This window comes from Trichosurus vulpecula, chromosome 1 (genome assembly GCF_011100635.1).
Source record: "Trichosurus vulpecula isolate mTriVul1 chromosome 1, mTriVul1.pri, whole genome shotgun sequence".
In the NCBI taxonomy this organism is placed as follows: Eukaryota; Metazoa; Chordata; class Mammalia; order Diprotodontia; family Phalangeridae; genus Trichosurus; species Trichosurus vulpecula.
The window spans coordinates 238,156,268-238,300,446 of NC_050573.1; positions in this window are offsets into that span (position 1 = coordinate 238,156,268).

Sequence of the window (144,179 nt, forward strand, 5' to 3'; positions counted from 1 at the left end):
CATAATAGTAACAGATTCTGACAGATATCTTTCCTTTCATCACTAACTACTTATTTTTGACTACAGAGACCTGCCATAAAAAGGCGGCATCATATCATCTCCCCCAGAGGGTTGGTTCTTTTACATATACTTTACCCAAGATCCACATTGCAAAATCTAATCTTATCCTAAATCAGTTCTGCTGACTTTAAAAAGTCAGGTTTGGAGGTGAGGTGGCTCCTGACCCCTGCTATTCTCTTTCTCTCAGTAAAACGTAAATCCCAGTAACTGCTGCCCCTCCCCCTTTGTTCCCTTCCACCAGGTGGGAATAGATAGCTTATCTAGACAAAAAAGGTGGGGAGTGGGTGAAGAGACTGGCTTTTCAAAGTAGTCCCAACTTTTAAACTTTAACTCCTTTAGAATTTCCTGTCTCTGCTTTATCTTCTATCCCTGGTCCCAACCAGGGACTCATAAAATTCAAGACTGCACACATGGTTAATAAGAGTTTAGGTCCAAAGTCCTTGTTTTAGTTAACAGCCTCAATTTTTGATTAAGTACAGTTCTTAATCTAACAACATCTAGATTATAAGAAAATTGCTTTTCTGTAAGTTCCCAAAGTATTATAAGAACTCAATTCTTTGTTACTACAGAATTTCTAGATATCACAAAGTTTCCAAATTTTCTATTCACAAAACTTCTTGTACATAAAAATTATAAGAGGAGATCTCACAAAATCTTAGTTAACAATCTCACAAATGCTATTAAGTGATAGCAAAACAATTTTAACTGAACAATAAGCTTTTTAACCCATTCATCATTTTTTGATAGTACAATTCTTAACAACATTTAAACCATACAAATGTAATAATGTCTTGAACATTTTTATGTATTTAAAACTTGAAGCTACCCATCAAATTAGGTGAATGCATTTTTAAGTCTCCTTACACAGGAAGTCACTCATTGCATTACCAACACATGGAGATTAAAAGTAATATTACTTGTTCATAACCAAGTATAACAATTTCAAACTATCACATCTTTATCACACCCTTTGTAAAAGGTCAATTCATATATATATAACAAAATTTCGACCTCACAAAGGCCTCTCAAATTTCACAGCCTAAGAGAACTCTAAAAATACAATTTAGAAATAGGATGACTTCAATTACATTTTCAGATTATTGTATATAGAAATTATTGATCCTATTGCTTCTGGTATTTATATATTAATATAACATGTATATTAATATAACATATATTAATACATTAATACCTCAAATATTAGTTTAGCCAAAATAAAATGCCTAAGGAATTTGAGGGAGGTGTGGTCACTTCCCTTCCAAGCAAAAAAAGCTTTGAACTCTTTAAGTCCTCTAGTACTCTAAAGAAAAATGAGGAGGGAGTGGCTCTAATTTAAGAGCTCCCCCACCCCTCTCATCTTCATACGCACCAATTCTTTATACCAAGCTAAAATATTTTTAGTTTTCCCTCCATCCTTCTGCCTCAGATAGTACGGAGGAAAAGATCCATTTCAGTTGCTAAAGACAATTGACAAAGGTGAGTTGAAGAGGGGCACAGGATTATCAATAGTACAGATTTCATCCCTAGGTGAATTACTTTGGTCCTGGAGGCCCTTCTAAGAACAAATGAGCTGGTCATTTTTAGATATGCTACTGTAAAACCTTGGATTACTACCCAAGCAGCCCACAAGCTTCTTTCTACCCCAGCTCCGGATTGACCCACCCACAGTCTTCCAGTGTGGAATGGAGGAGGGGTAGCTAAGAGCACATGGACTCAAAGCCTCCTGGACTTAGCTGTACTCTCCTTCACCCAAATAATTTCAATCTCTCTTTCCCAATCTTTACTAAAACATCTTACCCTCTGTATTCTCACTCCAATTTCAATCTCTTTCCTAATCGTGACCCAAATTACCTCAAACATTTCAAGTAAATAAAAGAAGTATATATTATACTCACCCAGCTTCTTTTCCAGCCGACAACTTAAGTTTAATGACTGATAATTTGCATACTAAAGGAGGCCATTTCAGTCTCCCAATCTGTTTTCTTCCTCCACAGCCTTCCAGGGGCCTTTCTTTTGCTAATTAATACCTTTTTAACCTCTCAGTTCCTAGAGTTAAGAATTTCTACAGGAACATAGAACATAAAACTTTTCTTAAACACACCGACAAGGCATTAGACAAGACATTGCACATGAACAATTTAGAATTTGAATTCAGTCCCATCCCAAGCATTAAATTAAAAACAACACATTTCATGCTTCACATCTCCCCTTGAGGCTACAAATCTCCTTTCCATGAAGCAGTGAAAGGTTTTGAAATGCAAATCAAGATACCTCTCCCTGAGAGAGAATTTTTACCATCCACCTACCAAACTTCCAAATCTCTTTTCCCAGGGTCAACCCACCAGTGCTTTTCTTCAAAGCACTAGGAGAAATCTATTCTCCCCACCTAGGTCAAATATTTTAAGAGCTCCTTTTCCCATTCCAAGCAAATCTTATTTCTCAACTTGGAGCGAATCCAGACATGACAAAGCAGGACTCCTCCACCTTGCTCAGGCACCTGACTTGCACTGCCTATGGCCAATCTCCTTCCCCTTTCCCCCTTTACTCTTGTTCCTGGGTTCCCAAGGATTCCAAAAAAATACTCCTGGGAAATTAGCAGTCTGAAGAAGGAAATTCTTACCTGCGGATATTAGGGCCTACTGCAAAAAAATGGGGCCGCCACCCATTGTCTGCATGAAATACTTCTTTCTTCTGATGCTATATTGATCCCGGATGAACCCTCAACTGTTAGAAACATACTTACATTGTCTAGGAATAAACGATTCTCATTGGGAAGCCAGGAACATTTTAATTATACTTTACATTTATTCAGCCTGAATAAATGGGTATGTACCTGGGATGTTATACAGTGTTTTCTTCCTTTTCATGTGATTCCATTTAGTCTTCATCTATAGGTTTATCCATGTAGACCTGGGCCAATCTGTCAGAGAACATAAAGTGTCTTTAGCCAGTATTGTAGAGGAGCAGCATCATATCAACCTTGTATACTGACTTTTATCCCAGTTTCAGTAAATTAATTCTTACCTTGTTCCTTACTTCTTGAATTTCCTTCTTGCCCAGTAACAGAGTTCCTCCAAGTATGGTATTCAAATTTCTCTCCCTAATCATTTTGAGATAGCAGTCCAGGACCTAGAACCCCAGTCTCTGTTATTACCCCATAATCTACCACTGGACTTCCCTATTGTTGATTCTCTGCTTAGTTAAACTTCCATCCACTGTTGGTCACCTGGTCTTTTCTTGAGTCATTTCCTTTTATTCCTATGGGTCTGGATCCTACCCAATAATATCCTGTTTTTGGCTGAATCTAAGTTATTATATTATACCTAGCACTGAGAGAATCTTGTTGATTTAAATCTAATCTCATAGCTTTTTCAAACTGTCTATTGTTTTTTAATATATTCACTCATTTTCTGTACCTGCAGAGAGAATGGATAATAGGCTAGTGTAAAAACAATCCATTTTTAGTTTCATGGTTCCACATTTCCTATATTTGCCCAATGTTTAAGTACATTAGGTACTTTATTTTTACCTAGCATGTGGTCTCTATATATTCCTACCCAATCTTCCCACAATCATCTTTGGCTTTTACTAGGATACTTGCATATATCTTATTTATGGAACATTTCCTATTTGGACTATGCCTGTTAATTAAAAAAACACTCTAGTGAAACACTCTAGGTTAAGCATTAGCTTTTCTTTTGAATTAAGATTTCCTTCTTAAGAATAATATTGTATTGGTAATTGTGAAGACTATTATCTAAAGAGCAGGCAGTATAAATAGGAACAATACAAGTGCCTTTGGGGCTTCTATATAAATGAGCTTCAGGTGTAGTTCAGGGAACAGACTAGGTTATTATTCCCCAAAGCCCATCATTATTTTATTTCAAGATGGTTTATGCATATCAAAATCTTGAGAGGTTTTGCTGAACACAAACCTAAGACTACCCCCATTTTCCATAGGGAAGTCACTCCTTATTTGATAAAGTCTAAACCACTGCATTTACAGATTCTACTCATGAGGATAGAGGTCAGGGACCTTTACTTCTCTCCAAAACTACAGTGATTATGATGAACACCATTATAAAATTAGATTGTCTCCATTTCTCTTTCTACTGACCTCTACTAGCATTCTCCTGATATGCTTAAATGATCACATGCCTAAATCTGTGCTCCTTGTAGTGTCAGGAATCAGAAAAGTAAACCTCATATTTGAAAACAAGCATAATTTCTGCTCCTCTTAGATTTCCTTTTCTCACATTCTCCCTTGCTTTTTTGTTGTCTTTTGTTTTCGAATACAACCATGGCTTCAGGTAAGTGATGCCATGACCTGCAAGTGAATCGGATTTAGGTGAGGGAGGGCTGTGTAAAGTCACCAGCCTCACTTTCTCCTCAGAAGCCATCTGGGTCTAGTGGTAAGGAACATATCAAGGTGACTGGAGATGGCCCCAGATGCAGTGGGAGATTTTGGCTTTTTTAAAAAGTTAAGGTATTTCCTTGATTTGGCTGTGGCAATATCCCTTCAGGGATTAAGCATAGAAATGACTAAAGGGATGATTTAGAGACACTGTGGGGGGCTTGTATGGACTTATGACTAGTGAAGTTTCAGGAGAAAAATGTATACAATGACCACAACACTATAAAGGGAAGGAACTGTGAAAAAGTTAAGAACACTGATGAATGCAATGAGTATTCAAGATTCCAGAAGATGGATGATGGATTATGCTTCCCAACTCTTGGCAGAAAGGTAAAGAGCCAGAGGTACAGAATGAAACACACATCTTCAGACATGGCCAATATGTGGATTTATTGTGATTGATTATATGTATTTGTTCTAAAGGAAGGCTTTTATTTTTATTTGTGTGTATGAAAAGGGGAACAGTTATAGGAAAGTTCACGGGTGGGAGTAGTTATAGTGATACCAGAAAAAAAAGAAGAAGAAAGAGATAAATCAACTGAAATCATACACAAGGAACAGAAAGAAGTGCAGAAGAGGACACAGACCAGCAGGGCAGCACTGGAAGCACCAAGTTAAATCTAAGATATACTTTATAAGAGTCATACTGTACATAGAGATTCACAATAGCCAGTCTTTTTTTCTAATTATCTTTGTATGAAGAAATTTTGTTTGGCAAGTTCATGATAGTAAAAAATAAAGTTAAAAAACAAAAGCAAAATAGTCTTCCTAAGTTACAAATCTAACTGTGTCATTCCCCTGATCAAAAGACTTCAGGAATTGCTGGCTCATTCCTTTTTAGCTTCCTTTTAGGCATTGCCTTCCTCCATTAGAATATAAGCCTCCTGAAGTCACTGGCTGTCTTTCTGCTTTAATTTGTATTCCCAGTGCTTACTTACTCAAGAAATAACATTTAATGATTTTTTTTTCCAGAAGGCCACTTATTTTGTTCTCCCAACTATTTTCCTTAACCCTGGAGTAGTCTAATTTGGTCATTAAATGGGAACATCACTACCATACTCTATTTACATTCTGAAAGTGATTATTTCTCAATTTGCTCTTAGACATCTTGCTAAACATAAAATAAATCTTATAGGGTGTCCCAACTAAAGTTTTCATGTTCAGATAATACATCAAAATTTATTATCAGATAGGAAATAGTAAGCTAATGAATTAATTTTACTTAAATAGACTTTGACACTTTTATGGGTACAAAATTTTCTTAAGTGTGGGTGCTCCATTCAAAATGTCCGCCACAGTTCCTTCATGCCTTCTCATTCTGTGTATTTCTGTCAGTCTTTCAATAAAAGCTACATAGCAGTTACACATATTAATGTTTGTCCTCTTGTTCTTTGACTCTCTTGGGAATGGTGATATTTTATTCAGAGTATCCTTCTTCTGAAGGTCTTTTTTATTTCATTACTTTTTTTTTAACCCCATAGGTGTCTTTCTTTTCTTGTTTTTTTTTCTTTTCATGAATTCCAGAGATGAGGCAATATATTTTATTACTTGTGTTTTCCTTGGTAGTTCTATTTATTTAACTTTACTGCACACTGGTTTTGTATTATTTGCAAACTAAATAATATACTCATCTCTTTTTTTGTAGGAATGCTTCAAATATTTATCCTTTATTGAATATCTTTTTCATTTGTGATTTGGTTCAGGTTTGTAGGGTATACCATTTTGGTTTGCTTCTTGAGCTTCTTTGCTCTTTGAACTATATTATTCCATGTCCTTTTGTGGCTTCTATAGAATAGTCTCACATTATTTGAATTACTTTCTTTAAATTTAAAGGTCTTTTTCCTGGTCACTTGATGAATTATTTTATTTTGTTATTGCAATTATTAAACTAAGCTACTTTCTATCTATCCTTCTATCTCTCTAAGATAGAGAGATAGAAAGATAGATAGGTAGATAGGTAGATAGATAGATAGATAGAAAGATACATATAATCTCATAGTTTTTGGTATAGGGTCCTGTTCTGCAGGCAATCTGGGCTAACCTTGGTAATTTCAGTCTTTTTTCCTCATAGCCTCTTACTTTCTGAATCCTTATTTAATGATATGTCTCCTGCGGACTAGCCATTAAAGCTGTTTTAGCCTCCTTCCATTTGGAGGAAATTACTAATAACTGACCTCAGTTCCTATCCCAAGAGACTTCTGGTGGTACAATACTGGCTGCAGTTGTATGCCAGTCCCCTTTCCTTCAGGCTTCATGCAGTCACTGCTCCGTACTTGAGTTCCCTTTGTTCCTTATTTCTCTGGATGAGCACTGCTACAGTGTGTTGTCTTTCCATACAAAACATTATCTTCTGTTCTATATCTCTCCTTCCTTTACAAATGGGTGGACAGAGTAGAAATTTACTGCTTATTGCCACAAAATAATAAGCTGAGGGCAGGGGCAGGGTGTGTTGGCAGAGACTATAGCAACAACAAACACAGCAAGGAAATGATCATTTGAGTTGTGCACCCAACTATGGCATGGGGCAAGGGAAGAGGGTGGGGTACAGAGTCAACCTGTTAGGGATTAAGTATTAGCTGTCACTGCTGTTAATTCAGGTTAATTCCCTTGGCCTGTGGGCAAAGTTGAATTAATTTGCTTCTTATATATGATTCTTATTTTTGGTGAATTTCAAGTGTTCATGAAGCCTAAAGAAAATGTCTGCTTCAACATCTTGTTGATCACATGATCCGGAAATGAGAATGTAGTCCATCTCCTTTTTGGTTTATTTTTTTTTTAGCCATGAGTGGAACAGTATAGTGTTAGATTTAGAATCAGAAGAATTGGATTTAAATTCTAGATTACGCATGGTTTCTGTGACTTTGGGCTAGTTACTTAACCTCTTGAGTTTCAGTTTCCTCATCTGTAAAATGAAAGGTTTAGACTAGATGGCATCTGAGATCCCTTTCAGCTATGATCTATACATATATGATCCAATAATTATGTACCCGTAACGATGTTTTTCATGTCACTTCTTATGCAAAGTCATTTTGACAACATGTTGAAGTCTAATTATGTCTGACATGAGTCTTTACATTGAGATTTATCTATTTTCATTTTTGATTATTCCGAGTTCACATTGCATTTAGAAGATTTATTTCATTTTCCTTTTACTCTTCCCTTCCAAACTCTCATAAAATATACATAGTCAAATCAAAGAGATTCCTTTATTAGTCAAGAGTAAAAATTTGTGTCTCATTTTACATTTTGATTTGATCACTTCTGGTAGGATCTAAGCATTGTGCTTTATATTTGCTTTTCTTGAATTGTGACCAGAGTTCTAAAATCTTTCAAAGTTGTTCTTCTTTATAATGCTCCTGTTATATAAATTGTTCTCTTGATTCTGATCATGTCACTGCAACAGTTTTTACAATTCTTCCCAGTTTTCTCTGAATCACTTACTTATGTCTTATGATGCTGTTTCAACCATTTGGCTAGCACCTGCCTTGGGGGTGAAAAACCAACAACAACCAGCTCACAGAACTGCTGCAAGCCCAAGTTCTTTTGATCTGCTTTACTAGTGAAAGCAACATTAAGGGGTTAACAATCTTGCTTTAATCCAGCATACAAATATCATTCACCTAGTTCAGGGGAGAGAGCAAGCACCATGAACTTCAGAGCAAATACAGACAAATTACAAACATCAGCAGACAGACCAAATACAACTCATAGTTACCAACATCTGAGTTCAGCCGGGAGCTTGACAAGGGCTGACGCAGAGTCATGCAATACTCCGGCTGTGGGTCAGAACTCCGAAAAAAGAAAGCCAACCTCTGGTTTTATATCTTTTTCAGGGTCAAGGGTAAGTCACACATGCAACTCACACATGTGACCTAAAATTGTCACAAAAATGTGACTTAAACCCATGTTGTCTAAAAGCCTCTGATATCACAAACATGTCACTCAAACCCATGTAAACTAGGCTTTCCCTCAAGGCAAGGAGGTCATCAAGGACTCCTAATTTAATCAAGGAAATAAAGGCCAAACTCTTCAAGGGCACCTGGTTGAATTAAGTGCTAAGAGCCCGTTTTGATTGCCAATACAGATGTGAATAACATTCCATGATATTTGTATGCCATAATTTGTTCACACATTTCTCAAAGGGGAGTACTCCCCTAACTTTAGTATTTTTTTGCTAATGTGAAAAGAGCTGTTATAAATATTTTTGCAAATATGGGTCATTTTCCTTTCTTTTATCCCTTTAAACATATATGTCTTGTAATCATATTTCTGTATCAAAGGCTATAAACAGTATAGTGATTTTTTTTGGGCACAGTTCCAAATTACTTTCCAGAAGGGTCTGACCAATTTATAGCTCCACCAATAGTGTAACAGTGTGCCTATTTTCCTACATCTCCTCCATTATTTGTCATTTTCCTATTTTTTTTAAAAAAATAAGATCATAGTGAGGTTTCTTTGTCAGTCATACAGAATCATCCTAAAAGATTATCCTTAAAGAGATAGATTTTTATAGCTGTGAGCTATTTTGGATTATTGAAAATATTGTGTACTTGCTCCAAATGTTGTTCAACCTAATATCCCCCTACTTAATTCTGGGCTCGGCTCATTGTTTCTTTAGAGTGCCTATCTAGGATGTATAGATTGACGGACTAACTAGATTGTATACCCATCCAGCAGTATGTCACAATCTAAGCTTCAGTAATAGTTAGCAAGTTATATAACCAAGTTTATCATATCTGTCACAGAATCTTGTATAATATTAACATATGGATCAGAGACATCTTGTTTGAGAAGAATCCTTAAGTTTTTCTTTTATTCTGTGGAAAATGTGTGTGTGTGTGTGTGTGTTTGTTTTAAATCAATCAATAAATAATAAACACAGCAGGATTCTCTGTTTCTCTCACTTGTGTGGCTGTTGAGAAATGTGATATAAACAGTTGTCTGTGAAGACCTTTCTGTTCCCTTGTCATGTTTTCATCAAGGATGCCCTCAGTGCTTTCATATACCCATCTCATCAATATTTAACAGAGATAAAAAAGCAGGAATATGGTTTAGTACCTACTGACTTTTTTCAGCCACCCTGCCTGTATTCCCCTACCTTCATTCCATTCCTAAACTAAACTTCCTTTAGGTTCTGTCCCCTCATTATTGGAAGCTCCCTATAGCAATCCAATTTGACCTCAAGCACACAATCTGGTCTCTCAAAGGTCAGTTTTATTACATCTCAGGATATCTGCACACTCTTCAAAAGAATTGGAAAGGAACTCCAGGATTCCTGTGTGTTTTGTTTACCTACACACACTTTACTCATGAATTTTGCTTTCTTGTTATAAATTTTAAAAATCCCCACAACAATTGGACTATACACCCCTGCTGCTTGTGTTTGGTACAAAGAGATAAAACAACTAGGTATTGAACTAATTTAAAAAAAGAGAGGAGTTTGCTATTGCATCATCAAAGGCCATCTTTCTTAGTGTGTTTTACCAACAAATGTTTGTTTAATTAATGTTGGAATAGCCTCAGGAGTTCTTGGATCAGGTACATTTTGGGACTTAATATGGGGTGACTAGCATTTATGGAGATCCTGAGGCTTTTCCTACAGGTGAGAAGATGCTTGTATCATTTAACAAAAGCGATATCTGAACATAGCACCCTATAGACACTAGTTTTTTAGAGGCACAGGGGAATTTGAATATTATCTAGGCATCCACATGGGTTGTAATTATTTTATTATCAGGACATATACGAATACATATACGTATACATATACATATACAGCATACACATATGCACTCATACACATATACTATATGTATGTGTGTATATATATGTGTATATATATACATATTTATATATGCTTTATAGGAACATAAAGCTTACAGAACATGCTATAAAATTTAAGTTTCCTCTATAGCTAACAAAGCAAGACTTGAGAATATGAAAATAGAAATAACTTCTCCTATAATGAATAAAAAGGCAAAGTTTTCTTTCTTAGTTCTTTTCCAAAGTTAATTTCATGATCACTTTACTTCGGATTTTTTTTTGAAAATAGAAAAATGCAAAAAATATCTTACTACAAAACCCTCAGAAATTCATTATAATATATTTAATTTTAAAAAAGTTATTTGAATTTAAAAGACCTGTAGTGAGCAACACAGTATAATACCCTAAGACTAGGACAACCTAGGCATAAAAGGCCTTGAAGATCCAGAATGATGAACCTTGAAGACCCAGGTTTGTCCAAGTTGATTAGGTAGAAGTCTGTGCAATCACTTATAGGACCCAGGTCTAGCTCAAGCAGAGTCAGACTCCTTCCAAAACATGTAGCAGGGTGAAGAGCATGCCTTAGTACAAAGCCTCAGACTAGGAAATAAAGCCAAGAGAGGTGAGTAACCCAAAGAAAACAGAAACGAGTATTAAAAATTATTGCAAATCTAAAACTGCAAGTAGAGGAAAAATGGATTTTCCATAAGGACTACTGGTAAAAGTAGCCAAAACCAGGAGGTATAGATACTTCAAACCTGGATGAAATGAAACGAGATGAAAAACAAAATAAAACTCTTGAGTAAAGAATTTGAAAGACAAAAGTAGAAGAGAAATAGTAAACCTTACGCAACAAATGGAATCTCTAAAAACTAGAAAAGACTAAACAGAAATCGATGACTGCATGAAAGAACCATACATATTACAATAAATCAAATGATCAAAATTGTAAAGGAATATGATATATGATGATACATGATGTAAAAACAACTTCTTAGAAAATAGGTCAATGACAGAGGAGTTAGGAACCTATAGATTCCAAGAAAAGTTAAGGAAAAAAAGCCTTAATACTATATTTCAATAAATCAAACACAGAGACTATTTCTCACCAGGCCACTTTTTAGACTCTCCATCGTGCCCCAGAAAACAATTTCTCCCAGAAGATCTATTAAGCCCTGGAATTAATGCCTAAGAAGCACAGTCTAGACCTGTGGCTTCTCCCTTTAATTGGATGGCTCCTCCCAGAGACTCAATTTAAGTAGGGAACCCTGGTGAGAGGTTTGATTTATCACCAGGCTATGCCCTGAACCTCTTCATCCTGTCTCTTTACTGAGTACATCTTCCCTGTTCTCATCTTCCTTTTATGTATTGTTTTCCCCCATTAGAATGTAAATTCCTGGAGGATAAGGACTCCTTTTTTTGCTTGTATTTCTATTCCCAGTGCCTGGTACATAGAAATAGTCTAATAAATTCTTATTGATGGACTGACTGAAAAGTGCCTAGATATATTAGAAACAGAGGAAAAAGTAAAGATAGAATGAATCTACCAATATCTTGAAAGGAATCCCACAAAGGAAAAAAAAAACAAGAATTTCATAGCCCGTATTCAGACCTCTCACACAGAAAAACCCCCACAAGAAACACAAAACAACAACAAAGAAATATGCAAGCATCCAGAAAGAAACAATTCAAGTACCAAGGAAGTATAGTCAGGATCAGACACTGCCATCAGAGGAATTTTTAGATCATAATATTCCAAAAGACAAAAGAAACAGACACAGCCAAAAATAGCTTACTCTGAAGAACTGTGTAAAATCCTATGGGGAAAAAAGTGGCTATTTAATGGAACAGAGGAATTTCAAGCATTTCTCATGAAAAGACTAGAGCTGAGTAGGGACGGTAAAATAGTAACACTACAATCTAGAGAAACCTAGAAGGGTAAATGTATTAAACAATTGGAAAGAACTATATGAAGAGGTAATGCTAACATTTTAATAGGAGAGAAAAAAATGTCCCTTCAGAACTTTATCTAAGGTCTTCCAAGGGTATTGAAAGAGTTAAATATAAAAAAGTGGATATGCTGGTACACACCTGTAATCCCTGCTAATGGAGGAAGCTGAGACTGGCAGATCTTGTGAGATCAGGAGTTCTGAGTTACAGTGACCTGTAGCCAATCACTTATTTGCACTCTCAGGCTCCAGTATGGTGAGCCCCAGGACTGTGTGTGTGTGTGTGTGTGTGTGTGTGTGTGTGTGTGTGTGTGTGTGTGTGTGTGTCCTGGTTGCCTAAGGAAGGGAAAAACTCCCAGGTACAAAACAGAGTAGGTCAAAGCTTCCATGCTGATCAATACTTGGATTAGGTCCTTTTTTACTTCCAATCTGGTTGAGAGAAGAACATACAATGTCAAAAAAAGGGAAAGAAAGAAAAGAAAGGAGTAGGAAAGAGAAGGGAAGGGAAACAAAAAGAAAGGAAAAGAAAAAGAATGTTTTTTGGGGGAGTAGACTGGTTTGTAGTGGGGGAAGAAAAAAGAGAGAGAAGAAAATCCACTCCCCCAAACAACATGCCTTGACTTTTGCCTTGCCTTGCCTTTCCTTTCTTTTCCTCTTCTCTTTTCTTTCTTTTTCTTGTATTTATATTACCAGTGCCAAACCAGGTACCGATTAGCACAGAAGCTTTGACCTACTCCATGAATATGAAGAATATACAGAACTTTTATTTCTCATAATTGGGGCATGTGGGAAAAAGAATATACAAACATGGAGGGAGGAGCTGCATATTGGCAAAGATGAGCCTTGTTCTTATTTGAAATGGGCAAAGAAAGATTCAATTCAAAGAAGGATTTAATGAATCATCAACAATTTTAATTGAAGTACGTCACACTCAACAGGCAATAAGTAAATAAGCAGGTGCCATTAGAAGGGAACGTAATATCAGGGAAGGATTAGTTAATACAAGTAAATAAAGTTCTTGATCCTGAAGGGGAACTAAAAAAGATGAAAAAGAGAAGCAATAACTTTGATTTAAGGGGGTGCCTTAGACTGCCTCCTAGACAACTGTAGACAACCAAGAAGTGGCTAGAAAAATTGTGTTTAAGAATGAAATGGAATATCATTTTATCAAAAGAAATTATGAGAAGATTTCAGAGAATTCTGAGCAGTGTGAAACACTGTAAAGTATACAGAAAAGTAAAGTATACAGAACCAGAAGGACAGTTTATATGACAGCAACATTGTGTAAAAAATCAACTTTGAAAGATTAATTAATTCTGACCAAAGCAATGACCAACTGCATCTTCAAGCAGCCGGTGATAAAGTATGTTACCCACCGTATCTGACAGGTGATTGATACAAGGTCCAGAGACATACTTTTTGCCTCTTGTAGATTAATTTTGCTTGACTATGCTTATTTGTTGCCAAAAATAGGATTGCCTTCTGAAGGAAGTTTATGGGTGATCAGAGGGTTCAGTCAGTGATTCAGAGACTGGAGTTTTTTTTAGTAAAATTCTGGTACTTTTAAAGTTGCAATTTACTTTTTCCACTTAATAAATAATATTTTGTTTTTCCAATTACAAGCAAAGATAGATTTCAACATTCACTTTTACAAGATTTTGAAATCCAATTTTTTCCTCCCTTTCTCCCCTCACCCCTCCTTAAGACGGCATGTAATCTGATGTAGGTTAAACACATACAATAATATTAAACACATTTCCACATTTGTCATGTCATGAAAGAGGAATCAAAACAAAAGAGAAAAACCACAAGAAAGAAAAAAACAACAAAAAAAGAGAAAATAGTCTGCCTCAATTTGCATTCAGACTCTATAGGTCTTTCTCTGAATGTGGAGAGCATTTTCCATCATGAGTACCTTGGGATTGTCTTAGATCATTGCATTGCAGAGAAGAGGTATAAGTCTATCAAAGTTGGTCATCGCACAATGTTGCTGTTACTGTATAAATGTTCTCCTGGTTTTGAGGCCACAGTTTTTTGAAGATAGGCTTCATATGTTTTGTATATCTGCTTATGTACTCTGGTGAATCTTTTGAATCCTTTATTTATTTTTCTGTATTTGTTTACAGGATCCTGTAAATGAACACTTTGCTTCTTCTCCATGTTCCTTGGAAGATTGGTCTTGGTGATGAAATAAAGGCTCTCCCATAACCAAGTTCCACATTGTTTTCTTGTATAGGAGATGGGAACCTATATTGGCCACATCTGTAGGAACCTAGGAAAGAAGTGAAAATAATTTATTTCATCGTTTTGAAAATTCCCTGCAAAGATTCAGATAGCAATCTAGCAATGCCTGCCCATCCTAGGCAATACTTATCTGTATTTTTTCCATACATTTATCATAAGGTGTCTAGTAATTGTGCTGAAAGTCTTCCTCCTTTTCTTCTGATAGCACAAAGATATCAGTGGAACATTTTGTCTGTCTTGGCATCTCTTGCCATAAGATTATTCTGCCTTCTTTTCTCATGCAATTCCTTTAAACACTTTTTACTCCTGTTCTTTAGAATTTCTCATTGGTTCCATATTGCAACACATGCCTAGCCACCATGAACGTATCGACTGCTAACAAGTGATATTAGCTTTCGTTCCCTAGGAGGTTGTTATATTCTATGTCATGGTGCCATATAACAATACCAGTAGAATGTTGGTAATTTGAGGATAAATCTTTGCTTAAACCTGCACTGTGCTTTTTGAGACACTCTCTATTGAGCTTGTTTGTCAGTATTATTGCTAGGACAGACAGTACAAATAGACAATGTATTGGTGCAAGACTTTATGTACATTTATATATTTCTCTGCCATGTAAATTCTTTGATCACCTAAAGGTGCATATGACCCATAGTGCAAGATGATGATAGCTGTATTTCCTGTCTCTAGAGGAGTAATTTCTCTCACTATATATTACTAGGTTACATTGTTAAACATGTGCATATATGACCATACTTTTGGTAAAATTTTGCATTTTTCTCTCTATATATATTCTCTATATACATTTTCTCTAAGTATATATACACATATATTTTTCTATGTGTGTATATATATATATACACACATATATACAAAATGAACACACATATGGAGAAAGATAGAGAGAGAGAAAGAGAAAGAGAGTGAGAGAGAGAAAGAGAGAGAGAGAGAGACAGAGAGAGAGAGAGAGAGAGAGAGAGAGAGAGAGAGAGAAAGAGAGAGAGAGAGAGAGAGAGAAAGGAGCACCTTAATGACTCTAATAAGCACAAGTCTGGTGTAACCAAAAGACTGTTGGACATTTCAAATGGAATGTCCATAAATATCTCAAACTCAACTGGTACAAAATTAAGCTCATTATTTTCTTCATAACTTGCACCTCTTGAGAAATTTCCTTTTATTTTCAAGGTCACCAACATCCTTTTAGTCACCCAAGCTCACAACCTTTGTGTCATCCTTGGCTCTTCACTCTTGTTGACTCTACACATTTAGCAGCTGCCAAATCTTGAAATTCCTTTTTCCTAATACATCTCTTCCATGTTTCTTTTTCTCTAGTCTCATACATACTACTCAAACTCAGTATCTCATCAAGTCTTTGTCTGGACTTTTTGTAATAGCCTTCTAATTGGGTTCCCTTCCTCATGTCTCTTTCACTCCCATCTACCCTCCACATAGTTGCTGGGAATTTTCCCAAAGTGTAAATTTGAAAATGTCACACCCACCCCAATTCTAATGGTTTTATATTACCTCTTGGACCAAATATAAACTCCTTTGCCATTTAAATCTCTTCACAATCAGAATCCTCTTATCTTTCCAATATTCTACATCTCTCTACATGTTTTATGGTCCAGACATAGTGACATCCTTGCTGCTCTTAGAATCTCTGGCTCCCTTTAAGCCATTTAAAGTACCACACATTTTACATGCCTTTCTTACTTCCTCCAACGGGAGCTGGAAAGATTTGTCTAACATTTGTCAGGGCCTTGCTAGTTTAACTTATACCAATGGTGGTAAGGATACCCACATATCTGTCAAGTTTCAGTGTTTGGTTGAAATTCACCAATGAGAGGGAGCCTACTACTTCCAGAGATAGCTTTGTCCATTTTCACATAAGTCTAATTGTCATTGAAAGGCAGTTGGGTGGCGTGGTGGATAGAGTGCCAGGTCTGGAGTCAGTAAGAGTTATCTTCCTGAGTTTAAATCTGACCTCAGACACTTACTAGTTGTGTAACCCTGTTTGTCTCAGTTTTTTCATCTATAAAGTGAGCTGGGAGAAGGAAATGGCAAACCACTCCAGTATCTTTGCCAAGAAAATCCCAAATGGGAGCACAAAGAATCAGACATGATGGTAAAATGATTGAACACCAACAAAATTGTCACTAAAATTTTCCTGACATCATGATTGAATTTGTCCCTTTGTAACTGCCACTAACCACTTACTTCTCTATGTGACAGTTCTTAAAATATTTGATGACAGAGATGAAGTCCCTTCCAAATATTTTTTTCTACATGAAATCAGCTTCATCATCCTCATTGAGCAGCTAGGTGGCAGAGTAGATATGATAGAGTATGATTCTTGGACTAAGGAATAAACAATTTTAAATCTTGCTTCTAACACATAAAAGATATGTGACCCTGAGCAAGTCACTGTACTTTCCTCGACCTCAGTTTCCATTTCTATAAAATGGTGAAAATAAAAGCACCCATCTCACAAGATGGTTGTGAAGATCAATATGTTATCTTTGCAATTTTTTTTCAGGGGGGAAGGCAAGGCAACTAGGGTTAAGTGACTTGGCCAAGGTCACACAGCTACTAAGTGTGTCAAGTGTCTGAGGTCAGATTTGAACACAGGTCCTCCTGACTCCAGGGCCGGTGCTGTACTCACTGCACCACCTAGCTGCCCCCAGCTTTGCAATTTTTAAAGTCCTATATAAATGTTAGCTATCTCTCTCATTATTATTATTATTATTTTTGTTACCCTCTTTTCTTCTTTCATTTTCCCAGTGTTTTCCATCTTCTCAGTGCTTTATTTGTTCTCCCCTAAATGGTGCTGCTCAGAACTGAGCACAATACTCCAGGAATATTAGAGGAAAGTACACTCTAGGAAAGAGGGATGGAGTGAGAAAGGCACAGAGATAGGAGAGAGAAGGATGGAAATGTGATTTGATTATGGTAGGGCAATACTGTGAGATCAGGGGTGTCATTAACACCTGAAGGAAAAAAAAACAAATCACCCCCAAAACATTTCTCCCAGTGGGCTCAGGAAAGGAAGTTGTTAATCCTGAAGCCAAAAAGTCAGAACAAGAGTGACTCATCTGGTACATTGTCCATTAGCATATTTCCTGACATCCCCAGCTGCTACGATGGAAAAAGTAGAAAAGAAGCACTTTGTTTTCCCTCACATTGCTTTGTTTTTAATGGGCATTTGAATTTCAACTACCTGGTGGGAGGACATCTTTCACTTCATGCCTTCGTGCCTTTGTACTTCTGAGGCTTAAAATGATTCCCCAGAAGGCCCATAGAACATATTTTTCTCACTTGTTATTGGGTATTTCCATTCCCTTTCTTTGAGTAAACCTTTTGCTATGATGAGAAATGAATTAGTGAATACCATCTTAGGACCCAATTATAAGAAAATATATGTCCATAGGCAATTATCATGAGGAAAGGAACTCATTTTGCAAAAAGAGGGATTTTTCTGCCCTTTCCACTGAATGCAAGTGGTGTATGTGTGGGGAATTGGACCTCAGAGACATAAACTGACTCTGCATTAATCCCTACAACTACCAAATGTCAAATCCCTTATATTCATGGAGGGATATGGAAAAAGCATCTAGGTTTAGGGTGAAAACAAACCAAAAAACAGTGTTTATAACATTACGTCTACCTTGGGAAACCAGTTGGTAAAAGTGTGAAATAGACGAAATATTCTGGATTAAGAAACACAGAGTTTGTCTTCAAATTCAAGTTCTTCTACTTATTGTCTCTGACCTTGGGCAAGTCATTAAACCCTTTGGAGCCTAAATTGTCTCATCTGAAGGGGTTGGATTAGATGTCTTCTAAGGCCGCTTCTAGCTCTAAATCTATAGTCTTAAATCAATGCAACAAGTTCCAGAGGCCCCTGGTCAGCCTACCCTGTGTGGACAGAGATATTTCAGCACAAACTGGGGCTTCTACTAAGTCTGCAAATGGTATGAAGCTATAACCTCAGCTTCAATTATAAACATATTGAGTAACCAAAAGATATAGGGGAATTTTCCTCATAGGAAAATGTATACGCTGTGATTAAAGTTCTGATTAATTCAATTAAAAATATTTATTAGATTCCTGCCCTGTGAATGGCATTTGGGGTGTAAAAACAGATAAAATATGAAACCTATTCTCAAGAAGCATTTGATCTCATTAGAGGTGGAGATAGCACCTGAATTGCTCAGATATCAGGAGTGTGAGCTATATGTTCAGGCAAAGGACTCAGCAAAAACTGATGAGGGAGAATCTGGTTTTTGTTTGTTTTTGCTGTGGTGGCAACTGAGTGGAATACTTGATGAAAGAAATAAGATCTAATTTGGGCTTTGACTGGAGAAAAGGACTTCAATGGACCAAGATGGCTGGGAGAGAGGAGTCTATCATGGAAAAAAAAAAAGGATGAAATGAGCAAAGGCGGGATGACAATCATGAAAGGAGAGTAGAACAGTTTATTTGGAATTCAGGAATTCCATATATTCCAATATATAAAGGAGAGAAGTTTAAGATCAAATTGGATATGATCTGTAGAGGTCCATAAGTATCAGGGCTAGGAGTTAGGAAAGTAGTGGGGAGCCACTAAAGACTTTTAACACAAGAAAAAAATGTGATTCTATAAAAAATCATTAAAAAGATGATTTGAAAACAGTGTGAAAGAGAGTCAGAGAGGAAAATACCTAGAGTGCAGGGGATAAGTTATAAGATTATTACAATAAATGACTGACAATAGCGATCAGTAAATAAATGTCTATTAAGCACTTACTATGATCCAGCTACTTAGTGCACTGGGGATACAAAGAAAGGCAAAATATAGTTCCTATTATTTTTTAAATAGTACTTTATTTTTCCCCAGTTACATGCCAAGAAAATTTTGAGTATTCTTTTTTTTTTGGAAGACTGCTCATTGTAGCAACTTCTACTTTCTTTTTTTTTATTTTTATTTTATTTAATTTATTTAATATATTTAGTTTTCAGCATTGATTTTCACAAGAGTTTGAATTACAAATTTTCTCCCCATTTCTACCCTCCCGCTCACTCCAAGATGGCATATATTCTGGTTGCACCATTACCCAGTCAGCCCTCCCATCTGTCACCCCACTCCCCTCCTATCCCCCTTTTCCCTTCTTCTCTTGTAGGGCAAGATAAATTTCTATGCCCCATTTCCTGTCTATCTTGTTTCCTAGTTGCATGCAAAAACTTTTTTCTTTGTTGTTGTTTTTGAACATCTGTTTTTAAAACTTTGATTTCCAAATTCTCTCCCCTCTTCGCTCCCCACCTACCCTCCCTAAGAAGGCAAGCAATTCAACATAGGCCACATGCGTATCATTATGTAAAACCCTCCCACTATACTCATGTTGTGAAAGATTAACTATGTTTTGCTCCTTCCTAACCTATCCCCCTTTATTGAATTTTCTCCCTTGACCCTGTCCCTTTTCAAAAGTGTTTGTTTTTGATTACCTCCTCCCCCATCTGCCCTCCCTTCTATTGTCCCCCCTTTTTTATCTTCTTCCTCCTTCTTTCCTGTGGGGTACGATACACAATTGAGTGTATATGGTATTCCCTCCTCAGGTCAAATCTGATGAGAGCAAGATTTACTCATTCCTTCTCACCTGCCCCCTCTTCCCTTCCTAGAGAACCGCTTTTTCTTGCCACTTTTATGTGAGATAATTTACCCCATTCTATCTCTGCCTTTCTCCCTCTCTCAATATATTCCTCTCTTATCCCTTAATTTGATTTTATTTTTTTAGATATCATCCCTTCATATTCAACTCACCATGTGCCCTCTGTGTGTGTGTATATATATGTGTGTGTATGTATGTATACACACACACCTACATATATACATACATAGACACACACATATGTATATATATATGTATACACACATATATATTTACATATATATATGTATATGTATATACATATTCCTTTCAGCTACTATGATATTGAGGTCTCATGAATCATACAGATCATCTTTCCATGTAGGAATGTAAACAAAACAGTTCAACTTTAGTAAGTCCTTTATGATTTCTCTTTCTTGTTTACTTTTCATGCTTCTCTTGATTCTTGTATTTGAAAGTCAGATTTTCTTTTCAGCTCTGGTCTTTTCACTGAGAAAACTTGAAAGTCCTCTATTTTATTGAAAATCCATATTTTGCCTTGGAGCATGATACTCAGCTTTGCTGGGTAGGTGATTCTTGGTTTTAATCCTAGCTCCATTGACCTCCGGAATATTGTATTCCAAGCCCTTCAGTCCCTTAATGTGGAAGCTGCCAGATCCTGTGTTATCCTGATTGTTTTTCCACAATATTCAAATTGTTTCTTTCTGGCTGCTTGCAGTATTTTCTCCTTGACCTGGGAGCTCTGGAATTTGGCGACAATGTTCCTAGGAGTTTTCTTTTTGGGATCTATTTGAGGAGGCGATCGGTGGATTCTTTCAATTTCTATTTTACCCTCTGGCTCTAGAATATCAGGGCAGTTCTCCTTGATAATGTCTTGAAAGATGATATCTAGGCTTTTTTTTTTTTTGATCATGGCTTTCAGGTAGTCCAATAATTTTTAAATTCTCTCTCCTGGATCTATTTTCCAGGTCAGTGGTTTTTCCAATGAGATATTTGACATTGTCTTCCACTTTTTCATTCCTTTGGTTCTGTTTTATAATATCTTGATTTCTCATAAAGTCACTACCTTCCACTTGTTCCAATCTCATTTTTAAGATAGTATTTTATTCAGTGGTCTTTTGGACCTCCTTTTCCATTTGGCTAATTCTGCCTTTCAAGGCATTCTTCTCCTCATTGGCTTTTTGGAGCTCTTTTGCCATTTGAGTTAGTCTATTTTTTAAAGTGTTGTTTTCTTCAATATTTTTTTTCAGTATTTTTTGGGTCTCCTTTAGCAAGTCATTGACTTGTTTTTCATGGTTTTCTCACATCCTTCTCATTTCTCTTCCCAATTTTTCCTCTACTTCTCTAACTTGCTTTTCCAAATCCTTTTTGAGCTCTTCCATGGCCTGAGACCAGTTCATGTTTTTCTTGGAGGCTTTTGGTGTAGGCTCTTTGACTTTGTTGACTTCTTTAGGCTGTATGTTTTGGTCTTCTTTGTCACCAAAGAAATATTCCAAAGTCTGAGACTGAATCTGAGTGCGTTTTTGCTGCCTGGCCATGCTCCCAGCCAACTTACTTGACCCTTGAGTTTTTCGTCGGGGTATGACTGCTTGTAGAGCAAAGAGTACTTTGTTCCAAGCTTGAGGGGATGTGCCGTTGATTTCAGAGCTATTTCTATACAGCCAGCTCTGCCACACCAGCACTCCTCCTTCCTCAAAAACCATCAACCCAGACCTGATGCAAATCTTCAGCAGGTTCTTCACTCCTGCTCTGATCCGCCACTTAATTCCTCCCACCACGTGGGCCTGGGGCCAGAAGTAACTGCAGCTGTAGTTCTGTAGCTGCACCTTCCCTGCTGCCCCTGGGGCAGTGGCCAAACCTCAAACTCTGTCCCCTGCAGCTTTCCCCACTAACCTTCTCTGTTGTCTTTGGTGTTTGTGGGTTAAGAAGTCTGGTAACTGCCACAGCTCACTGATTCAGGGCGCTAGGGCCTGTTCCAGCCTGCTGCTTGTCTGGTTGGTCCTGCTGCCATCCACGCTGAGCTCCACTCCCCTCTGCTCCGTGTATGATAGACCTCATCCAGCGACAATCCAGGTTGTCCTGGGCTAGATCCCTGCTTCCCTCTGCTATTTTGTGGGTTCTGCAGTTCTAGAATTTTTTCAGAGCCATTTTTTTATAGTTTTTTGGAGGGACCTGGCAGGGAGCTCACGCAAGTCCCTGCTTTTCAGCCGTCATCTTGGCTCTGACTCCGGATGTCCTCGCAACTTCCAAGTATTCATTTTTACAAGATTTTGAGTTCCAAATTTTTCTCCCTCATTCTGTATTCTTAAAGAGCTAAGTATAATGGAGGAGACAATATGAAAACAACTATATAATAGCAAGTTATATATAAGATACATTGGAAAATATAATAGAGTTAAGGCATGAGGATTAGTAGAGGGATCAGGAAAGACTTCCTATAGAAGAAGTTGGTATTTTAACTGGGACTTGAAGGGAGTCAGGAGGCAGAGATGAGGAGAGAAGGTTCAAGGCATGTAGGACAATCAGTGAAAATGAACACAGTCAGAAGAAGGAGTGTCTTTTCTAAGGAAAATCAAGGGGGGAAGTGCCACTGGATCACAGAGTATGTGGGAGGAAGTGTGGTAGAGATGTAAGAAGGTTGGAAAGGTTAGGGAGATAGGTTATAAAGGGTTTGTAAAGGGTTTGACTCTAGGGATGATAGGGAGTCACTGAAGTTTATTAAGTGGGGAGTGATGTGGTCAGATCTGAATTTTAAAAAGATCATTTTGACAGCTGAATGGAGGATAGATTGGAGTGATCACTTTGAGTGAGGCGACACCAATTTAGTGAATAGGCCTCTTCAAGAAGCGAATCAAGAGGGGACAGTGAAGTGGTGCAGTGAGTAGAGCAACCACCCTGGTGTCAGGAGGACCTGAGTTCAAATCTGACCTTGGACACTTGACACACTCACTAGCTGTGTGACCTTGGGCAAGTCACCAATTCCCCTGCCTTCCCCCCTCAAAAAAATAAGAAGTAAATCAAAGGATGGCCCCTTAAAAATTAACCATTAAGTGGTGCTTTGGCTGGGACCTATTGTTGTCCAGAGCCTGAGATCCATAGTTAATTGGGTTTAAGGCTTCATCTTAGCATCCTGGGCAATCTCCAGTTGTTCTGATCAATATCTGGCCACTGGATCCAGATGGCTCTGGAAGAGAAAGTGAGTCTAGTGACCTTGCACAACCCTCCCTCACTCCAATCAAAGTCAATTACAAATCATGTCATCACCTCACTGATGTCATGATCCTCTTTGAGAATAAACCACCCAGGACTAGAGTAGGAAATGACTTGTGAGATGGAGACCAACCAGCAGGCTATGGCAATAGTCCACGTTTGAGGTGATGAGGGCTTGCACCAGTGTGGTGGCAGTGTCAGAGGACAGAAAGGGGTGTTTGTGACAGATGTTTTGAAGGTAAAATTGGCAATGTTTGGCAACAGACTGGATAGGGGGGGTGGTGGACGAGAATGAGAAGTAGAAGATGTTACCTAGGTTGGAAACCTGGGTGTTAGTGAAGATGGTGTAACCTACACAATAATAGGAAAATTAAAAGCAGGGGATAGCTTTGGAGGAAAAATGATATGTTCAGTTTCAGAAAAGTTGAGTTTCATATATTCACAGAACATCCAGTTCGATATATCCAATAGGCAATTGGTAATGTGAGACTGGAGTTCAGTAGAGAGGTTAGAGCTGGATAAGTAGATATAAGAATCATCAAAATGAAGATGATAATTGAATCCATGACAGCTGATGATATAACTAAGTAAAATCATATAAAGGGAGAAGCTAAGGGAACTCAAAACAGAGACCTGGGGGATGTTTATAGTTAGCAGGCATGAAATGGATAAAGATCCAAAAAAAATAAACTGAGGAGGAGTAGTCAGGTACCAATAACAGCTACCACAATAACAATCATAATAGCTACCATTTATATATTGCCCACTATGTGTTAGGCATTATACTAAGTGTTTTACAAACACTGTCTCATTTGCTTCTCACAGCAATCCTGGAAGGTTAGGGCTAACCAGAGAGAGCAGTGCTTCAAAAACCAAGAGAGAAGAGAATATCCAGAAGAGGGTTATTGATAACATCAGAGGCTGCAAAGATGTGAAGAACTGCGGATCTGAGTTATGGTGATGGCTGTGAGAGTGGAAAGGCAGGCCAGATAGGAGCTATTTCAGAGTCAGAATCAGTTACACTTGTCAACTAGTTGAACGTGTTAGGTGAGGAAGAGCAGGAAAAAACTAAAATGATTCTATGTTTATCATCCTTAGACTGGAAGGATGGTAGTGCCTTTAACATAAATAGAGAAGTTGGAGAAAGGTGAGATTCGGGTGGGAAAGGTGATGACTTCAGTTTTAGACAATAAATTTGAGCTGCCCACAGGACAACTAGGTGGAGATATTCAGAAGTCAGTTGGAATTATTGTAGTAGCCCCATGAGGAGAAGGTAGTGGTGGAGATACTCTAAAGTCAGAGAATCTAAGTTCAAATTCTGTCTCTGACATCTTAGTATCTCTGTGACCTTGGGCAAAACCTGTGTTTCCATGATGCCATAATCCTGTGAATTGTAAAGGTGGTAACTAAAACCATGGATATGGGTTAGATCATTATAGGAAAGAGTATAGAAAGAAGAGAAGATTTGGGATAGAGCTCATGTTAAAGAGGTAGCGGTAAGAACATCCAGAAGAGAAAAAATAGTAATGGTCATTAGAGTGGTAGAAGATCCATGAGAGTACAGTATCATAAAAGTTCAGTGAGGAGAGGGCACCAAGCAGGAGAGAAATAGTTTGCAATATTTTTTTTTTTAAATTTATTTTTTATTTATTTTTAGTTTACCACACACGGTTCTACATAGTTTTGAGTTCCAGTTTTTCTCCCCTCCCTCCCCCCTCCCTCCCCAAGACGGCATGAAGTCTCATATAACTGTCATGTATAACTTCGCATTGAATTAATTTATGCTCTAGTCAAGTCGTGGAGAAGAATTTTGACCAATGGAATGAATCATGAGAAAGAAGAAACAGAACCAAAAAAAAAAAAAAAACAAAAAAAAACCCCAAAACCAAAAACAAAAGAGAAGCAGAAAAGGCGAGCATGTAGTAGTGTGCCTCAGTCTGTATTCAAACTTCGCAGTTCTTTCTCTGAATGAAGATAGCATTCTCCATCGTGAATCCCCTGGAGTTGTCCTTGCCCCTTTAGGTTGCTGAGAGAAGCGCAGTATGTCAGGGTTGGTCCTCACGGAATCCACATATCTGTGGCTGTGCACAACGTTCTCCTGGCTCTGCTCCGCTCACTCAGCATTATGTCGTGTAGGTTTTTCCAGGTTGTTATGAAGTCTGCATCATCCCCATTTCTTATGGCACAATAGTATTCCATCACCTTCATATACCACAGCTTGTTCAGCCATTCCCCAATTGATGGGCATCCCTTTGCTTTCCAATTCTTGGCTACCACAAAGAGAGCTGCTATAAATATTCTTGTACATATGGGTCCTTTTCCCGCTTGCGTGATTTCTTTGGGATACAACCCTAGAAGTGGTATTACTGGGTCAAAGGGTATGAACATTTCTATAGCCCTTTGGGCATAGTTCCACACCGCCCTCCAAAATGGCTGGATCAGCTCACAACTCCACCAGCAATGCAACAATGTTCCAATTTCCCCACATCCTTTCCAGCATTTATCATTCTCCTGATTTGTTATTTTAGCCAATCTGACAGGAGAGATGTGGTATCTAAGAGTTGTTTTGATTTGCATTTCTCTAATCAGCAGCGATCCAGAGCATTTTTCCATATGCCTGTAGATAGCTTTAATTTCTTCCTCTGAAAACTGCCTGTTCATATCCTTTGACCATTCCTCAATTGGGGAATGGCTTGTATTCCTATATATTTGGCTTAGCTCCCTGTATATTTTAGAAATGAGGCCTTTATCAGAGATACTAGTTGCAAAGATTTTCTCCCAATTTTCTGCTTCCCTCCTAATTCTTGTTGCATTGGCTTTTTTTGTACAAAAACATTTCAATTTGACATAATCAAAATTATCCACTTTGCATTTTGTAATGCTCTCTATCTCTTGTTGGGTCATGAATTCTTTACTTTTCCACAAATCTGATAAGTAAACTATTCCTTGCTTTCCCAAATTACTTAGAGTATCAACTTTTACTCCTAAATCATGAACCCATTTTGACTTTATTTTGGTATATGGTGTAAGATATTGGTCTATGCCCAGTTTTTGCCCTACCATTTTCCAATTTTCCCAACAGTTTTTGTGAAATAGTGAATTATTAGCCCAGAAACTGGCTTCTTTGGGTTTATCAAAGAGTAGATTGCTAAACTTGTTGATTTCACCTACTTGTGTACCTATCCTATACCACTGATCCACACCCCTGTTTCTTAACCAGTACCAGGCAGTTTTGATGACTGCTGCTGTGTAGTACAGTTTAATATCTGGTGTGGCTAAACCACCATCCCTAGCATGTCTTTTCATTAATATCCTAGATACTCTAGACCTCTTGTTTTCCAAATGAATTTTGTTATTATTTTGTCCAGCTCAGTAAAAAAAAATTTTGGTAGTTCGATTGGTATGGCACTGAATAGATAGATTAATTTAGGTAGAATTGTCATTTTTATTATATTAGCTCGGCCTAACCATGAGCAACTGATATTTCTCCATTTATTTAGATCTGATTTTATTCGCGTGAAAAGTGTTTCATAGTTATGTTCATATAGGCCCTGGGTTTGTCTTGGCAAATAGACTCCCAAATATTTTATAGTGCCTTCAGTAACTTTGAATGGAATTTCTCTTTCTATCTCTTGCTGTTGGGCTTTGTCAGTAATGTATAGGAATGCTGAGGATTTATGTGGGTTTATTTTATATCCTGCAACTTTGCTAAAGTTGTTTATTATTTCAAGTAGTTTTTTACTTGATTCTCTAGGATTCTCTAGATAAATCATCATATCATCTGCAAAAAGTGATAATTTAGTTTCTTCTTTTCCTATTCTAATTCCTTCAATTTCTTTTTCTTCTCTTATTGCTACAGCTAATGTTTCTAGAACCAAATTGAATAATAGGGGTGATAATGGACATCCTTGTTTCACCCCTGATCTTATTGGGAATGCATCTAGTTTATCCCCATTACAAATAATGCTTGTTGATGGTTTTAGGTAGATGCTATTTATAATTTTGAGGAAGGTTCCCCTTATTCCTATGCTTTCTAGTGTTTTTAATAGGAATGGGTGTTGTACTTTGTCAAAGGCTTTTTCTGCATCTATTGAGACGATCATATGGTTTTTGCTAGTTTTGTTGTTGATATGATCAATTATGCTAATAGTTTTCCTAATATTGAACCAGCCTTGCATTCCTGGAATAAATCCTACCTGGTCATGGTGTATTATTCTCGTAATGAGTTGCTGCAATCTTTTTGCTAATATTTTATTTAAAATTTTTGCATCAATATTCATTAGAGAAATTGGTCTATAATTTTCTTTCTCTGTTTTAACTCTACCTGGTTTAGGTATTAGTACCATATTTGTGTCATAAAAAGAATTTGGTAGGACTCCTTCTTCCCCTATTTTCCCAAATAGTCTGCAAAGTATTGGAATTAGTTGTTCTTTAAATGTTTGATAGAATTCACATGTAAAACCATCTGGCCCTGGAGATTTTTTCCTAGGGAGTTCGTTGATGGCCTGCTCAATTTCTTTTTCTGATATGGGGTCATTAAGAAATTTCACTTCCTTCTCTGTTAGTCTGGGCAGTTTATGTTTTTGTAGATATTCATCCATATCTCTAAGGTTGTCAAATTTATGGGCATACAGTTGGGCAAAATAATTCCTAATTATTGTTTTGATTTCCTCTTCATTAGAGGTGACTTCACCCTTTTCATTTTTTATACTGGTAATTTGATTTTCTTCTTTCTTTTTTTTAATCAAATTGGCCAAAGGTTTGTCAATTTTATTGGTTTTTTCATAAAACCAGCTCTTTGTTTTATTTATTAATTCAATAGTTTTCTTGGTTTCAATTTTATTAATCTCTCCTTTGATTTTCAGTATTTCTAATTTGGTATTTAATTGGGGGTTTTCAATTTGCTCTTTTTCTAGCTTTTTCAGCTGTATGCCCAGATCATTGATCTCCTCTTTCCCTATTTTATTCATGTAGGCATTTAGAGATATAAAACTTCCCCTAAGAACAGCTTTTGCTGCATCCCATAAGTTTTGGTATGTTGTTTCATTATTGTCATTCTCTTGAATGAAATTATTGATTGTTTCTCTGATTTGATCTTTGGCCCACTCGCTCTTTAGAATTAAATTATTTAGTTTCCAATTAGTTTTTAGCTTATTTTTCCATGGTGCTTTATTAAAAATGATTCTTATTGCATCATGATCTGAAAAGGATGCATTGACTACTTCTGCTTTTCTGCACTGGATTGTGAGGTTTTTATGCCCAAGTACATGGTCAATTTTTGAGTATGTGCCATGTACTTTTGAGAAGAAAGTATATTCCTTTTTATCCCCATTCAGTTTTCTCCAGAGGTCTATCATATGTGCCTTTTCTAAAATTCTGTTTACCTCCTTAACTTTTTTCTTATTTATTTTGAGGTTAGATTTATCAAGTTCAGAAAGGGGGAGGTTGAGGTCTCCCAATATTATAGTTTTGCTGTCTATTTCTTCCTGTAACTCCCTTAACCTCTCCTCTAAGAATTTGTATGCCTTACCACTTGGTGCATATATGTTAAGCAATGATATTGCTTCATTGTTGATGGTGCCTTTTAGCAGGATATAATGTCCTTCCTTATCTCTTCTAATTAGATCTATCTTTACTTTTGCTTTGTCTGAGATTAGGATTGCTACACCTGCTTTTTTTACTTTAGCTGAGGCACAATATATTTTACTCCAGCCTTTTACCTTAACCCTATGTGTATCCCCCTGTTTCAGATGTGTTTCTTGTAAACAGCATATTGTAGGATTATGGTTTTTAATCCATTCTGCTATCTGCTTCTGTTTTGTGAGAATGTTCATCCCCTGCACGTTCAGGGTTATGATTTCTATCTGTGTCTTTTTCTCCATCCTAATTCCCCCTGTTTATGCTTTTATTTCTCCCTTTCCCCTTCTCCTCCCCAACAAAGTTTTGCTTTTGACCGCCGCTTTCCTCAGTTAACCCTCCCTCTTTATTCCCCTCCCTTATCTAACCGTTACCCACTTGCTACTTCTCCTCTTCCTTCTGCCCTCCCCCCTCCCTTTTTCCCCCCTTTCCCTCCCACTTCCCGTAGAACAAGTTAGATTTCTAAACTTATCAGAGTATGTTATTCCCTTCTTGAACTAGATCAGATGACAGTAAAGCTCAAATACTGCTCTTCTCCTTCCCTTCTTTCCCTCTACTATAATATGTTTTTTTGCCACTTCCTTTGGTGTAATTTACCCTTTTCTACAACCTTCTTACCACTTCCCTCATAGCCCTCCCTTTATATCTCTTATTTATATTTTATATCTTTACATCAGTTAATTTATACAGGCATTCACAACCTATGTATATCCCTTTCATTTGTCACAATAGTTGTACCATTCACAAGAATGACTTATATATGTATATGTATATATATATATATAAAAAACATACATAAGATGATATAATCCCACATAAAGATGTAAACAACCTAAGCTTATTGGTTAATGAAGTTTGTGGGGTTTTTCCCCCGGTTACCTTTTTATGTCTCTCTTGAGGTTTGTATTTGGAGATCAAATTTTCCATTGAGTTCTGGCCTTTTCATCAGGAAGGTCTGGAATTCCCTTATTTCATTGAATGTCCATCGCCGTGCCTGGAAAATTATGCTTAGTTTTGCTGGGTAGTTGATCCGTGGTTGTAGTCCCAACTCCTTTGCCCTTCGGAATATCATATTCCAATTTCTCCTGTCTTTTAATGTGGAAGCTGAGAGATCCTGCGTGATCCTGACTGTAGTTCCACGATATTTGAATTGCTTCTTTTTGGCTGCTTGCAGTATTTTCTCCTTAAGTTTATAGCTCTGAAATTTGGCTATAATATTTCTTGGTGTTTTCAGTTTGGGATCTCTTTCAGGGGGTGATCGGTGAATTCTTTCAATGACTATTTTGCCCTCTGGTTCTAGGACCTCTGGGCAGTTGTCTTTGATAATTTCTTCGAAGATACTGTCAAGGCTCCTTTTCTCATCGTGGATTTCCGGTAGACCAATAACTCTCAAATTGTCTCTCCTGGATCTATTTTCCAGGTCAGTTGTTTTGCCAATCAGATATTTCACATTTTTTTCTATTTTTTCATTCTTTACATTTTGTTTTATTACTTCTTGATGCCTCATAGATTCATTAGCTTCCACTTGCTCAAGTCTAATTTTAAATGAGTTAGTGTTTACATTTTGCTTTTGAGCCTCCATTTTCAATTGGTTGATTTCACCTCTCAGGGTGTCCTTTTCTCTCTCTAGATTCTGAATCTCCATAGCCATTTCGCTAATCTTATTCTTTAGGGACTTGATTTTGTCAGTGGATTTTTTCTCCCTTTTTTCCATATTTTCTTTTAGCTCCCTAATTTGGTTTTTAAAATCCTCTTTTAGCTCTTCCAGCAGTGCTTTTTGGGCTGGAGACCAGATCATATTAGCTTTTGAGGTATCTGATGTATCTACCGTGTCATTGCTATCTTCTTCTAAGTCGATATTTTGATCCTGCCTGTCTCCATAAAAAGAATCTATTGTCCTCGGTTTTTTTGTGTTCTTCTTCATGTTGGATTGCCTTTTGCTGGCGTTAGAACGAATTTCTATCTGTGAGTCTCAGGGCTTTCTGTCCCGGCTTTCTTATTCTGGGGGTTGTGAGTCTAAAATTATAACCTTCAGTTTCCTGAGGTGTGGGGGAGGGGTCTGGCTCCCTGGCGTCTCACTCCCTATGGGTGCTCTCCAGCACTTGCTTTTCAGCAATGGTCTCAGCTGTTTGTTGTTTGAGCTGATGACTGGCGCTTCCCCTGGGGGAGCAAGGTTACGTCTGGGCTCCTTGCTTGGCCCCCTGCCGACTCTTCCCCTCTGGGACTAATGAGCTTCTAGTATTTGTCCTGTGAAGCCCCGCTACTCTCTCCTCTGTTTCAGTTTTTTTTTTTTTTTCCCCGAGGAATTCTCTGGGTGAGGGGGGGAGGGGTTAGAGCCGCTTACCTGGTCATTGAGTCTTCCGGAAGTTCAAGAGGCCGAGATCCTGGGTTTTGCAAGCGTCAGAACTGGGTGTTTTCGCGGCTGTTGGCGTTGCGCTGCCTCTCGTCGCTCCCAGAGACTGCCGTCCTGTGTTGGGAGGCCTGGGGATCTCCGCCGGTTTCGGGCGCCCAGCTTTCTCCCAGCCCGTCTCCCACGTGGATTTCCCGGCCGGCCGCTTCCGCCTTGGTCTGGAGCAGCTCCGCACCGAGCACTCTCCGCGCCTGCAGGTTCGTTCCTCTGGCCTTTCAGACTCTCCCGGCTCGGAAATTTGCCCCACGCAGACTGCTCGCGGTTTCTGACTCTCTCAAATCTGCTCAAATTCACTTTTTTATGGGAATCTGACAGACCTTGTGAGAGAGCTCCGGTAAGAGGCTGCCTTCATGCGGCCATCTTGGCTCCGCCTCAATAGTTTGCAATATTAACTAATCCAAAGAGATTACGGAAGATGAAGACAGAAAAAAACCCATTGGGTTTGGTGATAAGGCAGTCCTCAGTGAACTTGGTGAAAGTGATTTCATTAGAATGGTGAGGACAGATTTCAAGAGGCTGAGGAGTGAGTAAAGAATTGAGGCAGGGATGTAAACTATCCTTTCTTAAAATATGACAGTGAGGGGAGAGGCATAATAATCACTTCGATGGCATATTCAAGGTCAAGGGAAGGATTTTTTTGCATGTGTTTGGTTTTTGATGAGATACCTGAGAAAACAAACATACTCTTTAGGAAGAATTGGATTTTTATGGTCTACTGAGACAATGCAAAAAGCCCTAGGTAGATATCCTGAATTCTAGGCCTGGCACTATTACTATTGTGATGTTGGGCAAATCATTTACCCTCTTTGGGCTTCAATTTTCCTGATCTATATTACAAAACAGTAGGGGCAGTAAAAATGTGCATATATAAGTATATCCATAATAAATAGAAAATGAACACAAGGTAATTATGTTAAAGGTAGTTAGGAGGAGAGAGAACCCTAGAAGTTGGGGGAATAGAAAAGGAATCAGGAAAGACTTCCTATGACTTGAAGGTAGTGCTTGAGGTTTATCTTAAAGGAAGAGAAGGATTTTTTGAGGTGGAGGGGAAAGGATAGTGCATCCAGAATAAGGGATGACTACTCAAAGGGACAGAGCTGGAGGATGGAGAGGTGTGTGTGGAACAAAGAAGGGCAGTTTGACTGGGCCATTGGGTATGGGAAGGGTTAGTAATTATAATGAGGAACTGTGTGGTCTCAGTCTCCCTGAGGTTTGGGTGGCCCCAGCTCCATTCTCTCCCTGAGAGGCCCTGGCCTTGCCCCGTTACCCTCCTGGCCCTCCTGCTTAAAATGGTGGCACAACCCTATGCCCAGCCAGCCTTGGAGTGCTGGGGGGGGGGAAAGTGTGGGGACAGGAAGGGCCGGGGCAGAGGGTCCCTTGGGGCTGGGGGTGGCAGAGTGGCTGGGCGTGCTGGCCCTTGTTGAGTGGGAGGTGGAGGCAGCCCTGAAGAGCCTCCCTGAGGAGGCCTGGCCAGGCCCAGCCTGCAAGCAGTCAATGACCTTCAAAGATGTCACTATGGACTTCACCCAGGAGGAGTGGGATCACCTGGGCCCTGCTCAGAGGGACCTGTACAAGGATGTGATGCTGGAGAACTATCAAAACTTTATTTTCCTGGGGTTTCCAATTTCCAAACCAGAGGTGATTTCCTACCTAGAAATAGGTGAAGCACGATGGTTGATGTTGCTGAAAGAAGTTCCAAGAAGCTTCTCTCCAGGTCCCTTTTGTGAAACCAAGAACACAGCTCTAGAGAAGGGTAATTATTTAGGAGAATCATCCATGAGAAGATTCACAATGAATATTAATGAATGTGGTGAAACCTTCAGGCAGATGGAACACCTTATTATACATCAGAGAATTCACACTGGAGAGAAATCCTATCAATGTAATGAATGTGAAAAAGCCTACAGCTATAACTCAGGTCTTAATGTAAATCAGAGAAATCAGACTGGAGAGAAATCCTATCAGTGTAACCAATATGGGAAAACTTTCAATTATAACTCATACCTTACTGTACGTGAAAGAATTAATACAGGATTAAAACCATATAAATGTACTGAATGTGGGAGAGCATTCAGAGAGAGGAGATACCTTATAATATGTCTTAAAATTCATACTGGAGAAAAATCCTATAGATATAATGAATGTGGGAAAGTCTTCAGCCAGAAGGGAAACCTAAATTTACAGCAGAAAATTCATACTGGAGAAAAATCCTATAAATGCATTGGATATGGAAAAGCATTTATCTCCTACTCAGTCCTTACTATACACCAGAGAATTCATACTGGAGAAAAACCCTGTATATGTAATAATTGTGAGAAAGACTTTAGACAAAGGATATCTTACTGATCATCAGAAAATGCATACTGCAGAGAAGTCCTATAAGTGTAATAAATGTGGGAAAGCCTTCAGAGATAGGGGATACTTTACAATACATCAAAAAATCCATACTGGAGAGAAATCTTATAAATGTAATGAATATTGGAAAACCTTCAGGGATACTTCATACTGGAGAAAAACCTTTTATGTGTAATGTGTGTGAAAAAGCTTTTACAGACAAGAGATACCTTATTCTCCATCAGAAAATTCATACTGGAGAGAGATCCTACAAATGTGATGTGTGTGGGAAAACCTTCAGAGAGAAGGGATAACTTGCTGTACATCATAGAATTCATACTGGAGAAAAACCATTTATATACACACACACATATATATATATATGCATGTATATATATATACATGTATATGCGTATATATGTACACACACACACACACACACACACATACACACACACACACACACACACACACACACACACATATATATAATGTGGAAGAGCTTTTAGACAGAGGGGAACCCTTAATGATCATCAGGGAATTTATGCTGGACAGAAATCCTATAAATATAATGAATGTGGTAAAGCCTTCAAAGGGAAGAGATACCTTACAGATACCATACTGGAGCAAAGTCTTATAAATGCTGTGAGTGTGGGAAAGCATTCAGGCAAAAGGGAAACCTTGCTGTACACCAGAGAATTCATATTGGAAAGGAACATTTTTAATTCAAGGAATATGAAAAAGATTTAGGCAAAAGACATCCTTTAATTTATACTAGAGAGAAACACATTCAGTTAGTGCACACTCAGTGTGCAAAATCATTCAGTTAGAAAAGAAAGATGACCAGACACTAATTTATGGAATTGTTCGATGTGACATTTGAAATCTATTCCAATCTCTTCTCAATTTTACAGATAGCAGAGCTGATGAGTAGGAAAGTTAGTTGAGTTGATCATGATCATACAGACAGTAAGTGGCAGACCTGGGAGAAGAATCAATGTCTTAGCTAAATACAGTTCTCCCCTCCACTATGCTGTACTACCTCTATAATCCGTATCCTATAAATTCAAAGAATGTGAGCAAGTCTTTATTAGCATGCCATATTCTACAGAAATATCAAGCATTACTCTAGAAATTTCAGAATTGGAAAGGGTTTAGGAAGCTAACTCATTCAACCCATATGTAAAAGAAATCTTATTACTTCTTATACAAGGAATCTCCCAGCCTTTGCTTAAAGATGTCCAGCGAAGGGGTAAAATACTATCTCCAAAGGCAGCCCACAGTTCAGGAAAAGATTGTGAGTGGGAAAGGTATGAGTGAATGTGTGTGTGTGTGTGTGTGTGTGTGTGTGTGTGTGTGTGTGTAAATACTCTGAAATGAATGTGATGTAAAACAAATGGCATTAATTACATATGTATGAGTTGAAGAGCAACTCTTGGTCTATGTTGATAAAGGGAGTTTTCTCACTGAGAATTCCCTCCATCAGTGATCTGTTGCAAAAAAAAACAAAAGCAAAACGTGTCTTTACATCAAATGAGATAACACGTCAACCTTAAAGTGCTATATAAATGCTAGGTATTATTCCATACATGAACATGTGTATATATATATTATATAATATAACTCAGAACTAAACACAGTACTAACGATGTAGCCTTGTCAGTACACAGTTAAGCATTGTCCTGTCCTTACTCTTAGAAGTTATTTTGTCAGTGCAGCACAGGACAGCATTCATGTTTTTTTGGCTATCTTATTAAATGGGTGATGAATTCCTACATAATATTATCTAACCATACCTCCTTTTGAATTATGAAGTTGTCTTTTTGAGCCAAGCATAAAAAATTTCTATGTGCCCCTTATTAAAAAGTTAATTTTCTTAACTTGAGAAAAGGTGTAATGAAGGTGCTAAGATAGGATGGGGCCAGGTGGTGAAGCCTTTAAAAGCCAAATAGCAGAGTTTATATTTTATCTGAGAGACAGTAGGAAACCAATGGAATTGATTAAGTATGGGAGTGTCATAGTTAAGGAAAATCACAGTAGCAGCTTCCTTTCCCTGGTTTCTGCCTATTATGTTGTTTTAGAAGAAGGCCTACTACTCTCTAAATACAGTCTAGGCATTGTCATCCTGCTTGATGAATGTGAAGAAACAAATTTATATCTATAGCTCAGTTTTAAAGACTTTTTGTGTTCTATTTAAATGGAACTATTCACTAATGTGATTGAAGATGCATATGTGTGTATGTATATACAGACACATACACACACATGTATATATATATATATATATATATATATATACACATACATACATACCATAAATAACTATTAATCATTGAAAGTCCTCTTTGTGGATCTCAAAATCAGGCAGTCTAAGTCAGTTTCACTTTAAAATAAGCTCAGCACAGTTCAGTTCCACTTATAACATTTATTGAATAACTCATGTGTGGAGGATACTCTGTTTCTGGGGAAGACCAAAAAGATCAATAAGACTGTCTATTCAGCATCAAGAATTTCAAATATAGCAGTTGGGTATTACACAAACATTAAAACCTATATAATGGAATAGTATATAATAAATACATGCAAGAGATAAAGGCAAAATATTCTGTAAGATTAGATGAGATAAAAGATGAAATAAAATGCCTTAGCAGGTATTAGACTCCTCCATCACTGGAGGTCTTTAAGAAAAGGATGGCTAAACAGTTATTGGGGGTATTATAGAGGTGATTTTGGGTTAAAGAGAGTAACTCAGTCACCACTGAGGAGCTTACTCTGATGATTTGTGATTCTAATGTTCAACTTGGAAGAGAGAGGAAGAAAATGACTTGGAGGAGAAAAATTATGAATTGAGTCTTGTGAAATTGGTAGGATTTTAACAGGCTGAGATAAAGGTAAAGACATTTTTAGGCAACTGAATGTTGTGAAGAGAGAAACGGCATAAGGAATCATAGGATCTGTATGTGGAAATTTGGTTTGGCTGATTCATGGGGTATATGGTAGGAGGGAATATATGACAGGTTTGGAAAGTTATAGTGGTGGCCAATTGTGGAGGACCTCAAAAGTTAGGCAAACCATTGACAATCTAATAAAAAGTGTTTTAAGTGGAACAGGAAGCAGTAGACTCAGGGGAGTGGCTATGTCAAGCCACCAAGCCAGAGACAAAAAAAGGAGCTACAATGTAACAAGAACAGTAGTAGAGCAGGAAAAACATGTGGAAATTCACGAGACAAAATTCAAATAAGGAGCCAGAAATAAACCTGTGGCAGCAAATCTTTATATTTAGATTCCCAAAATGAATGACAGTGAAGATGAACTAAAGATGCTTCAACAGGAAGTCATATTTAAACTTATAATCATTATGCAAAACCCATGATTAAAATATTGCTTCCAGGATAATCCAGAATTAGAGAAGAGAAATATTCTGGAGAGTTTTGTTGAAAACCAAGAAAGACAAGGAGGGAATTAATATTGTCAACAGAATATGCTATAGACCAAAGCATCAAATTCAAGTAGAAATGGGGGCCTCTAAAACATCCATAACAATACTTATGATGACATATTAACTTAAAAAACACATATTAACATTATCTCTGTTCTATTGTATTTTTATTTCTTTTGTTAAATGTTTCCAAATACATTTTAATCTGGTTCAGCCACCCTCTGGAATGTTGCCAGCAATGCATGCAGCCAAGGGACCTTCAGACCACCTAGGCAGAAAAAATATATGACAAATTTGGGAAACATTGCAAAGTTGGCATTAAGTTACAATATAGTAATTTTGAGGAGACACAAATTATCCAACCATCAGCTAGAATACTCCTTCTCTGTCCAAAATTACAAAGTTAATAAGTTATTACCTTGCCCCAGTGATAATTTCACTCTCCAAAAATGTAGAGACATAAAATGGTTATTATGGATATAATCTCTACAGATAGGAAAAAAACCCTATTTACTGAAGTAGAAATGATGAAAAATTTGAATGCATGTTGCAACCTCATCTTAGGATTTGTGACAGAAGGGAATAAAACGAGTATTGCTTGACATGCAGCCCGCATATTTAGGGAGCATATTACAAAAGAAATATAGGAATGGAAATCAATTTGAGAAAGAGAAATAATTCGAATTAGGGAGGGTTTATGTACATACATACATGCGTATGTATATGAATCTATATTTAGATACTATGTATTTATATAACTATATCAATATGTATATGACAAGGAGCCTTAAAGAAGAAATACAATAACTCCTTGTGTTGGGTAGGAAAATGACAATTGATGACTGAAAGAAGGTTCAGTTTCTCAGTTCAAATTTTGCTTCTATTTTCTTTGCCAAGGAATATGCCTTTGGGTATAAAAGGACAAAACCAAAATGGCCAATTGAACACTGAAACCCAAGTGATGTAGAGAAAAGATGAAAGAGCATTTATCTGACCTTGATGAGTACAATTGACTAGGCCCTGGTAAATTTCATTTTAGGCTACTATAAGAAATGGTAGATGTGATTGTGGAGCCTTTATCAATGATCTTTGGAAGTCTCTGGAGAATGGTAGAGGTACTACAGGAATAGACAATTGTCCAGTTAAATGTTGTCCCAATTTTCTCCAAGGGCAAATGTTCCAATTTCCTCAAAAGACAGAGAGAATAGAATCTGAAAACTATGGACCAGTAAGATTAATTTCAATTCATGGAAAAATGCTAGAATCTATTAAAACAATAGTCCATGAATATCTAAGAACAAGTCATCCTACACTAAGCTCTTTTTTGGACAATGTTATTATAATGGGATATGAGAGGAATGCCTTCAGTAAATAGAAATGCTTTTATAGAAATTACCAAAGCTTTTGATGAAATTTCTCTTGCCATTTTTTTCTGAACAAGATTGAGAGATAGGGCATAGATGACAACTCCTTTAGATGACTTTGGTATTGTTTGAATAACCAAATACAATTAATTGTCATGAATTATTGGCAGAAAGTCTCTGGTGGAAGGCTAGAGGAATTATGTCTTTATGGATGACTTGAATAATAGCATAGGTGACACACTTATCAAAATTTCAGGTATTATAGAGTGGTGGTATAGCTAATGTATTGCATGTCAGGATCCAAACAATTATTAACAGACTGGAATGTTTGTCTAATATGTAATAAGATAAAATTGAGTAGAAAGAATGTAAATTTTTAACTTGGGGTCAACAAATCAACTTCACAAATACAAGATGGGGGAGATGCGACTAGGCAATGGTTGATCTGAGAAAAAAAAAGATCTTTGGCTTTTAGTAGACTGCAAGGTAATTATGAGTCAATAATATGATGTAGCAGCCTCCAAAGAAAGGTAAAATGATAATACACTTTATTAAAAGAAATGTGGTGTCCAAGAGTAGAAAGAATGGATAGTCCTGTTGTTTTTTTCCCTCATTAGGCCACGTCTAGAGTATTCTGTTCAGTTATGGGTGCCATGTTTTCGAAACTACCAGAGCTACAGTGTGGTAGAATTAGTAGAGAACTGGATTCAAAGCCAAAAAGACCTGGATTCAAGTCCTACCTTTGAGAAATACTAGTTGCATGCCCCCCACCCCAATTCCAAGAATGTCATTCAACCCCTCAGTGTTCCTAGTAGATTTCTAAGCCTTATAAGTTGTAGAGAAGGTGCTATGGTTGTGTTTCCTTATCTGGGAGTTCCTCATACTAACAAAATATTGATCCAGTCCTTATCTCTTTATGCTATTTGATAAGCTGGATAGTATCTAGAGGACAGTGGGCGGAATAGTAAAGGGTATTGACAGGTCAGTTGAAGGAACTACGGCTATTTAACCAGGAGAAATGATTTGTTAGAGAAGACATCCTGCCTGACTTCAAGTTAGTTCTTGAGCTACTGTCATGTAGAGGAAGAATTAAATTTACTCTACTTGGCCCCGGATGGCAGAATGAGGAATCATGGATAGCTATGACAGGACATAAGTTTAGGTTCTATGTAAGAAGACAAAAACGTTTTCAAAAAAAGTTTTACTGGTGACTTCTGTTTTTATGTGATAGTTATTTCTAGGTTGCAATCTCCCATCCACAGCCTCCCATGAACCTTCCCTTATAACAAGGAAAAAACAGCATGCAAAATCAACAAGAGACTGATTCTGAGAAGTTATAACATTCTATATTCATTTTCAGGACAAAAAAGTCATTAGAATTATTGTTCTTGCTTTTAGATTGTTTCTATTTGCTTACATTTTTGTAGTTATAGTATATGTTCTTCTGATTATGCTTATTTTATTATATCAGTCCACATAAGACTCCCCATGCTTCCCTGAATTTCTCTTTTGTTATTCTAATGATATAATATTGTTTTATTAATATACCTTAATTTATTCAAACTTTCTCCAACTTTATTTCCATTTTTTTTTTTGCTACTAAAAAGATGCCATGAGTATCTGGTATATTGTTTTGTGGGTATATTTGATCTTTCTTTCTTTGATCTCATTGGTTTATTTGTCTAGCAGGAGTATATATGGGTCAAAGAGAATGGACATTTCCATTACTTTTTTCTACATAATTACAAATTGCTTTCTTCAACGGATGGACCAATTAACAACTTTGTCAATAGTATAATAATATGCTTTCTCTCTATAACCCTTCTGCATTGGAGAAATAATAAATTTGGGAATTAGTTAATAATCAAATGTAAGATAAAACCTCAGGTTTGTTTTGATTTTCGCTTATCTTATTATTAGTGATATCTTTTTTTAAAAGAATATTTTGTAATTATACTTTTATGTCTTTAGACAATTTTAAGAAGCTTAAACTTTTTTAAAAATTGTAATTATCTTGAGTAGAATTTTCCTTTTAAAAATCTTTTTTCTGAATTTTATTATTGCTGTTTTAAAATGTCCATGATTTTGAAAAATTTACTTTTTATTTGGCTACTTTAGTGATGCTATCATCTCATTTTCTCTTCTGATTATCTGGGCTTTTGTATTTAAGTCATTGCTTCATCTGCAGATAGAAGTGATCTTATCTCATTTTTTCCAATGTTTATGTCTTAATCCAACTTTGTAATAGTGAGTCAATGAGCTAACAGATATTTATTAAGTGCTTACTATGTTCCAAGGGTAGCTAGGTGGCACAGTGGATGGAGTACCAGACTCGTCTTCCTGAGTTCAAATCTGGTCTCAGACTTGTTGTGTGACTCTGGGCAAGTCACTCAACCCTGTTTACCTCATTTTCCTCATTGGTAAAATGAGCTGGAGAAGAAAATGGCAAATTATTCCAGCATCTTTTCCAGAAAAGCCCCAAGTCGGGTGATGAATTTGAATAGGACTAAAATGACTGAATAACAATAACAATGTTCCAAGCACTATGCTAACCATTGTGGATACAAAGAAGAGCAAAAGACAGTCCTTACCCTCAAGAAACTCACAATCTAATTGGGGGGGGGGGCAATATATAACCAATGATGTACAAAGTATATATAAGACATATAGGAACTCAACAAAGGGAAGGCCATTTTATATATATTGTCTTCTCCTATAGGAACATAAACTCCATGAGGGTAGGGACAATCATTTTTATAGTAGCCAAAAAGGAACTACCAAAAAAGAAAAATAAAAGCACTGTTGCAGATAGATTTATGACTAAATTTTATAAAAATTTTGAAATGAGTGAAGGGTGTTAAGATATTTGAGATACCCTGTTTCCAAGAGATAAGGCCCAGAAGCAGGCTGGACCCTGAGCTTGGCATAAAAGCAATCCTTTGTCCTCTGGATGATCTCATCCTCTGACAAAGTGTATTGCTTTGATCAGCACCAGGTGTTCTCTGCCCTCTATTTCCCAGGGACTTGAAAGCCATCCATCACACCTCTTGACATGCTCACAATCCCTGTTTCTTGTAACAGCTAAGTGAACCGAACCAGGTACTGCACTCCTGTTCCAGCCACGCTAACTCTGGTTCTGTCTGTGAGACAATCCACTTGGAGACTGTTCCCACAGGACCCAGGAACACCTACAATCGTCCATGCATGAGCCTGCCATGGGAACAGCTACTGAAGACCTAAGAACAACTATATCATGGTCCAGCCCTCTTGTGGTTTTTTATGCATATAAAGTACTGCCTTGCCCCAGTTTGTTAACCCTCCTATTCAGGAGGACTTCCAATTGCAAGTGTTTGCTTCACTTTGAAATTAATTAAATTTCTGTTTGTCTGCTGACCATCCTGTCTCTAGTCTGCTTTTTGATGCTCTAGCTACCCACAGGTCAAAGGCTGCTTCCAGCCCAGTTGATGATGAAAACAATGTATTATTCCCTACTTTATTATACACTGTGCTAAGAGCAATTAATACCACTATGCAAGAACTTCCTGTACATAGTAACAACAAATAAAAACAAATAATAGCTATACACACTACACAAATTGTCAAAAGTTGAGAAGAAACTGCAAAATTCCTTTTATGGGATGAGTGTAGTCTGAATACTTACATCAAGGAAGGATAAAGCAAAAGCATAAAATTATGAATAAACATAACTAATTGCTATTAATACAAAGACTTGAAAATCCTGGCAAATGTGCTGTAATAATATAAAATATTATTCTCTATAGGTGTCATCCCTTGACTCTTCACTGTCTCTCATTCTCTGTATTGTCTCCTATCCCTTTGGAACAGCTCTTAAATGAAAGCCTTTATCTCATCTGATACTATCATCTAGGTGCAGACCCTCATCTCCTTATACTTGTCTGCCATCTGGGTGCAGGCCCTAATCTCTTTATATTTGGCTACTGCAGTGGCCTAAATCTATCTCTGTAATTTCCATCTGCTTTCCTGATGTTTTCTTCTGTGGCCAAACTGAACAGGTTCAGCAACTCCTTCATATGGAAGTCCCTTAAGTATCTGAAAGTGGGTCTCATGTGTTTCCCAATCTTCTCTTCTCCAGTCTTAAGTATCCACAGTATCTTGAACTGATTTTCATATATGGCTTCTGAGCCCCTTACTATACTTATCTCTTTCCTTGGACATGCTCCAGCATGTCGTAAAAATTCCCATTAACGAAAGGTTCCAGTTAATATGCTTTGTCATATTATGAAAGCATCATCCCATTAGGACTCCCATAGTAGAGAGACTAGACCTGTGGTTTTATCAGTTTAAAGAATTTTCAGATGAGGAAACTCCTACCAATTCAGCTCACTACCCTCTGAAACTTAGAGTCTTAGAGATTTTCCTAGTACAGGCTGTATACATCAGTGGGAAATCTGAACTCAAGTCTTCCTGACTCCTAGGCCAGTTCTCAACCCACTATTCCAACCTTCCTCTCATTCCTACTTAGGAAGCCTTAAGAAAGCAAATATAACGTTGTAAAGCATTCATTAAGCAATTCTTGTTTTAATCAAGAATTACTGAATAATCTTTTTGTCGATCAAGTTATTCCTTTCTTTGCTGTCTGAAAACAAGTCATTCCTTCACTCGGTGGGGGGGGGAGGTTAGAAGAGGTCTTCTTTACAGTATAATCAAGGAGATAAGAATTATACAAGTAAATGCAATACACAGTAGAGCTGATATGTATAATGAAAGATGGACAATATGCTCTGAAAATTCAGAGCAGAGATGGCTCATTTGTGGCCACACAAATGAGGAAAGACTGATTGGAGACGTGTGGGAAGATGTTGAGTTGGATTTTGATGAACAGGAAGGGATTCAACTTGTATAGGTAAGAGAGAGGGTATCTCAGGCATAAGAAAAAGTGTTTCTTGCTGAAATTTGACATACTTTGGGAGCAATAAGTAGTCGTTTGAGTTGTGTAAATGAAATGGATAGAGGGAGTGTAAAGTAGGCTAGAAAGGTAGGTTGGGGGTACACTGTGGAAAGAGAGCCTTAAATACCAGGCTAAAGAGTTTGGGCTTTATTTGGCAGACAGCAGGAAGCCATTAAACATTTCTGACTAGCGGAAAGACATGATGAGAGCTGCACATTAGGAAGATTAATCTGACAGCTGTGTGTATAAGAGAGAAGGCTGAGGCAGAAAGACAAATATAGAGACTATTTCAGTAGTACAGTTAAAAGGTAATGAGGGTCTGAGCTAGGGAGAGGGCAGTGGAAATTGATTTGAGAGCTTTGGCAGACCTAGAGTTGACAAGACTTATTGACTTATTAGATGTCAGGACTGAAGAAGAGGGAAGAATCAAATGCCTGGAGTTTGGAGGCTGGATGACTGAAAACAGTGTTATTAGCAAACATAATTCTCTATATGCAGAAGTAATTCACTTTAAACAGGTATCAGCTTAACAGCTTAACATTGCATATGGTATAGTGGATTTGGAGTTGGATCATGCTTCAAATGATGGCCATATTACCTACCATGTCCTAAAGTATAGTGGATTCACATTGGACTTGGAATAGGAAAGGTGTGGTTTGTTCAACTCTCACTTCTGACACATATCACCTTTTTGATCATTAGCAAGTCACTTAAGTTCTGAGTGCCCCAGGCATTGTTTTAAGACTGTAAATGATGGATTATTGACCTGCATCCATGGAGGGAATTTTTACATGAGAAGGTCTCTGCACTGAAGAAACCACAGGTCAAGTTAAAACAACCAAAAATAATTCTTATAAGCTTCATCTACAAAAAAAGTAGTATATCTAATGATCCAAACCCTGAATTCTAAGTGTTTTGACTCTTTTCCCCTTCCTCACTCCTAACTCTAAATCAATATGTATTGTCAGTGCTAAGTAGCTCTCAAATAGCTCTCAAAAACCTCAACCATCTCCTTCCAAACCCTGAAAACTGATCAATTTTATGAAAAGATGAATCAAACCTAGTTTTAAGCAACCAACCAAGTATAATTTGCATGATTATTTAAGATAGTTAAAATGATTAAATCGATACAGTCCACTTTAAGCTGATCGAGTTTGAAGATGCCAGATTTTGTTACACATCATGAAAGTTTACTGGATTCAGTTTCCCTTCCAGTAAAGTATGGTTGTAAAAGACATTTGAGCTCTTCTATTCCTATATGTTTCTTTTCTCCATGAATAGGATCCACTAAAGGCATCAAGTACTCCATGGCATAAACCCTTTTTTTAAATTTATTTTTTATTTTTAGTTTATAACAGTCAGTTCCACAAGAATTTGGCTTCCAAATTTTCTCTCCCTCCCACTCCTCCTCTCACCCCTCCAAGATGGCATGCAATCCAATGTAGGTTCTACATATACCTTCACAATGAAGAATTATTACCAAAGGAATGAATCATGAGAAAGAAGAAACAAAACCAAAGAAGAAGAAAAAAAAAGAGAGCCAATAGTTGGCCGCAGTCTGCCTTCTGACTCCATAATTTTTTCTCTGGATGTGCATAGCTTTTTCCATCAAGAGTCTTTTGGAGCTGTTTTTGAACAGCTGAGAAGAGCCAAGTCTATTAAAGTTAGTCATCACAAAAGCAATATGACCGTTGTGTACAATGTTCTCCTGGTTCTTCTCCCCTCACTCAGCATCAGATCACATTAAGTCTTTCCAGGTTATTATGAAGTCCTTATCTTTCCAATTTCTTATAGCACAATAGTATTTCACTACTATTAGTGCTATATAAAATTATGTCCAAATACCACAACTTGTTTAGCCATTCCCCAATTGATGGGCATCCCCTTGATTTCCAATTCTTTGCCACAACAAAAAGAGCTGCTGTAAATATTTTTGTACATTCTGGTCCCTTTTCTACTTGTGTGAGCTCTTTGGGATACAGCCCGAGAAATGGTATTGCTGGGTCAAAGGGTATGCACATTTTTATAGCCCTTTGGACAGAATTCCATATTGCTCTTCAAAATGGCTGGATCAGTTCACAACTCTACCAACAATGAAACAGTGTTCCAATTTACCCCCATCTTGTCCAGCATTTATGCCATGTTAGCCAATCTGACAGGAGAGATGTGGTACCTAAGAGTTGTTTTGATTTGCATTTCTCTAATCAGTAGTGATTTAGAGCATTTTTATATGACTATAGATATTTTTAACTTCTTCCTCTGAAAACTGCCTGTGCATATCCTTTGACTATTTCTCAATTGGGAAATGACTTGTATTCCTATAAATTCGACTCAGTTCCCTGTATATTTTAGAGATGAGGCCTTTATTAGAGACATTGGCTATAAAAATTCTTTCCCAATTTTCTGTTCCCTCCTAATCTTTGTTGCATTGGCTTTGTTCGTACAAAAACTTTTCAATTTAACATAATCAAAATTACCCATTTTGCGTTTCATAATGCTGTCTATCTCTTGCTTGGTCATAAATTCTTCGCTTCTCCATAAATCTGACAGGAAAACTATTCCTTGCTTTCTCAAATTGCTTATAGTATCAGCCTTTATACTTAAATCATGAACCTGTTTTGACTTTATTTTGGTATATGGTGTAAGATATTGGTCTATGCTGAGCTTCTGACATACTATTTTCCAGTTTTTCCAGCAGTTTTTGTGAAATAGTGAATCCTTAACCCAGAAGCTGGACTCTTTGGGTTTATCAAAGAGTAGATTGTTATAGTCATTTACTAATGTGTCTTGTATACCTAACCTATTCCACTGATTCACCACTCTTAGCTAGTTCCAAGTAGTTTTGATGACTGCTGCTTTAAAATACAGTTTAGTATCTGGTATGGCTAGGCCATCTTCCCTAGCATTTCTTTTCATTAGTTCCCTTCATATTCTGGACCTCTTGTTCTTTCAGATGAATTTTGTTATTATTTTATCCCGCTCTGTAAAATAATTTTTGGTAGTTTCAGTGGTTGGGCACTGAATAAATAAATTAATTTAGGTAAAATTGTCATTTTTATTATATTAGCTTGGCTTAACCATGAGCAACTGATGTTTTTCCAATTATTTAGATCTGACTTTATTAGTGTGAAAAATGTTTTGTAATTGTATTCATGTATGTCCTGGGTTTGTCTTGGCAGGTAGACTCCCAAATATTTTATAGTATCTACAGTAACTTTAAATGAAATTTCCCTTTCTATATCTTGCTGTTGGGCTTTGTTAGTATTATACAGGAATGCTGAGGATTTATGTGTATTTGTTTTATATCCTGCAACTTTGCTAAAGTTATTTATTATTTCAAGTAATTTTTAATTGATTCTCTAGGACTCTCTAAGTAAATCATCATATCATCTGCAAAAAGTGATAACTTAGTTTCTTATTTGCCTATTCTAATTCCTTCGATTTCTTTTTCTTCTCTTATTGCTAAAGCTAACATTTGTAGTACCAAATTGAATAATAGAGGTGATAATGGACATCCTTGTTTCATCGCTAATCTTATTGGAAATGCTTATCGCCATTACATATGATACTTGCTGATGGTTTTAGGTAGATGCTACTTATGGTATTAAGGAAAACTCCATTTATTCTTACACTTTCTAGTGTATTTAATAGGAATGAATGTTGTATTTTGTCAAAAGCTTTTTCTGCATCTATTGAGATAACCATATGGTTTCTGATAGTTTTGTTGTTAATATTATCAATTATGCTGATAGTTTTCCTGATATTGAACCAGCCTTGCATTCCTGGAATAAATCCTATCTGGCCATAGTGTATTATTCTCATGATAAGTTGCTGCAATCTTTTTGCTAATATTTTATTTAAAATTTTTGCATCAATATTCATTAGGGAAATTGGTCTAAAATTTTCTTTCTCTATTTAGACTCTTCTTGGTTTAGGCATTGATTCCATATTTGTATCACAAAAAGAATTTGGTAGGACTCCTTCTTTGCCTATTTTCATATACTATTTTTCAAATACTCTATAAAGTATAGCAATTTATTGTTCTTAAGACATTTGATAGTATTCACTTGTAAATCCATTTGGCCCTGGAAATTTTTTTTTAGGCAGTAAATTATTTCACTTTTGAATAGTTTTAATTGTTATTAATGTTTTCTTTATATCAAGCCTAAATTGTCCTTCTGCAGCTTACATTCACTACTCTTAATCATACTCTTTATTGTTAAGTATGAGAAGTCTAATCTTTTTTATTGGTACCTGCTGAGCCTTAAAATACTCTAAGAGTGATCATGCCTGTCTTGCTCTCCCCTTTACACCCCAAACCGTCCCTTTCCAGACTAAATATTGCCAATTCTCTCAACCACCAGTCCTGTCTGCCTCTGTGGCCTCTGCTACTGATTGGAAGGTAGAGAGCTCCTTCCAGATCTTTCACTTATTTAGGACACTCAGGCCAGCCTTGTCTTCATTTCCCACCCAACTGCACTCCTTTGGACTTCTCCATCAGGCCCTCTCCTCTCTCTGGATAAATACCTTCCATCTCTTCATCTTTCCCCACTTTTAGCTTATTTTGTGAATTTTCTTCTCCTAGTAGACTACAGTATAAGCTCCTTGAGGGCAGGGACTGGTTTTGGCCTTTCTTTGGGTCCCTAGAACTTAGCACAGTACCTGACATATAGTAGGTACTTAATAAAAATTTATTGACTGGCTAAATAACAAATTACATTATGGCAGCAACTTGAGGACCCTTTCCTAATTGCTGTGTCTTATATATTCTCCATACTCTCTAGCTTATAAATGTCCTTTCTGACATATGACTCCCAAAACTGAATACAGTTTTTCAGATGTGGTCTGACCAAAGCAAAGGATAATGGGATGATTAATTTCTTAAACAAACAAATTTCAAAATCTTTTTAATTTGTCCTATTACCTATCCATGCCTTCCCTACCCTTTACTTTTAAAGTTCATTTTTAATTAAATTTTATTTTTTCAATTAACATTTTATTTCTTCCCATCTCTTCCTATTGGAGGAAAAAAACTTGTATTAAATATATGTAGTTAAATAAATTCACATATTAACTTTGTCCAAAACTGTGTGCTTCATTATGCATATTGAATCAACCATCTCTCTGTCAATATGTGGATAGTGTTTTTCAATATTTGTCTTTGGAATCATGGTTTATCATTAGATTAGCCAGAGTTAAGTCTTTTGAAATTGTTCTTTTATAACATTATTATTGTATAAACTATTTTCTTGATTCTGGTCACTTCACTATATTAGTTCATAGAAGTCTTCCCAGGTTTCTCTAAAACTGCATCCTTTAACATTTCTCATAGAAGACCAATATTCTATCACATTCATATGCCATAATATGTTTTGTTATTCTCCCGATGATTGCCACCACCTTGTTGTCAGTTCTTTTCCATCACAAAAAGAGCTTCTGTTAACATTTTTGTACTCATAGAATCCTTTTCTTCTTGTGGAATATATTTAACAGTATATCTTTGGGTTGGAATTAATTTTTTCAAACCCAAGTATTCGACTTTGCATTTACCCCTATTAAATTTTGTCTTTTTAGATTCTGAATAACATTCTTACTTTCATGATCATTTTGTATTGATTCTGCTATCCAGTGTGTTAACCAGTTCTCTCACTTGTTTGTTATCTGCACATCTGATAAGCTTGCCAACTATACATACACCTTTATCCAAGGTATCAATGACAATGTTAAATAGCACAAGACCAAACACAACTTCCTGGAGAATTCCACATGAAACATCAAACTATTAATGATGACTTTTTAAGGTACATACATTTAATAAGTTCTGAATTGGTGTAGCTTTACAATCATCTAGCCCCAAAGTGTCAAGCTCTTAGCCTACTGACATCAAGCTGTCCACAAAATTCTGGAGTGCAGAGGAACCAGATTAAAATATAATTAGGAAATGCTTAACAAAATAAATAAAAACCCAGTACAATAGAGATAACATTCATTTGTGGTTTCATAAGTCAATATTCAGCCTTCAAGTGTTTATTTCTGTTTGGATTTGATATCACTGATGTCTCCTACCTTTTTCTATCTTTTACTTAAGAATAGCTAGAAGGATTTCATCAAATATTTTGAAAAATTCTAAACAAATTACATTGGCAGCATTCTCCTAATCTAATACTCCACTAACCCTGTCGAAAAAGGAAATAAGTTTAGTTGGGCATGTCTTGTTCTCTTAAGGTATTCTGACTCTGTGATTATCATTTCCTTTTCTAGATATTCATTAACAATCACTTCAATAAATGCATCATATAATTTTGCCAGGCATCAAAATCAAGCTCATTGATCTATAGTTTGTAGACTCCAATCTCTTTTTTAAAATTCAATAAAATATTTATTTTTCAATACATCAGTATCTTTCCAATTCTCTACAATCATTTGGTGATTACTGCCAGTGGTTCAGAAATTTTTTCTTTCAGTATTCTTTGATGCAATTCATCTAGGTGAGAAGAATTGCACTCATTAATGGGAGCTGGGTGTTCAGTTCCTATTTTTGTTTTTGTTCGGGTTAAACAACTTCCTATCAGTATTTTTCTTCTTTATTTTCCTGTCCAAAGATTACTCATCTTGGCAGAAGAAATAGAAGCAAAATAAAAGCATAAGAGGACTGCTTTCCCAGGCTTATGCAGGAGTATTTTCTCATTCTCCAACTGCTTCTTTTTAATTCTTTCTTTAATCCTCCTCTCTTCCCAAATATAACCACAATAAGCCCCAAACTTTTTTTTTGGGTATCTGTAGCTTCCCCGGTTAGTCTCAGGTAATTCTGAGCTAGTACTTCTTATTGCTGTGCTTCTAGAACCATGTCATATCTTTGAATTCATTCTCTCATTGTTCTCATCTCTGTACATGTGTTTTAGAAATATGAATTGGTGGATGAGTTCTGCATTCATCCATATTAATCTAGTTAGATAGCATCTCAGTATCTTCCTCACCAGAATAATTTCTATGTTGTTGTCTTTAGAATTTTAGTCTGGAAAGTTTCCAATCATTCCGTCTTATTTTTCCTGTAGCAAATTAGTCTATGGGATTATGTTTATCCATCATTTGAATCCTTCAAATTATGCTCTCCAAAAATCTAGTATACATGTCAGTCTATGCCTAACTTTCTTCTCTTTCTCTATCACAAGTTATGAGAGGAATTGGTAACTTACTCTCAATATTCAGATTTGTTGTCTTACCCAATAATCAGTTCCTCCTTCCTGATGAGAGTCTTATCTAGAATAGAAATTCTTTTCCTAGATTCCTCCATCTTTTGAAGAATGAAATAATCAGTTAGGCAAATCAAGGAAGTTTTAGCAACTCTGCTCTGGGGAGATGTTTAGATATTACCCAATTAACAGTATCACTGGAGGTCCAGAAGTAAACTAGATATAAATAAGTCCTTAATATATTTGAGAGGATTGTAGAAGCTTTGGGTCATAAGATGGAAGCAGATAAAAACATGAAATTACTTGTGGTAGTGTTAGAGAATCTGGGCCTAGGTAAAGTACAGTAAATCAGTTTTGAGTTATACATTGCAGCAACAGGCCAGTCAAATGGTGGCTGAATCTAGCAGCAAACTCCCAAGAGGAAGCTGCCCTGGGGGGTGGGTGGGGATACTTCACTCTTTCACTGTCTCTTTCTTTTTGTGCCTTTCTTCATCTCTATCTGTCTCTCCAGTGCCTGGGTGATGATCTTGTGGACTTGAAAAAGTTGGAAGATCTTGGATTCTTTTTGGCATCAGGAGCAGTGATCACAGAGAAGCAGTATCTGATGGCAACATCTGCATTGGCCCTGAAAGACATTAAGGAAAGATAGCTTTAAAACTATACAAAATCACCAACTTTAGAGGCCAGCAAAGAACTACACTTAAAGAAAATATGCAAAGTCCTTAAGGAGAAAAACACCTTCCAATAATTAGGAGTTGTGAATTTATCCTTTTGCCACATGTACTTTCTAAGGCTTAGCTTACTCTTCCCAGAGACTTAAATGTGCAAGAAGAGCATATGCCAAATTTGTAGAGGGAGGGGTTGTTCTGTTACAATATTCTTGCTATACCACTCAGTAATATTCTTAAAACTAAGTAAGTCTGACTAGTAGTGATTGCCTAGCACACTAGTGGAGACTCATGAGTGACAATACTAAAACCTTTTTTGACCTTCAGAGTTATCCCTAAAACCTGGAAGTAGAAGAGATGTTGGCCAACCTCTGGGGACTTGCCTTGCCATTGTGGCTGAGAGTTGGAGAGTAGCACTAGAAGGGATACAACATATATATTATGTAGATAAACAGTTAGAAGATAGGTTGAATATCAGAATATTTCACTTTTTGTCAAGATGTTTCAGTAGGGTATAGCTACGACCCTCTATCTTTATGGTAGTTTACGGATTTCTCCTTTAGTGTACCTTGATGGTTAAATGCTAACTTCCCTCTTCCAGGTATAAGCAAGCACAATAATCCTTTCTGGTTCATGCCATGGGGAGGAAAGCACATGCATTTCATGGTCTGTGGGGTGGGCGCATTAGCCATCTTTTTCATTTTCTATCTACTTGAAAACTTTTGTGTTTTCATGAAAAGAATCTGTTTGTGGTAAAAGATATAAAGAAGCTAAGGATAACTGAGGTCTATCAATGAACTTTTGTCATTTTGTTGACAATTTTAAAATATATTTTTATATGCAGACATTTTTTCAGAAAAAGTAATATATATTTAAAAATCAACACACGTAGGTTTATCATTTATAAACAATTCCAATAATTTATTGTATCAATAACTTATTTATATAGTGCTATATACATATACATATATATATACATATATGTATACACACACATATATATATGTATATACATATATATGTATATACATATACAAATACATATACATATATATATATATACATATATATATATATATATATATATATATATATATATATATATATATATATATATATGAATTTTAACTTCACAATACTCCTGTGAGGTAGGTGATCCCAATATTAAAAACCTCATTTCATGGCTGAGAGTTGTCCAGAAAAAAAGTCTCAGAGAGATCAGGTGAATTTGCCACACAGTTAATAAAATTTAGAGAAGGGCTTGAACCCAATTCTTCCTAACTTCACTATGGTACCACAACTCCTTATGTTCCAAAAGTTTTTAATCATAAATTTGTTGGTTGCTTATGTGTATACTCTTTAGTATCTTGGAATAGTGTAGAATGGAATTTCATATTAGGCACAACAGTACCTAAACTCTGATGCTCTGGGCATGGGGGTGGGGGTGGGGAGATATACTAATGATTAAAATTGCTAAAGCATTTAGTACAATTATACTCTTTCTTGTCTACCAGAGGAAATTGATTCAAGTTGCAACCAAAGGCTAGTTCTTCTTCTTACTGGAACCTGTAGTAACCTTCTAATGTTTTATACAGAATCATACAGTCATAGACATTTTGAGGTGGTAGGGAACCTCAGAGGTAATTAAAGGCAACACCTACCTGGATCATAAATCCCCTTTATAACTTCCCTCACTACTGGCCATGCAATCTCTGGTTGAAATCCTCCAGTAGAGGGAGACTCACTGTCTTCTGAGAAACCAGTTCTATCTCTGGACAGTTTTAATTATTAGGCAGTTCTTCCTTATATTTAGCTGAAACGTGCATGCCTTAACTGGTATGCACAACAATTTCGTTCTACCCTCCAGAGTTAAGCAGAATAAATCCCATCTCTTTTCTGAGTAATCGCTCTTAAAATATTTGAAGACAACTATAATCGTCCAACTATAATTCACCTCTTCAATTTTCCCTTCCTACAGGCTAAATATCCATCTCCAGTTCTTTTATCTATCCCTCAAATAGCATAGTTTCCAAGGCTTCCATCACCCTGGTTGCCTTCCTTTGGATCATGGAGTGTCCTACTCCTCTGGACATAATGATATTTCCAGGAGTACCTGGAAAGATCATACTTTGGGTTCTGAAAAGACCAAACATTCCTGTTTTTCTTACATAGGAATAACCTCAGATGGGCAATCAAGGCTCATCAGATTGAATCAGAGCTTTCATTTCACATTTGATTAGAGTCCCATGTAGACAATACCATAGTCATGGGAGAAAGAGCCCACATTATTTCTGTTACTTTGCAACCCAAAAGGGGAGAAATTGGGTTAGTTTCATCTGGTCTGTATTCCCCTTGCAGAGGTGCTGAGGATGTACAATAAAAGGACTATAGCTAAGTATAATGATTTTTGCTTCTGACAGCTATTTCACTACATAGCACACAAAAAAGGACAATTAAGTTGAAATGAGCATTTTACAAATGTAAATGTAGACAGAAGAAACTAGCAGTTGTTTTGACAGAATGGATACACAGTTTCGTGATTAAGGGGCCTCATTTTCCTGAAATCATGCCCAATACCTTTATATCACTAAAGAATAATTTCGCTGAAGATATTAATTATACATTACTTTCATTTAACTTCTTTTATCTCCTGTTGTACCCAACATATTAAATTCCCTTCAATACTTCCTCACTATCAATTTTAAAGTTTGGTGTTCTGTGAAGACTAAAGTGTTTGTTTTTATTGCACCTTACCAATCTTATTTCCTATTGCCCCCTTTTCAGTGCCCTCTGTTTCATTCAAATAGGCTTGCTTCCTGTTCTTTGTACAAAGCACTCCAACTTTTGCATTCTTGCCTTTGAACAAGCTGTTCCCTCATGCCTGGAATGCTCTTCCTTCTCACTTAACCTCTTAGATTCTATCCAAGCTCAGCTAAGGTGACATGTTCTGCTTGAGGCCTGTCCTGATTCCCTGTACTCCTTTATGAGTCCTCATTTCAAAAGGACTCTGCATTACTTTGGATATCACTATTACTTTAGATATATTTTTTGACTTAAGTACATGTTGAATATCCCTCACCAATACCCAGTAAAATGCAGACTCCTTGACAATAGGAGATGTTTAGTATTTACTTTAATTTCCAGTGCTTAGAATACACTAGACACTTAATAAATGTTTGTTATTGAATTGCATTTATTTAGCCAACAGTTTTCTAGAGTAAGGCTGGAACCCATAGTTTAGGCATGGTTCAATAAATGTCACCAAATTCAGTCTCTATCTGTCTTCACTGTATTAAAAGAAAATCTGATAATCTAGCCATAACTTCCATCAAGCTCATAAGTAATAGTTTCCTGTTCCCCCAAAAACCCACTAAAACAAAAACAAAGCAAACAAACAAACACAGAAGCTAAAGTTAGAGACATGGAAAAATGGCTGCCATATTCACATGACTATATAAATGAATTGTACCAGTTGGATTGACCAAAGTTTACAAGCCAGAGAAGTTTTGTTTAATTTAGGACTATTTAGTTGGTGTGCTTCTATATCTGACCTTAATCATATTAGTACAAATACAGATGGATTATTAGTTAGGATCACACTAAAAGCTTAGTGCAGGTGTGATCTTCCAACATTAGTTATACATGGCCAAAGGGAAATGATCACCCAGAACATGGAAGCAGTTTCTACAAACTGGTATAGAAATCTCTTGCTTTCTTTATCAAGGCTCACTTCAGGTGCTATGTCCTCTATGAATCCTTCCCTGACTCTTCCTCACTCTAGGGCACCTGTCCCCCTCCTCCAAATGAAAGTAATTTCTCCCTATGGAGTAGTTGAAAGAGTTCTGGATTTGGAGTCAGATGACCTGACTTCAAATCTCAACTTTATCACTTACTACCTTTGTGAATATGGGCAAGTCATATAACTTCCTTAGGTCTCAGTTTCCTCTTCTGTGAAATGAGACACTTGGATTAAATAAACTCCAAACCTTCTTTCTTGCTCTAAATCTATAATCTTACGATCCTTGGATTTCTCAAATTACTTTGACTGTACCTCTCTCATGCATGTACTTCACTCCCATTTGTACCAGAGTTATTACCTTTCATGTCTTTTCCCTGTATTGAACTTCCAACCCTTGAAAGCAGGGTTGATATTTTATATGAGTTTGTATTCCCAGAGCTTTAACTCAGTGCTTATCATAGGAGGTGATTAATAAATATGTAAAAAACAGACTTTAGACAAGTCAGCTAGTGACTCAGTTTCCTCCTCTATAAAGTAATTAGATTAGACTAAGGTGGCTATAAGATTCTTTCCATCTCTAATGTCTGATTCAGTGACTACAATTCACCCCCAAAGATCTGTAACCCTGCATTGGCTGAGTCTGCCCTAAGGAAAGGGCTGCAATTAATGTGAACTACAAGAGTGCATGTTCAATAAAGACTGACTTCTACAGATTTAATGACATAATAGCATCAAAATCTTCAAAAAACTCCTCAAAAACATGCATAGTATTTGAGGTTCTATAGACCCATAGAGGTCCTTCACTTAAACATTGATTGTTCTGAAGGAGAATTTCTGACTTTGAACATACTGAGTTTCTTTACAGAAATTCAGGAAGATGTGCAGGCATTTGGGTTTTTTTTGCCCAAGTTGGTCTGCTGTGTGCAGGTGAGGAAGCAACTGTCTCAATTGTAGGAAATGCTTTTTATTCTGCATAAACAAAATATACCTACCTGCATTGGAACTCTGCTTTTTTAAAAAGTTATTTTGGCTTGAGAGAACAGAAGAATTGGGCCATGGGTGATACTATTAGTCTAATTGGACATGGCCTTAAAAAAGCTTATTAAGGAGTCTTACTAAAGAGTATAGATTTCTCAAGTATTCTTTAAAATTAAATAAAATGGTTACCTGTCAAAGGCAGAACTGATTATCATCCTAAGTGCCCCCACAAGTTCGCTAGAGGATAGTACTAATTATCCATTAGAATGATAACTTCTTTTCCTGAACCTATTTCACTCAGCAGCTCAAAGACCTCTGGAGTAGTAAATGCCAATTTTGAATAGAGTTCTGCAAACATGGCTGTAGGGTGAAGTAAATTTGAACTGCTTAGGTTGAGTAAAGTATTCTATAATCGAGGGGAGGAGGGGATTTATCTTTGAAATTGATAAAAGAGCTAAAAGTGAGCTGAGAGTGTTCAGCTCCAAATGAAGTTACTTATAGGCAGATCTAAAAGGTCCTTTTTGTTTGTTCCACATGCAAGCAAGTTCTTTGTTTCATCAGCACTTTTTCAGCTGTTAGACTTTTAAAAATCTAAACTAACATATTAATGCATCTCTGGCCCTGGAATCCAATAACCCACTCAATCTTTTTAACCACAATAATGCAAAATGGAATAAAATTCTTTGGAGAACTTAATGGAAGTTGTCACTCACGCTATCAGAAGGCAAATTGTCAGTCAATTGGACACCCAATAACAGCTTCTATGACTTTCTTTGTAGTCAAAATGAAATCACCCCAAATTCACATTCTCTCATCTAGAAAAGTAAATATTGAATCAAGTGAACTATCTTTGCATTTGCTAAAATGTGTTTTAGAAGGTGTCGATGACTAAAATAAAGTTAGGGGAAGCACTGGTCACTAAGAGCCAGTATGGCTTCATCAAGAACAAATTATACTAGGATAAACTAATTTCTTTTCTTTCTTTTCATGGGGGAGGGCAGATAAATTACTAGATTAGGGGAATGCTGTAGACACTGTTTTGATATATGGATTTTAACAAAGTATTTGACTATCTCTTTTGTGGATAAGATGGAAAGATATAGACTGTAAATTTACATGGATTTCACAATGGTTGAAAAACCAGGCCTAAAAAAAAAATAGGAATTAACATTTTGATGTCAGTTTGGAAGGTTATCTCTAATGATGCACTCAAGAGATCTGTGCTTATTTCTCTGCCATTTAACATTTTAATATTTAAATTAAACCATGTTTGTGAAATTTGTAAATGACACAAAGCTGATAGATATGCAGTATGCTATTGGCCAATAAAGCCAGGTTAAAATCTATAAGCTAAAGAAATGACTAATATTTCATAAATAGGCTTAAAAAGTATGATTGTTTGGCCAATCCCAATCAAGGACATTCATATTTCATAAAGAGTCCATAGGTTATAAATCTTCTTTACCCTTAAAACTCATCAGATCCATTGACTAATTGTCTAATAAATTGATTAATCTGTTGAGGATGCAACCCCACCATTAAAACTACAATTTGTCTTTTAAAAACAGCTTGTTCATAGTCTTTAATTAGGTATGTTGCATAGTCATATCAACTTTCTATATTTTTTAATGTAATACTTTTATTGATGATAATTATGTTTTTTTACCATCCTACTATTTCTGTTGTAATTTTATATTAGTTAACATTATTCTTTTAGATTATATTTTTAGAATTTTACAGTCAACACTGTTAATTATATTTTTTATACTCTTTTCCTTTATTTAATTAATTCTTCCACTAGCCAAACTTGCAAAGGGTACTTGATTTTCTTCTCTTCTAAGTTTTTTTCCAATGGTTCCCTTATTTTATTTTGATAGCATATCAATTCTGAACTAATTGTAGTTCATAGTGTAAGATGTTGACCTAAACCTATTTATGCCAAACTCATCTCCAGTTTTTCCAGCAATTCATTTCAAAAGGGATTCCTTCCCTCAGATACACAAACACATACACACACACACATATATATATATATATACAAACACATGCATACATGTATATATGTATGTATGCACACACACACATATTCATGGATAAATCAAACACAGAGATACTATTTTCAATTATATTTCTTCCTTGAATATTTAGTCTGTTACACTGATAGAATTTTCAGTTTTTTTTGGTGTGTGTTAAATAATTTTTAGTAGTATTGCTTTACATTATATTTTGAGGTATATAATTACATGCTTCTTTCATTTGCAGTTTTTCTCATTATTTCCCTTGAAACTCTAGAATTTTTGTACTTGAAAGTGAAATTGGTTATTGCAGTATCAATATCCTCTATATAATTTGGTTGATAGAGCATGAAATCTATAAATCAATATAAATTGTGTGGTTTTTATTATATTTGAATTACCAAAGCATGAACATTGAATACAATCTCTTCTGTCGCTTTAAAGAATGTAGTTATATTTATATTACTGCACATGTATGTAACTTGTAGTTTTATAAAATCTGACACAAGTATTGGTAGGTAAACACTTGGATATTTTTGTGTACCTTGTAGTTACATAAAGGGAATGTAAATTATTATATTTTATATTATTATTGTCTAGAAGTATTAATGTTGTTCATTTTTTTGTACATTAGAACTTTGCATTACCATTAAACTTTAAGTGTCTTCACTTATTTCTCTGGTATTTTCTTTTTTTTAAAATTTATTTAATATTTTTAGTTTTCAGCATTGATTTCCACAAGAGTTTGCATTACAAATTTTCTCCCCATTTCTACCCTCCACCCCAATCCAAGATGGCATATATTCTGATTACCCCACTCCTCAGTCAGCCCTCCCTTCTGTCACCCCACTCCCCCCATCCCCTTTTCCCTTACTTTCTTGTAGGGCAAGATAGATTTCTATGCCACATTGCCTGTATATCTTATTTCCCAGTTGCATGCAAAAACTTTTTTTAACATCTGCTTTTAAAACTTCGAGTTCCAAATTCTCTCCCCTCTTCCCTTCCCACCCATCCTCCCTAAGAAGGCAAGCAATTCAACATAGGCCACATGTGCATCATTATGTAAAACCCTTCCACAATCCTCATGTTGTGAAAGACTAACCATATTTTACTCCTTCCTATCCTTTCCTATCCCCCTTTGTTCCATTTTCTCCCTTGAGCCTGTCCCTTTTCGAGAGTGTTTGCTTTTGATTACCTCCTCCCCCATCTGCCCTCCCTTCTATCATCCCCCCTTTTTATCTCCTTCCTCCTTCTTTCCTGTGGGGTAAGATACCCAATTGAATGTGTGTGTTATTCCCTCCTCAAGTCAAATCCAAAGAGAGCAAGATTCACTCATTCCCCCTCACCTGCCCCTTCTTCCTTTCCAACAGGACTGCTTTTTCTTGCCACTTTTATGCAAGATAATTTACTCCATTTTATCTCTCCCTTTCTCCCTTTCTCAATATATTCCTCTCTCATCCCTTAATTTGATTTTAATTTTTTTTAGATATCATCCCTTCATATTCAACTCATCCTGTGCCCTCTGTCTATGTATATATGTATATTCCCTTCAGCTACCCTAATACTGAGGTCTCATGAATTATACGCATCATCTTTCCACGTAGGAATGTAAACAAAACAGTTCCACTTTAGTAAGTCCCTTATGATTTCTCTTTCTTGTTTACCTTTTCATGCTTCTCTTGATTCTTGGATTTGAAAGTCAAATTTCCTATTCAGCTCTGGTCTTTTCACTGAGAAAGCTTGAAAGTCCTCTATTTTATTGAAATTCCATATTTTGCTTTGGAGCATGATACTCAGTTTTGCTGGGTAGGTGATTCTTGGCTTTAATCCTAGCTCCACTGACCTTCAGAATGTCATATTCTAAGGCCTTCAATCCCTCCATGTGGAAGCTGCTAGATCTTGTGTTATCCTGATGGCATTTCCACAATACATAAATTGTTTCTTTCTGGCTGCTTTTCTCCTTCATCTGGGAGCTCTGAAATTTGGTGACAATGTTCCTAGGAGTCTTCTTTTTGGGATCTTTTTCAGGAGGCAATCAGTGGATTCTTTCCATTTCTCTTTTACCATCTGGTTCTAGAATATCAGGGCAGTTCTCCTTGATAATTTCTTGAAAAATGATATCTAGGCTCTTTTTTTGATCATGGCTTTCAAGTAGTCCAATAATTTTTAAATTATCTCTCCTGGATCTATTTTCCAGGTCAGTGGTTTTTCCAATGAGATATTTGACATTGTCTTCCACGTTTTCATTCATTTGGTTCTGTTTTATAATATCTTGATTTCTCATAAAGTCATTAGATTACACTTGCTCCAGTCTAATTTTTAAGATAGTATTTTCCTCAGTATCCTTTTGGACCTCCTCTTCCATTTGGCTAATTCTGTCTTTCAAGGCATTCTTCTCCTCATTGGCTCTTTGGAGCCCTTTCACCATTTGAATTAGTCTATTTTTTAAGGTATTATTTTCTTCAGTATTTTTTTGGGTCTCCTTTAGCAAGTCATTGACTTGTTTTTCATGGTTTTCTTGCATCACTCTCATTTCTCTTCCCAATTTTTCCTCTACTTCTCTAACTTGCTTTTCCAAATCTTTTTTTGAGCTCTTCCATGGCCTGAGACCAGTTCCTGTTTTTCTTGGAGGCTTTTGATGTAGGCTCTTCATCTTTGTTGCCTTCTTCTGGCTGTATGTTTTGGTGTTCTTTGAAACCAAAGAAATATTCCAAAGTCTGAGTCTGAATCTGAGTCCATTTTCACTGCCTGGCCATGTTCCCAGCCAACTTACTTGACCCTTGAGTTTTTCATTGGGGTATGACTGTTTGTAGAGTATAGAGTAGTTTGTCCCAAGATTGAGGGGCTGCACTGTTGTTTTCAGAGCTTTTTCTACACAGCAAGCTCTGGCACACCAGTGCTCCTCCTCCCCCAAGAACTGCCAACCCAGACTGTGACTCAGATCTGAGCAGGCCTGGGGCTAGAAGCAACTGCAGCTGTAGTTCTGTAGTTGCACCACCTCCACTTCCCCTGGGGCAGTAGACAAACTGAGAACTCCTTTCACTCTGTCTCCGCAGTTTTTTCCCACTAACTGCTGTCGTCTTTGGTGTTTGTGGGTTGAGAAGTCTGGTAACTGCCACAGCTCCATGATTCAGGGTGCTAGGGCCTGTTCCTTCCTGCTCCCAGTCTGGGTGGTCTGGGTGCAGCCCATGTTGGGCTCTGCTCTGCTCCCAGCTCCATGTGACAGACCTTACGCAGTGATCATCCAGGCTGTCCTAGGCTGGAGCCCTGCTTCCCACTGCTATTTCATTGGTTCTGCAGTTCTACAATTTGTTCAGAGCCATTTTTTATAGCTGTTTGGAGGGTCCTGGGGCAGAGCTTTAGCCATGTCCCTGATTTCCTGCTGCCATTTTAGCTCCGCCCTTCTCTGGTACTTTCTAAGTGAACATCATGTCATCTATATAAGAATATATTTTTTCTCCTCTTCACTGGTATTTATATAATCTATTGTTCATTTAAGATATTCCCACTTATATGCCACTGTTTTGGGCCAAAAGGTACAAAACTATTTTAACGTAAGGAGAAATAGATATATCTCCTTTCAAAGAATGAAAGATATTGCTGTTGTTACAAATTAAAATTTATGATGGTTAAAAGCAATAGGAAAGGAACTTAGTTTTAATAAATGTTTTAAAATGTCTATTAATAGATTTAGATGGACTTTGGGAAGTTTTTGACAGAAAATTAAGTATAGTATAAATGTAGTGACTGAAATCACCTTGTGAACTATATAGAATGATGTCACACTTATATGTGACTAGTTCAATGGTGCAAAGATGCAGAGAAATATCTTTTATTTATTAAAAACTGAAAAAAAACATGAATTCTAAGAAACAGTTCAAAGACATTACAGGAAAAAAGAAGGGACTGTTCCTAAGGAGTGACACAGGGAAAGAAGTCAAAATGCAAAGGGGGAACAGCGTGGGTAGGACCCCCTCAGGTGGGACCCCCCAACCTCCCACTCTTTCCAGTTCCATGGACAGGCTAGTGGCCTATAAATCAGCAAGGTATGCCCTCAGATCCAAGATTCTCAACCCCACTAAGAGCATGAACTATAGCAGCATTTTTTAACAAGTGCTGATGTGGGCACTAAGGAGATTGCCCTATCACCACTGAGGCATGGCAGTGGGGTAGTCTAGGTGACTAAAATGAAAATATATTCTGAGTTGGCATAAGAAATGAGAAATGAGGGGCAGAGATGCAGGGAAATCTAATTCCAAAGGAAGTAAGCATATTGTGGCAGGAGGGAGAAGGATATTGGTCTCTTGACCAGTTAAGTCTTAGCTTATATGTTTCTGGGATCATAGCAGTCAAACTGATTTTCAACATGTATGAAGTGCATTGGAGGACCTTGCTGAAAACCGCAGAGTTGAAAGGCAATATATTACATTAGCTAATTTGTATGTAACTGTTTTATGACTAAAAAAGGTAAAACTCAGAAAAATGACACTATTGGGATACTGAAGTATGATTTTAAATGACTGCTGATGTCGTGAGCAGAACTAGGTGAGTTGTTAACTTATAAGTTAAAAATGAGTCAGTGACTGAATTTTTTGATGTTTAGTTGCTTTAGTCTTGTCTGGCTCTCTGTGACCCCACTTGGGGTTTCCTTGGCATAGATACTGGAGTGGTTTGCCATTTCCTTCTCTAGTGCATTTTACAGATGAGGGAATTGAGGCAAACAGGGTTAAGCGACTTGCCCAGGGTCACACAGGTAGTAAGTGTCTGAGGCCAGATTTGAACTCAGAAAAAGGAGTCTTCCTGATTCCATGCCCACAACTAAATCCACTGCCTCACTTAGGTGCCTGACTCACTTTTAGGAGACTCCAATTTAAGCCATTGAAAGATAGAGGAACCTGGCTTGAGAGTTTGGTGTAGGAGGCTGATGCTAGTGATAATAAGAAAATGTTGTGAAGATTAAAGACACAACTTCAAAAGTTGTGACTCAATGATTATGTCACCAAACAACATTTTTGGCACCTAGGAAACGGAGCAGTATTCACTGACTCTGATTAACTTTAACTATAGAAACCATATGTCCACCACACCTATTTATCACAGTGTCATAATTTTTGAAGTTGTCTTCAATCTTGAAGCTCAACAAAAAAAATCTCATAGTATCTGGTCCCATCACTTTCTGGTAAATAGAGAGAGAAGAAATGAAAGCAATGTCAGACTTTATATTCTTGGGCTAAAAGATGACTGCAGATAGTGACTGCAGCCATGAAATTAAAAAAGATACTTGCTCCTTGAAAGTAAAGCTATGGTAAATCTGGAGAACATATTAAAAAGCACAGACATCACCTTGCTGACAGAGGTCCAAATAATCAAAGCTATGGCTTTTCCACTAGCAATGTATGTTTGTGAGAGTTGGACTATAAGGAAAGCTGAGCAGTGCAGAATTGATGCTTGTGAATGCTGGTTCTAGAGAAGACTTTTTGGGTTCTTTAAAAAGCTTGGAGATCAAATTAGTCAATACTTAAAGAAATTAATTCAGGCTCCTCGTTGAAAGGACAGATACTGAAGCTGAAACTTAAATACTTTGAGCACATAATGAGAAGACAGAACTCATTGGAAAAGCCCCTGATAATAGTAAAGATTGAAGGCAAAAGAAGCATGGGACAACAGAGGATTAGATGGATATAAAGTATCAAGGAAGCCACAAATATGAATTTGGACAGACTTCAGCAGATAGTGGAGGACAGAAGGGCAGGAAATTCCCTGGTCTATGGTGTCATAAAGAGTTGAAGACAATTGAGTGAATGAGCAGCAACTTTTTATATCAGACCTTCTGTGCCTATGTTTTTAGGGCTTTTAGCACCAATGAGGGTTCTATTTTTTTCAAAGAGAGTTCCTAAATTTAATGAAATAATCTGTTGTCTAAATCTTTCTTATATGATTAATTGCATTAATTGTTTTCACTAATAGTGAATCATCCTTCAATTCATAGCATTAATTGTCATAGTGTCTTTTTTCTGTATATATTTCTGTAACCTTCTTGTGAGAATTTTATTTAAGTTTTTTTTGCATCAATATTTAATAGTGAGCTTTGCCTATGATTTCTTTATTTCTTCCCTTTATTCTTGGTTTGGTTATCACAACAAAATTTGTCTAATAAGATTAGTTTTACGGTGGGAAATCTGTCACCATTTTTGAGAATATTTTTGTTAGGTATTACATCGAATGAATGAATAATAAGCATTTATTAAGCAATTACTATGTGCAGAGCACTGTCCTAAGTGCTATAGGTATAAGCAGAAAAGTATGGCAGGCCCTGTGCACAAGGGGCTCACATTCTAATGACAGAGACAGCATACATGGGTGGTTTCAACTTCAAGTGAGATGGAAAAGTTTCTCTTTAAATATTTAATTGATTCCACCTGTAAATCTTGCTGTCACAAGTCCTCCCTTGCTCTCAGAGGATCATTTATGACTTTTTTTTTAAAAAATGAGACTGGGCTGTTTGAATTTTCTATTTTTAATTTTATTAGTTTGGATATCACTTTCTTTGGCTTCTCAGTTTGGTTGGTATATAATTATTCACAGAAGTTTCTGATAATTTCTTTATTTCTGCTCTTATTTTCTTTTTGACTGTTTTTGTCTGTCTTTTCACAAAACAGCTTTTAGGTATGTTTATTAGTTCCATGTTCTTCTTATTTTTAAACTTTTCTATGTCTCCTCCAATTCCAAGATTTCTTAATTTGTCCTTGTTTTAGGACTGGCAATTTAAATTATCTACTGTTCTTAATTGCATGCTCACTTCATTTATCTTCTCTTTTCCATTTTGTCAATGTAAGTTTTCAGAAATATAAACTTACCTCAGAGGTACGTGTCCTAAATTTTGGTGGGTTGTTTCTTTAATTTTCTCATTTGGAAATCCTCATAGGCTGGTAAAGTTTAGGTTTTATTCAACAATTTAATTTTCTATTTTCAATATTATTTGTTTTCATGTTAGATTTATCCTGCTCTGAGAGATGAATATTAAAGTTCCCTGCTGTTATTGTGTTACTAACAATGTCTTTTTGCAATTTACCTAAGCTTTTCTTTAAAGAAATTACGTGGGGGCAGTGTGGCCCAGTGAATAGAGTACCAGCCCTGGAGTCAGGAGGACCTGAGTTCAAATCTAGCCTCAGATACTTAACACTTAATAGCTGTGTGACCTTAGACAAGTCACCTAACCGCAACTGCCTCACCTTCCCCCCCTCGAAAAAAAGAAGAAATTAGCCAGTTTGGTATTCAGTTCATACAATTTAAGAGTTTGTTAACTCTGTGCTTCTGCACCAACTCTATTGCTGGAATGCCCTCCCTGCTCACATCTACCTTTTAGAAACACTAGTACCTTAAAACCTCAGCTCAAATGTCTTCCCTTCATGTGGCCTTTCCCAATTGCTATTGCCCATCCACTCAAACATTATTTTATTTTATTTTTTGGACACAAAGTAAGTATATGTGGTTAGGTTGCTTAATAGACAGAGGGCTAAACAAGGGGTCAAAGACCTTTGTTCAAATCTGGCCTCAGACACTGTGATCCTAAGTACTATGTTTCATTCTTGTGACAAGTATGATAGGAGGTATCACCTCAAATTTAACACTACAATCCTGTCAGAGTCGATTAATGGGAAATTCAGGGGAAGAATATCAACTGGTTACAAAAAAACCTAACTAGTCTTTTTAGGGGGAGAAGAGAGAAAAATCAGACCTCCTTCAGATGTGCTGACTGAATTTGGTATTCTTTCCCCTTAGCATTATATGGACATGATCTGATTGCCACTGTATCTTTAAATGAGAATAATGCATATGAAATCCCCTTGAGAAGTGTAGCCTACTTTAGGAATACAGTAATATGAGATATCCTCATCATTATTAAGACATCTTAAAGAGAAAAGAAAAGATGAAATCCAATGCAATTTAGAGAAGCCATCCCAATTTACATTATAATTCCCAATTTACCAACCTGATGAAATCCAAGCTGTTCTATCAATACGTTAATGCAAATATACATTGTGAGTGGGCAGGATGACAACAGAAGCAAAACAAAAAGAAAGCTCCATACTATGGCCTTTAAATAAGAATAGCTGTACCTACTCAGAGAATTGCAACACTAGGCCAATTTTACTGTTTACTGCAATAAATGTAGAAACCACAATAGCTAGGTACGTAGAGTGCTGGGCCTGGAGTCAAGAAGAATTGAGTTCAAACATGACCTCAGACACATACTAACTTCTAAACCATGGGTAAATCACTAGACCTCTATCTTCCTCAGTTTCCTCATTGTGTTGCTAAGCAAAATGGCCTCCTTAGCACTTAGTTCAACGAGTGCCCTTGAAGAGTTTGGCTTTTGTTCCCTTTGAGTAATTCAGTGTATTTCATTGAGTCTTACTAAGTGCTAAGCCCCAGGCCCACAACCCTATTAGATGTAAAACCTTAGTGGGTGTGGATTGGCAACTAAGGTGGGGCCCAAGGTGGGGCTAACTCCAGGGAGGGCCTAGTTTACATGTCTGGGAGAGCAGAGGCTTTTAGACCATGTGGGTTTAAGTCGCCTCTTTGTGACGATTCTAGGTCACGTGTGTGAGTCGAATGTGTGACTCACCCCTAACTCTGAAAAAGATATAAAAACCAGGGGTTGGCTGTCTCTTCTTTGGAGCTCTTACCCACAGCCGTGGTGGCGTGAGTGACTCTGGGCCAGCCCTTGTTCTGAGCTCCCAGGCTGAACCTAGATGTTGGTAACTATGAATCTGTATTGGGTCTGTCTGTTGATGTTTGTGATTTGTTTGTAATTTGCTCTTAAGTTCAGGGTGCTGGTCTCTTCCCCTGAACTAAGCGAATGATATTTGTATGCTGAATTAAAGTAAGCTTGTCAACCCCTTCACCTTGCTTTCCTTAGTTAAGCAGATCAAAAGAACCTGTGCTGTTGGCAGCTTTCTGGGTGCTGGCTGTGGGTGGATCCTATACCCCCACAGAAGCTGCTAGCCAGATTGTGAAACACTCATCTGTAAATTGGGGATAAAAATAGCACCCAGTCCCCTGAGATATTATGAAAACAAAATGAGGTAATATTTATGAAGGGTTTGCAGACTTAAAGCAAAACGTATAAATGCTAGTTACTCTTAATATCATTGTTAATTTGAATCCCATATATATTAGCCCAGTGTGGCTCTGTGAAAAGAGTGCTGGATTTTGAATCAGAGGACCTGAGTTCAAGTCTTGGCTCTGGTACTACCTGTATATTCTTGAGTAAATCACTTACCCTATCTGGGCTGCAGTTTTCTGAGAGTAAAGACTTGAATTAGATGATCTTAATATATTTTCCTCCATTAAATAAATAAGCTAATGATCATTATTTCGAACACACACAAATTCTTTAGGATAGAAATGAAAAATGGACATATGTAAAAATTTGTGCTGTTTTGCCTGAAGTTAGAAATCACCCTTAGTAGAGTTCCTTGGAGAAAGCAAATGTTATGGAGAAGTAGACCTGACCTTAGAAGTCTGCAGACTAGAAAATTAGGTTCATTTTCCAAGTTGTGATGACAAAGTTAATGCAAAAGAACAGGATATTTCTGCAAATAATACTAGAACCACTCTCGTAATATATTGGATTTCATAGGCTGCAGAGATTGTTGCTATGCAATGGTGGAGCCAACTAGTCAGTATGATGAGAACTAAAACTAGAAATTTCCTAACATGGGGGAAGAGGATTGACCAATATGGCTCACACTAATTTAAAAGATAGTGTTATACTACTGTATTAAACTAAAAAAATAGATTGCTAGGAGTCTCATATTGATTTAGAAAACCACAAATTAACATTACCTATGTTGTATCATATATTTATTTATTTTGTTAAAGATTTCTTTTACATTTCCATCTGATTTGGGCTACACTTGAGAGTTCTGAGGGTTCTGTTGTGAATTTGACACCTTACAGTACAGTCCCTGGAGTGGTGGTAGAGGGGAGGGCAGTGGAGTTATACCAAGAGAGGGAGATGATAAAGGCTGATAAGGACCTTAAAATGAGGGGATAATAATCTATGGATGGCTGTGATGTACCTAACAGATGTTGACACCCCACGGCAAATGTTATGGCTAATTATGGCTCTGAGTATGATGCTCTAATTATTGGCTGTCAGTTGGGATTTAATGGACTCTATAATATTGCTTAGGCTCTGCTCTACCCTACCAATGATTAAATCCCCCTGAAAAGCATTTATGTTCTATGCTTGCTGGAATACCAAAGTAAAAAAAAAACATGAGCCTAAATTGTTTAGCGTGATTTTACCCATTGATCAAATTTATTGGGTATAGTATAGACACAGCAACATCACATTTGAAATTAGCATCATGAAGTAGTCAGTGTCATATGATCACAGGCATTTAGGAGCTGCATTTAGATTTTTGGTCATTTATGCTTATATACAGTAAATAGAATGGAGATCTGAAGCAATTCTCTGGATAAATCAGGTTAAAATGCATAGATCCTTAAATGTATCAATTCTTACAGGACATTATTCGTTTTTCTCTTATGTATTTATTATGTTTATTTTGTGCAGGGTAGCTAGGAGGCACAGTGGACTTGGAATCAGGAGGACCTGAGCTTGAATCTTCCTTCAGAAATTTAATAGTTGTTTAACCTTGGGCAAATCTTTTAACTTTTCGTGATCAGTTATTTCAACTCTAAAATGGGGATAATAAGACCTATCTCACACAACTTTTTTTGAAGATCAAATGAGATAATATGTGTAACATATTACACAAATGGTAATATTGTTATTTTATGTATGTGCATGTCATTTTTGGGTACATATATGTAAAGTTATTCTATATGTCTGTTTATTGGTTCTTTTTTAAAAGGATGTAGATAATGTTTTTCTTCATACGTCCTTTATTTTAATTTCTATATTTAGTAGTCATAGTGACTTAGTCTCTCAAAGTCATTCTTCAAACAATACTGCTGTTACTATATAAAATGTTCTCTTAGTTCTGCTCACTTTCCTCTTCACCTTTTCATCCAAGACTTTCCATGCCTTTCTATGATCACTGAGCTCATCATTTTTTATAGCACGGTAGTATTACATCACAACCATACACCACAATTTGTACATCCATTCCCTAATTGATGGTGGTCTCTGTAATTTCTAGTTCTTTGCCACTACAAAGAGATAAACATTCAATTCACATTCAAAGTCATAATTACCATTTGTGAATTTCTCTTCATCTTAATTTTACTCAATATTCTCTTTCTCAGTTTCTCTTTTTATTGCCTTATCTTCTCCCTCCAGCTCTCCAAAAGTCCCCCCAACCCTTTTCCCCACTCTTCCAATACACCCCTCCAAAAATCTCTCCCCAACCTCTCCCGACCCTCCTAATCTTAATCTATACACCCTTGTTAATGTCCCTCCCCTACCCTGTCCCCAGTTTTCTCACCTCTCTATATGTTTAGAAGACTTCTGTACCCTTCCGGATTTATATGTTGTTTCCTTTCCAAACTAGATGAGAGTAAGGTTCTAACTTTACCAGCCCTCCACCCCCACCTGCTTCCTCTATATTTGTTCTTCCTTTCATGCCCCATTTTTACAACATACTTGCTCCTTTTTACCTTTTCCTACTCAATTAGTTTTAGAATTACCCCATCATATGCAACTCAGTCCCAATCTTTCTTTCAAACTACCTTAGTAATAATGACAGTTTTAAGAATATTGATAACATTTTCATATACATTAGGAACAGTTTGACCTTAATGAGTGTCTTATAATAAATCTTTAATATTCCTCATATTTTTTTCAGAATGTAAGCTTCTTGAGAACAAGAGCCATATGCTCTATCTTCGTATCTCTCCTAGTATATACTACATTGTACCTCATAGGGGTTCAAATAATGTTTTTTGAGTGAGTTCATGAATGGAAAATCCAGACATAGATTTCTACTATACTGAATTATTCTTCTCATGCCCAGATGGACCTGGTTTCTTGAAAGCTAAGTCAGTAGAGGGCTTACTCTTGTTAGATCCTGACAAGCTAGAAAAGCCTCAAGTATGGCCTCAGTGATACTGCATGTGTCACCTAAGGTCCAGTTCAGATGTGTTTGGAGAAAATTACCTCCAGTCTGGGCATAGTAAGATGATTTCTTAAAAACCATAGCAACCTATGAAAATCATCTACTAAGGCATAGAGGATTGTAGTCTTCATAAGTAGCGAGAGGATATGCAACAACAAAATCATGGCTTTTTGAGGTATGGAAGTGAACAGATGATTGAAATTAAAATGTGTTTAGGAGGCCTTAAATTGTTCCAAAATTTGCCTCATTTCTCTACGTCTTTCCAATGTGGACAGAAAGTATGTCCCTGTTTGTGCAAACAGAACTGTGGATTCAATAACATACAACAAATCTTTTCCACAAATGTACATTTGGGGATAGACTTCCTTTTCTTTTCTCCTATAGGTTATATTAATCACAGTATACATTTACAAGATAAAGTGAGGACTTTTAGCTAGTTACATCTCTCAGAAGTTAGAGATTTGTGTGACTAAAATGTTACATAGCACACAAAATAAATAGGAAAGTAAAGATTAAGTGTTAAAGTGAAAAGATTCAAAGAATCTTTATATTTTTTCCATTTGCCAAGGGAAAGAAAAAAGATGGGTGGTATGTTTGTCTAAGAATTTCACTAAAGCAATGATGGAATAACATTTAAGAAACAATAGACATACCTGGATATTTCCAAGTGTTCAAAGACTATTATCTGTTCAGATTTTTTTTTAAATGACATATATAGAAACGAACAAAACGGAAGAATAGATGTCTTTGGTGTGTATGTGTATGCACATATATACATATATGTTAATGAAGTGGCTGCATGTTTGAAAACTATATGAATTTTTTTCAAGGTTGAATCTGTCTTAATTCTAGATAAGTCAACAGATAACTTCATTTCACATAAGATGAGGAGAAATGGAAGGCAAAGGAAGGGAGGGACAAAGGGCAGGGGGAAGAGAGAGAGAGAGAGAGAGAAGAGAGAGAGAGAGAGAGAGAGAGAGAGAGAGAGAGAGAGAGAGAGAGAGAGAGAGAGAGAAGAGGATGTGATAATCAGTTATGTGCTGGAGACACAAAAAGATTCAATGGCAGGTCCTCCCCTCAAAGAATTCACAATCTAATAAGGGAGACAAATATGTACAAACAAGCTATATACAGGATAAATAGGAAATAATTGAGAGGGAAGGCATTGAAGATACAAAAAGAGGCAAAATATAGTCCCTTCTCTCAAGGCACTCATAATCCAGGGTGATAGATAACAAGTGAACAGATATATACAAATAAGCTATATTCAAGATAAATAGGAAATAAATAAGCAAGGAAAGCCACTAATTCAGACGGTTTGGAAACTGCTTCCTATAAGATGGGATATTAGCTAGCACTTAAATGAAGCCAGGAAAGGCAGTAGGTAGAAATAAAGAATGAGAGCATTCCAGTCAAAGGGTTCAGCCAGAGAAAATGCTCACAGAGTCAAGAGACAGAGTGTCTTGTTTGAGAAAAAGGAAGTGAGCCAATGTCTCTGGATTGAAGAGTACATTACAGGAGAGCAAGGTGTAAGAAGACTGAAAAGACAGGAGGGGGCTGCTTTATGAAGGGCTTTGAATTTCAGAGTGTTTTGTATTTAATCCTCAAGGTGATAGGGAGCCACGGGAGTTTCTTGAGTAGAATATGACATGGTTACAACTGCGTTTTACCAAAATCACTTTGGTGGCTGATTGGCAGATGGATTGGAAGGGGGAAAGACATGATACAGATAGCCTCACCAGCTGGCTTTTGCAATAGTCCAGGTGATGAGGATTTGCATGAGAGTGGTGGAGATGTTCATACTATGATTTTATGTGTAGACCATGCAAAGTGGAATAATTTGGGTGATTACCCAAAATATATTCCTTTGAAATAAATATGCATTTTATGTTCACAAATTAATATATCTCCACCTTATGTCAAGGTTATTGAAGACAGCAACAGTATGAGGAATTTTTCAGCTAATGGGAATTTGAACAATAGAGGAGAAAAGAGTCAGTGAATAAAAAATGGCATTCATCCAGATCTTCTTGAGTGTGACAAGTTCAGTTTAGGTTGTTTGTCAAGCTTGATTTCTCATGTGACACTCATTATCATACTCTTTGGGCCTACCACTTAAAATTCACCCTAGCCTATCTACACTCTCATAACTTTGTTGTATCTTGGCACGAACACTCCAAGGAACCTGGCATTAAAATCCTACTTCTGTTACCTGCTATCTTTTGTGATGATCAACAAGTTGTTTTACCTCTCTGACCATCAGTTTCTTCATCTGAAAAGGGAGGAGCTTGGGTAAGATGATTTCTAAGGCCCTTCTAACTCAAACTCCATGATCCTGTTATCTTGATTTCTCTACCAAGTTTCTCTTATTGACTTTAGCAGATATCTTTGGAGAAACTCTCCTGTTATCTTCCCCCACCTCCCCAGTGCTCCCACCCAGGTGGGCTAGTACAAGGTTGATTATTTTTCTCCTTCATTGTTTTATTTTGTCTTAGATAGTAAGACTGTGTGCTGAACTTCAAGTCAAAAGAAACCTCCATTCAAAATCAGGTTCCTACTCTATGTGACCTTGAGCTCGTCAGAAGCTCTCTGAGCCTCACTGTGTTAAAATTGTATCTTATTCTGCTCCATCTGACTACCCCTTCCCTTCTAGTCAGTTTTGTAAGTTATAAGTAGCCAATATAAAGTAATGATAGCAGAAAATAAGATTGTACAGAGGAACCTAGAAGTTACACACAAACTGTCCCAAAGATCAAAGGAGCTTAGTTTTCAAACTTCTACCATATTATTCACCAAAAATCACATAATGAGAATATGTGCTAAATCAGGGAGAGCATTTAGGCCTTGCTGTCAGGGGCTTTTGGTCCTGTGACACCTACATTTCAGATACTCTGTGAACATCTGCAGTAAGGCCAGCAGAACATCAAATGTTGCTGATAACTGAGAGGATGTGAATATGTTAGAGAAATAATCCCAAAGTTTCATGGATAAGAGGTAGATTATCATCCATGAGAAAACCCTATAAAATGAGACCCAAAACTCCTGCTGTCTGTACACTCTTCCATCTTCATCTGGGTCTGTGATCCCCAGTGCTCCCAACTTGAATCTATGGTTATGCCAATGACTTTCTGTGACTTCCTCGCTCCCTGCTTACCCATGCTGCGGGCTTTCCTCTACCACCCCATCCCAATGCCATCTGCCCTATTCCCGTTTTGCTGCTTCTCTCTCTACTTCCTGTGATATTGCACCTACATCTTCTGTGCCTTGTTAATCATTGAAATACTATTCCCCACTGCCATCATGGTTTTTTCGGGCAAGTACCCAAAGAACTGGGCATAGCTGCCCCATTTCATAATTCCATAAATAGCAATTGACTCACTTTCCTTTTTTAACAATAGAGTTAATATGTCCAAAGGACTATAAAACAGAGCATACCCTTTGATCCAGCAATAGCACTGCTAAATCTACATCCAAAAGACATCCAAACAAGAGTGAAAGGGCCTATTTCTACAAAAATACTTGTAGCAGCTCTTTTTGTGGTGGCTAAGAATTAGAAATTGGAGAGATGCCCATCAGCTGGGGAATGCTAAACAAGTTGTGGTCTATGATTGTAATATTGGAATATATGATTGTAATATATTAGAATACTATTGTGCTGTAAGAAATGAAAAGCAGGATGATTTCAGAAAAACCTGGAAAGATTTACATGAATTGATGCATAGTAAAATAAATATAACTAGGAGAACATTGTACATAATAACAATAATGTTTTTCGATGAAAAACTTAGCTATTCTCAGCAATATGATGATCCAAGACAATCCCAAAGGACTCATGATAAAGCATACTATCCACTTCCAGAGAAAGAACTGATATGGTTTGAATACAGACTGAAGCATGCTATTTTTAACTTTCTTTCATTTTTTTCTTTTATTCTATTCTTCTTATACAAAATGATTAATATGGAAATCTTTTACATGATTGTATATGTATAACCTATGTTTGGTTGTGTGCCATCTGTGGGAGGGGGGAAGGAAGAAGAGAGGGATAGAATATAAAACTCAAAACTTTGAATAAAAATGTTAAAACATTTAAAATAAATAAATAAAAATCATTAAAATATGTGTACTACCTGACTCATGAGGTTGTTGGGAGGAATTCACTGCAAAACTTAAAGGATTATGTGAATTATTATATTATCATTCATAGTCATTACTATTATGTATTGCTTAGTAATGACTATTATTCATAATAATAATATAATAATGATAGAAATAGTCCTGGAATATGTTTCTATTTAACAGTCTATGGACTATGATAAAGATGGATAAAATAACTTCTTTGTAGTTGCACAAAAAATATTACTATGTAAATTTAATCTCTGTAGAGTTACTGAAAGCATGTTGGGGCAAAGTATAGTAGCGAATAGGACAGTAAGGATATTGTGTACATCATTCTGTTTCCACATGATTTTGATCTCCTTTGCTAGCCCTATATTTTGAAATCTTTTTGCTCCATGTAGTTTAGAAATCATGAGTATTTGGTATGATGGTATCTATTAAAAAGTTCTTAAAAGTATTATGGATCAATGTTATATCTATTTGATGATAGGCAAATGCTCACTGTGTTACTGGTACAGATCCAGTCCAATTTATTGGTTGAATTCTGCAGGATATTTTGAGATTTGAATTTGTAGCTTGGGATTTGTTGTCAGTAAGTTCTGTTGTACCAGACATTTAGTAGGTGCCGTTTTTATAGCTTGAAGTGCTGTATTTCAGTTCTTAGTATTTCTTTACATTATTTTTGCTGTTGCTGTCAAGTTACCCATACAATTGTCTTTTCTTCCTTTTGTGGCCATTGACTTTGTCTAAAGGATAGACAATCATACAATCATTTCTGTGGTGAAAGAATTGAGAAAAACAAATTTCCGCAGACCGTATGGATACAGTGGGCTTGCACAATATCTCTTCTCATCATCAGCCTTTCTTCTAACTCACTGTTGATGTTGAACTTTGCTGATGGTTCTAAAAACAGGTGGTTCTAAAATGACCACTACATCAATAAACAGTCATTCTCTTTTTTTAAATTGTAGTTGATTTGTGTGTGTGTGTGTGTGTTTGTATTTCTTTGTGTATATGTATGTGTATGTGTGTGATCTTGTTTGCTACTTAGCTCATTGAAGAGCTTTAGATTCTCTTTTTTTTAAGAAAATAGTAATGATATATACAAGTGTGATCTTCTAAATAATCTGCAAACCTCCTTCATTTCTGAACCTTGAACTATATCTTCTATTATTGTGGTTATTTTCTCCTGTGACCACCTTAGCATTGAGGTTGGCAAATATCAGGGCATATATTGACTTAATTTAGAGGATCTCATCAAATTCTTCCTAGAATTTCATCCTCTACAACAGATGTTGGCACACAACTGCAATTATAAAGGCTGTTGGACTATGTTCATAAAAGTACTGCAAGGAGAGAAGACAGTCTCCTGTGAAATGAAATTTCATGTTGCTTTTGGATGTAGGATGAACCCAACCTTGCCAACATCTTCATTAATGTATCCAAGGAGAATCTTTGAATAATCTTTCTATTTAGTTCCTATAGCTATATCTTCTAGTATGAATAAGGTTTAGTTCTTCCTGGCACATTCTAAGCCCTGTGAGGGAAATGAGGCAGCCTGGTTTTCATAAAACATGTAGGGCTCCAAATGCTATTTGCATGTGTCGGGGGGGAGAGGTAATAGGCTCCACCACAAAAAGACAGGCAAGAGAAGTAGAAGCAGATCACAAACATGCCCAGAAGCCAGCTGCTGATATTCCTACACCAAGATTTTGTAAAGTCTAAGTTAAGTATCTCCTTATACAAGTTCAGAGCAGCTCCAGCACCCCAGCTGCCCCCTCCCATCCATTATTAGTGGGTTATAGGGATGAGAATAGCATGGCAGTCAGCCCTTTTAAACCCCCAAAGGCAAAAAGACTAAAGTTGAGTCTTGAGAATGTTATTACTTTACCTTTGAACTAAGGGCTCCAGTAGGGTAAGGTGATTTGTCACCCTATCTAGTATACCCCTTTATAACCTCAAACCTTTCCAGGACAATGGTGCCAGGAAAGTCGAGATTAGAACAAATTTGACCACTACCTCCTTTTAGATGCTCTCACCTCCCTTTCTTTTCCAGATAAATTTCTCTTGGTTGTCTTCCTATTCATCTGACTAATCCTATTAGTCTCCTTTGCTGGATTATTATCTATGTCTACCTTTGTCTTCTTTTCTCATCTATAAAATGGGTACACACTGGAGAAGGAAAGGGCAAAGAATTCCAGTGTCTTTGCCAAGAAATGATTCTTTGGTCATTTAGCTAAACTCATACATGAAAGGAGGACTCTTCACTCTTTTAGCTTCTGCTTGAAGATGTCTAAGGATAAGGAACCTGGAACCTCTTCATGCTACTTTTGGATAGAATTTAGAGGGCTTGGGAAAGTATTCCTGTAAAAAGGCAGAATTTTAGCTGGAACTTAAAGGAAGTCAGGAAAGCCAGTAGGTGGAGATGAGGGAGAGGATTCCAGGAAAGTTAAAATGCATGGAGATGAGAGATGGAGCATATTGTTTGAGTAGCAACAAGGTCAGTGTTGTTAGAACTAAAAATATGTAGCAGGGTGGGCGGAGGGGTGGTGGTATAAAGTATAAGAAAACTGGAGAGGTATGGGGGATACCAGATGTGTTTTAGAGGTAGAATTGTCAATCAACAAGTATTTATTGTCTACTTAATATGCCAGGCATTATTCTAGACACTGGAGAGACAGATATAGATATAGAGATAAAAATAGATATAGAGATAATACATAAAAAATCATCAAATACAAAGTAGTATGAACGGGATAATCCTAGCAGTCAAGACATGAAAGGCTTCACATAGAATGTTGTGCTTGGACTACATCAAGCAGGATCCTATAAACCAGAAGTATGAAAATAATGAATTCCAGTCATGTGGGACAACAAGTGCAAAAACCTAGATAGGAGAGATAAAGTGTTGTGTGTGAGAAACAAAACGGAGGCAATTTTGGCCAGATCACAAATGCCAAGGGAAGAGGAGTATACAACAAATGTAGATAGATAGGTTGGGGCAAGGTTACAAAGGAGTTTTAATACTAAACAGAAGAATTTATATTTGCTTTTAGATGCAATAAGAAGCCGCTAGGTTTTATTCAGCACTACCCGTGAAATGGTCAGATCTGTGCTTAAGGAAAATCATTTTTGCAGGAATGTGAAGGATGGACTGAAGAATATAGAGGCTAGGAGACTTTTTAAGACACTGTTGTAATAATCTAGACAAGAGGTGATGAGTACCTGAACTATGTGAGTATAAAAGATTAGAAATGTAGAGGTAGAAAGAACAATACCTGGTACCCGATTAGATATGTAGTATGAGGCAGAGAGAAAAGTTGAGGCTTAATCCGAGGTGAACCTGAGTGACTAGAAGTATTGTGCTACCTTCAATAGAAATAAAGAATCAAAGTTGCAAATGACAAAAATCTAGGAGGGAAGACAAGTATCTTGACCAGCTAGACCTTTGGACTGAACCTAATAAGATGAAACAAAATGGTTGCATGATTGTTGTTCTTTGTTCTCAAAGAGAACAAAATGAAATCACTAGGTTGGGGTCAAGGTATGGTGTGTTCAACCGTGGCTGATCAGACCAATATGAGCTTAAAAGGTCCATTTGGAGATGTCTAAATTTGTGCATCTCACATTTCTTTTCAGTTATTGCAATTCTGCTTTTTTTCAAAGAGTACAGTGCCTTCTTTGATTCACAACAGCTTGCTGCATGGTCCTTTGCCAGTCTCCTATGTTTCACAATTGATACCAAAGGTCTTCAGAGATACTTTGAAAATGTCCTTGCACCATTTCTTCTGACCTCCTTGTGAGTGCTTACCTTTTATGAGTTCTCTGTAAAATAGTCTTTTAGGCAAATTTACTTTAGGCAGTAGAATTTGAATGCTTGTCAGTTCAGCTAGAGAAAGGACCTCTATGTCTGGTACCTTATCTTGCCAGGTACCAGAACCTTCAGAACCTTTCTAAGACAAACCAAATGGAATTTTCTGGCAAGGTGTTGGTGTCCTGTCCAGGTGTCACAGTCATACAGCAATTAGGTTGGCACAATAACTCTGTAGACCTTCAGTTTGGTAAACAGTCTAATATCTCTTCTCTCCCACGCTTTCCTTTGGAACCTCTCAAACACTGTGCTAGCCCAGGCAATACATGCATGAACCTCATCATCTTTGTGTACATCCCTGGGAAGTGTACTGGCAAGGTAAGTGAACTTATCCACAACATTCAAAACCTCTCCATTTGGTGTAACTGATGGTTCCATGTATAGCCGGTGTGGTGCTAGCTGGTGGAGAAGCTCTATTGAAACTCAATAAGAATAAATGTAAAGGCTTACACTAGGTACTATCGCTGTTGTTTAATCATTTCAGTTGTGTCTGCCTCTTTGTCACCCCATTTGGTGTTTTCTTGGCAAAGATACAGGAGTGGTTTGCTGTATCCTTGTTTATCTCATTTTATAGATGAGGAGCTGTAGTCAACAGGGTTAAGTGACTTGCCTAGGTTTACAATATGAGGCCATAATTTGAACCCACATCTTCCTAACTCCAGGGCTGGCACTCTATCCACTGTGTAGCTGTCTCTAACAACGAGAGCTTTCCAAAAGTAGAATGAGCTGCCTGAAAAGGTGGTGGGTTCCCTGTCTTTAGTTATCTTTAAGCAAAAGCTGGATAAGTGGGGAAACCTTTCTTGTATGGAATAAGTTTGTTGGCTAATAAGAGTCCTTCTACCTCTCAGATTCTGTGATTTGATTTACTTTGGAGAAGTAATAAGAATAAGAATAAGATAGAAATGAGAATAAGATAGCAAATTTTTGATAGAAGTCAGTTTTGAGAAGCTAGAATGCATCCAGGTGGAGCTATGAAGCAGGCAGGCATTTAATAATGATGGACTATAATAGATATCAATACTGCAGTGTAAATCTAAGTGGCATCTGTAAAGAGATGATAATTGATACTGTAAAAGCTGAAAAGATCAACATAAAATAGACTATAGAGAGAAAAGAGAAGATATTCTAGGGCTGAGTCTTAAGGAACACCTAAAGACAAGGGTTATTGTTGTTCCCTCATTCAGTCATGTCTGATTCTACATGACTTTGTCCATGGGGTCATGTAGAATCATACGTGACTGAATGAATGAACAACAAGTATAATCTTTATCTTTAGGTGCACCCTAAGACTGAGCCACCTAGTATCCCCTAACTATTAGAGCTTTCCAAAAAGTAGAATGAGTTGCATGAAAAGGTGCCAGGTTCCCCATCCTTAGCCATCTTCAAGCAGAAGCTGAAAGAGAGGAGAGCCCTCCTTTCATGTATGAGTTCAGCTAGATGGTTAATGAAAGTCATTTCTTGGCAAAGATACTGGAATGTTTGCCATTTTCTTCTCCGGTGTATCTCCATTTTACGTATGAGTAAAAAGATAAAGGTAGACATAGATAGTAAACCAGCAAAGGAGACTAATAAGGATTAGTCAGATGAGTAGGAGGACAACCAAGAGAAATTTATTGAGAAAAATGAGTAAGATGAGAGTATTTAAAAGGAGGCAGTGGTTTAAGTTTTCCAATGTACAAAGCAGTAGATGTCTGATATGTGTTTCCTTTGCCACAAAAGAAATGCTTAAAACACAAGAGAGAAAAAAAAAATGTACACTAGTTCAAACTTAAACCAGAAACTAGAGTTTGTCATTCCTATCGTGTGTTCCCAGGAGGTAAAGGCTTCTGGAGAAATTTGGGACTATCATCAATTCTTTTGTCTTACATAGTTTTCATTTATAATTTCTTGAAATATAGCACTGGAAAACCAGGCTTAGGTAAAGCCTAGTGGGATTCAAATGGAGCTACTTGACAATGACTTTAAACCCAAATCACTCTGGCTTTAACTGATTGGCTGATAATAGGTCCCAACCCAAGCTTCACTTGTTCATTGTCTGGTTTTCGATAGCTCAGAGTGAGTGTAAGTGAACAAATATTTAACGTTCATCTTGGATCTGTACTGTTTAAGCAGCAGCCCAAGGTCCTTATCTGCTAGTCAGCCAAGCATTCATGGCACATTTTCCTGGCACTGGTCATGTCCTCAGAGGAGGGTATAGTTTAAGGAAGCTTCTCCTGCTTGAGCAGCCAACATCCAAATTAATGGCTCTGGACCTTTTGAGCTCTCAAAGTAACTGTCACAAGTAGAAATGTCTATCTTTCAGAAACACTGTCTAGTTACTTGGGTTCAGGAAAAAGAAACAGGAAGCAGAAGGGGGCAGTCATGGACTTGAGATCCAGTCTTAGTTTTATCTAGGAAAGCTCATGTTCTTTCTGCTATGTACTTTTAGCTGCCATAGCTGTTGATCAGGATTGGAGAGAAAACCTCCCCTTTTATACCTGGAAATACAAGAGAGAGTCTCTGACTGGCCATGGTTAAAGTTAAACATGAATTGATTTTATTCCTGTGGGATTGCTTCTATTCACAGGACAACAACAATAACAAACAACAAACAACAAAAACAATGAAGAGCAATTAGGTAGCACCATGGATAGAGCACTGGGCTTGGAATCAGGAATACTCACCTTCATGAAGTCAAATCCAGCCTCAGACACTTAGCTGTGTAACTCTGGGCAAGTCACTTAATCTTGTTTTCTTTAGTTCCTCATTTGTAAAATGAGCTAGAGAAAGGAAATGCAAACCACTCCAGTATCTTCGTTAAGTGAATTGCTTAGTGTCTGAAACTGGGTTTGAACTTAGGTCCTCCTGAATCCAGGCCTAATGCTCTACCCACTGTACCCCACCTAGCAGGCACCATTCCACGTGAAATCACTGCTTTGATTTATCTTAACTGGATTCAGGTAAGACCTTTGCAGGTTCTTTTTGGATTCCTATTTAACTATACATGCACATCCCAGTCAATCTGATATTTTCCTATTAACTTTAAAGCCCCCTTGTGTTTTTACAGAGTAAGCCTGAGCAATTTTTCATTTATTCTGTCACTCAGTTTACTGTTGATTATTGTCACCCATATTTCATGTAAATGATTCTTAAATGGTTATTACAAGTAGCAAAAAATAATTCTTGTGAAATACATTGGTAAATACCAATAAATTTTGCATAGGGTAAATTAAAATGTGTATCAACAAAATGAAAGAGCTTCATATATCAAATATTCAATAAATATTAGACTGATTATAAATGTTCAAAATTAAAAATTATTCTTCTATCAAGGAGAAAAGAATAATATGGCTTAGAGTGCTTCTTTCCCATATATTGGGATTGATTTAATTTACAAACCAGTTATAAATTAGGATAGTTGCTCTGATGCCTCCATGTCTAGTCAAATAATAGTTTAAAGACCTTGAAATCATCCTTGACTGATACCTTCCCATTGTTACAAGCACTTCTGCCTCTCTACATCCAACCCATACCCAATGTATCTTAAAGGCCAGTATTTTCTTTACCAGAAGACCTCTAAGATCATGGAGAATAGGAAATCTTGATGTCAGAACTTCAATGAATAAATAGCCACTTTTACTCAAGAGGTTGCAGGATCAAGGTAGGAAGGAGACATCTTTATGAAGAATAGCAAGCAGTAGACTTTGGGGTGGGGTGCAGATTTCTTCTCAGTAATAAACATTCCAATCCAGCAGTAATGACAGTGCTATAACAGATTGGCACTTTGGCCTCAGCCAGGACATTGACATTTTTTCAAAGCATCAATCTGCCCCATTTACATTCCCAGATTCATAGCACTTGGAGGAGCAAGAAGCAAGGAGCAAGGAGGAAAGATGTTGTTTTATGTTAGAATTACCCTAGATTTTTAAGGTGAAAGAGGTGAAAGAAGCGCAAATAGCTGCCCTACTCTTCTCCCTCCTACCTAACAGCCAGTTGATTTGAATTGAATTAAATCAATTTTTCCCATAACTCTGATGTAGGTAAAGCTATAACCCCACCCCATCTCCATATTGTTGGGAAAAATTGTAATGCTTTGGAACTGAATGATAAAAAGCCCTTGACATTTATGCTAACAATGAAAGTGTGAAAGGCATATGTCCTACATTCTGCTTAAATCTACTCTCTTCTCTTTCCCTAGCTAATTCTATTCCTCCCACTCTTATAGGTGACATGCAGGAGGAAACTGAAACAATTTTTTTGGTCTGCCCCCTTTCCTGAGCAGTACCTGAGGGTTTTTCTAAGAGTTTTCAGGTGACAGTTAAGGGAGAAGATGGAATGTCTCAGCTAGGTGCTATATGGAAACCTCTCTCTAAGTGTCTGAAAGGAATTTGCTGTGAACATCATGGGGCATCTGTTGACTCTGACACTAGACTATTGTGGCCAGTGATGAATGGTGTTGGCTATGCCCAGAGGGGAGCTTTTGAGAAACACGCTAATCAACTCTTTCCCCTTGTGGTTTTAAAAGTTCCTGCATCTGTTTAACACAGGCAAAAGCAGCAAAAATAATTTAAGCTGCCTTGCCTTAAATTTCAAATAAGTGCTACAAATTAAACAATTGGTACTAATTTAGGAATATAGCAAGGCTTGTAAAAGTTTCTTTTCAGTTCACAATTGAAGAGTCCACATATTCACTTGAACTGTTTGGCAGCTTGCTGTTTTGTAGAAAAACCTAGGCTATTTTAGAAGACAGAGAGAAAGAGAGAGAGAACTCATTTCTGGGTAAATAACTTCACTGTCCTCATCCTGTTCGCCCACACAACCAAAACTCCAGTGTTATTTAGCTCTTAAATGTCACTGTGCAATTTTATATACTTGGAGTTCCTGGTTATTGGTATATGAGAACAGATACATGAAAGCTATTAGACAGTTCCTGGGTCTGTCCCTAGCAACACACACACACACACACACACACACACACAGAGGAGGAAATTTCAGAAAGCAAAACAAAAACTTCTGATGTATATCAGTTCTCAAATCTACTGCTTTCCTCATCTTCTTTTGCTTCTGTACCCTTCTCACCCAAATTATAATAACTGCACTCCCTGCATCTAGTCTCTCCCTACTACAATCCATCCTCCACCAAGCTGTCAAAATAATCTTCCTCAGGCCTAGGTCTGATCATGTAACATCTTTGGTCAAGAATCTTTGTATCTCCCATTCCTTTAGGAAAGAAAAACAAAAAACAACTGTAATCCCTATGCTTGACACATAAAGCCCTTCACAATCTGGCTTCAGCCTATATTTCCAGGTTGCTTACACATTCCTCCACCTTGGTCATGCTATGCTCCAGCCAAATCGGCCCACTTAGCAGTCTCTATTATCCATACTCTATCTTTAATTTCCAAGCATTTGCACAGGCTTTTTGCCCCGTATGTGAAATGTTCTCCCTACTCACCCTTGCTTGCAAACCCTGGAAATTCCCTTCAAGGTTCAGTTCAAATGCTCCCTCCTTTAAAAGGCCTTCCTAGATACTCCCAGTTGTCAGTTCACCCTCTCCAATCTCTGTGTGTATGTATTTATATATCTCTATCTATCTATCTATCTATCTATCTATCTATCTATCTATCTATCTATCTATCTATCTATCTATCTTTGTGCTTGAACATGACCAAAATGGCATCAGTATGTTGTAGTCAAGGTACAGTGAGTCTGACTGTGGCTGATGGGACCAACAAAAGCCTGGAGGACTCTACCATAGTTTGGGTACAAGTGGTCCCCATGAACCTTTGGGATGGAGATGCCTCTAAATTTGCACATCTCATGTTTCTTTTGAGCTGCTGTAATTCTATTTTGCTCATAGAGCATAGCACCTTCCTTGATCAGGCACACCATGCTAGGTGGTGCTGTGCTGTTGCTTCCCATGTCTCACAATCAATACCAAAGTTCTTCAGAGAGACCTTGAGAATATCCTTGTATCACTTCTTCTGACTTCCATGTGGGTCCTTGCTGTGTGTGAGTTCTCTGTAAAATAGTCAAATGTACTTTTGGCATTTGAATAACATGGCTAGGCCATTGGAGTTGTCTTCCCTGCAGTATGTTATGAATGCTTGGCAGTTCAGCTCAAAAGAGGACCTCATAGTGTGGTATCTTATCCTGTAGGTGATCTTCAGAATCTTTAAAAGACAATTCAAATGGAAGTAGATCCATTTTCTGGGGTGGCACTAGTAGACTGTCCATGTATGTATTTACATACATAGACACAATTCTATCATCCATCTCTCTTTCTATCCTATACTTACTTAACTCTGAATGTTTTCTCTCCCCACTAGAATGGAAGCTCCTTGAAGAAGGAATCTCTCTTACTTTTGTACTCATATCTTCAGGGGCCTAGCACAGTTCTTGGCAAAGCCAGTGATTGAACCTATTCTTCTCTTTGTTTAAAAAAAAAAACAAACTTTGGTTTCTACCCTCATTTTGAAATGTTTCTTTAGTTGCATTGATGGGGGGTTTTCCAGACTAATTGAAATTGTCCTGGCTGTTTGCAATGACTACCTGAATCATCAAATCCACTCAAACTGACTCCAAATAGTTCTGGTTCCTTTGCTTTACCTTTACACTCCTCTCTCTCTCTCTCTCTCTCTCTCTCTCTCTCTCTCTCTCTCTCTCTCTCTCTCCTTCTTGTAAATAAAAGAAGAAATGGGAATTGATGGAGATAATCAAATGTACATTAGTCAATTGTAAAACTGGCCTTTATTAGAATTCTACCTTTTCCCCGTCTCTTCTTGATCATAATATTTTGTCCAAATTCTCACTCCCCAACATCCAAGTTACTGATTTTCTTTTAAAAGGAACAAGTCAGAAATATCATCAGTTTTTTCTTTCCTTCCTGTATTTTCCAGGAGTCTCATCTACTGAATTTTGGTGGTAATTTAGCAGAATTCTACTTCTGGAATTAGAGTTTTAAAATTGAAAGGAACTTTACTTATCATCCTACAAAGCTTTCAATTTGTAGATTAGGCAATTTAGATTCAGGAAAAAGAAAAATGACTTGGGAAAGGTCACATATCCAGGACTAGAAGCCAGGTCTCTTAGCAACAGGTGAATATTCTTTCCACTACCCTGTATTGCCTCCTCTTAAGTAACAATCCCTTTGTAATAATCAAATAATATAATGACATCCTCCTCCCATAGATATCACCCAGTTTTTAAAAGCCACTAGATTTTTTTCTATTTCTCAAAATTAAAAAAGGTCTTTGTATTTTTTCTTTCTATCTGCCTCTTTCCATTCCTCAAGGTCTGTCTTTAAGAATGAATAATAACAACAAGACACATATTCTTATCTTCAGTTTTAAGAATCACTTCCAAATAGTATTTTGTGAGATAAATATGGATTTATAAAAGATAGATATGTTTTCCTTCCCTTGCAAGTTTCTGGATTCTATAGGATTGAGTGGCTTTTGGGGGCTTGACTTTTGATTAACACATGATTTCTTGTTAGATCCATGTTCCTGGGACTAATGTTTCAAGGCAGGGTAAGATAAGTGGAGAAGAGCTTTATTGGTCATGTTCCATAAATTAGGAGTTTCCTTTATGCTGGAAGGCCATCCCTGAAAATTCGAAGAATATGCTAAAAATTCTCATAATACTTATAAAACTATGATATAAATTCTCTACCATTTCTGTAGATGAGGAAATTCAATTGTCTCACGTAATTTGTTTGAACCAGGGAAATTTTCCATTTCATAACTTTTTTAAAAAAACGAGTGCGGTGAATTCCAGAGTAGCAGTGATATGATTGTCAAAGTCTATTCCATTTTTACATGCATCTTTTCCTGTTGTTAAGGAGTATCAAAGGACTGGGGTGATTTCATTTCAAGAGTCACACATATAGTTAAGGACCTCATCACTTATCACGTGGACTATTGCCTCCAGTAATTTGCCTTCCCTTCTTCAAGTCTCTACTCAATCTGGCCCATCCTCCACACACATATTTGCCGAGGTGATGTTACAAATACACAGATCTGACCATGACGTCAGAGTACTTGAGTGCCCCCTATAACTTCTATAAAAAATATAGCTTTCTTTGGTTGGGGTTTGGCCCTAGTCTATGTTTTTACACTGACCCCTCATTACTCCTCTCTGCACAGATGATGGTCCTGTCAAACTGTCCTGCTTCTCTTCCTCACTCATGATATTCCATCTTCTTGCTGTATACTTTTGCACAGTCTGTCTTCTATATTGGGAATGCATTATTTCTCTGCCTCTGCCTCTGAGAATCCCTAAATTACTTTAAGGCTCATCTTGAGTGTCACCTACTATTTGAAGACTTTCCTAATCTATGCTTCTGAACCTTCTGAAAAAAATTACTTGTGTGTGTATATCTATCTATATATATATATATATATATGTATTTGTATCTCCTTAAAAATATTTCTGTCATTTCTCTCAATAGAATATAATCTCCTTGAAGGCAAGGACAGTTTTGTTTTATCCTGTTGTTCTCACCAGCTAACAGCACCTGGAACATGGAAGGCATTTAATAAATATTTGTTGACTAACTTCTTAATAAATATTGATTAATTAATAATATTTAATAAACATAAACACTTAATATTTAATAAGTATTAATATTAATAAATATCAATTAATTAAATTATTTAATGTTCTAAATAAATGTTAGTTATCATTATTCACACTAGGAGTTTGGTGTGTCTATACATAAAGGAAAGAATATCTATTGCCACGAGTTCAACATGAATCTCAGTGGATACTTTATAGATCTCTTTCAATAGTTTGTTGATCTGGGACAGAAAATCAAGATAATGAACTGGGCCCAGAGCTGAAAAGGAGGAAGAGAGCAGACTGCATTGCTTTCGGGAAATTCCAAAGCACTTTTACTTCTCCTTCCAAGCCTCACCTTTGGATCACTCCCACGATCTATTTATCACAAAAAGTGGAGAAATACATTCAACTCTCCTGATTGAATGTAAGTGTAAGATTTTTTTGAGTTTGCTTTTCCAGGATTCATGGCCATAACAATGTCTTGTTCCCAGGTATTAGATATGAGTTCTATGGTTCAAAACATCTCCACCACGCCTCTGTGTAGATTGTAAGGGCCAGGTGTTGCTTGTTTAGATTGTAAAGGTCAGGACCCTGGAGGGGTGGAGTGAAAATATGAAGCAGGTGGGTACTGGTCACTGAGTGGGGGACTGTTAGGGTTGAAATGCACAAGCTAGGATGCTGTGTGTGCCTTGATCAGCCCCCATGAAGGATTCAGGGGAATCTGTGTTTGCCTCAGCTGGCCCCCATTGAGGCTTGAGGGGATTTAGAAGAATGCACAAGTTTTGCCTGTCTCAACTGTTGCCATTGAGACTTATGGGAGTTGTCCTTCCCCCTCCCCTGCCTTCTAACCAGCTCCTTGTGAGAAGGTTAGATAGAATAAAGTCTGCATTGTTTAATTGTTAACTTCTTTGAAACTGTCATTCTTTTATAAAAGCAGATCAAAGAACCTGTGCTAGCAGGCCATCCTGGGAGAGCTAAGGTACTTGCTAATACATTGAGTCCAACAAAACTGATGTTACATAATCTCAGCTGGGCCCTTACTGCCATTAGGCAATCCTTGTATAGCTCCCATATTGATTCAATATCGAATTCACCACAGCAACTCCTCTAGACCTTTAAATTCCTCCTCAAACCTTCCATAGATCTCTTACCTTTCACTCACTCAGCTGAAAACTTTGCCTCGATATTTTATTGAAAAAGTCAATGTAATTCACTGAGAGATCTCTCTTATCCCCTACCTCTTATTCCACATCACCTAAATCCCTCTGCTGCTATCTTTTCTCCTGTCTCACTTGAAGAAGTGACCTATATTCTTGCCAAGGCCAACCCCTCTACCTGCATGTGATACCATTCCATCTCTTCTCCTCTAGTAGATTGCCCCTTCTATCACCCCCACTACCTCACTTGTCTTTAATTGCTCCATCTCTACTGGTTGCTTCCCTACTACCTACAAACATGCCCATGTCTCTGCCATTCTCAAAAAAATCCTCACTTGATCCATCCATCCCCCCTCCTTCTGTGGTTAAAGTCCTTGGGAAAGTCATTTCTAATTGGTGCCTCTACTTCCTCTCTTGTCACTCTTTTCTTAACTCTACCTAGTCTGGCTTCATCATCCAACTGAAACTACTCTCTTTAAAGTTGTCAGTAATCTCTTAATTGTCAAACATAATGACATATTTTTAAACATCATTCTTCTTGACCTTTCTTCAGCCTTTGACACTGTCAATCATCTTGTCTTTGACAGTCTCTTTTTTCTAGGTTTTTTTAGGATACTACTCATTCCTGATTTTTCTCCTAACTCTATGACCACTCCTCAATTTCCTTTATGGGGCCTTCATTAAGATCAAGCCTGTTTTCCATGAGTGTTCCTTAGGTTTGTCCTAGACCCTCTTCTCTATCTTCTCTATACTATTTCACTTGGTTATTTTATAGATTTGATTATTATCTCTGATGGGGATTCTCAGATCTATGTACCCAGCAGTAACCTCTATGTTGACTTCCAATCTCACATCTCTAAATAGAAATCTCAAATTGGATTCCTATAGACATCTTAAATTCAACATGTCCAAAACTGAATTAATAATCTTTTCTCTCAACCTCTCCCCTTCTGAACTTCTGTGTTGTTGTCAAGGGTATCACTATTGTTTTGACCTCCTAGGTGTCATCCTTGATATCTCATTTTCTCTCACTCTATATTTTCAATCTTTGACAAGGCCATGAATTTAACTTTATAATATCTCTCAAATATGCCTATTTCTTACCTCCTCTCTTGCTGCCACTGGTACAGCCCTTATTTCCTGATTCCTGGAGCATTGCCATACGCTATTGCCAATCATTGCTTGGACTCACTGCCACAAGTTTCTTCCTATTCCAGTCCATCTTCTACTTAGCCACCAAAATAATTTTCCTAATGTACCAGTCTCACCATGTCATACGCTGCCCCTCAACTGAATAAGCTCCAGTGGCTCCCTATTCACCTCCATGATCAAATATAAGATCTTCTAGCATTCAGAACCTTTCATAATAGCCATACCTTACCTTTCCAGTCTTCTTACACATTATAGACACTCTTTGATCAGTGACACTGGCCTCATTGGTGTTCCTTGAACAAGACACTCCATTTTCCAAATCTAAACATTTTCACTGACCATCCCTCATGCATGGAATGCTCTCCCTCCCCATCTCTACCTCCTGGATTACGTAACTTCTTTTAAGTCCCAAATAAAATCTATGAGAATGTGATAGCTAGCATTTATATAGTACTTTACAGTAAGGAATTTTACTTATATTAGTTTATTTGATGTGTTGGTCATGTGGTAAGAATGAAGGATAAGAGGTGGATGGCAGAGTATTCCACTGATACTCTCAATATCTGGAGAAAACAAGGAAGACCTCTAGAACACTGAGAAGATCCATTGTAGTAAACTTTTGGGAATCACATAGAGTTAAATTATCTAAGTTTAGGAAGAAGAGTAAGAGGAGGGGAAAAGGAAGGAGAAAGAGTGGCACTTTAAGGTTTGCAGAATGTTCTATATACATTACCTAATTTGAAACTCACAATGCCCCTGGTTCTAGGTTACCAATCCCAGGGAAATGAATAATCCATCAGATTAGGAAATTTACACCCTTTTCTTGATGACTCAAATAAGATTTCTCATTTCACCAGAAGTTGGCCTGAATGTCTTTATCTAATCATTTAAAGAACAGCACAAGCAACGTTAGCTAACATCTATATGGTTTAAGGTTTACAAGGAATTTTACATATATTATTTCAATTGTTTAATCTATATCCTAATTCATTTTGAATCATTTAAATTACATGATCTAGTCAACCTCTTAAGGCCTAAGGCCTGCACAGTACTTATGATAACTAGGATACTATGGTTTCTGACCCAATTAGCTGTTCCACATTAGGAGCAGGAACATCATTCTGTGACAGAGCAGACCAGATGCCCAAGATACCCAAGGTGGATGGATGTGAAGTATGTTCTACTGCTAGTTAGGTATAGTCTTTTAGATAAATTTGTGTTTACTCGCTGGGCATTCTAACTCAGCCTCATGGTAGAGTTCCAGGCTACACAGATTAACTTATTAGGGAGGGAGGCATTCTTTCTTTCCTCCCTGTTTTCTATATAGGGTCCTTAGAAGTCATCTAATTCACCTCTCATTGGAATTTTTCAGGGAGGGAAACAAAGGGTGAATGACTACTGAAGTAGGTATACACAAAAGACTAAATGAGTGGCTTATATTTGAGGTGCTGAAATGACTTTTTTGGCATTGCTACCCATAAAACCAAAGCTGTTGTAATCTCTTTCTAAGGTACGTATCAAATTGTCTTTTGTAACTAGGTGCTTAATATTTTTTTTAAAAAAATGATGATTCATCAGTATCTGTAAGAAGCAAAGAAATGCTTGCAACAACTTTCAAGGCAACCCAAACTGCCTGGCAGTGGTGAGCGAGGATGTTAGGCCTTCATAGCTTAAGGCATTTCTGAACTGAATTGTTCTTCTTCCCTTAGGAGATTTTAGATGCTAAGGAGTGAGATCATTGGTAAGAAAGAATACACTTCTCCAGTCACTCAGATGTGAATAGGAAGATAGAAATTTCACTGCTACACAAGTTTTGAGAGCCTTTTACAACCTAACAACAAAATACAAATGTTTGGACATTTATTTATTTATTTAGAGGGAGTAATGTATAGGGACATCAGGGACTTCCAGCAGTTGATTCTTGACATTTTTACATAGGACACATAGATTTTTTTCTGCCTGTGATTTGTCATCTTTAACCAAGTTCACACTCTTTCTATATCCCCTTTTAAAAAGAACAGTAGCACAATAAATCTATTTTAATGTTACAAGATAATAAGTATCCCCACTGACAGCACCATTCATCTGGAGGCCATTAGCTTTAACAGCTTGCTGTAGGCAGGGCTGTTGAAGTTAAATCTAAGGGAAATAGTTGCAAGATAAAGGCCAAAGAGCACAAAAGAAAGCTGATATTTAAATATATTGCTTTATTAGTCACATAGCAATTTGGGGAAAAAAATGGAAAGTATTAGATCCAGTTTATTATTGTAGATCTAAAAAATGTAACTTTCAGACTCACCATTTTAACTAAGAAGAAAATATTTAGAAATGTTGGAAGTAACACACTAAAATTTGTGTAATACTTTGCATATATTATCTCATTTGATTTTCTGACCTTAGTGAGTTAAGTGCTATAGGTATGGTCATACCCAACTTAGAGATGAAGAAACTGAGCTTCATAGTTTGAGCGGCTTGCACCAGACCATACAATTAATAAGTGTAGCATGTATGATTCCAACTCAGTTATGTCCATAATCCTAATTCAATGTTCTTTTCACTATACAATTCTGCCTAGTATATAAAAAAATATGGTCATGCGATGCTTTGTCCACATCCTGTTAAAGGGTCCTTTAATTCTAGGCTACACTGAGTCTACTGTGAACATCAACTTTCTAAACATATTGCCAAGACCAAATGAAGCACACTTGTCAACCTTGATTGCTTCTACTAGCTTGTTGTACTACTCCTTGGACAGGCTTCCCTGTTTGCAAATGGGTCTGTTACTGGTCAAAACTGCTCCTGACATTTGCATTGGATTTACATACATAGGATAGTGAATATGTTCATGTATAGCTCTCCTCTTAGTTTGTCTTATAGTTTTGGTCTTTCCTGACCTGCTATGTCTTGCGTTATTCTTTGCCTTCAATAAACCAATTCCTTCTCAGGTCTGGTTCCTCAGCATTCAATTAGTTTTAAAAATTCAGTGAACATTTATTAAGGTCTTACTATAAGAAAGGCCCTATGCCAAATAGCCTTTGCCCTCAAGAAACTTATATTCTACACCGTTCTTTAGCAGGCAGCTGACACTTACCAAACTAAACTAGCAATGTCTAGGTTAAATCTTTATGCCTTGAAAACAGTTGATTGGTTCTGCAATCTTTGATGATTATTAGTGGGGCCAATGATCCTGTCATACTTATCACCTACAAATATTACAAATAGTACCAGAGAAACATTTAGCACCATTTTAAGGGTAGTAAAATGTTTAGTAACTTATTGACTGAGTAAGTATTGAAACAGCAAATAATAGTAGTGCATCTGAAACTGGATTGCGTTATATCACTGTTGAGGTTATGAGAATAGGTCGTGCTAATTTTATTAATTAAAGAGAAGAAAGATGAGTTACCAATACCAGTAGATCTAATTATTCACTACTATATTTATGTCTTTATGTAGTTTGGATTTTGTGAAAGGAACAAAACACCTAAGTTGGTGGAATGAAACTCAGAAATGGAAGCCACTATTCCAGGGGTGGAGAACCTGCAGTCTCGAGGCCACATGTGACCCTCTTGGTCCTCAAGTGTGGCCCTTGGACTGAATCCAAACTTCACAGAACAAATCCCCGTAATGAAAGGATTTGTTCTATAAAACTTGGACTCCATCAAAAGGCTGCCCCCAAGGGCCTAGAAGGCTACATGTGGCCTCAAGGCCACAGATTTTCCACCCCTGCTTGACTAATACAAATATAAGGATCCCTGTGAGATACACTACTTTAGTTTTAAATGTAACATTATCTATGTTTTATTCTATTTTTATTTATTTTGTGAAATATTTCTCAATAACATTTTAATCTGGCTTGGACTGCACTTGGGAATGTTATGGGTCACATACAGCATGTTGGCCATGTGTTTGATACCTCTGACCTAGGTGAACCTCTGAGGCCAGGAAACTGTGCCAAAGCATAACTTGCCTTTCCTGTAAATGCTACTGTGTCTCTTCATGGAAGTGCTAACATACAGGGAGATAGTTAAAGGAGAATAAGTGTGCCCAATATCTACCCCTGGTTGTCTTTTGGAAGTGCTTTGTGATTGTCCTTATATGTCAGGGGTCTGTGCCTAGGAAAGATTTGTTTGTTTTGCCTGAAAGATTTTGGAGTGCCTGCCCCTCAGGTGTAGAGGAGAGAAGATGGATGGAATGGGTTCGTGTCTATGCATGTACAATTTGATGGTCCAATCTAAGAGAAAATTGTGCCAAAGTGAAACACAGTCATTTACAAAGGCAGCTAATCAAGAGAAGTATTTTGTACAATGTCAGGAATAGAACCTGGAAACAAAAGGTTCAAAGATGCAGGTAGGAGAAATCAACATCGAGTAAAGTCAGGAAAGACATTGTGGCTGATGGAAGCATAGAGTGTTAATCCCTGACAATGTGTCTTATATGAGGAATGAGCCTGAAACAACAACCTTCTGTAGCAATGAGCTTCTTATATTCTAAACTTACTTAGCTATGATAGAAGAATTATGGACCTGGGCAACCAGTCTGAATAAATACTGATTGGCCCCTAGTTTCCCTTTTACCTCAATTACTTGTTTATTTAACAAATAAGTTGGTTTTAAAAGACTTTTTAAGGCTAATATTCCATTTTAGGAAGGACTCTAGCTATGCTTCACTTCATTTTCATCTGGACCCAACCTCCCCCTTGCCCACTTACCAGCACTCACATATGTGTTGTTTTTTCCTATTAGAATGTAATCTCCTTGAGTATAAGGACTATCTTGCTTATTTGCATTTGTATCCCTAACACTTACCACAATGATCGACACATATTAAGTACTTAATAAATTGTGTGTGTATATGTCTGTCTATAGGTCTATGAAAGCCTGAACTCTATTCATAGTAGTCCTTCATGAGATATAGGAGGCTTATCCTTCCAGTAGCAGTTTATTAAAAGAATAAAGATATTTATTTTATTAATATTGCTTTGACTATGCCTTACTCAAATTCTCACATAATACTGTGTGTGTGTAATGACTTCCATATCTGAAAGTAATCTAGCTAAGGATAGATTTCCTAGTTTGAATCAAGACTAGCTATACTTTAGCTCTCTGCCGTCCCCTTCCAACTGCCCTCTTAGATGATCATTCTCTAGCTTCTCTCCCACCTTCTTGAACATATAAAATCATTTTAAAGAAACACTTTTCTCTGCTTTGTGTTACTGTGCCCTGAATCTTATTCATCATAAAATTCATATTGGCTTGGAATCTTCTGAGCTTTCTAGGACTTCTCTCTTGTTTAGTAACCTAAGCGATATATAGTCTCAACTTGTCTTTCCCTAGAATCAGTAGATGACCTGACTTGACCAAGTGTTTGAGATAAACAATTTTTTTAACATAAGGGACTATCTAAACATGAAACTAAAAATCTTGGGTCATAGAAACTAAACATCTTTTGAACTGCAAAATCTATGAACTTGCAATTTAAAATGATCACATTATCTTCAAACATCATAAAATTAAAAAAACTTGTATTTTAAATCTGGTATATAATAAAAATGTAAAACAAAGTGTTACATTGCAACCAAATACCAATAAATATGTACTGGTTAATGTATAGTTGGGAGCAAGGATTACTCTTCTCATCAAGTACTTTTTAAAAAAATAATTCTAGCCTGTTAAGGTATTTTTTGATCCCCATCGTCTTCTTTTTTTTTTTTGGAGGGGGGAAGGCAGGGCAATTAGGGTTAAGTGACTGGCCCAAGATCACACAGCTTGTAAATGTGTCAAGTATCTACAGCCAGATTTGAACTCAGGTCCTCCTGACTCCAGGGCCAGTGCTCTACTCACTGTGCCACTTAGCTGCCTCTCATCAAATACTTTTTATTGTCCCATTTCTGAATTCTTTTTAGAGCATCAGACATGTTTTCTTCCACTTTACTGACAAATTTTTTGAAATACTAGTTTACTCACTTCTGTCCTTTCTATTTTCTACCTTTACTTCTTAACCTCTTTCTATCTGGCTTCCAATCATACCACTCAATTGGTATTTTCTCCCCAAGGTCTGTAGTAACTCCTTAATCATGAAAGTCCAATCATCCTCTCTTCTGCAGATCATCTTCTGCAGACTTTGACATTGTCCATAAACTCTTTGCCCTTGGTGTTTTCTCCTTGCTTGGCTCTCAATACACATGCATTCATTTGATATTTCTCCTTCTTGCATGAATACTCTGGTCTCCTTTGCTGATACGTCTTCACCCTCATACCCACCTACTCCAAGGTTCTATCCTCAGTTTTCTTATCCTTTATTTCTACATTCTTTCACATGCTAATCTTTTCTACTTAAATTGCTTTTTATATTATCTTTATGTAGATGTTGCTCAAATCACATATCAAGTTTTTCTCTCCTGAGCTACAGTCCCACATCCACAACTATATGTTTGATATATCCATTAAATTCAACCAGCACAAAATCATGTCATTTTCTTTCTACCTAAATCCAATCTCTCTTCTGATTTAATTTCTTTAAGTATAACTATCATTCCTATGGTTTCCTATATTTGAAACCTCGATGTTATCTTTGATTTTTCTCTCATTTATTTCTCAAATTGAATCAGTTGCTAAGTCCTGTCAACTTACTATAGGTCTCACACTTCCTTCTTTTCTTTTTACTCACATTACTGTTATCATAGTTCAAGTCCTCATCAATTATTAAGAATAATAGCTAGCATTTGTATAGAACTTAAAGGTTGTGACATGCTTCATATATGTATCTCACTCCATTCACACAGCCTTGTGAGGTAGGTGCTATTACTACCTCCATTATAAAAATGAGGAAATCAAGGCACAAGAAGGTTGCTATTTGCCCAGGGTCGTATAACTAGTAAATGTCCAAGACAGAATTTGAATTAATTTCTTCATGATTCTAGATACAGGATTTAATCTGCTACTTCACCCACCTTTCTTATAATAACCTCCTAACTTTTCTTCCTACCTTTAAGTACCCCCTTCTCAGTCCATCTTTTATAGAGCTGCTATATGTAGTGGGGAAAGAACCATGTTCAGTGACTCACAGGAAATCAATACTTGGGAAACCAGTACAAACACGACATTAAATATTATTTGGTGCAGCAATCAGGAAAACACACACATGCACACACACATACAACACACTGTACGGCAATGGAGACAGACAGATTCAACCCCACAGATGTAAAGAAATTCCTCCAGCTTAAGGGAAAAGAAGATGTGTACAAACACATCTGCGGTATAAATATGGGGCCACATAGGCTAATTGGTCCTAATGCCCACAAAACATATAAGCAATGACAGTTTGTACTTTTCTACTGTCCCAACTCATTCTGTCCCTATGTCAAGCAATTAAACAATAGCATCTTCTGATAACATGGAACTCTTTGAGCCATAACTATCCTCAGAATATCTGATTGCCGATAAAGATCATCAATTTCACGTAGTCCAATAATTTGTAAACTATCACCTGTTTTCCAGGTGAGTTTTCTTCTAGTGAGATACTTCACATTTTCTTCTATGTTTTCATTCTTTTGATTTTATTTTATTGTTTTTTGATGTCTCATAAAACCATTAGCTGCCATTTGCCCAATTCTAATTTTTAAGGAGTTACTTTCTGTAGTGAGCTTTTGTACCTCCTTTTCCATTTGGCCAATTCTGCTTTTCAAGGCATTCTTCTCCTCATTGGATTTTTGTGCTTCTTTTTACCATTTTTTCCTATTCTGTTTTAAAGGTGTTATTTTCTTCACTATTTTTGTGTGGCTCCTTTACCAAACTCTTGACTCTTTTTTCATGATTTTTTTGCATCACTCTAATTTCTCTTCCCAATTTTTCCTCTTACTTAATTTGAAAAATGTTTTTGAGCTCTTCCATGGCCTGAGACAATTCATATTTTCTTTGAGGCTTTTGATGTAGCAGTTTTCACTTTGTTGCCTTCTTCTGAGTTTGTGTTTTGATCTTCCCTGCCATCATTGCTTATTTCCCCACCCTATTTCTTGACTTTTAGCTCTATTCTAAAGTGAGACTCTGCTTCTGAAGTGGAGGGAACACATCCCAAGTTTCAGGTATTTTGTGCAGCTGTTTTCAGTTCTTTCAAGGTGGTATGATCTAGGGAAAGGTGTGTTTACTACCCTCCTGGCCTGTGCTCTGGACTGTGAATGACTACAAGCTCTCTTTTCCACCCTGGAACTGCAACCAATATCCCAGCTTCCATGTGGTGGTAGGCTCTGGTGTGCTAGCACTCCTCCTTACCCCTGGGACAGAGACCCATGACTGCAAGTGTGTGCAATGCAATAGAGTCCTGTCAACAAAGGAATCCCTGTAACCTCCTGTCTCACTTTCTTACCATTTGTAGCTGAAAGGTCCCGAAACAACCACTGCTGCCATTGATTCAGTCACCCTCGAGACCTACTGCTGGTTTGCTGGGGCACAGCCTGTGCTGGACTGTGCTCTACTCTCACCACAATGTAACAGATCTTTGCTGCTGACATTCTAAGTTGTCTCAGGCTGGAAAATTGTTTCACCCCATCTTTTTGTGGGTTCTGCCACTCCAGAATTTGTTTTGAGGCATTATTTAAAATTGTTCTAAAGGGTTTTGGGGAGAGCTCAGGGGAATCCCTGCCTTTTCTCCACCATCTTGACTATGCCCACTCAAAAACTTTTAGTGGTTCCTTGCTGCCACCAAGATAAAACATGATTTCTTCCCTAGTATTTCAAGGCCTCCAAAATCTATCTTCAATTTACCTTTCCAACTTTAGTTCACTTTCTTCTCCCTAAAAACTCTATATTCTACCAAATGGTTAGTATTAGCTGTTTTCTGCTCTCATCCTGTCCTCCATCACCTCCATATATTTAAGCAGGCCAATGCCCACCACAGCCTTCTGACCCCCCCCCATAGATACCAAATACTCTGTTCTCATTACTATGTATTGAAATTCTTCTTATCTCTACCTACTAATTTTTTATGTCCACCTGTTGAAAAACTCCTTCTTCAAGCCTTATATCAGAGGTTAGCATTTTCATGAACTTCTGATACCCTCAGCTGGAAGTGATCTGATTTTTCATATGGCTTTCTCTTTTCTTCCTGTCATACTCTATTATTCTTATTTTTGTATCTAGCTTAACCTCCTTATACTATAAGCTTCTTGAGAGCTTAAATATTTGTATCCCAAATGCTTGGCAGGGTATAAGGCTTAATATTCGATGGAGTTTGTTGAATATGCAGGAGAAAAATGGTATATTTGGACTTTTGTGCTGCATAGAACTATTTAAAGCTATTTGCTTGAAAATTTCAGTCACACAATTACAAAAAAGCAACAAACTTTTACTATAACTAAATTTCTGAAAAAGGAATTACAAGAAGCTCCTTGTAATTTGTCATGTCATCTTTTTATTAAAAATTACTACCATATGAAAACAGGGTGGAGGGTTAGACACTACCACCTAGTACATAGACCCTATAGCTAATTAAAATCTGGTATCTCCTGAATTAACTTCTGAGTCCCTACAGTGATGGAAATTGCCTCTTTACAGTATTATCGACTGACAAAGCAGGTGATAACCTGCTTGCAGCCCCTGAACAAGTTCATTAGTTTTCAATAATGGCTGTTGCAGGTAAACACTCCAATATTTCATTAACAGACTGTCTTTGGAGCTCACCAAAATGCAAGACCTCTCTCTCCTACCACTTTTGTCTTTGAGACAGAGAACTTTTCTTGTGGCCAGTCTGACTCATTCTCAGTCAATAGAAATCCACCTGACAGCTACCATTAATAACCCTGAGAGTTTTGTTCATGTCTGCATCAAACACCTATAATGTCCATGTCCTAAAAATAAGATACCATTAATCTACAAGATAGTCTAACGAGCAAAAGTTTTAAACTTCAACTTTTAAATTTCTCATCAATTCTAATTCATGACACTTAAATAAAGGTTCTGTGGCCAGTTAACATTTTGGGCAAATCTAAATGGAAGGGAAGGAATACTTGGAGGAATGATGAGTGCCAGACTGCTTTATTAACATATTGGCATGAGTACATCTGAAAAGAATGTACCATGTTTATTCACCCAGAAAGGTAACACTGAGGCACAACTAAACAATGGCTCAATTTCAGAGAATTGGATTGTCATGGGGGCATAGATAAAAATAATTAGTTTTTATTAGTTTATCCCTGAATCACAAAATCAAATTATATCAAGATCAAGGAACAAATCCGTATTACTCAGAGATAATCATATATGTCTTTGAGAAACAAAGCCATGTTCTGAGCCTAGATTTAAATCACTTTCACTTATATGTATCAAACAAGCAATCATTCAGCATTGATTAGGCTCCTGTGCTTTCCTGTCACTTCATTAAGTGCTGGTGATTCAAAGATAAAAATAAAACTCCTTGCTGTCAGGAATTTATATTTTATTAGGGGAGATAATGTATGCCTATTTTGAATGGATATGAAGTTATTCTTTATCTCAACCTCTGTATTCTGTGAATGCCCTTTAGTACTCTGAGACTGACTACTTGTACAGGCCACAAACCCCTTTAGAAACACTCCAAACTTTCATTTTGTTTAGATCAATCAACATGACCCAATGACATGAGGAGTTCTTTAACTTGCTTTGTGTCATGGACCCCTTGGGAAGTCTGGAAAAGCCTATGGACCCCTGTATATCATTGCCTACATTCATAATGGAACAGAATGCTAAATTTCATTTAGAGGTTAGTGAAAACAAAGATGTATTTTTTTCCCGTACAAGTTTATGGACCCCTTAATGTCTATCCTTGGACTTAAATATGTCGATTTACATGATACCATAATTGTCAGTTCCAGGAATATCCTTTATTTCAGGATGAAAAAAATGGTTCAAAGTCACAGATAGATTGTCCTGTGTGTGTGTGTATATATGTGTGTGTGTGTGTGTGTGTGTGTGTGTGTGTGTGTGTGTGTGTGTGAAGCTACTGTCTTGGAGAAACCTCTTTCTAGAAAGATAAGTGTTCTTTTGAGTGAAAGGAAAAATTTCCTTCAGTTATTTCCCACATCTCTTCCACTTAGCACTCTCTCACAAAATGATGTACAATGTCCAAGGAGAGAATAAGCTCAAATTTAGAGTATTAATATAATGGGATTCTAGATGTGGCTCAAAGGGAGTCAAGAATAGCTATCTCCCTCCCACTCCTCCCCACCCCCACAACCTTCTCTGAGGGAGACTTTCATTCCTACCAACAGTGGAAGTAAGAGGTTGGGGAGAAAGGCTGGCTGCTCTCCTCAGAGATAGGGAATATAGGACTAGAAATATATCTGCTCCCTTAAATATTGTTGGCCTAAGGGAAATAAACTTTAGGTTCAAGTTGAACTCCTGATTATTACCTTTTAATGGGGAAGGAATGCCCCAAGCTATGAATCTAAGGCTTGACTACCCTTTCTACCAAGTGCCAGTTTCATAATGAACAAACACAGCAAATACCTAATAAACACATTTACCCTAGTTGAGAGCAAAACAGAAATTTGAGAAAGTATATATGGGAGATAATACAGAGACAATACATACCAGACAATACACAGAGTATGTGAGCTCTCCCATTGAGAGTGAGAAAATTCAGCTCGACCAATTGTCTTAGATCTTACAAACTTGACTCTCCCAAACTTTCTCTATAACGCTCTACAGGCCAGGTTACACCAATTCCACTTTCTCCTCTTTTTAACTCCCTTTTATGCACTATTTTCCCCCAATAGACTGTAAGCTCCTTGACAGCAGACATTGTCTTGTTTTCTGCTTGTATTTGTACTCCAGTGTTAGCAGAGTACCGGTTACGTGGTAAGTGCTTAACAAATACTTGTTGACTGTTTACTAAAGATAAATGAGAAGAAAGTGAGAGCACCTAACTTCTCTCAGTAAGCTCAAGGCAACAACGTTTAAACGAGTTATATTTTAAGGTCCAGAAAGAATTACCAGTTGTAATTGATGAACCATGTTGCTGATATTTGAAAGAGTACAGAACATGACCTCCCTCCCTTCTTTGCAAAGGTAAGAGTGTATGGTGTGTGACATTATACAGATTGTCAAATCTGGTTGATTTATTAGTTTTCCTTACCTGCCCAAAGTCTATTTGCACAACTCTACTCATTGGTGGAGACTGAGTATTCAGTAATTCATGCTTTTATGAGGGGCTGGGTTAGTGAAAGCATGAGAAGAGAGATCTTGGTTTTCTGACGTTCTGCTTCAAGAGAGAAGACATGAGTTTCCAAACTTTCTTCAGTTACTTTGAAGGGAGAGAAAGACTCTGGGAAGAAGCCAACATGTAAGAGGAGTCAGCAACTTCAGTAATGTTCTTATGCCTAGCTACATACTACACTAGAATTTCATAAAATTACAACTTTCCTTTTGTTACCCCTCATCTTTTTATTAAGAGGGTTTGTTCTGTAAAGTTTGGATTCAAAGGGCTGCTCTTGAGGACCTAGTGGGCCACATGTGGCCTCAAGGCTTCAGCCTTACCACCCCTGGTCAAGAGTATCTTGGGTTTCGGTTATTTCCTTGTTAATGTTTTTTGTTCATGATCAGAAGGTAGAGCAAACAGAAACAAGGTTCAGTAGTTTTTTCTTAATCTGATTAATTTTCCTTGGAATATTTCAGTCCAAACTAGATACTCGAATTAAGGGAAGTGACCCTGGTTGGCTTTTGAGGTCCCTTTGAACTATGAGATTCTGTTTTTAATTATATGGTGAATATTAGGGTACCATGGAGCAAAATGACATGAAGTGTATGTGGGCATTTTAGTAAAGATTCATGGAGAAAAATGATTTATGACCACAGGATATCCCTCAATCCTGAAATGTTATCTTATGTTGATCAATGCTGGGCAGCTAGAAGAGGAAGCCCTATGGAGATAGTGAAACCTCACCTTCTTTATGACCATGTAAAGAAGTTCTACAATCTGGATAACTCACACTCCCTGATTTAAAACCAAGCACTGAATCTCTTTAGCTTTTATTAGAAAACACGTAAATTATGTCCCCCACCCCCAGCCCATCTTCTGCCCCAGGCTCACAATGAACAGTTCAAGAGCAATGTACACTGAGGATGGTTAGCCTTAGAGAGGAAACAAGGTTCCCAACAACCTTTTATTACTATGAACAGTAAGGGCAATTTGTATCGGATAGAACGTTAGTAGCTGCATGGATCATCGAGTGATATGAGAAATGGGCTCAGGTAATGAATGGCAGCATGTGGCTTTCAGTTCTTCAATTTTATTATTCTATTTATATTATGTTCTTGTCAGTAGAAACTACTTCACCTACCCAGAAAAATAATCATTCATATACCTTGCTACGTCTGTCACCTGAAACTGAAGCTAGAGCTACTGACCTTAGTGGAAGCCATTTCCTGGGGAATTAATGAGTTGTCGGAGTTCAGCAGAGCCCAGCTTGCTGTTTAGCCACAGGAGATGCCCCCCACTTGAATCACAGTGGCTCTAAATAGCACAAGGACATTGTGTTGAGTTCAGAAAACAAAGGGGAAATAGTTTTAGCTTAGAAAATTTTTATTCCTTCAATAAGCAAACTATCTTACTGATAAATAAAGTTAGGTAGAATTTTTTTGGCCATTGCATTGTCTCCAGAATACTCTGGGAAGCTGGGTTTTACTAAAGTGGGATTACTTACTCATTTACTATCTTTCCATTACCCACCCAGCTGCCCTCATTGTGGATTTCTTGGACTTTAGCACCATGTCCCCAGTAAATGTCTCATTGGGAATTCTCTCCATAATTTCTCTCTCATCTATGTTTTTAGCATTATTTTATATTATTCCCTTTCATGTACTCCATCCCAGTCATGTGAATCTGTTAGCTATTCTTTGTACATCTATGTTCCATCTGCCTCTATAGTTTTGCAAGCCCAATTTTTTCTATCCATAATTCACTCTATCCTTCTTTTTACCTCTTAGAATCCTTAGCTTTCAGTAATGAGTTCCAGAGTCACCTTCCTCAAGAGGCCTTTACTGATTCCCCCAGCTAGTCTTACCATCACCCTTTTGAAAATAATTCAAGTTGCCTCATATAAACTTGTGTCATGTCTCTATGAGCCCATGGGCCATACTGTCCATAGAATTTTCTTGGCGAATATACTGGAGTGGTTTGCCATTTCTTTCTCTAGTGGATTAAGGTATATATGTGTATATGTATGTATGTCTGTATATGTATATATATATATATACATATACATACATATATATAAAATATGTGTATATACACACATATCTATGTATACATGTTTATATATGTGTGTGTGCACATACACACATACGCATACATACATTTTTTATATCTATCTATCTATCTTTCTACTTATATAGCTTGCATTTACTTATCAGCTTACATACTGTATCTCTGCCAGTAGAATATCAGGTCCTCAAAAGCAGAGGGGGTCTTTGGATCCTCAGGGCCTAATACAGTGGCTCACACATTTTAATGATGGTTTAATGAAACTGAATCTCTCTTGGTCTCAGTTTCTTCATTTGTCAAGTGGGTAAAATAAAACCTGAAGTAGCTGTTAACATCAAAGGGCTGTTAGGAATATAAATGAAATAATTAGAGCACAAAAGATTTCGTAATGATAAAGAGTTATTTCATTCACTTGACCTATTCGTTAATTAAACATGTATACAATCACTACCATGTGCAAAAACCTAAGCTTTTCTGTGAATCAGCATGTCTGAAATATTTTTTGAAAATGAAAACACTTTTCATGTAATGCCTATAGAGTGGACAAAAGTGTACATGATATGATACTGGTATGAAAACACACACCAAAGATCAGCTATTTCTGTTGAGGCAGCTAGGTGGGGCAGTAGATAGAGTGCTGGATCTGCAATCAAGAAGACCTGAGTTGACATCTTGCATCAGATAGTCTTTGTGGGAAAGTCACTTGACCTCTTCTGCCTCAGTTTACTCATCTGTAGAAGAGGGTTGATAGCAGTACCTACTTTCCAGGGTTATTGTGAGGATCACAAACATAATATTTGTAAAGTACTTTGCTAATCCTAAAGTGATGCATAATATTCGTTATTATTATTATTAGTCTTTTGGTGTATAGTCTTTTTGGTTACCCAAGTGTGCTTGACATCACATATATTCCTTTTGAATGATAAAATAGCAAAGGAATTGGACTGTGATACCTTGTACCTAATTAAGGATCTTAAAATATATTCTGAACATATATTCTGCTTTCAGACTTACAGAAGTGGATGCTAAACAGAAAATAAATAAGTAGAATTTGGTGGCAAGTAATTAATAAATTAGTAATTGAATCAGAATAAAAACAATATATAACCCAGCAAACCAAAGTCTTCAATTTTAATAATTTTGCTTTTCTTAATTTTACTTATTTGTAAGGCAAAACAAACTATCACTAGGAGGTGTTTATATAATTCTTATTAGTTATGTGATCTTGGGCAAATAATATAACCTCCCTTTCCTTCAGTTTCCTCATTTATAAAGGAGAGGTAATAAGACTTGCATTATCTACTTTACAAGGTTGTTGTGAGAAAAGCATCATGAAAACCTTATAGTACCATGTAAGGTAACATCATCATCATCATCATCATCGATCAAAATAATTTAGTTAGTCAAGCAGTAACTTTATTGATGATGGAGGTAGTGGACTAATTGGGCTAATTTTTGATGGTTTTAAAGAGCATTGAACTGAAAGTCAAGAGATCGAGATCTTGGTCAGGGCTCTGCTAATGACAAGCATGGCATAGTGGGTAGAGCACTGAGCTTCTGAGTCAGAAAGACCTCCATTAAAAACATTCTTTGGACATGTATTAGCTGTATTGCTTTGAGCAAGTGTCATTTAACTTCTCTGGGTCTCAGTTGCCTCATCTGTAAAATGTTGCACTTGTCTTCAAAGGTTATTTCCAGTTATTAATCCATGATCTTATGATCTCTAAGGTGTTTCCCACATCTAATATTTTATGATACCACCTCATTTCCTACATGTGCTTTAAGAAGGCTTCTACACTAATTCTTCCAGGCAAGTTATCATTTAGAACTCAGAGTGTATGTAAATAGTAACTGTTTCTCTGTTATCCAGCAACCTTGAGGGTCTTCCCTTCCCAGTTTGATTTTTTTTAATTCAAGGAGGCATGCCTTGACTCACTTCTTAAACAAGTTTATTCATTGAATGGGGGTTACCTCACTCTAAGTGAGAACCTGAAAAGACTTTATCGTAAAGGGAACAGGATCTCCCATTGCATCCTGGGCCATCTCTGGTCATGCTGATGAATATCTGGCCACTGGACCCAGATGAGTCTGGAAGAGAAAGTGAGGCTGGTGACCTTGCACAGCCCTCCTTCACTCAAATCAAAGTCAGCTGCAAGTCATGTCATCATCTCCCTGATGACATGGTCCTCTTAGAAAATGAAACACAACAACAACATGACCACCATTATCCTCTGAGTCATTTATAATGTTGATTGTCTTAAGATGATGATTTTCTATGATTTGAATTATATAGCATTACTCTTTTTGAGGGTTGTGGGTGTGGGTAGATACTGATGTTTAAAAGATATGCTTTGGGCACAAGGAACAGTATAGGAATATTAAAAGGACTGTAAAATTATCCAAATGTGATTCAATCCTATCCACTGTATTCCTCCTTTTTAAACATATTCATGGACTAACTCAATGAGATGTCTAACTAACTGCATATCATTCATTAATTGAGTGATATGCATTCTTTTTCCATTTGGCTTTTTTTGTAGATTACTGTCGTGGGACTAAGGGGAAAATTTCAGAGGATGGAAGGATGATATATTCTTTTGCTTATTTCCCAATATTTAGTAGCAAATGTTCTCTAAATGGATAACTTTGTAGCAATACTATCACAACACTAAGAAGTGAAAGCAGACCCCAAAGCAAAGTTTCTGCACTTATAGGGTTACTAAAAGTCATAGAACAGTTGACTAGTATCAAGATGATGGAAAAGGGTGTTGGAATGTGATTGCTTCCAGTTTTATTTTCAGGCCTGCAATGAATCTTTGTGTCTTGTTAACTTTTATGTGTTATGGAAAATGGGCTATAGAGATTTACAGCATAGTGTGATTTGAAGCTGTATTGTCATAGCTTATCAATAAATTCTCACTTTTTACTTTGTTCTCGAAGGATGGAAGTGTATGATAAGGCAACCTACACATGGCCAAGCACATGGGTGATCCTTCTGAACTCATGGTTGGTCGTTTTGGCAACTTGACCATGCAATACATTCAATACCCTTAGTGGAATTATGCATAGGTGGCTATTATCTAGGTAGGAAGCTTGTACTGGTTAATTTTTAATAATCACATTAAAGTTGATACATACTTAGTAACCTTGGAAGGAAGCTATCATCTCAGTTCTCAACTAAACCAGTACAAGTGTTAATAATCATTTTGAAAATGTCTTTGGAAGAAGTTATTGTTATTTGATCATAGGTGGGACAAAGACTAATAAAGCTTCTTGTTAAAGTTACAAAGGGAAGGAAAATGTTAAACTTTTAATAAGCCAGTTATATATTTCAAATAAAATTATTAACCATTAGCATGTCATGATAAAGTGATACATTGTACTATACTTGATACAAATGTTTATTTTACTTAGGAAAGAGATTGCACTGGTGGTTTTGGTATACAATAAGTAATAAATTCAATCAATGTCAAACAAGGGCTGGGAACATCATTTAGACTTCTTTTTATGGGCAGAAATCCACATAATGTAGCACCTTGAACAGTGAGATTGATCACAGAAGTACTATAAATAAAAAGTTGACCAATGGGTCAATTAAAAAACAAATTAACAACCTGAACAGTTACTAGCCTAATATCTCTTCCATGGCATAGATCTCATTAATGTGGTCCTAGAGCACTGAGGCTCCATATAGCTTGCAAGACATATCTACAAACAGGAATGCCTGGAGAAATTTACCATTTATAGGAAACTAACTATTCTTGAATTTGGACTTGTTGCAAGACCCCTCCCCTGATGTTAGCAAATACCATTGATAAACGGAAGAGATTGAAGGAACATTATAGCACATCTACTCCAAATATGTAATTTTGCAGATAAAGAAACTGAGACCCAAAGAAATCAGGTAGTTTGCCCAAGTTCACATGAGTTTAAGTGGCATAGCCTAATTTCAACTTGTTTTCTAACTTAAAAACCAATATTCCATAGGCTTCCTCAAGGATATAGGCTTACCTATTTCATGTAATTGCCACACATGATATTGCTAATCTGAGGACTGGTGAATAAAGTTATGCCTCTGGTTATACTCATTAAACAGCTCTGCATGATATTACCATGTACATGAGAAATTTCTCATTGGAGAAGAATGCGTAATGATTTTTTAAGGGAAAAGGGAGCCTTAGAAGACATAAATAATTAACAACTCAACTCTACTTTCTCATCTCCACATCATTATGAGAATGAAACAATTTGAGTATTGTGGAAACCCAATCAGAATAACCCAAGATCTGGCAGCCTCTACATTAAGAGATCGAAGGGCTTGGAATACGATATTCCAGAGGTCAATGGAGCTAGGATTAAAACCTAGAATCACCTACCCAGCAAAACTGAGTATCATGCTCCAAGGCAAAATATGGATTTTCAATAAAATAGAGGACTTTCAAGCTTTCTCAGTGAAAAGACCAGAACTGAATAGAAAATTTGACTTTCAAACACCAGAATCAAGAGAAGCATGAAAAGGTAATCAAGAAAAAGAACAAGAAAAAGAAATTGCAAGGGACTTACTAAAGGTGAACTGTTTTGTTGACATTCCTACAGGGAAAGATGATGAGTAAGATTCATGAGACCTCAGTATTAGGGTAGCTGAAGGGAATATGTATACATATATGTTTATGTATATATAGGAGTGAATGTGTATGTATGTATATATCTATGTGTGTATGTGTATATATATATATATATATATATATATATATGTATGTATGGAGAGAGAGAGAGAGAGAGAGAGAGAGAGAGAGAGAGAGAGAGAGAGAGAGAGAGAGAGGGAGAGAGTGGACACAGGGAGAGTTGAAGATGAAGGGAAGATATCTAAAAGAAATAAAATCAAATTAAGGGATGAGAGAGGAACATACTGAGAGAGGGAGATAAGGAGAGATAGAATGGGATGGATTATCTCCCATAAAGGTGGCAAGAAGAAGCAGTTCTGTGGGAGGAGGGGAGAGGACGGATGAGGGGGGAATGAGTGAACATTGCTCTCATCAGATTTGGCCTAAGGAGGGAATACCATACATACCCAATGGGGAATCTTACCCCACAGGAAAGAAGAGGGAAGAAGATAAAAAAATGGAGGGAATGATGGAGGGGAGGGCAGATGGGGGTGGAGATAGTCAAAAACAAACACTTTCGAAAGGGGACAGGGTCAAGGGAGAAAATTCAATAAAGAGGGATGGGTTGGGAAGGAGCAAATTCAATTTCATTGAAATAGCTTAAAATATTTGAAAAAGAAAGAGCCAGAATTTCAAGATCAAGTATTGTAGGGAGGAAATCTGGTATAATTAAAAGCACATTGCTTCTGGAGTCAGAAGTCCTGGGTTCAAATTCCACCTCTGATATGATACTTCCTGCCTATGTGAATGTGGGCAAGTCACTTAACTTTCCTGAACCTCAGTTTCGTCATCTGTAAAATGGCAGAGTTGGACTAGATGGTCTCTGGGGTTCCTTCTACATCTACAGGTTTGGTTTTGTGCAATAAAAAACACCAGTCAGCAAAGTATCCATAACAGTCTTGTAATTGACTAAAAGGTGAAGAGAGTAAAAAAATGTAATTGTTGGTTGATTACAAAAAAGTATTTGATTTGGTAGAGTAAATAATAAGCTTATAATACTCTTTTGTGCATTTTCCAAGAACTGAATCCTCTTATTTATGAGGGAAATTCAGGAATAGGAAGTTTTGAAGAGGGAGACCATGGAACCTGAGTTGGGTTAAGAATTATTGAATGGAAGATACTTTTGGCGATAACTTGAGGTTTTAAATCAGTGCCATTTAAGAATGACAAATATTCATTTAAAAGTAAATTAACAATTGAAGACTCATAATGTTAACAACATGTTACTGTTGTCTCTGAGTCAGGGCCATTAGACCTTGTTTGCTTCAGTGTTTCCAAATGTCACCTATGCAGTTGAAACATGCTAGTTTGAGACGAAGATAGGTGAAGAGCTGTAGGCAGAATTGTGTGACATTTCAGAAGCATAAAGTCAATCTTTCAGGGCAGATTTGAATTGTAGAGAACACTATATTTTTTGGTGAGATGAATTTGACTCAAGGTAGCATCTTTGCTAATATATATTTGTGTGACTATAGAAAAATTACTCAATGTTTCCAGGACTCAGTTTCTTTTATCGATAAAATGTGGATATTAGACTACTTGATCTCAGTGGTCTTTGATTGAAAACTACAATCCTAACAAAAAAAAAACTGCTTTGGACTACTTCCCCTATTTCTGCAATTTCAACACTTGAGGGTTGCAATCCCCAAAAGGCAACTGATACCTCAAGTGGCAGGGGTAACATTTGTTAGCTTTTTCCAAAGGCATTTACTAAGATGATGTAGTAAGAAGAGTTGGTACAAAACAGTCCCTCAGAAAACTTGGGACACAATCTCCCACAAATATATGTAGCATAGATGGGAAGTACTATGAACTACTGAAAGCGTTAGAAGGCAACTATAGAATCGGCACACCATGAGGTGGGTTACTGCAGGTATTTGCTTGGATCTCTGACCCCATAGCTTCAGGTGCATGTGGTGTCTGTGTGTGTAGTGTGTGTGTGTGTGTGTGTGTGTCTGTGTGTGTGTGTGTCTGTGTGTGTGTGTGTGTCTGTGTGTGTATGTGTCTGTGTGTGTGTCTGTGTGATTTGTCTTGGTGGAATCTTCACTGATAAATAGTTAAAACCTTTGTAACTCTGGAAACATTCAGCCTTTCCTCAGATGCTTTGATTCATTCTATCCTTAGTTAGGGGAATTTAAGATGATAAAAGGCAGGGAAAGAATCATCAAGATTTACTGTTCCTTACTACCTGCTTAGGTATTGTAGTCTTCTAGTAACTGAGCATTTGCCTTGTCCCAAGAAAGCAATCTTTCATCTCATACTTCAGTTCTAGTCACTGAGCTCCTATCCTGTCTCCCTATGCCTCAGTAGTTGGAAAGGTGAAGAAAACAAGAGAAGGGAAGTGTTTAGTGAGCTAATATTTGGGAAACATTCATCACCAACTCATATTCATGTATTAGCAAAGATTGTGGTTATTTTTATAGATGAATACCATTTCTGAATTGGAAAGGAACTTGGAGATCATCTACTTCAACTCTTTAATTCTAAAAATGAGGGAGTTGAAACCCAAAATGTGAAATGTCTTGCTGAAGATCACAAAGCTAGATGCTAGTAGCATCTGAATTTGAACCCAGGGTCCTCAGTTCCTAATCTAGTGTTCATTCTATCGCACCACTCTGGACATTGCTTTAAAATAATGGCAACATTCTGAAAGGAAACAGAGATTTTCTTGACAAAGAAAATCAAGTCCTTGCAAAGTGAAATGAACACAACCATGAAAACAGGAAAACATTATATACAGTAAAAGCAATATTATAAGGATGATCAAAGACTTAGCTACTCTGATCAAGACAATGATCCATGATAATTCCAAAGAATCCATGATGAAAAATGCTATCTATCACCAGAGAGAGCTGATGAACTTAGAGCGCATATTGAAGCACACTTTTTTTTACTTTATTTTTTATTGTTTCATCTGTTTTCTTTTGCAACATGGCTAATATGGAAATATATTTTGCATGACCTCACATGTATAATCAAAATCTGATTGCTTGTTCTCTCAATGAAGGGGGAAGGGCAGGAGGGAGGAAGAATATTTGGAACTCAAAATTTAAAAAAAATGTTTTTTTTAATTCTTCTTACATGTAATTGGGAAATATTTAATGAAATAAATTAAAAATAATTTACAAAAGAAAATCAGGTCTATAAGACCTTATGAACCCAACAAACTTGATCTAGGGACCTTTTCCTTTTAGTTAAAAGAAATACACGAAAATACACATTAAAAATATGCCTGCTTATCCTTCTGTGTGTGCACATGAGGGTATGATTTGCTTTGGTGAAGGCTTAAGCCTAGTCTTAGGTATGTTCTCAATATAATTCAAAAGAGGGAAAAAAACACAAACCTGTCACCAGAAATGTAGAAGATCTGTCATCTAACAAAGAGGCGCCAGGCAGTAGGATTCCTAAAGGCTCATTGATGCCTATGTTAACATGTACTTCATTTTAATTAGGAACCTTTGAGAGGATTGTGAAATCTGTATTCAGAGAGAAGAGTTCTCTGGGAGTGGGTTGGAAAGGAGTGAATGGGGAGAGGGCCTTCCACTCAAGAAAGGATTTTTGCTCTCAAGTCTTTATGTTTCAGATGAGGGGTGGGCCTCTGTCAGGGCAATGAATGATGTGCTAAAACCAAGAATAGACTCAACTTCCAGATAAATTAATATATTAGTATGTGTGTAATATATGTAGAAGCATGTGTGTATATACATATATAAAATATTCAAGAAAAGAGTATACATACAGATGGCATATGTCCTATATACACTATATGTATAGTATATCTATCATCTATTTATCTATCTATAATCTATCTTTTTTTCCTGAATGTTTCTCTTGATACAAAAGCATTTTATTTAGGGATGGGATTCTTATCATGTGCTATCACTATTAAACATAAATATAATGTGTAATATCTTGGACAATGTAAATTTTTACTGTTCTGTATCCAAAGTTTTAACTTGAAAAGAACTGCCCATTTCTGTCAAATGAGAGGACTGAGCAACCACCAGAATAAGCTTCCCCTCCCAAAACCTCCACTCTTCACCACCCCCCACTATGTATTCATCATTTTGACCAACTGACAGCTAAAATGAAGTAAATGAAATATTAATAATTAGATAAATCAAAAGCTAGTCAAATGTACTATGAAATTGTTAGACATTAAGGCCCTCCAAGGTTGTAACTTGAAAGCTAGGAGGAAAAGTAGAGAACCTGTGCATGATTGGTTTCCTTAACCTTCTCCCTTCCTAACAAGATTTAAAGTGTTTTTGGAGGATGGTATGCTTTAAAAGTCTTATTTTAATCTGGATCCTCTGAAAACTCAATCAACCCATTATTCCTCTTGGAGGACTTATATAGAACCCACTGCCTCTCTGAGCTTCCTATATTTCTCCAAATCTGTCCTAATCTGGAGGTGACTCTTCATTCTCATCTGAATCCTCAGAAGAGTCTTGAACCCAAAGTTACACTGGGCTCCAGATATGCAGACCAAGCCACTCAGTAGCATGATTTACCTTGTTATCTTTCTGCTCAAGACCTCTTGTTAGTCTGAAAACTATTTTTGTATCAATCAGCATGCTAAAAGCACCTTCAATGGGTAATACATTCATAAAATTACCAAGACAAAAAACAGAAATGCACAATTAAAACAGACGTACAGATAATTCAGCAATAACAAATCAACCTGGAATATTCCAAGCAATCAAATTCATATACACATAACTTTGCCTGAATCATCTGAGTCAACTGCTTTTTACTTCATGTTGCAAGTGCTGCCATGGCCTTAATTTTCACTTTTTAGGCAATTGGGGATACATTTCCCAAATTCCAGATTTTAGCACCTAAATGCCATTCTCTTTCACAACTAACTGTTCCCAAGGGAAAGTCACAGTCTGTAAATGTTTGGAACAAACTCCCAGACAACTCTATGGACCCATCCCAATTCTAGTTTTCATATCAGTTATTGTGCAAGTTCTCTTGTATAGTGATAATACTGGGGTGTGGGTATGGGGGAAACTGGCTACAAAGTTATTTATTAAAACAGTATCTGTAAGTAGCTCAATTATTTCTTCTTTTCCATTCATTTGCCAAAATATAAGTGAGATCAAACTGATCTCTCATCTTCAGTCTCTCAATTTGCTCATATAACCTTATTTCCTCACACCTTCTGTTCAATTTTAGCTTGCTTATGTTTCTCTCATTTTTCTTGTATGCCTTTTCTATTCTTAATATTTTTAGCCTTTCATTTTCTCAAAAATTTTCTCAGATGTTTCAAGACTTTGAGATTCCTTTCAAGTGGAGCTGTTTCATTTATTTTCTGTTGGTACTGCAGAGTCGTGAGAGAAAAGTTTGGCAGGCAATGACTTAGGGAAATTTTCCCATGTTCATTTTTATGCTTATATGTGATCTTGGGAAAGTCATTTGCCACTCTGGGTCTCACTTCCCTCAGCTGAATGGCTGAGACCCAGTCACCAATGGAGTGCTTCCTCCCATGCTTTTTAACATGATGTTTTCAGCCATGTTGTCAAATGCTTTCAATGAAGATGAACACGGCATCAAGGTCAGCTACTGCACTGATGGTAAATTCTTCAACTTGAAAAGACTACAAGCCAAGGCCAAAGTGGAGGGAGTGTTGGTGCATGATATTCTGTTTGCAGATGATTGTGCACTCAATACAGCCTCTGAAGCTGAGATGCAACAAAGTATGGATCAGTTCTCTGCTGCTTGTGCTAATTTTGGTCTAACAATTAACACCAAGAAAACACAGGTGCTCCATCAGCCACCACCATATGTGGAACTATCAGTTACAACAAATGGAGAAGTTTTTAATGTTGTGGATAAGTTCACTTACCTTGTGTAATGTACTTTCTAGGGATGTACATAATGATAATGGGGTTGATGTACACATTGCCAGAGCTTGCTCTGCGTTGGGAGGCTCCAAAGGAAAGTGTGGTATTAGATTGGCTCCCAAACTGAAGGTCTACAGAGCCATTGTACTGAACTCATTGTTGTATGCCTGTGAAACTTGGACATAATATCACCACCATGCCAGGAAACTGAATCACTTGCATCTGAATCATCTTCAGAAGATTCTAAAGATCACCTGGCAGGATAAGGTACCAGACACTGAGGTCCTTTCTTGAACTAAACTATCAAGAACTCAAACTCTGCATCAGAGAGCACAACTCCTCTGGTCTGGCCACATTGTTGTAATGCAAAGTGTATGCTTGCCAAAAAGACTATTTTATGGAGAACTCACACAGGGCAAGCATGCACATGGTGGTAAAAAAAGCAATACAAGGACACTTTCAAGGTTTGTCTTAAGAACTTTGGAATTGATTGTGTGACATGGGAGATACTGGCACAGGACTGGTCAGCATGGCTTTCCCACATCAGAGAAGGTGCTGTCCTCTATGAGCAAAGCAGAATTGAAACAACTCAAAGGAAATGCAAAATGTACAAATTTAGAGAATCCACCCCAAATGTTCACATGGACTATTTGTGCCTGACTTCTTCCTCCTCTTCTTCCTTTTCTTTAACAAGGACATTCAACAAGAATATCTATTATTTGTATTCATAGGCACTTCTGTCCTCCATGTTCCTGTACATACTGGAGTACAATGTTGCATGATGTCTGGCCCTGATGGTACTTAGCAGGATTAAAAGACTGTAGATTAAGATCTGGAAGGGACCTTCAAGTGTATTGAGTCCAAACCCCTCATTTTACAATCGAAGAGAGCCACACAGACATTGAGTACCTGGAAGAGGATTCAAATCCAAATCTTCCTGACTCCTCTCATAAGTAGGCTTATTAATAGTCCTATTAGTAGGCTTCCATAACATACTCAGTTGGATGACTGGTAACAATAGTGTTCCAATTCATAACTGACTCTTCAGTGTGCTAACATAAAGGATTCTTCTCTGGCATTAATACCTTCATTTGGGACTTGATTTCCAAGGTAAGGTGACATAGTATATTCGTTAAAAATCTTCTTTTGTATATTTTGTAGCAAAAATGAGTTAGCACATAGTATTGACTGGAACCAATCAGCCTTCAGCATTAACAAGCTATGGTTTTTTGTTTTGTTTTGTCATCAGCAAATAAAAACTTTACAGGATGCTCTAAGTATGATCCCCTAATGAAATCTCTCAAATGAGGGCATTTGCTAGCTTATAGACTAGATGGCTTTCGATGTCACTTCCAATTCTATTATTTTTTGATGATGAGTCTCTGAATTCAAGTACAAAAATTATTTGGAGGAAAGATAGTAAGTTTGAGATGTTAAAAAAAAAAACAACCAGGTGGAAATCACAGGATCTCAGAGCTCAGAGAAATCTTAGAGATCAGCTACCCCAACTTTCTCATTTTATAGATGAGAATATATGTATATGTATATGTGTGTGTATACGTACACACACACACACACACACACACACACACACACACACACACATATATATGTAACTCCAAGAGGTTAAGTTACTTCCCCAACATCAAAACAGTAGCAAATGAGTGAGCCAGGATTCAATACTGCTCAGCTTCAAGAAGTGTTCTTTCCAATAGACCATCTGGTGCTGAAACCAGTTTGAAAATCAAGCCTGAGGCTCAAGAGAGGTCAGGGTGAGAGATGTTGAAAGGGGAGTCAGAATCCTAATATTTGGAGTTTTTTCTTTTTTTATTTTGCTTGTCACAATCTAGAGGATGGGTCTTCAACTTAAATAAGAATAATAAGAAAGTTGTTTTTCTTCTTTCCTTTGTTAATTACCCTGCAAATCAATAGATACAAGTAAACTTTCAAGTACGAAAGCTGAGGAAGTGCTTTGATGATAGCAGGCCATGCTTCAGAATGGAAATAGCTGTTTTTTTAACAGGATTGATGACTATAAGTTTAGGGTTCATTTTAGACCTGAAGATATTTCTTTATTATCTTTTTCTAAGGTATGTGTGTTTGCTTCTTCCTCTTATTATAATATGTTGAATATATGCTTTTGTTCTTGATATTAGACAACTTTTCTTTTCTGGATATTTCAAGTGAGGCCAAATTACATCGTAACAGAAAATGCGCTATACTAAAGACAGGAGACCTGGCTATGATTCCCCATTCTTTCATCAATTATGATTTTGGGCAAGATCCTCTCTGAGCTCAAACAGAAGCCTCGATTTCTTTAGTGATAGGGATAATAGCACCTACCTTAACTATTTACTCATCAAGCTATTGTGAGGATCAAATGAGCTAATATCTTTGAATTACTTTTTATCCATAAAGGCTATATAGAAGCAGATTTTTATTAGTGTGTATAACTCAAAGCTCCAGCTGATTAGAAAGTGAATCTGTAATCTTTCTATTTCTTTAATCTACAAATTTGATAAGTACATTAATAACTCAGCAGTGATGCTTCTGTTTCATAAGTGAAAATTAGTTTTTAAATCATTATGCGTATTTATTGATTAGTTTACATCTGTCAATTTTCTATGAATATGCATTACTCTGTAATTCACTGGCTGTTTTCTGATTTGGCTGCAATGCCACAAGACTATCATATTGGTGGATTAATCTGTCAACTTGAATTACCAGAATCAATCCTTGAATTAATTTTAAAAAATTAGTTTAGCCAGACTCCTTAATTTACTCTCTGAACAAAAACATATTACTTGTTGGAATTTCACAGTTCAAACACTATATACACTATAAAAATTAAGATTATATCTATATATATGTATATAACAGAAAAACAGACAATCTTAAGATACTACACATAAAATTGATATAGACCTTTTTTTCTAGAACCTTTCTATTATGATAAATACAGACATTTCAGATACCTAGAAGAACGGACTCATTCCCCCTTGCCAACACATAGATGAATGGTGGTTATCGTCTGACAAAAAGTACCATTTTCAATGGTCTTATAGCTCCAGTCTTCGTCATAGTCCAGGATGGTATAATAAATAGAGCCCTGGTCTTACAGATAGGAAGACCTGGATTTAAATCTTGCCTCAGATACTTAGTATTTTCATGCCCTGAGTGAGACAATTAACCTCTATGGGTTTCAGTTACCTCATCTATAAAATGAAAGAGTTGTACTAAATTACCTCAAATATCCCTTTCAACTCAAAATCTGTGAAACTATGATTAGTCTGACCCAACTCAAATTTTCACTATGCAGCATCATGATACGTTACTACTTTATGGCACCTTTTACTGCTGGTGGGAGAAATTTGGAAGACATTAAAAAACAACTTAAATGCTTTTGAGGCACTTTAAAACATAACGTGAATTATGCCCTAAGGCCCTAAACCATAGGAATGAAAATAAAACTAAATAACTACTAACAGGATACATAACTTTGCCTGCTTTCCTGTCCCTACCTGGGAATCTAATACATGCATGTACTGGAAACTCTGTTACACTTTATCAAAGAATTCCCATGAGACTAAGTGGTGGATGGCTTCTTTCATTCTGGGTTAGAAGAACTTAAACCCTGGAGGAGGCCTTCCTGGAGGAGTTATGGAGTCAGACTGTATTTATAGCAACAACAAAAAATAATCATTTAGCCCAGTGATTTCAATTTCTTAAAAACTCAAACCAGTTATTTAACCGAATTGATCTGTGGGTTCATTCCAAATAGTACATCTTATTGAGTTGTGGAGACCTAGCTTCAGTTTCTGGCAAAGGATAGCTCAAGATCCAAATATGCTTTAGTTGCTCTATGCAGTAGAACTTGATCAATTTTAGTTAAACATTTAAATCTGTAACTTTTAAATAAGTAAATATTCAACATTTAGTGCTGCTAAATAAAATGTTAGCTCAAACAGTCAATATCCCCCAAACAAATTCATTTTAAAGTGGTACCATTGAAATACTATCCAAGTACTAAAAGTAGTCAAAAATATTTTGTTGGGAAATAACATGAAAGACTTTTGCATGTATTAAACAGCTTTTCTAATATAACTCTTTCCCTAAATCTGCCAAACTATCTCTCTGTACTCAGAGTTCATTAATAGTATAGCTGCCAGTTTATGTTTATTTATTATTAAAGTGCAATATATCTTAGTAAGTTTTTGAGCTAGAAGAATGCAATTTCATTCTCATTTTCTCATACCGTTTCTGGTATTAGATAGGTGAGATTTTCACTCAATTCAAGACTAAATTCTATAACCTATTTTGTTATTGTTGTTTTTTTTTGTTTTATTACTTGACCTGTGATTTCATTTGGTATAGAGAAAGCCCAGTGAGGAAACTCCATGTACCTTTGCAGGTGAGCAGTTGTTGTTTTTTTTTTCTCTTTACTTTTTAGTTTTATTGATATTGTTGGTTTTAACATCCCATTCTTTTTTTATTTTGTAATGCTTTGTATTTTATTTTATACACTTACATTTGGTTTTTTTAAGTTTTGAGTTCCAAATTCTATCCCTCCCTCCTTCCACCCTACCATCCTACTTCCATAAGACAGTAAGCAATCAGATATAGGTTATACATGTACAATCATGTAAACCATTTCCTTATTAGTCATTTTGTTCAAGAAGTCTTGAACAAAAGAAAAAGAATGAAAGAAAGAAGGTGAAAATAGCATGCTTCAGTCTGTTTTCAAGTAATATCAGTTCTTTCTCTGGAGGCAGATAGCATGTTTCATCATTAGTTTTTTGGGAGTGTGTTGGATCATTATATTGCTTTGAATAGTTGTCATTAGCAGTTCTTCACTGAGTAATATTGCTGTTACTGTATGCAATGTTCTCCTGTTTCTGTTCACTTTACTTTCCATCAGTTCATGTAAATCCCGGTTTTTCTGAAATCATTCCATTTGTCATTTCTTTTAACACAATAACATTCCATTACACTCATATACCATAGTTTGTTTAGCCGTTCCCCAACTGATACAGATCCCTTCAATTTCCAATTCTTAGTCACCAAAAAAAGAGTGCGAACAGCTGTTCTGCCATTTATACTCTTAGATAGTTGCCTTGGGCACTGAGAGCTTAGGTCAACACATTAACATAGTGTAAAAGGCAAGACCTGAACCTAGGACTTTCTTACTTTGTGACTAGCTCTCCATCCACTACACTATGCTGTCTCAGGAAGGTGAAGCTACCTCCACTAAAATCTTACTTTGATGCCTCTTTGTGGTGTGCCTTGAGTTCCCAAAGGCTATGCCAGAAGACCACAAGATGATACAGAAAGCTCTACAATGATGGAAAGCCCTCAAGTATAGACCTGGCAAGGACATTATCGTCTATGGGCTAAGAACTAGCTTAGTTGTGTTCTAGATAGATCATTTAAAAATATTAAAATTTCAACTTTATTTGGCCAATACGTTCAGTTCCAACATTATGGTAGAAATGTTTAAAGTGTTATCAAGTCTGATTGAACTCATGCATCCTTGACCCATCCCCACACAAATGCCCTCCCCAATCTCCAATAATCATAAGTGTCCTGGTTCAAGTAGGCCTTGGAACCTACCTTTTACACTTGGAAAAGAATACAACATTCATAGAAATGCACCAGAAAGTTGTGGAATAAAAACCTATATCATAACAAGGAAGAAAGTGGTACTACTTCTGGGTTTAGTCTAGGTAGGGGAGCCAGAAACCATCTTCCCCTTCACCAATGATTGTTGTCATGAAAAAAAAAAAAACAGACAGGTAGTGGCATAGTCCTATCCACCTCCAGAGCATTAAAAAAGTGTCTGTAAAGAAAAGTTGGCCACCAGGTTAAGAGTAACTCATTAAAACTGTGTACTAAAGTGTAAAGGAGTTGCAATCTGCTTTGGTGGAGGGATTATCCAGAGTTAGATATAATGGATAGACTAAAATACTGGAGGGCAAAATTAATAAAATTGAATCACTTGCATATCTTGTTTCTGTATCTATGTGAACAATACTTCAGAGTTATCAAGGCCATTTTATAATTTCCTAATATAATTTTCTTCTATTTTGTAAAGTGGTTGAGGGGGTCAACAGAAGGCCAAAATTTAAGAAATTTTGCTTAGTTGATTTGTTTAAGTTTTATTAACCATCTGAGCTAATCCCCTCCTGGTAGCATTACTGTAAGACAGACAAAAGAAGTGAGTTTCTGCCCTCAAGAAGCTTATAATCTGGTTGGGGAAAAAAGTCACACAAAATAAAATTGTAAAAGAAACATATAGGCACAATAATGTTCTGTAGATTGTGTTTAAAAGTACAGAGTACAAATAAGGTGTTCTTTCTGCCTTGCCTATTTTGGTTAATGGCAGGAACATTCTCGAAGTCACTGAGGATTGAAATCTCAGGCATCTTTCACTCTTTTTCCTTGAACATCCATATCTTATCAAATGCCACGTTATTTAGAGTGTCTATATTTTTTAGGGTAATGATCTAAGCATGGTGTGGTAGATAGGACATTACCTTTTGAGCCAGGGAGACTTAGTTTACAATCCTACCCTTAAATACTTACTATGTGACCTTGAGATGAGAAAGCAAATGAGGTTCAGAATGAGCTGTCTGTTTTCAAATGTGGCTCTACCCAATTTCCCTAGCATTTGCTTCTACTTCTCTGCTATGTGTAATTCTGTCTATTACTCAAATGTAAATCATCATCCCCCACTCCTTTTTTTCTTTTTCCTAAGTAGTAGTTTTCTCTGCCTGCAATTCCTCCACACATCTTTACTCATCAGAATCCTACCCAGCTCAATGTCAAACTTCTGCATCAAGCCTTCCCTAATCATCTAAGCCAGAAACTATTGTTCCTCCTGATGAATTCCTAGAGTACTCATTTTGTACCCTATCTTCATGCTTGGGAGGTATATAGGCCATTAAAGGACATGAACCCACATAGACAGGTAGTGGTTTCCACAATTTATAGAATTACCAATTACCTTAAATATTGTTGTTCAGTTAATGGCAATTATTGAATGGGCCTACTATGTGCAAAGCATAGTAAGAGACCTAATGGAAGATACTAGGGAAATAATGCAATATTCTTTATATCAACCATATCTTCATTTAATAGGAAGCAGTGATCACATTTTTACTTAGATACATTCATTGGTTTGCAACCTCATTAGTGTGGGTATTCACTAAGGCAGGTGGCAGCCTCTATACCTATTTATCATTTGCAATTGTTGATCATGTCTTCTTGTAAAGCCATTATCGTTGGGCAGAGAAGGTGTTGCATTTGACTAGCTGTCCAAAATTGTTTATTAATCCCTGGGTTATAAAAGAAACTTAAGACTTATTTTTGATGCCAGTGATTATTATAGTCAAGAAAAATGTATTAATACCATTGGCCATTCAGAAATCTGATCAAAGCAGTGGCATGGGCAGGAGAGATCTGCCTATGGGACATGTTTGTGTAGGAGCAAAGAGCAGGAGTGATTGGTCCCCTGAACCGAATTCCATTTAGCTGCTAATAGTGAGATTAGGTTTTTGCAAAGAAATATTTACTTCAAAAGTTATAATCATAAACATGTAAAATTGTTCTCCAATATGTGGGTCTTAATCTTCTTTCCCCCTTGTACTACTTCAGTCTCTAGGGAAAGAAAGTGGATTAAATTTACAGCTTAGCTCAGCATTTATATAGCACCAATTCCAAGTCCAAACTTGCATCAGAATCAAGCCCCAAATCTGTCTCACAATCAAATACTGGGCAGCCTAGCTTTTCGGGGGTTTACTGTTGGGTTTGTGGCTGGATGGCTTCAACACACACTTGGAATAATTGCCTAAGCTCTTTACAGCTTGAGCACCGAGGTCTACTGAGCATCACCACTGGCACCTGAAATTGAGGACAAGTAAAGTGTTTTGAATGTAATTGGCACTTAATGAATGGTCTTTCCTTCCTTCCTTTCTTCTTTCTTTCCTTCCTTTCTTCCTTCCTGCCTTCCTTCCTTCCTTCCTCCTTCTTCCCTCATTCCTTCCTTCCTTCCTGCCTGCCTGTCTTTCTGCCTTCCTTCTCTCCCTCTATTGAAGAAGAGGACAGAATAAGTGAACAATAAATTTAAAATTATAAGAAGCTATTAATGTTTTCCTGACATGCTTTACTAATGCCTGTGACAATTGCATATATGTTACTCTCTACACCTACATACACTTAGGAAAGTAAGCCCACAACAGGTGAAAGGTATATGAATTCAACAATCTGATTGGGGTTTCCTAGGATCCTGCTTGTTTGGTCCCAGATGCTTCAACAAGAAAGCAGGTGAAATGTCAGAACACAAATGCAATTATAAAAGACAACAAAGAAGCACCCATTGTTAAAAATAAATAAATTATAAACATCACTGATTTTTCTCTAAGCAATATACATTCAATACCTTTGAAAATATACCTTCTTTTGAAAATATATGCTATTTTTACTTTGAAAAAATACCTACTTTGTGGGCAGCTAGGTGGCGCAGTGAGTAGAGCACTGGCCCTGGAGTCAGGAGGACCTGAGTTCAAATCCAACCTCAGACACTTGACACATGTACTAGCTGTGTGACTTTGGGCAAGTCACTTAACCCCAATTGCCCTGCCAAAAAAAGAAAAAAAAAAAAAGAAAAAAAGAAAAAATACCTACTTTAACTTACAATAATCTGTGAGGCAGAAAATGCCTAAGGATAAATTTATATATAAATATAAAAAATATCGCATATATTACATATGTATATGTATATATCTCTAAAATCATATATTTATCTTATATATAGATATGTATGCATAAATTTATAGGTCTGAAAAGGACCCATTATTCTCTGTAGATGTTACTATGGAATATTGGAACTATTTTTTTAACTTGAGAATATTATTGGAAGAAATACATTAATGTGTATAAAAGGCATTTTGATTTTTATTTGGTGAATTTTTGTATCTTTTTTTCCATGCTGTTGACTCTTTTTCATGATTCTCTTGCATTGCTCTCATTTCTTTTCCCATTTTTCTTCTTCTCTAATTTACTTTTAAAAATCCCTCTTAAATTTTTCCAGGAGTTCTTTTTGGGGCTAAGACCAAATCACAAGGTTTTTGAAGCCTTACCTGTAGCCATTTTGACCCTGCTGTCCTAAATTTAGGCTTTGATCCTCCATCACGATAGTATCTTTCTACAATCAAGTTCTTTTTGTTTGTTTGCTTTTTGTTCATTTACTCTGACTATTTAGTGAGTTGGTGATTTTATGTCAGAGTTAGGCTCTTGTCCTGCACTGTGCCCCAAGCTTTTTGTGCTGGGGCACAGGTCTTGCTACTGGATTTCATTGTATTTCAGGAACCAGCTGCTTGCTTGCACCAAGGGGAAAGCTTCCCTTTTGGCTTTTAGTAGGGAGTGGGGTCTCCCTTTCGGCCTCCCCAGGTTGTGGGGTTTCTCTACTGGCATGCTCCAGGGGTGAGACCTTGCTAGTGTGTTGCTATAGAAACAGGGTTTTTTTTTTTGCTGGAGGGCCCCAAGGGGCAGGGTTTTGCTGCTGGCTAGCTGTGGGGTAAGGCCTCCCTATTGGTCAGCAATGGGATTGAGGCTTGGCTGATGGGACCACTGGGATGGGACCCTGCTGTACTGCCCAGATTGCTGGCTTGCTTAGGGGCCTGCTGCCTTGTAGGAGGATGGGGCTTCAGTGGTGGATTGCTCCAGGCACGGACCTTGCTGCAGACTTTCCTGCCACCCCCACAGTGAGGCTGGCTGCTGCTTCTCTCTGACCTTGCTACCCTCCTATCCTAGACGCAGACCTTTCTTGATGTTCTGATAAAACTGCTTCCCTGCTCCTATATCAGTTCTGAAGCAGTTTTTCAAGCTGTTTGGAGGGGAAATTGGGAGACTCCAGGGAGTTCCTTTCTTACTCTGTAATCTTGGCACCAGAAGTCCCTGGCAATTTCATTTAAAATAAATATCACACCCTCCCTCCAAAATTTATTTTTGTATTTTAAAAAAATATGATAATTGTGTAAATTTTTAATGCATGTGTATCTTTTCCTTTCCAAGAACTCAGTTTTAGGTTGTAGCTAACGTTTGGCAGTCTATAATATTTAGGACAGACTATATTCAGATCAATATTGCACATATTTACATGTACATATACACATAGAGTTCTCATTACTAAAATAATCTCATTGTTAAATGATGAGAGGCATTAAAGCATAGTAGGCAGAAGGAGCTGTGTCTAAAATCTGGAACATTCGGGTTTCAAGTTTCACATTTGACTTCAGATGGCTATGTGATCTTGGACAAATCAACCCCTCAGTTCTTAAGATGAATCTGTTAAGACTATAAGGTGCAGAACAACATGACAATTTGCACTGATGGAAAAAGTTTCTTCACCTAGGAGTTTCCTATAATAATGACATAACAGGGCCAATTCCTATTCCTATTCTAATTCAAGGAAGACATGTTCTTGTCTTAAAATGGGTGTTATATTAATGAAAATGAGAATATCTTTTCTATCCATTAATAGGCCCATGTGACCTGCTTGAGTTTCATAGAAGCCTGAGTCACATGGAATCTGTGGTGAGAGGACCTTACTGAATGGGTGGAGCAGGAAAGGATGGAGCAGGAAGTTGGAGTGAGGCAGAGCTGGGAGACAGACAGTGGGAGTTGCACCTTGGAGAGAGAAGGAGCAGGCAGAAGAACTAGTGTGAGTGAGAGAGGGAGTCATTTTGCTTAAGGGTGCTTGGTTTGTGGGAAGGCTTGAGAATGGCAGTGCCCCCTGCATTGGTAATATGTATAGATTTCTTTGTTGCTATGATAGATTTGGCTTTCTAGTGCTGGAATAAATGTTTTGTTTCTATCTTCCATGAAGAGAGTCTGTTATATTTCCAATTCAGAACTACACCGGCATATTCATAGCAGCCACAGTCACTGTGGGTATCACATTGGTGCTATGTTTGGCAAAAAGAATGGGATTGTGAAATATAAAATCACTACTTAGAGACAGGAAGACTTTAGGGAAGGAAATGAATATCCCATATGGGAGGATTTAACTTATTCCTCCCTGGCAAGAGAATGGGCTAAAAGCACAGGACTCTGCAAAAAACTGGGAACCAAGGCTACAGAAGGGAGGACCCAGAGATTTAGAAAGATGTTTGCAAGGAATACCAACAGAAACAGTGAAAGAACAGACAGAGTATATAGGAGAGACTGGGCCTTACTAACAAGTTATCGTATTATGTGTAAAAGCAGAGAGAAATTGCTGGAGGAAAAGGTTCAGATGAAAAAGGAGTTAGCTGATTTGCATGAGAAGCTTTCTGTGCTACAGCACTCAAACTTTCCTTTAGAAGAGAAAGCTACTCATGTGGTAGAAGAAGCAGTTGTGAATTTAGCTCAGAAAAATAAGCAAAAAAGTAACAAGAGGAAGGTGTGTGCAGCCCTTGCACAGACTTAGCTTGATTGTGGTCCAAACACCTGCCAGGAAGATGTATGGGAGGAGAATCAAAGAAAGTTAGATGAAATGCTTCTGGTCATCCAGTACTAAGATGGAAACAGGAGAACAAGGGGCAGGATATGACAGTGTTTAGGGAAATAATTGAAGATTTTACTCAGCAAGAGGTCACAGATATTTTAAGTCAATTCACCCCCCAAAATGGGAGAATTGTTAGTATCTTGGATGATGAGAATCAGTGATGAAGGAGCCAGAATAGTAAGGATAGATAACATAGATTGTTTGAAATTCATAGCTATTAGCCAGATTCCTTCTGTACAGAAAGCTTTTAGGGATTATTATATGCAAGGAGGTAACAATGGAACTAATCTGTTAGCTTTAGCTGCAGGGAATGCAACAAACAATATCCTACTGACTCTATGTTGCCTAGTAGAGATAAGACCCTGGTATTCCCTTAGAGACTGTATGAGAAAGTTAAAGGAAGAAGTAATGAAGACAGCAATTATGATTGGAAACACAGATGTGTATCACAATACTGCCCTAACCGTTTCTCATAGAAATATAATAGTGAAGATGGCTCCTCCTGTTTATAAGCACCTAATTCTAACTATACTAATTGGGAAAATAGGGCACACCCTCTTTTGGAGGTACTGGATAAGACTTCTTTTTAAAAAAAAAATATTTATTTATTTATTTAATATTTTTAGTTCTCAGTATTGCCGGAGCAAATATAAGGTGTGATACACCTTCAGGGAGAATAGGAAATTGGCCAAGGCACAGCTCAGATTAAAGAACAGCAGTAAGGAAGATGGTAATTAATACAGTTTTAGTGGGTTCATGGACTCTAGAAGCATGGCTGACCCTATATTTACTCAGCTTCTCCCCTCAAATCTTACATCCTGGTCTTTTAAAAATTATTTTATTTTTAATTTATGGAATAAAACAAGCATTTCTATAACATAGCATAACAAAAATATGATTGCATATGAAACTGCAAATCAACTATGTACAACTTGCTATTCCTTTTAAATATACAACAAATTTAGTATGCAAATTTCTTTTTTCCCTCCCCTAAAGATGGCCCCCATTAAACATATATATGTAAAATTATTCTATATATCCTTCTATTTATCAGTTCTTTCTCTGGATGTGGATAGCATCTTTCTTCATATGTCCTCTATCATTAATGTGGGTATTTATAATAGTCAAAATGATTTATTCACTCAAAGTTATTCTTAAAACAATATTGCTCTGACTGTATGCAATGTTCTCTTGGTTCTGCTTATTTTGCTCTTCATTATTTTGTGCAAATCTTTCCATGTTTTTTTCTAATATCATTGAGTTCATCGTTTCTTATAGTACAGTAGTATTTCATCAACTTGTTCAGCTATGAACAAGATTCCAAGTTTTTAAAAAGCATCCCAAACCCCAAATAAAATTCATAGCAAGAAATCCCTAGCTGTTAGAAGGGGACGTTGTGAGAAGCCAAAAATGCTTTACAATTAAAAGGGTAAATTTGGAAGGGGTCTAAAGAGGTTGGTCTTGAGGTATGGAAGTGACTTGTCTTAAGTCAATCAAGGTATTGATGCTCAAGTAAGCATTGATCCATGGTTAGTATGAAAGTGTCTCTGAAGAGGATATCATCTTCCACCAGAAGATTTTCTTAAGGTTCCACTTGATTTCAGAAACCAAATAATGAAAGGATCCCACCATAATTCTCACTGATAATAAGCAATACCCACACCAAGGAGCCTCGGTGTTTAGAATTAGAATGCATTGCTAAATATTTTACAGTTTTCTCTCAAGCACCTCAGAGAAAGTTCATTTTTGAACATTGTGTGGTTACAAAACTTTTTAAAAGCAGGATGGGGATAGGATGATTTCACTTTTAGTCAAAATAATGGGGTTTGGATTGATCTCATATACTAAAAATACTCAGAATTTTTCTCAATTAATCTATGTGATTTGTAGCTAAATATTTATAAATGATAATAATTGTCATGCTAAAGTGCCTGCCAAGTTAAAAATAGTTTTTGGCTCAGCAGATGGGATTTCCTGGTACCTTTGCTTTGTCGTGGAGGAGAAAGGTGAGAAAGCACTAAAGATGGCCATTACTTCTAATGATATTGGGTACTAAATGCATTTGTTAATTGGGTAATTTGAACTTTGGAAGGAATTTTCCTATATGACCTATGATACAAATGGTGAATACATTCCTATTCTGGTCCACAAAATATATTTAACCCATAACATAACTGAATTATTAATAAACCTAGCCATGATTTACTATTCTTCCTATGAAAATACTGTGTCATTGAAAGAGCACTATGTTTGGAGTCAGAAAGACTGAGTTCTATTCCTGTTGATTGCTTAATAGTTATGTGACCTTGGGAAAATCATTTACCCTCCTTGGTCCTCTATTTACTCATCAATGACAGATGTTGTGGGGGAGAAGTTCTTTTTAATTCTTAAACTGCTCCTTAAATATTTTGGTGAATCTATGATGAATGCATTATGGAAGGGAGTCACATAGGATGAAAAGATATGGAAGGGTTGCTATCAGCACTGTTGGGGGCATACACATTTCTATGATATCTCCTCTTTGGATTTTCATGACAGTACTCTGTCCAGTTTTTCATCCCCCTTCATCTGTACTATTCTCAATCTACTTTTCTGCCTCAGCATCCATATCAGGCCCCTATATATTGGTATTTCCTAAGGTTTCACCCAGTTTTCTCCTTTCCTTCCTTCCCCTCTCTTCCTTACTCTTTTCTTCTCCTGCCCCCCTCCCCTCAACCTTCTTCATCTCTTTTCTGCCTCTATTCTCTCCTTCCTTTCTTTTCTCTCTGTCTGTCTCTCTCAGCTCTCACAGACTTAATTATCTTTTTTATAGATGACTCCCAGATTGTATATCTAGTACCAGATATTTAGACTCCACAGCTGCAACTACCCTATGCTTTTGACTTATCTTACATAGATTCAGTCCTTTACCTCACTTCAGAGCCTTTTACATACCACATCACCAGACATATATCATACATAAATCCATCTCAAATTTCTAGTTCCCCTTTATGTATTTTCTTTCTCCATTTGAATAAGAGCACTTTGACAGGGCTATCTTGCTTGATGGTATTTATATCCACAGCAGTGCCTAACACATGCTACGCATTTATTAATATATTCTGTCTGTCTATCTATCTATCTATCTATCTATCTATCTATCTATCTATCTATCACTTATTTGCTAACCTATCTATCCATTGATCTATCTAATTTTGCTCCTTCTCTCTAGACTTACATTACCAACTATGTACTGAATATTTTGGATTGGTTTCTTCTAAGTATCTCAGACTCATTCTGTCCAAAACAGAACTTAACATCTTTCTCTCCAAACCACCTCCCTTCAAACCTACCATATTTCTGTGGAAGATATTAACATTTTCCAAGTCTCCCTGGCTTGTGACCACTGCACTATCCTCAGTTTCTCATTCTTCCTCATCCCGTGTAATCACTTGCAAATCTTACTGTCTCTATTTGCACAATAACTCTCATATCTGACTCCTCTCTATTCACATAGCCATCACCTTAGTTCAGGCCCTGATCACCTTTTTCCTAGATTATCATCATCATTATAATCACCATCATAATTGTTGTTACTATTGTTATTTATTACTATTTTTATTTTAAGACTTGGTCTGTTGCCTAGGCTAGAAATGTAGGAAACATTCATGAACCTAGTTATTGCACTAAACGTCTGTATAGGAGCTTTGACCTGTTCTGTTTCTGATATGAATTGATTTGCTTCTCCTTAGGCAACTTGGTGGATTCTCCCCACCCTTTCCTAACAATTCCTGTTATTAATCTCAAACTTAATGTGGAAAACTAATAGGCATAACCCACTGCTTCTCAGAACTCCTGAGCTCAAGAGATCTATCAGCTTTATACATTCCATTATCTGGAATTACAGGCATGCCTCCACCATGCCTGGTTTCACATAGATAATTTAAATAGCTTCCTAATTGATCTCCCTATCTGAAGCTTTTCCCACTCTAGTCTGAACTAGATATTGCTAATTAAAATTGGAAAAAAATCAACGTGATTCTATTTTGTTATTGATATCATTCCATATCACCACCAACATTTTTGTAACTATCAAAGTCATGTTTTATCTGTCTCATAGTTACATGGAAATTCACCTTTCCTACAAATCAAATCCCTCATTGCCTTTGAGCTAAGTTTAGAAGTTCAGATCTCCTGATAATCACTGTTCTATTCTTGTGTCAAGGAAATCTATTATCCTTGAAGGGTGCAGGTGAATGCCAGGGAGTCTGGCATGCTATTGCTAAACTGTCTTTGCAGATGGACTCAAACAATGAACCTTTGTTAGCAACAGGATGGAAGGAGCTGTTATACTAGCCCCTAATTCACAATTTTCAGCCAATAATATTGTTCTTTATGTCTATGATGCTACAAGCTTTGTAACCAATCATAATGTTTTCTCCACCTATGATCCTATTTTCTATCATTTGGATGCTCCTCCTTTTGTCTATAAAAAAGACACAAGCCCGGTCTGGGATCTTAGCTTTGCTGAAGAGTCTGGAGCCCTGTTTATTGACAAACTCATGTTTTGTCAATAAATTGATTGCGCTCAGAACTTTGTGCTTCAGCTTATCTTGATTTTGACTGTAACATTGCCAAAAGTGATTTTTCTTCAGTGTGGATCTGACCATGTCACTGCCCTCCCCCACTCAATAAACTCCCTTGACTCTCTATTGCTTCAAGGATAAAAATACTAGCTCTTATTTTTAGAGTTTAAATCCCTTTACAACTTAGGCCCAATGTATCTTTCCAGCCTCATTGTACATGACTCCCCTCCCACACTCTGCAATCCAGTCATACTGGCTTTTTCATTGTTCCTCATGCATGACAAACCCTTTTTCATTTTGTTGTCTTCATACTGGTTAATCCTCATGCTGGGAATGTACTCCATTCTCATCACCACATTATAGACTCTCTTCCTTCGAGATACAGATCATGCATCACTTTCTAAGATAAAATCTTTTCAAGTTTAAGTTGCTAATGCCTTCCCTCTCAAACTATCATATATTTACTTTTTTATTTGTATTAATTCTTTTTATATTTATTCTGCATATACTTACATATTGTATCTTTCATTAAAATATGTGCTCCTTGAGATTAAAGATTTATTCATTCATGATATTTCCATATCTATTACCTAGTACTATATCTTGTACATAGTAAGTGCTTAATAAATGCATTTTGTTTGTGTAATTAAAGTAAAAGCGTTGGCATTGGCCATGAGAAAGTTCAACTCAACCTCTAAGACTGGGATGAAAGAAGAGAAGATGGGGGAATGGGGTCAGAAGTGTGAAATTGGGAAGGTTATGGGTCTCTGTATTACTTCATTATTTTTTAGTGAAGTAAGAAAGAAAGTACTCTGCTAAGAAAGAGAAGGTATATATGGATTGAGAAAAGAGGAGGTTCAAATAGTTACTGTATAGAATACAATTATGTAATCATGAATAAGGAACTAACTCACTGAGCCTCAGTTTTCTAATTTATAAAATGTTACTACCTTGTACTAACCTGAGAGATGAATATCTAGCCTTATGCTCTATCTCCTTTATAAAATGTAAACTTATGGATGGATTTTTTACAGAATTGTAAAGCTCAAATGAAGTGGTACATATAATTAATAATAATAAGTCATTTATTATAGTGCTTTAAGATTAGCAAAACATTTTACATACATTTTCTCATTTGATCATCAAAACAACCTGCTGTAGTGTTTTGTGTTCTTTTCTTTCACAGATGTGGAATCTGAGACTCACAAGGGTGAAGTGAGTTACACTAGGACATAATAAGTGTTAGAGACAGATATCAACCCAGGTCTTCTGATTCTAAGTCTTGTCCTCTATTCACTATGCCACATTTCTTCACATTCAAAACCAAATTGCTGGGTACCAGTTATCATTATCATTATTTCTCAAGGATCTTATAACTTAGATGACAATATGATATTTACATATAAAAAGATGGGATGATAGAGGGCATTACATGATAAGTGCTAAATAGACAGATAAAATATTTTATATGTTTAGTATTAAATAAGTAGATAAAAGAAACTATAGAAATTCAGAAGCAAGAGTTATTTCCTTATACTGGAATTGATAGAAAGAGAGTTTTATAGAAAAGATGGGACTTGATCTTGGTTTTTCAATATGGATAGCATTCATTAAGACAAAAAGCATAAAGAGGGTGTTATAAGCATCCTCCAAAATGAGAAGAGAAGAATCAGATTTGCCATTATTTACTTAAAGGAAAATGTCCTTTAAATACTCTGATGTCCTTTAAGCCCAGACTATATAAGCCAGAACCTGTCATAAAACATATTTTTTCATCATATAATATCTGATTTACATAGCACTTTATGTTTTACAACTTTCCTAACAACAATTCTGTGAAACTGGATGTATGAAAATTATTATCCTATTTTAAAGGCCCATATAAGTTAAATGACTTACTTAAAATCATGTTTTCTATCTATAAGTTTCAGTGTTGGGTTTTAACCCAGGTCACTCCATCGCAAATAAAATTTCATTGCACTATGCTGTTTCTCCATCATTCTTGTGCAGGCTCTTGAAATGGTTTTAAATGAAATAGGAGTTTTATTGGATAATTGGTAGAGTTCTCACCCAAGATCCAAGTAGCATCTCTGGGGTGGGTTAGTTAGCTTCTCTTGCCATCATAAAATGGACAAGGACAGAGAGGACCAGAGGGGTAAGGGCCAGTTGTGCCACAATCTAAGATGACTCTCAAGGCAGAGACTGTACCTCTGTAACAACTGCTACTTGCCGCTTCTGTGACTATGTAAGACCAACAACACCAGCACACAGGAGGGCTACTAGCATAGGTTCTTTTGATCTGCTTTTCTAAGGAAAGCAACTTTAAGGGATTAACAATTTTACTTTAATTAAACATACATGTACCATTCACTTAGTTCAGGGGGAAAAGCCAGCACCCTGAACTTCAGAGCAAATACAAACAGAAGTTACAAACAGAGACAAGATAAACAGATCAACTTTTCCGTCTAATCAAATCACAATACATAGTTGCCAGAGAAGCACCAACATCTGGGTTTTCAAAGCCAGGGCGGGAGCTGCTTCTACAGCTTCCCAGAGTCTTGTCACCAACACTCATTCAATAAGTGTGTCCAACCCATCCAAGGCAAAATGGTAATGTCTGATCTTATATACAAGTCTCAGGGTCAAAGGGCATCACAACCATGAGACTCAAACTCAGGTGAACTAGGCCTTCCATTGAAGTAATCAGGGCATCAAAGACTCCTGATTCAATCAGAGATTTCTTAGTGCCAAGAAGCACTCCAAAACAAAGACAACAAAAATTCACTTTACTTTCCATTATATTTGAAAGGTAAGACTCATCAAAGGTACTCGATCACCTCAGCATTCCAAAAGAGAAAACAATAAAAAAGCTCCACCCTAATTCCCATTGCAATTACCAATGGAGATTATATTTGTTCCATGATCTGAAAAGACATGACTCTTGTTCATCAGTACAGGATACAAAATGTCTATGAGACTAAATGGATTATATGATAGTGGAGGGAGAATGGTTTCTCTTAATGCTTAGAAGATAGGGTCAGGCCAAGAAGTTAAATAAAGAATAAGCACAGAATTCTGTTTGGAAGAAGGCATAGAATTACAAATATAAAATTTGCAATACCAGTGTTCTTCTGTTCTTTAGCACCTAGAAGTCAATAAGATTCTTCTTCTTTGAAGTTGAACAAGAAATATGGCAATAAAAAATTCAAATAGAAGAATATGAGACTATTCACACATAACACAGTCCAAACAAACAAAAGGCAGTTATCTAAAGGGAGAGAAATGTTTATCCTATTAAAAAAGTATATCAATTCACCCAAAAGGAGTCTTTTAGAAGGTATCAATCACATCACTTTATTCTTTAGGAAAGAAGTTCAATATTTCTTTGAGCTTAATCTTCTTTATAGATACACTCACATATAACATTTTATCCAACAAATGTTCCCAGGTTACTAAAATGTGAAAGATGGGACACATTATCAATCTTCACTCTGATTGTCATGATAAATAAAAAATAAATTTGTTTTATACCTCTTAGGACACAAACAGAATTGAGGGTCACATTTATCTTCAAAATATCAGCATATCACAAAAGGATACTAAAATGCCAGTCTTCAAATCTTCTTTGTTTTGGCATCTCTCCTAAAATGCATGAAAGTTAAATTTGTTAGACTATACAACCGATTTCCCTGCAATACAGTTGAAGGAGAGTGTGTTTTGTAGAGAAAACATAAAGACATATTTCAAAGAGAAATTTCACGTCTGAGCTAAATATTCAAATATCACCATCTGCATTTACTTACCATTAATACCTTTCATAACTCTTCTTGATATGTTTATTAAATATCAAAGTAATGTGTTTAAATGCCAGTTGTATTTCTTCCTCTCTCATCTTCTTCATTAAATTCTTGAGTAAATAGTACCTTAACAACTTCACGATTGCTCAGTTTACTATGCCTCAATTTTGTATTATTCTCACCATTTACTTCCTTTGTTCCTATTTACATGATGCTGAAAGTGCTGACCGTGTTCCCTACAGATTTATGTTATCTTCTTTATTGTTTCTTTATCCCACTCACCACTATAGCTTTTCTTCCTTCATCAAGATACCAAGAAGACCCCTCGCCAACCTGTTCAACTGAGGACCTTGTCTTGTTCTTTACCCAGAACATGAAGGTCATTTTCCATATACTCTCCCTTTTCCCCTTCTCATCTCTCAAACTCCTCAACATTATCTGCCACTATTTCCTCCTTTACCCCATTTTCTGATGAAATGATGGCCCTTCTCCTCAATAAAGCCAATTACTGTATATGTATCTTGGATTCTATATCCTTCTGTCTTGCCAAGTAGATTCCACCAACAATCATTCCCCCTCCCTCTATCCTCCAATTTCTTCCTAACTACTAAGGCCTTTCTTGATGTCTACAAACACATCTATTTGTGTTTGTAGACATAAAAACATTCTTCAAAAATCTTTACCAGAGCCTATTATTCCCAAGAGTCCTATATCTCCTTTCTTTTTCTCATACAAACCCCTAGGGGAAAAATTCTTACATCCCTTACACTCCACTCTCTTCTCTCACTCTTTTAAATACTTGCAATCTGGTTTCCAAGAGAATCACTCAAACTGTTGTCTCTCTCCAAAGTAACCAATGATCTCTCAATTGTCAGTTCTAACACTCTTCATCCTTCTTGACCTCTATATAGTATTTAACCCTGTTGACCAGCACCTCTTAATAGAAACTCTCTTTGGGCTTTTGTTATACTGCTTTCTTGCCTCCTCCTACCTGTCTGATCTTCCTTCTTTATCACCTTTCCTTGATTGGATACTTTCTAGCCTGGTGACTTCATCATCTTCCACAGATTCAATTCCAGTCTCTGTACAACTGACTCCCACCTCTCTCTCTCTCTCTCTCTCTCTCTCTCTCTCTCTCTCCATACATATACATATATATATATATAATATATATATATATATATATATACACACACACATATATACACACACACATATATACACATATATATGTATATGTATATATGTCTGTGTATATATGTATGTATATGTATATATACATACATGTATATATATACATACGTGTATATATATATATATCTACTTAACCTCTCTCTTGACTTCGTGTCCCACATAATGAACTACACACTGTACAGTTCAAACTGGATATTCCATAGACTTCTCAAATACAACATATTCAAAACAGAACTCTTTGTCTTTCCCTTCAAAATCCATGTTTCTTTTGAAGTTACATATTTCTATTTAATGTACCATGATCCTTCCAGTGAGATAGAACAGTGGATAGAACTTGTCATCTAGAAAAACTGAATTCAAACTAACTTCACATGCTTCTTAGCTGTGTTCTGGGAAAGTCACTTAACCTCAATCTCCCTCAGTTTTTTCAGCTGTAAAATGGGAAAATAATAGTAGTCTCTTCCCAAGCTGGTTGTGAAGATCAAATTAAAAATGATAATGCACTTAGCATAGTGCCCGAGACATAGTAATTGCTTAATAAATCTCTATTCTGTCTTCCTCTTCCTTTCTAGTCAAACAGGTTTACAACTTCTGTGTCATCTTTGTGTATAAATCTCAGAACATTATTTAAATGCTACATAGTTATCTATTATCCTTGACTTTTCACTATAATTTATCTCACATATACAATCAATTGTCAAATCTTGTCATTTCTCTCCCTACAACATCTCATATGTCCTCTTTCTTCACTTATACAACAACTATCCAAGTTCAGCCTCATATCGTCTCTTGCCTAGACCATTAAAATGGACTCCTAATTATTTTCTCTTCCTCAAGTTTCTTCCCATTCTAATCCAACATACACACAGCCACCGAAGTAATATTCTTGAATCTGACTGTCTATGCCCCCCATACCACTATTGAAACAGTTAGGTAGTACGGTGCATACAGTGCTGGATCTGGAGTCAGAAAGACCTAAGTTCAAATCTAACCACAGACACTCCTTAGATACTTACTAGCTGTGTGATCCTGGGCAAGTAATTTAACTTTATTTTGCCTCAGCTTTTCAACTATAAAATGGGGAGAATAAAAACACCTTCCTTGCAGGATAGTTATTTTGAAGATAAAATGCGATAATATTTTTAGCGTGTTGAGCACCGTGCCTAACACATAGTAGGTGCTATATAAAGGACTCTTCCCTTCCCCTTTCCCTCAAGTGGCTACCTGTACATTACCTCTTCATTAAAATGCATGCTCCTCTCTTTGACATTTAAAGTTTATTGTTCCAAGTTTATTGTTCATTATTCTCCTCTATGACCTCCATTGTCTAGCAGTACTGACCTTCTTTCTATTTGTCACAAATAGCACTCCATCTCTTTCTTAGATGTACTTGCATCTGGCTGTGACCTCCACATCCCATGATTGGAATGCTCTCTTTTCTCGTCTTTCTCGTTTCAGAATCCTTGGTTTCCTTTCATACTCAACTTAAGAGGCTTCTTTTACATGAGGCACTTTCTGTTCTTTTTCTCCTTCTCCACAGCTGCTAGTGTTACCCCCTCTCCCAAATAATTTTATAAATGTCAACATGAAGACTACCTTGATAAATCCAGTTTGATCTCCAAAGTGTAGTCTATCTGTGGCACTAATCTCCACTTTTCTCCATATATTCTCGCTGTCTGTCTCTCTGTCTCTGTCCCTCTGTTTTTGTCATCTCTGTCTCTCTGTCTGTCTCTCTCTGTCCCTTTCTCTCTCTCTGTCCCTCTCTCTCTCTCTCTCTCTCTCTCTCTCTCTGTCTCTGTCTCTCTCTGTAACTCTTTCTCTCTCTCTGTCTCTCTCTCTCTCTCCCCCTCTCATTTTGGGCTAATCTGCTCATTTCACTTGCATCCACTTTGATGTGTCAGGATAGCTCTCTAGAGGGACAGCTACATCGATAAAATTTAACTCCTTCTAAGGATAAGGCTGGTGTTGATGGAGATGCTTTCATGATACTCACCATTCTAGTTCCTGAGCCCCTCTGATGTGCTTCTCATTTACACAAAATCAATCATAGTAACGTTATTGATTTTAAAAATATGAAGGGAAAAGCAAGAATAACCATAACGCTTACTTAGTATGTGGCAAAATCATCAATAACCATGATATATACCCGAAAGAAAGCAAAATAAGGAATAATCAAAATGTATTTGCCCATAAATAAAGCTAGATCATACATTCTTACCAATGATCACTATATCTTTGAGGTAGAATGGGCTCACATAGAAACCTAGCAGGGAATCATATGAGTATAGAAATCCATCTATATAAGCAGGTCTTTATGTCTTTGGTCTTGTTAGAGAACAGCTTGCATTATGACCAGCTGCTGGGCAAAGTAACTTCTCTGCTACTCTTGGGCTACTGAAACAGTGTTAAGATCTTTTTGTGCAAAGCCACCCTTGTCAGTGTGCCGAGAAAATGGTATGCTCTTTTAGGAAAATATGATAACATAGCTTAAAACAGCTACAATGTCCACTTTCCCCTTCTCCTTCCCCATCTCTTGAGCTATAGAGAACGTTAAAGGAACACCCAGATACCTCTGAAGTTTTCCCTGTCAATAATTTTAAAGCAAAAGGTCCTAATCTTGGGTTCACAAACCAAAAAAAAGATAACTATTTCAAGATATTAGGTTTCACTGTAATTGCATATATTTTATTTAGTTCATTTAAAAAGATTATTCTAAGAAGGGGTCCATAGGCTTCAACATATTGTCATAGGTCTCCATGACACTAACAAAAGTTTAAGAACTCCTACAATAAAGGTCAACAAGGCCAAATATCTCTTCAAGTAGCAGAGGATTCTGCTTCTCTCTAATCAGATTCCAGCAGCTAAAGAGCCAGTTAAGTTTCTGGCAATCCTCTCAGCTTTGTTGGGCTGTTCCCAGTCAATTTGTTCTCAACAAAACAATGCACCGTCTCTTTTCAAATCATCGTGCCTCCCAGCAAAACATCTGCAGAAACTTCCTATCAGATAAGTTCCTGAAACAGCTACTTCAGTTGACTTCTAACTACTGTCCCTGACTTCCCTGTGCTCAGCCTCTTCTGTTTCTATCTTCATTTGGTTATCTTCTACAATCTGGTCTCTAAGCCTTGGCATAAACACTGACTCATCTCTGCCTTATGAAATGAATCTAAAATCATTCGATCTCTATCAAATATAATCCCTGCACTTCCTATTCCCCAAACATTTATTTGATTTATAGTTTATAAGCTATAACCTTCAGAACTCTGAGAGTAGTTATATATAAATGAATTGATAGGCAACAATGCACTGTAATTTTCTTTACTTCAGTCCATGCCTTCAAATAGGTCCTTTGAATATATTTACATGAGGGTAGTGTTTTATTAGATGCTAGTCTAGTGCATCAGTGGGAATGCAATCACTTGGAAAGTAAAGGCAGGTCAAATACTTTTTGCATCAAAATGGAGAAAATGTCTATTTCCATATTCCAAAATATTCCTGCATAAATGCTTTGATACTTGAATAATTCCAAACTCTCTATGTAACTAACATCAATATTTTTTTGCAGAAGCTCTATTCAAATTTAAAAAAAACTGTTTCCATGAAACATCATTTGTAAAGTATCAATGTAAACAGAACCACCATGATACCACTGAAAGGAACAAAACCCATTCATTTATGGTAATTGTCCTTCTTTTGAGAGTTCAAGTTGCTAAGGAAAATATATTTTTCTCCAGTGTAAATATATTTTTCTCTACTGTATATGCCTGGGTCTGTAGAGATAGGAACAGGGCTGCGGTTTCATTGCCATAAGGAACTCTGGAATAAGGAAACTTCCTTTACCAATACAGGTTGGCAATTTGTCTCTAAGTTGTACTTTCAGATTGTTGCCTACAACATAGAGAGTGTTGAAGGTCTCTCTGTCTCTGTCTCAGTCTCTGTCTCTGTCTCTCTCTGTCTCTCTCTCTCTCTCTGTCTCTCTCTGTGTATATATATATATATATATATATATATATATATATATAAAACTACCTACCTACCTATCAATCTATCTTCCATCATGTTTTGCTGGCCCTTGTGAGCAGTTGCCTGGCACTTTGCAGGTAAGTTGAGGACTAACAGAAGATACACTGAGTATATATTCATTCCTAATAATATCAACTCCATTGACTATCTGCATATGAGGGAACAGATGGTGAACAAAGTAAAAAGAATATCTAATATTTATGAGAATAATAAGTGAGAACAGTTAAATATTAGAAGCCAATTCTAGTATAGAACCAGGGTGGCACAGTAGCAGGAAGTATAGCCCAGCTCCTTCAACAAAATTCTTCCAAAATCATTTCAAAAATGCACTTGCCTTGGGGGGTGGAGCCAAGATGGCGGCTGGAAAGCAGGCACTAGCATGAGCTCCCTGCCAAGTCCCTCCAAAAACCTTTTAAAATGGCTCTGAACCAATTCTAGAACTGCAGAACCCACAAAACAGCAGAGGGAAGTAGGGCTCCAGCCCAGTACAGCCTGAATGGTTGCTGGGTGAGGTTTTTTGCACAGGGAGCTGGAAGTAGAGCAGAGCCCAGCGTGGTCTGTGTGAACCAACTGGACCAGGAGCCAGGCAGAGCGGGCCCTAGTGCCCTGAATCAGTAAGCTGTGGCAGTGGCCAGACTTCTCAACCCACAAACACCAAAGACAACAGAGAAGGTTAGTGGGAAAAGCTGCTGGGGACAGGGTGATAGAGTTTGTGGGTCAGCCACTGCCCCGGGGGCAGCGGAGGTTGGGCAGATACAGAACTAGAGCTGCAGTTGCTTCCGGCCCCAGGGCCACCTGGTGGGAGGAATTAAGTGAGGGATCAGAGCAGGAGCGCAGAGCCTGCTGAAGATCTAAGTCCAGTCCAGGTTGGGGGTTCTTGGGGGAGAAGGAGTGCTGGTGTGGCAGAGCTGGCTGTAAATAGCTCTGAAATCAACAGCACATCCCCTCAAGCTTGGAACATAGTACTCTTTACTCTACAAGCAGTCATACCCCAACAAAAAACTCAAGGGTCGAGTAAGTTGGCTGGGAACATGGCCAGGCAGCAAAAATGCACCCAGATTCAGTCTCAGACTTTGGAATATTTTTGGAATAATTTGATATTATGACAAAGAAGACCAAAACATACAGCCAGAAGTCAACAAAGTCAAAGAGCCTACATCAAAAGCCTCCAGGAAAAACATGAACTGGTCTCAGGCCATGGAACGGCTCAAAAAGGATTTGGAAAAGCAAGTTAGACAAGTAGAGGAAAATTGGGAAGAGAAATGAGAAGGATGCAAGAAAACCATGAAAAAGAAGTCAAAGACTTATTAAAGGAGACCCCCCAAAATACTGAAAAATATACTGAAGAAAACAAGACCTTAAAAAATAGATTAACTCAAATGGCAAAAGAGTTCCAAAAAACCAATGAGGAGAAGAATGCCTTGAAAGGCAGAATTAGCCAAAAGGAAAAGGAGGTCCAAAAGACCACTGAAGAAAATACTACATTGGAGCAAGTGGAAGCTAGTGACTTGATGAGAAATGAAGATATTATAAAACAAAACCAAAGGAATGAAAAAGTGGAAGACAATGTGAAATATCTCATTGGAAAAAACACTGACCTGGAAAATAGATCTAGGAGAGATAATTTAAAAATTGTTGGACTACCTGAAAGCCATGATCAATAAAAGAGCCTAGATATCATCTTTCAAGAAATTATCAAGGAGAACTTCCCTGATATTCTACAGTGACAGGACAAAATAGAAATTGAAAGAATCCACCGATTGCCTGCTCAAATAGATCCCAAAAAGAAATCTCCTAGGAATATTGTCACCAAATTCCAGAGCTCCCATATCAAGGAGAAAATACTGCAAGCAGCCAGAAATAAACAATTTGAGTATTGTGGAAACATAATCAGAATAACCTAAGATCTAGAAGCTTCTACATTGAGAGATCGAAGGGCTTGGAATATGATATTCCAAGTGTCAATGGAGCTAGGATTAAAGCCAAGAATCACCTACCCAGCAAAACTGAGTATCATGCTCCAAAGCAAAATATGGATTTTCAATAAAATAGAGGACTTTCAAGCTTTCTCATTAAAAAGACCAGAGCCGAACAGAAAATTTGACTTTCAAACACAAGAATCAAGTGAAGCATGAAAAGGTGATCAAGAAAAAGAACAAGAAAAAGAAATCACAAGGGACTTACTAAAGTTGAACTGTTTTGTTTACATTGCTACATAGAAAGATGATGTGTATGATTCATGAGACCTCAGTATTAGGGTAGCTGAAGGGAATATGCATATATGTATGTGTGTGTATGTATATATGTGTGTGTATGTATATATATATATATATATATATATATATATATATATATATATATACAGAGAGAGAGAGAGAGAGGGCACAGGGTGAGTTGAAGATGAAGGTATGATATCTAAAAGAAATAAAATCAAATTAAGGGATGAGAGAGGAATACATTGAGAGAGGGAGAAAGGGAGAGATAGAATGGGGTAAATTATCTCAAATAAAAGTGGCAAGAAAAAGCAGTTCTGTAGGAAAGGAAGAGTAGGTAGGTGAGGGGGAATGAGTGAATCTTGCTCTCATCAGATTTGACCTGAGGAGGGAATACTATACACACTCAATTGGGTATCTTACTGGACAGGAAAGAAGGAGGAAGAAGATAAAATCTTGCTCTCATCAGATTTGACCTGAGGAGGGAATACCATACACACTCAATTGGGTATTTTACTGGACAGGAAAGAAGAAGGAAGAAGATAAAAAAGGGGGGATGATAGAAGGGAGGGCAGATGGGGTAGAAGGTAATCAAAAACAAATACTTTCAAAAAGGGACAGGGTCATGGGAGAAAATTGGATAAAGGGGGATAGAGTAGGAAGGAGCAAAATATAGTTAGTCTTTCACAATATGAGTATTGTGGAAGGGTTTTACATAATGATACACATGTGGCCTGTGTTGAATTGCTTGACTTCTTAGGGAGGGTGGGTGGGAAAGGAAGAGGGGAGAGAATTTGGAACTCAAAGTTTTAAAAACAGATGTTCAAAAACAACAAAAAAGTTTTTGCATGCAACTAGAAAATAAGATACACAGGCAATGGGGTGTAGAAATTTATCTTGCCCTACAAGAAAGGAAGGGAAAAGGGGATGTGAGGGGAGTGGGGTGACAGAAGGGAAGGCTGATTGGGGAACAGGGCAACCAGAATATATGCCATCTTGGAGTGGGGGGAGGGTAGAAATGGGGAGAAAATTTGTAATTCAAACTCTTGTGAAAATCTATGCTGAAAGCTAAATATATTAAATAAATTAAATAAATAAAAAAAACTTAAAAAAAAGAATTTTAAGGATGCAGCCAAAGCAGGCATTAGTGGAAAATTTATATCTTTCAATACTTTTATCTGTAAAAGAGAAAAAGAAAGAAATCAGTGAATTCAAAATGCAAATTAAACAAAAAACCCAACCCGGAAACCAAATCCTAATTAAACACCAAAATAAAATCCTGATAATCAAGGAAGAGATTAACAAAGTTGAAAAAATCATGAAATTAATCAATAAAATTTGGAGTTTTTTTTAAAGAAAGCAAAAAAAAAGGAAAGCATTAACTAATTTGACTTAAAAGAAAACGGTTATCCATATCAGAATGAAAAACATGAATTTACAATCAGTAAAGAAGAAATAAAACAAATTATTAGAAACTCTTTCACCCAATTATATGTCCAAAAGCAGTCTTAAGAAAAAAATGAAATAGCTTATAAATATACACCCCATGGAGGAAAACACAACCAAATGGATTTACAATTGAGTTTTTCCAGATTTAAGGAAAATTAATTTCAGTATTACATAAACCCTGAAGAATAGGAAATGAAGGGCGTTATCAAATTATTTCTATAATACAAGCATAACCTTGATATCTAAATGAAGAAGAGTCAGAACCAAGAAAGAAAAACATTGACCAGTTTCCCCAATGAATATTGATGCAAAGATTAAAAAAAGTTTGCAAAAAGTCTTAAGCAATATATTTCAATGTTTTACACTCTTACCAGGTTGGATATACCAGGAATGCTGAGCTGGTCCAATGTTGGAAAAATTATAAATGTAACTTCATGTTAATATCTAGTATGACAAAATTGATTTAGTATTATCAACTAATTTTGAAAAAGCTTTGATGAGATGCGATAGTAATTGCTATTAAACGTGAGAAAGAATAAGAATAAATATATTTTTCGTGATATCATAAGTAGTACCTATTTAAAATCATGACTCAATGTTTTCAGCAATGGTAATAAGATAGAGACATTTCCAATAAGGTCAAGGATAAAGCAATAGTGTTTATCCTAACCATACCATTCAACATAGTGCTGGAAGTGCTTGTTATAATAATAATACCAGAAAAAGAAATTGAGGGAAGAAACATAAGCTAAGAGGAAAAAAAAACATTGCTTTTTAAAGATATGAAGATATGCTTAGAGAACCCTAGAGAGTCAACTAAAAAACTAAAACAATGAACAACATCAGCAATGTTGCAATATTTAAAATAATCCCTTATAAATCATTAGTATTTCTGTATATTACCAACACAATTCAGCAGGAAGAGATAGAAATAGAAATTCTATATAAAGTAGTTATAGATGATACAAAATAATTGAGGTTCTACTCACAAACACACATGCACAAACAGGAATTATATGAACATAGGTATAAATACTTTATGCAAATACAGAGAAATCTGAGTAATTGGATAAATATTAATTGCTCATAGGCAGGCTGAAATAATATAACAAAAAATGGCAATACTTTCTAATTCAATTTATTTAGTACCATAACAATCAAACTACCTAAGGTTTACTTTTATAGACCTAGGACCATTATTAACAAAATTCATCTGGAAGAGGTAAAAGGTAAAGAATATCAACAAATTTAACTAAAAGAAAAGAGAAAGGTGTCCTAGCAGTACTAGCTCTCAAACAATATTACACAGTTATAATCATCAAAGCAATTTGGAATTGTCAGTGTATCTGTGAACTAGTAAAGCCATTTTGAAAAGCAATTTGGAATTATACACAAAAAGCTATTAAACTGTGAATATACTCTTTTACCCAACAATTATATTACCATGTCTATACCCTAAAGAAATCAGAATAAGAGGAAAATACTCTTTTGTACAAAAAATAATTATAAGAGTTCCATTTTCAGTGGCAAAGAATTAGAAACTGAGGGGTTATCCATCCAGTAAGGAATGGTTGAACAAGTACATAAATGTGATAGATACTATTGTGCTCCAAGAAATTATGAAGGGAAGGTTTTCATAGAAATCTGGGGAGACTTGTATGACAATGATGGAGAGGGAATTGTGTAGAAGTAGGAAAACAATTTATACAAAGACTTATGAACTCTGT